Here is a 144,179-nt window from a genome sequence, read left to right as displayed (position 1 = left end):
TTTCACCATGTTAGCCGGGCTGGTCTCGAACTCCTGACCTCATGATCTGCCCACCTCGACCTCCGCGCCCAGCCTGAGGTCTGGTTTTATGCTGTATATAGCTATTTGGTTTTCCCAGCACCATTTATTGGAGAGAGTGTCCTTTCCCCAGTGTGTGTTTTTGGTATCTCTGTCCAAAATCAGTTGGCTATAAATGTGTGGATTTACTTCTGGGTTCTCTATTCTGTTTCATTGGCCTGTGTGTGTGTGGTTTTATGCCAGGAGCATGCTGTTTTGGTAACTACTGTTTTGTAGTATATTTTGAAGTACTGCAATGCTTCCAGCTTTGTTCTTTTTGCTCAGGATTACTTTGGTTATTCCCAGTCTTTTGTGTTTCCTTAAACATTTTAGGATCTTTTCTCTCTTTCTGTTAAGAATGTCATTGCTATTTTGATGGGGATTGCCTTGAATCTGTAGATCACTTTGGGTTAGTATGGACATTTTAACAATATTATGTCTTGTAATCCATGAGCTTGGAATATCTTCCCATTTTTTTATGTTCTCCTCAATTTCTTTCATCAGTGTTTTATAATTTTCATTGTAGAGATCTGTCACTTCTTTGGTTAAATTTATTCCTAGCTCTTTTATAGCTATTGTAAATGAGATTGCTTTCTTGATTTCTTTTTCAGATTGTTTCCTGTTGTTGTATATAAATGCTACTGATTTTTGTATGTTGATTTTGTATCCTAAACTTTACTGAATTCGTTTATCAGCTCTAACAGTTTTTTTTTTTTTTTTTAATGGAGTCTTTAGCTTTTTCTAAATATAAGATCATGTTTTCGTAAACAAGGATAATTTGACTTCTTTTTTTCTAACTTGGATGTCTTTTATTTCTTTCTCATCCCTAACTGCTCTGGCTAGGACTCCCAGTACTATGTTGAATAAAAGTGGTACGATTGGGCATCCTTGTCTTACTCCAGAACTTAGAGGAAAGGCTTTCAGTTTTTCCCCATTTAGTGTGCTGTGCGGTCAGCTGTGGCTTTGTCATATATGGACTTTATTGTTTTGAGGTGTGTTCTTTCTATACCCAATTTGTTGAGGGTTTTTATCATGAAAGGATGTTGAATTTTATCAAATGTTTTTTCAGCATCTCTTGAAATGATATGATTTTTCTTATTCTGTTAATGTAATATATCACACTTATTGATTTGCCCATGTTGAACCATTCTTACATCCCTGGACAAATTCCACTTGGTCATGGTGAATGATCTTTTTAATGTGTTGTTGAATCTGGTTTTCTAGTATTTTGTTAAGGATTTTTGTATCTATGTTCATCAAGGATATTGACCTATAGTTTTCTTTTTTTGTTGTATACTTCTCTGGTTGTGTTATCAGGGTAATGGTGTTCTTGTAGAATGAGCTTGGAGGTATATTCTCCCCTTCAGTTTTTTTGAATAGTTGAGTAGAAGTGGTGTTTTAAATCTTTGGTAGAATTCAGCAGTGAAGCTGTCAGATACTGAGTTTTTCTTTGATGGGAGACTTTATTGCTGTTTCAGTCTCGTTACTCATTATTGGTTTGTTCAGGTTTTCTATTTCTTCGTGGTTCAGTCTTGGTAGATTGTGTGTGTCCAAGAATTTATCCATTGCTTCCAGGTTTTCCATTTTGTTAAGAGTGTAGTGTTCATAATGGTCTCTAATGATTCTTTGTATTTTTGTGGTATCAATTGCAATGTTTCTTTTTGTCTCTGCTTTTATTTCTTATGCACATTCTTAGTAGCTCCTTTTTATATTTCCATAATCATTTAATTATAATATAAAATATTATTGGTCTTTACTCTTATGGGGTTTTTAACACTTACGTTGCTTGAATTGTTTTTTTCCCCTGTAATTGTGAGGACAAAAAATAATTTATTAATTCTAAGTATAATCAGATTATTTTCTTGTTCTTCCTTCACTGTATAAAAATAGTATGCTTGACTTCCTTTCTAACAGCAGACAATGATTCTTGACTTTCCTCATATTCTTCTCTTCCTCTCCAATTCTGATGACATTGCACATTATTATGTGTCTGGTTTTTGAGACATTCATTAGCCAAAGAGAAAGTTAAAGTATACCTTACATATATGAGATGAACAGATGTGTACGATTAAGCAGTGTAGATCCAAAGGTTGGTTGATTTTAAAGTTTTTTTAAGTGTTCATGTATTTCACTTTAATGCTTTCACTTAATTGACATTTGTGAATGTCAGTATGCATTATAAAGGTATTAGGTTTCATAACTTTAACATGTACATATACTGAAGTCATGGCATTTTATATGTGTTTTTTTTTTCTTTTATAGAGCGAGTCTTTGGTTGTTTGTGATGTTGCTGAAGATTTAGTGGAAAAGCTGAGAAAGTTTCGTTTTCGCAAAGAAACGAACAATGCTGCTATTATAAGTAAGCTAAAAGTGATTGCCTCAAAGTTTCATGGTCTTAATTTGTTTTCAATCTTGTAGCTACATTGCATGAACTGAACCATTAGAAAGCAATGTTACTTCCTCTATTTCATTTCCCCACCACCACCTTTAGATCACTTTAAAAAATAAGTAGCAGCTAATTCTAATGTCACAGAACAGAGGTGGATTGTCCCACCTCCCCCATAGTCCTTTTCTCAGCTGCTTGTACAGCTCTGGAGAAGGCGGTCGTCTTGGTCCTTGGGAAATGAGGATTCCCATTTGCAGTGACCTATCCAACCCATCCTTCTTGGGGGACTAAAAATAGCCTGGCCATTCATCCTCAAAAGAAACCTTTGCCTACACCTAAAATGGCAAAGTTCAGCATTGTGTGCAGAGTGACTTTGGGCATTATTCCAGTTGTAGACTTGAACTCCGGTTTCAGGAAGAGTACTTTTAAGTGGCACTGGCACTGTCTTCTGAAAATGGAAAGAGTGATTTGCATATTGCTTCTCCCACTGTGAGCTATATCTGACATTATGCAGATTTCCCTTGTATTCATAGGCAGTATTTAATATGTAGGTAGTGATTTAGAAAGATGAGGAAAGGATGAGGGGGTGAAAATGTAAAACTCTAGAGACCATGCTTAACAGAGATGCATCTGGCAGATCTGATATAATCAGAGGTCATGACAACTTGTCATGAATTCTGATTTCATTACAAATAAATACCACAATGTCGACATATGGTTCTTAAAAGTGAAAAAAAAATCAAAGTGAAAATGTGTGTTAGTGCTATTTTACTGCAAAAGCTGAAACTATTTGAGATTATATTATATCTCACAAGATTTACTATGAAATTGGTGTAAAACCAAACACGGTCAACTTTGCCAGACCAACAGGAAAGAATAGAGGCATAGAGTATCTAAACTTATTTTGATTGAGCCTTGGATTACATTAGATATATTTGAATGTATCTATCACTTCTATTTGGTTATTCACTTTCTCAGAATAATGATACTGTGCCATGAAATCCTGACCTTGGAGAAGCCAGGAAGTTTGAGGTTTCTCTATTTTAATCCCTGATCAGGCACTTTTTCCCTTGCAGTTCTGACCATGTTGCATATCATGGTCTCAGTCACAGTTATCCTTTCACGCTTGCAGTTCTGACCATGTTGCATATAGACCTTATTATCTAGAAGTTGCATTTGAGTTACAAAGTTCTTCATATACACAGGAAATGTAAGAAACTGACATAAAGTTCTAAATAAGCAAATTAGGTACTGGGAATTATGGGTAAAAGCTTTTAAAAGCTGACTGCTTGAAAAGCAAAGCTAGCTAATAAACCATATACTAAAACTGTGAATGAGTTTTATGCTTGTGTTTCTTGATGTTTTAATTTTAGATGTCTGAAAAAAAGGCTGAGATTGTGTGGGTTGGGTGGATCAAGGTCACATTAGAATCCCAGCTTATTCATAATTGATTTTTATTTTAGTGAAGATTGACAAGGATAAACGCCTGGTGGTACTGGATGAGGAGCTTGAGGTTTGTTCAATGAACTAAATACAATTTTCTAGTTAAGTAATTATTATTTCTCAAAAGATGCTATATTAGTTACATGTGCTTCTAAAACGAGTTTTGAACCTCCTTTAAATACATGCTCATTATGCATAAAAGCATGTGCTAATTGTGTAGTATGTTATATTGCTAATTTAACTACCTTCTTTGAAAGCATTAGTGAAGTCCGGTGTAATAAGTGGTATAAGTTGGGGTTGTATACCGAGTAAGAAGTGAGTCAACTTTATAAGTTGCTTCTAAGTTGCTTGACTAGTACATAAAACCTGAAACCCTACAATTTAAATATCTAGTTTGTCAAATTAAGTAACTAGAGTAAAAAGAATTGAGTTCTTTTTTCTGAAATCAGACATTGTTTCTTGCCACTAAGATACTGGCTTATGTCATTCTGTATTTCCTGACAGCTGGAACATAAGCATACAATCTGTGCCTCCCAGCCCCATATTTAGTTAATAAATGGAGCTAGACCAAGTGGGCAGAAGGAGGCTTTGATTGGATTGAGAATTTAGTAACCCGAGTTTGTGTATAATTTAGTAAGATAAAATTTTATTTTGTAGCATGTGGTAATAAATGTATAACTGTTAGTAGAATGGGTGCTTGGTGTATCTCTTAAGGACTTAAGGGTAAGAAAATGTTTAAAAGTTGCTTTTCTCTGTGGTGCCAGGGCATTTCACCAGATGAACTTAAAGATGAACTACCTGAACGACAACCTCGATATCCTTTTCTTAGTGCTTTAAAAGATTTATTCTTTAGTAGTCAGACCTGTTTGTGAACTCATTTGTTAAAAATCTAAAAGTATCCTTCTGTGTCATGATCACAGCCAAATTAAAATATGTATGCGTATACTAGACTAGGAAAAATGAAAAGTTGGTTTATTCATGGGATGAATAATTTTCTTTTTTAAACTATTTCCTTTATTATAATGTGTGTACAATAAAAATTGAGAAGAAAATAATCTGTATTAAACCTGTACTTTAAAAAGTTATTTTTTTTTTGAGAGATTATGTGATTTTATAACTTATCCTTGGGACCCATTTAATTTTGTGGAAAGATAGTAATAAAGGTGTGGCCTAAAAGAATAGGACAGAAACTTGCAGCTCAGTAGCTCCCCAGGTGTTGGTAAATACCTGTCTCAGAGCAGTAACTTTAGTTTCTTTAACTTGAGAAAAACCTTCATTGTGTATAGTTATAAATATCAACATGATGATGGAAGAGTTTCATATCCTCTGTGCTTTATTTTCTCCAGTCCTGTTGGTAAGTGAATTTCTTTAAATAACATGTTTTTGGCTTAGATCCAATTAAACCATTTTATACTAGACAAATTTTATGCTGTTTTTAAAGATGGACAGTGTTGAATAACCTAAATTGAGGAGGGTCTGTGTCTGTGTATGTCCATGTGCCTGTGTGCATGCATCCCTAGAAAGAATGAAGCATCATCTCTTAGAACTTATTTTCTTAGGATAAATTTTTGGCATGTAATTGTTGACTCAAATCACACATATATTTTAAGGATTTTGAAACGTGATGACATTTTAATATATCAGAAGTATTTTCTTTTTATATTTTAATCTTATAAAAATGTGAACTTCACATATAATTGTATGTATTTGTGTTTCTTTTAAATAGTAGTTAACAGTGATATGCTTATAATCTTGAGAATGGTCCCAGAGTAATTTACATTGGGTATTAAAATGAGTTACTGGTATTTAAGGAATTCATTATCACCAGAACTTCTGTCACCACTGTTCAGGCCCACAATAAAAACTGCACTCACTGAGCTATTCTCCAAACTTTATAATTTGTATAATTTACTTAGCACTCAAAATATACTGCAGTGTATTTTTAACTTAATGTATCAGCAGAGGGAAGCTTTTGTCAGAGCAGATCTCCCTGCCCTACTGGTCCACTACCATCCCAAAACCTTGTGTATTTTAGTCATCCATAAAATTTATCTTGATATTTAGTGTCAAAGTTAAGATAGTGCAGAAAGTTTTTAATTGTTTGCGAGGCTCTAAAAGTCAGGATCTACAAATGTCTAGAATCTTTATTTTTGCCAACCTGTAGACTTGTTCTTGTTTATTTTATTTATAACTTAACTATCTCTTTCTGTAGGCAGTGTGCAATGTAAGACTCAAAATGCAACCCATATACATTCTGTAAACTCAGTAGCAAAGGAAATCCTAAATGTGTCATTTTAAAAAATGAAAATAATGATAACCCATAACTTTCTCACAATCTGTGTCTCATTTCTACACTAATCTCTCTTTTCCAGGATGTAAGCCTGAACAACAGATGATGTATGCTGGGAGTAAGAATAAGCTTGTCCAGACAGCTGAACTAACCAAGGTGGTATTTATATTTGACTTGTTGAGACAATATTTTCCTTTCGACTGTAAAGCAATAGCTAAAATAGTCTAAAGGAGTATTTTTTATGCAGGTGAAGGTTATTTAGATCAGATTAGTAAGTTAGCCAAAGCTTTTTGTTAACTGGAAATAGAACAAGATAGAAGCATTTGAACCAAAGTGTATTTTTTGAGTAAGTTGATTGGAAGAAATCACATTCAAAATATAGGCAGTTTTAGAAAGCCACTGTAACTGTTAAATCTATGGAAAGTTATTTTATCTGCCATAAGATAATTTCTAATAGATAAAGGTCAGCATTGAAGTTTCTCGGAACCCTTTACCATAGTCTAAAATGAACCGCGTTCTGTGCTGGAATTCAGTATTATGCAGTTAATTGTATTTTTCCAAATATAAAATTGTTAAGAATATTAATAAAGTTAGAACATTCTGTTTTATATGAGAACTTGCTTTAAGATTTAATATGTCCCTATTTTATGGTATTTTTGAAAGTTGAAGGTAAGAGAGGTACTTGGCTCTCAGACTTTATTTAACTTCCACATATTAGTTTGAGTTAAAAAGGTATATGCATGTAAGGTTTTGAAATATAATATTATATTGCTAAAACTGTGTCAGACAATATTTCAAGTTTTATTTTAAGAACAGCATCAGTATTTTCCCCTTGGGTGCTTAATAATCAACTCTGGAATGCCTTTAAGTGCCCTCTGCTGTTTCCCCTTAGTCCATGTGATTGTAACCACTGCTTTATAGACATTACTTTTTCCTAATTTGTAACACAGGAGCACTGGAGTTGCTCTAAAGGTTTGGGCAGTCAAGAAGGAGCTGTTTCCAGCCTCTAGTCTGTTCTAATCCTGGGAATGCCCTACAGTGCTGAAGTTGAGACAGTACAGTTTACAAGTTACTTTTACAGATAATCTCATTGAATCCTTACAATAGCCCTGTGAGGTATTCTGTAGATAGGAAAACAGACCTAGTGGATGAATGACTTGCTCAGGATCTGTCTAGGACTTAGGATTCACATCTGGCTCCAAATCCCGTCCTTTCTGCTGTAATACATTGCTTTTCTATAGGCATTATACTTTCTGGGCCTGATTCCAATTCTTGATAGAGATTTGTGACTGATCTCCATCCGATATTTCCATTTGACATTCAGACTCCGGGATACCAGCGTATGTTCCTCAGTTCCTCACTAGATTGATTTTAGTTGTGTATACTTGGGATGTCTTCCAGGAGATAAGATTTACAGAACTGCTCTTTTAGACTATTTGTAGATTTGTGCTTTTGAGAGAGTTTTGGTTTAATGCTGTCTTGATGGCTGTACTTTGATAACTGAGTACTTAGCATTTAAAAGAAGTGAAGTACTACCTAAAAGGTATATCTGATTTATACAGGTTAAGTCATAAACAATATGAAAGCAAGCAGAATTTGGTATTTAATACTCAAATATATAACCAAAAATAATTTGGGATATAATACGCAAATATACATTTTTTTTTAATATATAAAAAACCCTCAAATATTTGCCTTTTTTTTTTTTGGAATGTCAAAGTATGACCTAATTTTTTTTTTAAAGGTGTTTGAAATAAGAAATACTGAAGACCTAACTGAAGAATGGTTACGTGAGAAACTTGGATTTTTCCACTAATGTGAACTTCTGTGTTTCTAAAGTATTTATGTATTAACCTGACCGTACTGGAACCAGACATAAATACTTATTTATGCCTAAAAATGCACTGTTACTTACAGTTTGTTTCCTGCAGTAAAGAAAAATTCTTCATTTGTGCAAAGTTTGAACAAAGAGGAAATCATCTTCATAGTAATGAAACTTTGTAAAGTGTTTCCTTATATTGGTAATTGTTAGGTGGACTACTTTTCTCCAGGGACTTTTTGCACTCTTGTGACTAATTTCTATAACTTATGGTTCAGAATTTGTTACTATTTACAGACACCATTGGAAAGTGGATATATTAGATTGTGAGAGACAACAGTTGCCTCCTTTTGACAAATACTGGATATTAGCAGTTTATTTATGAAAATAGCATATTATCACTTGTCAAATCATTGAAATTCATTTGGGGTCAAAGACTTGAGTGACCCAGTATTGAGCCATGAAATTATTTCGTGTAACCTGCATTACAAGTACGTTGATGAATTCTGTATCTTCTTTGGTTTCCTGTATCTTTTTAATCAAGTCTAGAAACTATGTTCATCAGTCACTCAGTTTTAAGGTCGGGGAGTTAGATTTTAAGATAGAATTATGACTGTTAGCTTTTCTCCTTATGGAAAATAGCATCTTAGTCTTAGAAATCAGTGGTTTGTAATAATCAAGGGCTTCATTCCTTTTATGTCATTTCTAGACAGTTTTGAATCTAGGTTAATAACACTTTATTTATAAAGCACCTCTTAATGTCCTGTGAACACTAATTATTTTAAATGTGTTAATACTGTGCCTTTGATTTGTTAGCTTTAAAGTTAGTTTAAGACTTTTACACTGCCAGTATTCCAGATTTGGTGAAAATAATACTTTTTTAAAGGGTCCAAATAAAATAATTTTCTAATGTGTATATCTGAAATTTGTAATAAAATCAACTTCATATTTTAAAAATTCCAACTATCTGCTTGCATTGGTGAATATATGGCAGTCGAGAGTTATAATTTTGGGTACACTCGTGATTAGTTTTGTGCCATAGGAAAAAATTATCTTAAAACTTTGGCCATAGTTAATAACATTAACACTTCAATAGCAATCACATCTTATATCCTAAATGTCAGAAGATATTCTGAACTGGATCCCTGAATAGTTAACTAAACCAGTCTTGTTAGATGATGGTACTCTTGGCATAAAGCAAGGATTCTGATATTTGGCATACTTGTAAAAACAAATACATAAGTAACCATTGAACATGAATTTGATAATAGGTCTAGAGACTCTAAAGACTAACCAAACTTGGTGCGTGTATTCTTATATTAAGAATATCTTAGTCATCTCAAAACTAGCAAAATTTAAATTTTGGCATGTTTTCCATTCATATGTTCTTTGCATTTTATTTTTGAGGTTTCTGTGAGAAGTAAAGATAGTTGGAATTTTCGCGATATTGAATAGAACATCTTCTGTTCCCAACACTGTTTGGCTTCACTAATTTAGAAGTCAGGAAGCAATAGAAAGTTGGAGATGAGGAAGTGCTAGAGTAGGTGTTTGTTTTGGTTCTTGGAGGGAAAGGATTCTTTTTTCCAATATCCAGAGAGAGAGAAAACTCACCCAGGAAGTTTAAGAATTCTTTAAACAGGTATTTTGATGTTGGAGAATAACATGTATATAATTCTGTAGAAATGCAAATGTAATCCAAGTGAGTGGAGAGTGTTTTTAATGTTTTTGAATGAAGGAAATGAGGTTTTGTTTCACCTGATTTGCAGCAATAAGAGAAAGTAGTGCTGCAAGAATGTATTTTTTAATGAAGTTCCTTATTTTGTCTTGCATGTTTTCATTTTGTTTGTTTTTAAATTTGGAGGTCCTCCATAATGTCAGATAATGTTGACCTGCCATACACTAGAACTCTTAGTTCCCCTACTCTCTTTAACAGGAGCAAAGAGCTGTGATAAACCATGCTTTTTTGAGCTTGTCTGACTCCTAATTAATAATATGTTTTTTGCAAGACAACAGATTGAGGTTAGAGGATCAGTAGGACATTTTTATTCCATCTGTTCTATGGGGAGATTTTACAAATCCCATGCTCTAAAGTGTTCTCAAACATTTGTATAGATTTCCCTTCCATCTTACTAAATTTTGCACTGTTCTTTTCAAGTATGTTTCCTATTTAGTGTCTCTTTTTCTGCCGTTTCCCAAATAATAACTCCATATTTCATAATTGCAGTTTTTACATTCCATATCTTTCTAGTACAACCATTCCCATTCAGCCTTAAATCTTAATACATTTTGGCAGCAGCTTTTTTCCTGGGACCCTCCTTTGTGGTCTTCTAAGTCAGTTTTGAAATTGTTGGCCCTGCATAAGTTCTGCATAGCATTTAATGTCAAAATAGAACCAACTGGTAATCACAGTATTATTTAGTATGGTTTCCATGACAACAAAAAACATATGAAGAAAACTTCTCAGGTTACTATGCTGAAATTCCAAAATGTCTGAGTTTTGAATAGTGATCACTTTGTTCTGGTACTGATGCAATTATATTAGGAAAAAAGTTGGTTGACTGTTTGTGTTTAATTGACTTCTAAAATAAATGTTCAAATTGTCTAGTTCTAAAAGTTTACTAAATGCCTAGTGCAGTTAAACATACTCTTGTTTAAGAGCGTGTTGCTAAATTTTTTACTGTCATTACTAAATCTGTGTAGCAAAATGTGTGTCAGCACTTTTCCCTCCCTTTTTATCTCCTATTTTCAGGAGTCAAATGTAGCCATAAACTGTATCCTTGTCTGACACTTTAGCTAAAAATTTCTAGTTAGGGGAGTTTATTGCCAAATTAAATTTGGCTGTTTCCCCCCAACCCATATAGATATTAAGGAAGGTGTACTTAAATGTTTCGACTACTTTTAAAACCTGAGCAATGTCATTAATCCATATGTGGACTAGTGATGAATAGATATTTTCATAAGAGTTTAAATGCTGATATTTGGTGGAAGTAGAGAGTAACTCGTATTCTATCAATTCAAGTATTCTTACTATGGTTGCTTTCCCTATTTGTTCAATAGACTGATAATACTGGAATCTATAGAGTTTGAGCCATTACAACTTTTGTGAGGATGTGTTTCAAACATTTCTGGACAAATCTTATTTTGTATTTCTGGAAGAATGTAGTAATCTTCTAGACCGCTTAAAACCAATGGTCCCAAGCTGAATATTCTTGAGAAATTTGTTTTTATTATGCCATTTGACATTTCAAATCAGTGCTCATATACAGTAAACTTGTGATAGAAATTGTATTTTCTTGCTTTTTGGAGTATAATTCATATAAATATAATTACTTGAATATTGTTTGAGATCATTAACATGCCAGGGCAGTTCCCACTGATTTAGATGGTCCAATATAATCTCATTCAGGAGGCTTGAAACATTAATGGTTTAGTCTTGTGAATTTTAACAGTTCTCTGTCATCATTTAACAAAACCAACAACTGGCACAACTTCTTAAGCTGTGGTTTCAGTCTCTGCTAGTTCATATTGCATGTTGATTTTGGACAGTCTTTTGTTAAGCATGGTGCTTGTACTGGTTTAAATAAAATGTTAACATTAAAAGACTTCCAGCTTTTCTTTTTTTACTCACCTCTTTCCCCCTTTGGAGTTACTGGTATCTACCTGGCTAGAATTGTGTGAGCCATAAACTTTATCTGGACAAACTGAGAGGCAAAATAAACAAGAGTCATTTGGCAGCTTCGTGGAAGGAGAAGATAATCAAGTTATAAAAATTTTTAAAACTTGGTCTGATGCTAAAATGTAGAAAATGTCAGTAAACAATAGTAGGGACAGAGAGAGCTATTTCAAACGATGAACGCTTGCTTTCAAAGAGAGAATTTGAAGTTAGGAGAGCTGTATACTTCCTAAGAAATCAAATTGAAGGGTTTTTTTTTTAATATAGTTTATCACTATGTATGAAACACCCATTGACAACCCGTCTTACCTTTATTACCAACTGTACTGTATGGTATGTGTTTAATAGATGTCTACTGAATGAATACAAATCACTAACAACATAGTTTTTAGAGTTTGCCATGTACTTCCTGTGATTGGGTATGTTGTAAGTCACAATTTGTTATGATTGTGAAAGGAGTAGTTTATGCCTTCCTGTCTTTAAGAATTTCACAAGGAGAATTGGCCCAAGCATGGGAACATTTATATCTTCCTTATTTATCAGATTTGGCCACTTAACCTACTCAAACAGCCAGCTCTTAAATTTCACTAAATAATACCTATTGTCTTTTTGTCCTTTTCACTTTTCAGCAGCAAGAAGCATTTGTAAGCACTTAGCCTCTGAGCATGGGCGCATTCTTGTAACCACCCAATGGGTTGTCCTTGCCTGCTGCCCAGATAGAGCCAATTTATTAAGACAGGAGAACTGCAATAAAGAATTTTTAATTCACACAGAGCTGGCTATATGGAAGACCTGAGTTTTATTACCCAAATCAGTATCCCCAAAAATTCTGGGATTGGAGTTTTTAAGGATAATTTGGTGGGTAGGGGGTTGGGAAGTGAGGAGTGCTGATTGGTCGGATCAGAGATGAAATTGTAGGGGGTCAAGTGGGTTTTTCTTGCTGTCTTCTGTTCCTAGGTGGGATCACAGAACTGGTTGAGCCAGATTACCGGCTCAAAACAGGCTCAGCCCTGAGCCCTGTGGTGCCTCAGAACACAGGGTCTGCAGAATATCTCAAGCACTGATCCTTATGTTTTACAACAGTGATTTTTATCCCCAGCAACAATTTGGGGAGGTTCCAGAATCATGCAGCCTCAGCTGCAGTGACTCCTAAAACTATTATTTCTACTCTTGTAGCTAATTTATTAGTCCTACAAAGGCAGACTGGTCCCCAGGCAAGAAGGGAGGCTTGTTTCAGGAAAGGGCTGTTATCATCTTTCTTTCAAAGTTAAACTATAAACTAAATTCTTCCCAAAGTTAGTTCGGCCCATGCCCAGGAATAAACCAGGACAGCTTGGAGGTTAGAAGCAGGATGGAGTCGATTAGATCAGGCCTCTTTCACTGTCCTAATTTTCTCATTGAATTTTTACACTCATTTGCATGAGGGTGCACCCTGAGTGGATACCATATCCTTGTATAGTGTAGTTTTAGCTGTGTTGGGGAGCCAATTAAAGATGTTGCTGCTGAGCACTAGGGAGTTTTCACAGATAATCCTCTTATCTTCTACTTGAGATCTGCCCCCAGGCTGTGTGAAAGCTCTCTGCTGAGGTTGCTGCCCTCTTTTAATTATAGGAAAGAAAGAATGCCTTGGTTGCATATCCAAATGCCATCATGCAAATCATACAAAGCAGGAGGAGCGTGTATGTGTGACTTCCAAAGTCACTGTTACTAAGTTAAATATAGATTCTCTTACTCTAGAATTTAAGGCTCTTCACATTTCGGCCCATTTCTTACATGCACTGCACAGTTGTCTTAGTCCGTTTTGTGCTGCTGTTTAACAATACTTGACACTGGGTAATGTATAAAGAACAGAAATTTATTTGTCATAGTTCTGGAGGCTGGAAAGTCTAACATCAAGCTACTGGCATCTGGCAAAGGCCTTCTTGGTACATCCTCACAAGAAAGGGGTGAACCCCCTCTTGAAAGTCCTTTCTGTGGCGGCGTCAATCCGGTCATCAGGGTTTTTCCCATAAAGCTCCATCGCCCAACACTGTTGCATGGGGGATAAAGTTTCCAACACATGAATTTTGGAGGACACCTTCAGACCATAGCAACAGCTAAGCCTAAGTATGCCCACAGCCCTTTGTTAGGTGGAAATGCCCCTGCACCTGGCTGTACTTTCCTGTTCTAAGCCTCCTCCCAACCCTCAGTACACATAGGATTCTATTGACATTTTCAGCCCCAGCTAGTTGAACCCAAGGACAGCCAGCCTCTATGATGTTGCCAAACTGGTATCAAACAACAAGTTGGGCCAATCACTTTTTTGAGTGAGGCAGATAGCAGTGCGAGCTGACTGACTTTGAAAGAACGCCAATAGATGGAGAAGAGGGAAAGAAGATGCCAGCTGGGACAGTGTAGAATAAAGCAGGCCTGGCCAGATGCAATGGCTCATGTCTGTAATCCCAACACTTTGGGAAGCCCAAGTGGGAAGATTGCTTGAGCTCAGGAGTTTGAGACCAGCCTGGCCAACGGGGCAAAACCCCATGTCTATTAAAAATACAAAAAAAAAAAATTAGCCAGGTGTGGTGATGTATGCCTGTACTCCCAGCTACTTGAGTGGTTGACACAGGAGAGTCACCTGAACCCAGGAGGCAGAGGCTTCAGTGAGCCAAGATCATGCCACTGCACTCCAATCTGGGCAACAGAGTGAGACCCTATCTCAAAAAAAGAATAAAGCAGGCATGCAGAGAGTAGCTGGATCATGTTAAAGATGAAGGCCCAAACTGAGGAGCCCCACTCCTACCTTTTAGGTTTCTAGAGCCTCCTTTGATCCAAGGCCACTCTTCATTGTCCCCTTTTTCTGAAGCCTGGTTGGTCAGCTTTTTCTGGGTTTCTCTGCATGTCCATCCTTACCGGAAGCCTTCCATTACATGTAAACCTGAGCATGTCTGTTCCCTTGTGTACAAAAGTGCCTAACTACAATGCTACCTCTGGTTTCATCTGTCATTGTTCCCTACATTTACACTAAGCCTAAACAAGTGTAATGGTTAATTTTAGATGGCATCTGAATGGAGTAGTGGAGGAAGATCCACTCTCAGTGTGGGTAAGCACCATCCAGTCTGCTGGGGCCCTGGAAAGAACAAAAACAGAAAAGGCAAATATGTCAGTCTATCTGGTGGAGCTGGTATGCACCCTTCCTCTCCCATACTTGGCCAAGAATTCCAGGTTCCCTGGACTTTGGACTCTTAAGACTTACACCAGTGCCTTCGTGGGTTCTCAGGCCTTCAGTCTCAGACTGTGAGTTACACCACTGGCTTCGCAGGTTCTGAGGCCTTCAGACTTCGCTGGAGCCATGCCATCAGCATCCCAGGGTCCAACTTGCAGAAAGCCTATCTTAGGACTTTTCAGCCTCCATAATTGTGTGAGCCAATTCACCTAATCAATCCTATTGATCGATCTATCAATCAATCATCTATCAATTAATCATCTATCTATCCTGTTGGTTTTGTCTCTCTGGAGAACCCTGACTAATACAACCTTTTATATTAACATGTCCTGAGCCTCATCTTCCTCAGATGCACTTTTCTCCCCATGCTGCTGCCACTGCCTACCATAATCAACAGCCTTCAGAAATCACCCCAAATGCCATTTAAACCATGAAGTCTGTTTGTTGAACTAAATATAGTGCCTTCTTTAAAAAAGCAATAACAAAAAGAAAACTTTTAAACAACGAATGTCATTAGAGAAAAATCAGAAAATGCAAATAAGCAAAAAGAAGAAAAAATTGTATCACCCAGAGAACTCCATTGTGGTTTTGATTATCTTTCCCTGTCTCTGGAGGAATTATCTGGTCTCATAACCTTTCTGGTCATCCTTAAGTATTGTGGGATTAGACTGATTTTCTTTTCAGGTAACAAAAATTCCAGTCTAGTCTGTTAAAACTTCAGTATCTTACTTTCTTTAAAGCTCTCTCCCTTGCCCCATCCTCTCCTCCAGCCCACTTTCTTTAAAAACATGCTTCATGTTGGGAATCCACAGTGGAGAATGAGATGTGGTCTATCCCTCATTTTTGCTGCTCCTTGCTCTCCCATTGCTAGTTGTCTCTGGTTTCTCGGGTTGGAGGAGGAGGGGCAACCTAAATGAACAGAAAAAAAAGACTTACTAGCCTGGTACAGATGTCATCTGGAGTTGGTGCCTCTGAATGTGGCCAACGTCAAATACTAACAGATTTCTTCCATGGGGTGCTCTTGTGGGTTCCATGCTGATTCCCTTATTGGGAATTTTGGCTGCAAGTTCCTTGCTTGGGTCATGCCTCCTCTGGTTAGTAGCTTTACAACTACCCCTGCCAGCTCTTGGCTTCTAGCAGTTGCCTCTCTGTTATAGTCTCCTTGTTTCTCCAGGCTGCCATCTTGGCCAGAGTCCCTTGTTCAACTACTTTCCACTGTCTTAGTTCATTCAGGCTGCTATAATAAAATACCTTAATCTGGGTAGTTTATTTAAAAATTATGGCTCACAGCCCAGGCACGGTGGCTCACACCTATAATCCCAGCACTTTGGGAGGCTGAGGCAGGCAAATCACCTGGGTTCAGGAATTCAAGACCAGCCTGGCGAACATGGTGAAACGCTGTCTCTACTAAAAATACAAAAATTAGCTGGGCGTGGTGGTGGGCACCTATAATCCCAGCTACTCCGGAGGCTGAGGCAGGAGAATTGCTTGAACTCCAGAGGTGGAGGTTGCAGTGAGCTGAGATTGCGCCACTCCACTCCAGCATGGGCAACAGAACGAGACTCCATCTCAAACAACAATGACAACAACAGTAGCAGCAGCAGCAGCAGCAGCAATTATGGCTGACAGTTCTGGGGGCTGGGAAGTTCAAGATCAAGCTGCTAGCAGATTTGGTGTCTGTTGAGGACCCATTCCTCATAGAGGGCATCTTCTGGATTCTCACATGGTAAAAAAGACAAACAGGCTCTGTCAAGCTTTTTTCCCACCCCCCAATAAGGGCACTAATCCCATTTATCAGGATAGAGCCCTCATTACCTAATCAGTTCCCAGATGCCCTCCCCACCCTGAGTATATGGCACTGGGAATTAAGTTTTAACCTTTGAATTCTGGGAGGACACAAACATTCTGCCCCTGCCCCCTCAAATTCATGTCCTTCTCACATGCAAAATACATTTTATTCCATGCCAATAGCTCCAAAATTTTAACCTCTTCTAGCATCAACTTTAAAGTCTTAGGTCTCTTCTGGATATTATCTCAACTAGATACTGATGAAATTCAAGGTGGGATTCATTCAAAGGCAATTCCCCTCCAGCTGTGAGCCTGTGAAATCAAGTCATGTGCTTTTAAAATACAATGGTGAATCAGGCAAAGGATAAACATCGCTATTCTACAAGAGAGTAATGGGAAGGAAGAAAGGAGTAACAGGTCCTAGTAAGTCCAAAACGCAACTGGGCAAACATTAAATTTTTAGGCCTCAAAATACCCTTCTTGGACCCCATGTCCCACTTTCAAGACATACTGGGATAGGGTTTGGGCTCCTAAAACTCTGATGGCCCTGCCCCCATGGCTTTGCTGGGAGAAGCCAGTGTAGCAACTGTCCTGGGTTGGAGTCACATGCCTGTGGCTCTACCAGTCTGAGGTCTCAGGGGTGACCTTGCTGCCATGACTCCACTAGACATTGCCCTAGCAGGGACTCTCTACAGTGGCCTCACCCCTGGGGCAATTATATTTCTGGGCCTCAAGGCTCTTTGGGCATCCTTTGAAATCTAGGTGGAGTTAGTCATGCCCCATAGCTTGTATACTCTGTACACCCATGGAGATGGCCCTGCGTGGATGCCTCCATGGTTTACTGTCTGTGCCTTTCAGAGGGATGGTCTGAGTTTCAGCCACTTGAGCCACAGCTGGAATGGCCATAGAGTGCTGCACCAGAATATGGGGAGTAGAGCCCTAAAATTCTTTTATCCCAATGGCCCTGGCCTTCTGGGTGTGTGATGGATAAGGCAACTTCAAAGGTCTCCAAGATGTTTTTGGGGTCTTTCTTTCATTATCTTGATGAAAGCACCTGGATCCCTTCTATCCATACAAATCTTATCAAACATATACTCAGCCTTGGCATTCTCTCCCCTGCCTTTTTCATTCTTTATAACAGGACCAGGCTAGGAAATTTCCAAATCTTTGAGTTGTGCTTCCTTTTCAGTGATGGATTCCATCTTTAAATCACTTCCGTCTTCTCACATTTTACTACAAGCACTCAAGAGAATCTATGCCACTCCTTCAACACTATGCTTAGAGATTTCTTCTGTCAAATGTCCTATTTCATCACTCACAAGTTCTACCTTACACAAAATTACCAGAACACCAACACAGTCCAGCCATGTTCTTTGCCACTTTATAACAAGATAGCCTTTCCTTCAGTATCTGGCAACATGTTCCTTATTTCTTTCTGAGACCTGATCAGAATGGTCTTTCCCATTCATATTTCTGTAAACATTCTAATTATAACCACTTAGGTAATCTCTAACAAGACTGAGGCTTTCTCTACCACTCTTCTCATCTTCTAAGCCCTAACCAGAATTCATCCTTAAGGCTACTTTCATGACAAAGTACTTCAGAACTCTTCTAGTCTCTACCCATTACCCAATTCCAAAGCTGCTTCCACATTTTAAGGTATTTGTTATAGCAACACCCACTTCTGGTACTAACTTGTGTCTTAGTCTCTTTGGGCTGCTATAACAAAAAACCTTAGACTGGACAATTGATAAACAACAGAAATTTATTACTCATGGTTCCAGAAACTGGGAAGTCAAAGATCAAGTTGCCAGCAGATCCAGTGACTGGTGAGATCCTATTTCTCATAGATGGCACCCTCCTATGTGTCTTCATATGGCAGACGGTACAAGGGGCCCCAAAGAGTACACCTCTTAATACTATCACAGTGGGTATTAGGTGCCAATATATAAGTTGAGGGGTACACATATATTCAGACCATAGCACCCAGGATCCATATCTGCCCCATAAAAAACATGCATCTTTGCCTTCTGCCATCAGGGAGAGTACAGCTTGCTGTCTCTGCAATTAGGGTCAGTTCTCAGGTCTGACTCCTATCTCCTGATCTCATTTTGTCCTGTTTTCTTACAAATACACTATACCTGAGCCATGTTCAGTTTATTTTGTCTTTGCTAATTGTATCTTCTTACTTGGAAGATTGCCCACTCTCCCCTCATGCTTCCCCCCATATTCCTGTAGCTGGCTTCTTCATTCTGAACTGAGCTTAAAGGTTGCCTCTCATAGGGGATTTTCCTGAACATCCATCCTAAGGTAGCAATACATTCACCATCACATCACATCTACATGAGGACAGCATTTACCTTCATCTAGTATTCTAATTTCTGTAATTGGTCTGATTGAGGGCTCTTAAACAGAATAGTGTAACAACATTGTTTTAGTTGTTTTTCAAAAGCTGCTATTGCTATTCCCTGTCAAACCTCTCTTTTCACTCTGGTTACAGCCTTCTTCATGATGTAATATTTCCATAATATTCCAGTCATTTGGTTTTTAAAAGTGCCTTTTCTGTTACTAAGATTCACTTCTGTTCATTTAAAAAATTCAGTCTCATATTTGATTCAAACCTCTTTCCTCAGCACAGGCTAAACTTGTGGCTCTGGGTGAAGGGGCTGGGGAAGCCCATGTCCTCATGCCCTGCTCTCTTATGCTGCCAGGTTCTTATCCCCTTGGTGTTGGGGAGGAGAGGAAGCAAACAGGTTAAAGATTATGTAAGCATACACACGTTGCTGGAAGGATGGTTGCTATTCTTTTGGATGCTATTTCTTTCTAACACTAGCCATAAGTTCCAAAAGTGGGGCAAGTATCCAAATGATGGGTTTTTCCTAGAGATTATTTTTTGGATCAATCTCTGGATGGCTCTTCAGGGTTTTTCTCTATACATGATTATTCTTTCTACAATTTTTGTTTTACTTGGATTAATAATTTTTTTCTCATTTTAGTTTTCTATGTATTCATTGCTATTTCTTTCCAAATACTGCAAAATATTTATCAAATGCCTACCAAGTTTTACCAACGCTTCAATGCATATGATCATCTGTGAGTTCATTTTTTCAACTTGGAGCTTTGCTTTCTCACCTTCCATCCTCCTTCTAAAATCTGGATGAATTGCTGTCTAGGCAAGAGATACAGTTGTCGTCCTGAAGGTTCCCTCACTTGCTTTCTTAGTTTGAGCCCCTTGATTGGATTCCATGTATTCTTTATCATATTAACTAATTCTGCTGAAGCTCTTGGTACATGAGAAGTGAGCTTTTGTATTTCTGAAATGTTTTTCCTTCATACTCAGAAGCGGTTGGTGGTTTGGCTGGTGTGCTGGATATTTTTGTTTTGCCTGTCTAGAACCACTTTCTGCCCTTCTCCACTCTGGTTTCTGTTCCCAGGAGGCTGAGCTTTAGCAACTCTGTTATCTGGTTATCTTGCCCTCTGGCTGCTGCTTGAGTTCAGTCAATCTCTAGGGCAGAGAGAGAGAGTGAGGACAGGATAATTATTCCATCAATCACTCCCTTAGGGCCTCCTTGGCTGACCATAGCTCTCTATTGAAAGTCACTCCTCCACTCAAGACAGTCTTCTTTCATGATCTGTTCCTTCTGAATCCTGGGAGACGCTACTTCCCATCTTTTCTTGGGCCTAGTGATGGTAACAGCTCTGTTCTTGCTAGCCTTTGAGTTCGGCAGTATTTTATTCCCACTTTTTGGGATAGCCCTTTATCAAATCCTCCTCAGATTATCCTAATTTGAGTGAGTGTATCATCTCTTTCCTGGATATTAAATTCTAGAGTGGAAATCATTTTCCCTTGGAATTGTTAACGGTATTGCTCTTCCTGCTTAGCTTGCCATATGCTATTAAGAAATCTGATGCCAGAAATCTTACTCCAATTCTTTTTGTTGTTGTTGTTGTTGCTTGTTTTTTTAAAGACCAGCTCTCACTTTGTTGCCCAGGCTGGAGTGCAGTGGTGCAATCATGGATCACTGCAGCCTTGACCTCCCCAGGCTCAAGCAATCCTCCCACCTCAGCCTCCTGAGTAGCTGACACTACAGGTGCACACCACCAGAGCTGGTTAATTCTTCTAATTTTTGTAGAGATGGAGTTTCACCATGTTGTCCAGGCTGGTCTTGAACTCCTGGGCTCACACAATCTGCCTTCCTCCACCCCGCGAAGTGCTGGGATTACAGGCATGAGCCACCGTGCCCAGCCCAGTGCTTTTGTAAATTGCCTTTTTTTCTTCTCTCTGGAAGCTTCTGACATCTTCTTATTTCTAGTATTCTGAAATGTCTCTGATGAGACTTGGTGTGCATCTGGTTTTATTCATTGTGCTAGATATTTGATGGACCATTGGAATCTGAAGATTCATATATTTCAGTTCAAGAAATTTTTTTCTATTATTTACTTGTTAATTTCCATGTTACTGCTCTCTCTTTCTAGAGCTCTTATTGGTTTGGATTTTGGACCACTGGATTTGATTCTCTGATTTTCTTGTCTTTTCTATTGTTGAACTGTTTTGTTCTTATTCTGAGAGATTTTCTTTAACTTTCTCTACTAATCTCCCTGTTTATTTAAACATTTTAGTTATTTTTTAAAGTCATAAAATTTTTATTGATAAGAACTAACAGGGTTAAACTGAGCAAAGAAAATACTTAAAATTTCTTTATAGCCATAAAATATTTTTAAAAATGCTTATCTAAATTTAAAGAAAGAAAATTTATCTTGGAATAGGCAATTAACAGAATCTCAAAACTTAAATACTTTATAAATACATCTTAAAAGATACTACTATGTGTCCTGAAATTCCTTTCTTTTTATAAAAATGCAAATATTTTAAATTATTAACAAATTTTTAGTTTAAAATTATTAAAAGTTTTCTATTTAATTTAAATTATATAAGAGATGATAGAAAGACACTTACAAAAATAAAGCAGTTTTTGCTACATATCTTCACATTAGATTTATTAGTATGTCAACAACTATATAATAAAAACTTTCCCAAGTCTGCCTATGCAAAATGAGGAAGATGCTCAAACATTCTAACTCTCTGAGATATTTTATATAGCAGGTACAACATGCCAGTAAATTTCTACCGAATCAAATCAAATTTTAAATAAAATATTTAAATTTTTATGTAGCAACATATACTAGAAAATATATATATCAACTTGATGGAATTACAATAGATGATATAATTTAAGGGAAAATTATTTCAGCAAAATTTATGATATGTAAAAACTTAAAAAGAAATTATTTTTCTTCTTTGCCTCTGCACATTGCATGATTTTTTAAAACAAAGACACGAGTTAACATTTCTATCCATTAATTAGAAGCACTATTTATAAGACACTTCAAATAAAGGTCCATTTATACAAGTACAATCAAATATAATATAAAATGATAGAACTTTGATGTGAATAAAGTAAAATTTCTTCAGCAAAGAATTTTTAAGGGCAAGAATTGTTAAAAAACATTTAATTTTAGTAAATGAAAATATAAACTGCCAAGGTAAATAAAGGATTGTGCATTAGTACACTGGTATTAAAAAACATAAAATCCATATCATATTTTTAAAATCCTGAGAAAAACAATACTTCATTGCTTCTCAGAGGTATAGTCATAAATGCAACGATTTACATCCACATAAAGAGAGAGGATGGGTGGGAGCAAAGAAAAAAGAAAAGGAAAGGAAAAAAGAAGCAGCATTTAAAAAATCTCTTTGCTGAAAGTTTATTCCTAAAGATGAACGTGCAGGTACGGAACTTTATATGCTAAGTAAGAAAGTCATCACAGTTTAAATTTACAAGATCTTTTGCTTGTGCCCGGATTGTGTCTTTTCCATAGCATTCTGTCTGATTTCACATACACAGTATATTCTTTCGCTGGGTTTAGCATTTACTTATGATTTCTGCTTGGGCAAAGTGTCTTATGTTTTGTTTGTTTTGGTCTCTCCCTTCTATGTTGGACGTGCTTTTCCTCAAACATCCGGTTATGCTTGGCAATCCATTTGGATTTGAGCTCTATGGACTAAGTCGAAGGGTTAATTAGAATCTCTGTGTGAGTCTCTGTTGGGTAGTCTGCTTTTTTGTAGGGTGATTGGGCAAGAAACTGACTTTGCGATGGCGACCCCTAACTACCAGCATGAGGCCTCTGTCCATCTTCATGTCGGATTAGAGCATATATTCGCTAGCATTGGGAAGGAACAGGAAGACGAAGAGAGCAGAGTTTCCCAGCGCAATGTAGGGATTTTCGTTTAATCACCCTGTTTTCAGTCTTGAATCTCATCTCCCCCCATCTCTATACCTGGTGTATTTCATTTCAGAACCTCTCTAGTTTAATTTCTCCAGAGAATACATTTGGAGAACGTAGGGAGGGGTCAGTTACTGGACTTTTTTATTAGTTGGCTTCAGCCAATGGGAGGTGGGAGTGGGAGGAAGGGAGATGTCGCGATATTCCCCACCTTGTTCCTTTCTCTGACATAGGTTGCATTTCTTCGGTGGTTCCAGCTCTTCCTACCCTGACTAGACCCACTGTGGTTCCAGCTTCCTGTGGGTGACCTTGGCTCCTGGGTTCTAATCATTCTGTCTCTTCCTAGGAATGGTGATTACTTATTACTGTTCATCTGTCTTTGGGGTTTCAGGTCTTCCATTACTTGCTAATTATCTGTGTTAAATTCCATGTTTTTAATTAATAGAGTAGTTTCTGTTTCTCTTGTGGGATTCTGACTGATATGGGACAAATCCTGTATATATCGATAATACTTGATATTTTGCCAAAAGTATCAAACTTTTCAGTGATAGGTCAATTCCCAAACTCAAATGGATAGTGGCTCTAAAGACCTAACTAACTCTTCAGGCTATAAATAAGCGTGAAGCTAGCCTGTACTCCCTGGCTGGTGTCACCCTTGGGTTGGAAATGATGTTTTTCTTTTCTTTTTTTTTTTTTTAAATAATGTTTTGCTTTTGTTTTAGATTTTTTGTTTCTTGTTTGTTTGTTTTAGATATGCTAGTGCAGTGGTGACATCATGGCTCACTGCAGCCTTGACCTCCTGGGCTCAAGTGATCCTCCCACTTCAGCCTCTGGGGTAGCTGGGACTACAGGTGCATGCCACCACACCTGGCTAATTTTTTGTATTTTTTTGTAGAGACAGAGTTTCACCATGTTGCCAGGCTGGTCTCGAACTCCTGGGTTCAAGTAAACTGCCCGCCTCAGCCTCTCGAAGTGTTGGGATTACAGGCATAAGCCACCATGCCCAGCCAGATGTTGCTTTTTTAAATCCAGTATTGATTTCTGGTAATATGTCAGATCCCTGAACATTAACGTGATACTTTGCCCACCCAACATATTTTCCAATCTTAGAGTGTTTTGTTAAGCCTGTTATTCAAGGATGTTAGTCATCCTAATTTACCCTGGAAAATTGTCATTGCCTAATGTCTGGGGTGAACACTTTCTAACTTGTTTTGTTTTTACTGAAGTAAAGGGGGAAAACTGTGGTTTCTTTCTGTTTTTAAATAGCTGCCATTTATTGAGTGCTTATTACATACCAGCCACTGTGGTAAGTGCTTTGCATACATTATTTCTTTTAATCCTTGTAGCAATTCCACTGCGTGTTACAGTCACATAGTAGAAGCTCCATAAATGTATTTTTTAACATTTTAGTTTGAAAAAAATTAATCATATTTCTAAGAATAGTATAATGAACTCCCCTGTATCCCCCACCTAGATTCACTGTTGGGAGACAATTCTTCATGGATATCTCATTTTTCTATACATCTCAGTTTTTGTACAAGTGGAGGCACTGTCAGCCTTTCCAAGACTTTTCTGGACTATCTTTTCAAGGTTATTCCACTAGTGAACAGCCTTAGAAAACAGTGTCTCCGTTTGGAATGAGGGACAGGTTTGTTTACTGTTCAGCATAAGTATAATGTCTTAGCTGGGCCCAGGAACTCACATCTGTAATCATGGCATTTTGGGAGGCTGAGGCAGGAGGATCACTTGATCCCAGGAATTCAAGACCAGCCTGGGCAACATGGCAAAACCCTGTCTCTACAAAAAAATACAAAAATTAGCCGAATGTGGTGGCACATGCCTGTGGTCCCAGCTACTCAGGAGGCTAAGGTAGGAGGATGGCTTGAGCCTGGGAGGCAGAAGCTGCAGTGAGCTGAGATCATGCCACTGCACTCCAGCCTGGGCAACAGAGTGAGACCCTGTCTAAAATAATAATAAGTATAATGTCTGTTTCTGGTTCAAAGGTGTTCAGGGTTGCTCGAAACTCATTATAAAAGACTGAGGGTCTTGGTCAGGCAGGGTGGCACACCGTGTAATTCCAGCACTTTGGGAGGTCAAGGCAGGAGGATTGCTTGAACCCAGGAGTTCAAGACCAGTCTGAGCAACATGGCGAAACCTCATTTCTATAAAAAATGCCAAAAAAAATTAGCCCAGAGTGGTGGCATGCACCTGTAGTCCCAGCTACTTGGGTGACTGAGGTAGGAGGATTGCTTGAGTCCAGGATGTCGAGGCTGCAGTAGCCAAGATCATACCACTGCACTCCAGTCTGGGCAACAGAATGAGAGCCTGTATTAAAATAAATAAATAAATAAATAAATAAATAAATAAATATAAATAAATAAATTAGGGTTTCCTAGGCTCATGATTTCTCATTTGTGACCTAACTACACGGAATGTGCAGTATTTAGTTGGGCCATTTTCCATCACTCTGATGTGACATGAGAAGCGAGAGCAACTGACATGAAGAGAAGCTCATGCTTCTTGCAGTGCCATGAATAGTAAAGTCTTTAATCACTGACCCAGGAGTCTCATGTCTTCTGCCAGCATTCAAAAAACTATGGCAGGGCTGGGCACAGTGGCTCACGCCTGTAATCCTAACACTTTGAGAGGTTGAGGTGGGCGGATCACTTGAGGTCAGGAGTTCAAGAACAGCCTGGCCAACATGGTGAAACCCTGTCTCTAGTAAAAATACAAAAATTAGCCAGGCGTGGTGGCATGCACCTGTAATCCCAGCTATTTGGGAGGCTGAGGCATGAGAATTGCTTGAAACTGGGAGGCGTAAGGCAGAGATTGCAGTGAGCGAAAATTGTGCCACTGCACTCTAGCTTGGGTGACAGAGCAAGACTGTCTCAAAACAAAACAAAACAAAAAATAATGGCAGGCTGACATTTTTTTTTTTTTTTTTAATTTTTAGTTTTTTTTAGACAGGGTCTCACTCTGTCTCCCAGGCTGGAGTGCAGTGGTGCAATCTTGGCTCACCGCAACCTCAGTCTCCTGGGCTCAAGCTGTCCTTCCATCTCAGCTTCTGGAGTAGCTGGGACTACAGGTGCGTACCACTACACCCAGCTGATTTTTGGTATTTTTTGTAGAGATGGGTTTCCCCATGTTGCCCAGTCTGGTCTCAAACTCCTGGGATTACAGGCGTCAGCCAACATGCCAGCCAGCCGGCTAAAGTTGTTAGCTTGAAGGTATCATACAATCTCAGACCCTTTACATTTCTTGATAGTTACCAGTTGTTAGCACCTGGTCATATTTGCACTCTTGCTTTCTCTCAGCTCCCACCTCCGTCTTCTTTAAGCCTGCACAGTTCCATTTTTCTTGGCCTTTCTTCACATTGACATTAAAAAATAGTACAAGCCAGTTCTTCTTTTTTGTAGAATGTCCCTCAATTTGAGTTGTTTGGGGATGTTTCTTCATGATTAGATTCCGATTAAACACTGTTTAGAAAGTAAGAATACGATAAAATATGTTCTTCTCAATGCATCAGATTAGGAGACATGTGATGTTAATTTGCCACATTGTTGATTGATGACAAGGAAGTATTTGATGAATGGTTGAATAAAACTCTATGAGTAAGCATTATCTGCCCTATTTTAGAAATGAAGGCTCTAAGGCATGGAAAAATGAACTTGCTCAGGTTAACAGAGCTAGTGGATGGCAGAGCCAGGACTCCAGCATAAGTGAGGCTGGAACCCAAACTGCTCTGAGCCACATGGTGTTCTGCTTCTTTCTCTTTTTGTTATTTATTTATTTATTTTTCTTTCTTTTTTTGAGGCAGAGTCTCACTCTTGTTGCCCAGGTCAAAGTGCAGTGGCGCGATCTCGGCTCACTGCAACCTCCACCTCCCAGGTTTAAGTGAATCTCCTGTCTCAGCCTCCTAAGTAGCTGGGACTACAGGTGCCTGCCACCAAACCTGGCTAATTTTTGTATCTTTAGTAGAGATGGGGTTTCACCATGTTGGCCAGGATGGTCTCGAACTCCTGACCTCAGATGATCCACCCACCCTGGCCTCCCAAATAGCTGAGATTACAGGCGTGAACCACTGCACTTGGCCTCTCTTTTTATTTTTTAACATTTTTGTTCTTGTTGGGCTTTTTAAAAATTGGGAGACTATGTATAATGTGGCCAGGCGTGGTGGCTCACCCCTGTAAGCACTTTGGGAGACCGAGGCAGGTGGATCACCTGAGGTCAGTGTTTGAGACTACCTTGGCCAACATGGTGAAATCCTGTCTGTACTAAAAAAATTTAAAAAAACAGATGGGCGTGGTGGCGGGTGCCTGTAATCCCAGCTACTCAGGAGATTGAGGCAGGAGATTCACTTAAACCTGGGAGGCGGAGGTTGCAGTGAGCCGAGATCGCACCACTGCACTCTGGACTGGGCAACAAGAGTGAGACTCCATCTCAAAAAAATAAAAATAAAAAAGAATATACGTAATGTAAAATTGAGCATTTTAACCATTTTGTGCATTGCTATGGGAATGTAAAATGGTGCAGCCAATATGGAAAACAGTATGGTGGGTTTTCCTGAGACAAGTCTCATTCTGTTGCCCCGGCTGGAGTGCAGTGGTGCCATTTCAGCTTGCTGCAACCTCTGCCTCCCCAGTTCAAGCAATTCTCCTGGCTCAGCCTCCCAAGTAGCTGGGATTACAGGTGTGCACCACCACATTCAGCTAATTTTTGTATTTTTAGTAGAGACAGGGTTTCACCATGGTGGTTTTTAAAATTTTTTTTATGGTGGTTAATACCAGTAGTATTAACTGTATTCATAGTGTTTTGCAACCATCACCACCAACCATCTCAAGAATTTTCATCTTCCCAAACTGAAACTCTGTACCCATTAAACAGTAACTCCCCATTTCCCTCTCTCCTTAGCACCTGACAACCACTACTCTATTTTCCATCTGTGTGAATATGCCTGTAGGTGCCTCATATAAGTGGAATCATAAAATATTTGTATTTTTGTGCCTGGCTTCTTTCAGTTAACATGTTTTCAAGGTTCATCCATGTTGTAGCTTGTATTAGAATTTCCTGCCTTTTTAGGGCCAAGTAATATTCCACTGTGTATATATGCCACATTTTGTTTTTCTGCTCACCTTTCGGCTGTTGTGAATAATGCTGCTGTTGGTGTACAAATATCTGTTTGAGTGCTTGCTTTCTATTCTTTTAGATGTATATCCAGAAATGGAATGGCTGGGTTATATTTATTGAGGACTCACATACAGAGGCTGTCCAGTGGCATTAAGCTGGACAGGAGAACTACTACTGTTTGTAGAAAGCATGCACTTTATATTGCATTTTCTCTTGGTACCCTCCACCTAGCAACCTCTATTTAACCCAAGACAAAGGGCTTCGATCCCCTGTATGGCCTGACTTCCAAGGCCTGGGCCAGGGGTTCAGATGAATTGTATTTGATTCTATGTTTAATTTTTTGAGAAACTACCATCCCGTTTTCCATATCAGCTGCCCCATTCTACATTCCCACAGCAGAGCACAAGGGTTCCAGTTTCTCCACATCCTCACCAACACTTGTTATTTTGTTTTATGATAGCTACTCTAATGAGTATGAAGTAGTATCTCATCATGGTTTTGATTTGTATTTCCCTAATGACTAGTGATATTGAACATCTTTTCATGTGTTTAGTGGCTCTGTCTCTGTTTTGTGGTCAGGTGTTCTTGTGATGGTTGTACAAGCCTGGGATACAATTTTTTTTCAATCTTGAATGCTGGACACAGCGGTGTGCACCTGTAGTCTCAGCTACATGGGAAACTAAAGTAGGAATATTGCTTGAGCTCAGGAGTTCCAGACCAGCCTAGGCCTCATAGTGAGATCCCATCCCCCTGTCCCCCGACAAAAAGAAGAAAGTAAAAGGCAAAAGAAAAAAAGAAAAGGCTCCTAGCAGGCTAATTTCAAGATTTCCTCCCAGTAGGTATACTTTAGAGGAAAAAAGAATGATTAGATAGACATTGTTAGTCTAGAAACAACAAGAATAACAGAAAAAGAAAGTCTGGTTAAAACATACTTTGTTCTCAGTCAGTGAATGTTCAACATCGTGAATTGACAATGCTTCCTAGAACAAGTCTTAGTGCTATTGTATTGTATCAGAAAATTGTTAAAGTATTTTATCAGGAATGTAATGTCTCTATGAATTAAAGTGTAAGAAAAGACTCTGACTCAGACCTAGTTTGGGACAATTAAAAAAAATCTCTCCTATATATATTTTTTTTACTCTCACGTATATTTAGACCAGTGGTTCTCAAACTTGAGCTTGCCTCACAATCACCTTGTTAGATCCAGATTCCTGGCTGTAGCCCCAGAGTTTCTAATCCGATAGGTCTGGTGTGGGGCCTAAATAATTTGCATTCTAACAAGTTCCCAGGTGAAGCAGATACTACCTGTTCAGAGGCCACACTTTTGAGAACCATTGATGTAGACAATCTTTAAAGACCTGTCTGGGCAAAAAAGTAAGTCTATTGTGTTTTTATGCTACAGTCACCCAGTGAATCACTTTTTATATTTCTGGTACAAATCAGGTTCAGGCTTAGTTTACACAATACATGCATATATGGCAGATACACCTGGCCACAAGAACTTAAGCATACCTTGAGAATGATCCTATGGTCTAAGAAGAATGTTGATTTGGAGTCCCAAGCCAAGGAATCTGGGAGTAGCCATCCCCTAGATTCACTCCTTATCTGTGATGGACATCTGAACCCCTGGCCCAGGCCTTGGAAGTCAGGCCATACAGGGGATCGAAGCCCTTTGTTCTGGGCTAAATGGAGGTTGCTAGATGGAGGGTACCAAGTGAAAATGCTATATAAATTGCATGTTTTTTATAAACAGTAGCAATTCTCCTGTCCAGCTTACTGCCACTTGACAGCCTCTGTATGTAAGACCTCAATAAATCCTATGTCTGGTTCACTGGCTTCAGGTCTCTTCTTCCACCTCTTGGACACAGGGCCATCTCTATTGGAGTCACTTAGTAAGGGTCTGGCATGACAATACACAATCATGATAGCAACATGTGTATGTGTATACCTATTGATATTTTTAATTTAAACATGTTTTCCGCTTTAGAGAAGAAATCTCCACATAAAATCTCACTAGTGGCTTAGTTTCAGTGGTAACTCTTCATGTAGTTTGTAAATATAGGCTTTTAAACTGTGTATGCTCTGTGTGGCATGTTTTATTCATAAAGATGTTAACAGAAGGTGTTAACACACAAAGATGTCCTTGCTCTGTGGTCAACTATGTTAGTGCTTTGTTAGTCAGCATTCTCCAGAGAAACAGATCCAGTAGGACACACACACACACACACACACACACACACACACAGATAATCTATCGATCTATACACCAAATATATATATTTATTATCAAGAAGTGGCTCACATGATTATGGAGCTGAGATGTCTCATGATCTGCCATCTGCAGGCTAAAGACCCAGGAAAGATGGGGATGCAATACTAGTCTTGAGTCCAAAGGCCTGAGAACCAGGAGACCTAACTGTGTTAATTGCAGTCAAGGGCAGGAGAAAACTGACGTCCTAGCTCAAGAAGGCAGGCAGGAAGCAAAGAGCGGCAAATTCCTTGCTCATCCACCTTTTGTTCTGTGAAGGTGCTGGATGTACTGGGTCATGCCCACCCACATTAGAAAGAGAAATCTACTTTACTGAAATCTTCTTTAAAGAAATCTAGTTTACTGCGTCTATGGATCCAAATGTTAAACCCATTGGAAACATTCTTGCCAACACACCTAGAAATAATGTTTAATCTGGGTACCCCTTCTCCCAGCCAAACTGACATATAGAATTAACCATCACGACAGTCATAAGATTACCAAAGCTAAAGTATTAACTTCTATCTGGAGATTACCTAAAAGATGCCAAGGCTGTTTTAATTCTTTTTTTTCTCTCTCTCTCTTTCTACCTGCCCTTGTCATCTCCTTTAAGTCCAGAATCGGTAACACTTCTTCAGTTTGATCTGCAGTATTTCTTAATATGGGAGCACCTTTCTTTCTCTGGAATCCCCAAAGTTTGCCAATGTTGCCAGTGTTCCTGGCCCACCTGGAAGTAATATCCTTGACTGCTTGTAGACTCCTAAGACTAGAACAGATTCCAGATTAGTTCTCAATGAGAGATATAAAGTGGATTCTTTGTTCTTCGATAGTGGCTTTGTGCCAAATTTAATATTTTGGTAGTCAGATTTTTGTTGCCCCATTGAAAATGACATAGACATGCTCAATGATCAGAATCTAAAAATAGTTTTATTGAGACATAATTCACATGTCATAGAATATACCTAAAATGTGTATACCAAAAGCAATTCAATGACTTTTAGCATATTCACATAATTGTGCAGCAATCATCGTAGTCAGTTTTATTTTATTTTATTAAATTTTATTTTATTTTATTTTGTTTTTGAGATGGAGTCTTGCTCTGTCACCCAGGCTGGAGTATGGTGGCGTAATCTCTGCTCACTGCAAGCTCCGCCTCTCGGGCTCAAGCGATTCTTCTGCCTCAGCCTCCTGAGTAGCTGGGACGACAGGGGCCCACCACAATGCCTAGCTAATTTTTTGTATTTTTAGTAGAGACGGGGTTTCACCGTGTTAGCCAGGATGGTCTCAATCTCCTGACCTCGTGATCCACCTGCCTTGGCCTCCCAAAGTGCTGGGATTATAGGCATGAGCCACTGCGCCTGGCCAATTTTATTTTATTTTCAGATCTTCCAGAAAAGAGGCTTTTTTTTTTTTTTTTTTTAAGACAGGCTGAAATACAATGATGTGATCACAGCTCACTGCAACTTCTACCTCCCTGGCTCAAGGGATCCTCCCACCTAAGTTTGCCAACTAATTGGGACTGTAGGAACATGCCACCATACCTAGCTAATTTTTTGTATTTTTTGTAGAGACAAGTTGTCGCCATGTTGCTCAGTCTGGTCTCAAATTCCTGAGCTCAAGTGATCCTCCCTCCTTGGCCTCCAAAGTGCTGGGATTACAGGTGTGAACCACGGTGCCTGGCCTCACAGTCAATTTTAGAACATTTTCATTATCCCAAAAAGAAATTCCCTACTTTTAGCAGTCACCCCGTTTTCCTTCTGTCCCCAGCCCTAGGCAAATACTAATCTACTTTCTAGCTTTATAAATTTGCCCATTCTGTACATCGTAATATATATAGAGAAAATCACTTAAGTACATATAAATCACTTAAGACCATACAAATGGTCTTAGTGACTGGTTTCTTTCCCTGCTTTCAAGTTTCATTCATGTTGTAACATGTATCAGTACTTCATTCCTTTTTTTTTTTTTTTTGAGATGGAGTCTCACTTGGTCACCCAAGCTAGAGTGCAGTCGTGTGATCTTGGCTCATGGCAACCTCTGCCTCCTGGGTTCAAGCAGTTCTCCTGCCTCAACCCCCTGAGTAGCTGGGATTACAGGCACCCACCACCATGCCTGGCTATGTTTTGTCTTTTTAGTAGAGACAGGGTTTTACCATGTTGGCCAGGCTGGTCCTGAACTCCTGACCTGAGGTAATCCACCTGCCTTGGCCTCCCAAAGTGCTGGGATTACAGGTGTGAGCCACTACACCCAGTCTATACTTCATTCCTTTTTATTGCTAAATAATATTCCATTGTATGGCTATACCACCTATTATTTATCCATTCATTAGTTGCTGGGTTGTTTTTATTTCTTGGCTATTATGAATAATGCTACTATAGACATTCATGTTCAAGTTTTTGTGTAGATACATGTTCTCATGACTCTTGGGTACAAATTTGCTGGGTTATATGCTGCTATTGTTTAGATATCGTTTGTTTGTTCCCACCAAAATTAGTGTTGAAATTTGATCTCCAATATGGCAGTATTGGGAGGTGGAACCTAGTGGGAGGTGTTTGGCTTATGGAGTGTATCCCTTGTGAATAGATTAATGTCCTCTAATGCCTCCCACTGGGGTGAGTGAGTTCCTATAGGAGTGGATTATTTCCCAAGAGAACTGTGTGTTCAGTGGAATTCGGCCTCCTCATTTCACTCTCTTGCCTCTTCTCCCACCATGTGATCTCTTTGCACATGCCTGCTCCCCTTCTGCTGTCTGACAGGAGTTAAAACAACCTGAGAACCTCACCAGGTGCAGCCACCTAATCTTGGACTTTTCAACCACCAGAATTGTGAGCCAAATACACCTCTTTTTAAAATAAATTACCCAGTCTCAGATATTCTGTTACACAAAACAGACTAGCGCGTATGATAACTCTATGTTTAACATTTTGGGGAACTGCCAGACTGTTTTTCAAAACAGCATACCATTTTATATTTACATAATCAATGTATGATATTCCAATTTTTCCACATTCTTGATGACACTTGTTATTGTGTATCTTTTTGACTATAACAACCCTAGTGGGTTTCCCCATTGTCTTGGCAATTAACATTTGGCTCCTGATTACTTATGCAAATTTTTGTAGCCGACTTGAATTTCTCCCCAGAATATGAGATTTTTTTTTTTTTCTATTGTATCATCAGGTTGCAAATTTCCCCAAACTTCTATGCTCTGCTTCCCTTTTTTTTTTTTTTTTTTTTGAGACAGAGTCTCGCTCTGTCACCCCAGCTGGAGTGCAGTGGTCGGATCTCAGCTCACTGCAAGCTCCGCCTCCCAGGTTTACGCATTCTCCTGCCTCAGCCTCCCGAGAAGCTGGGACTACAGGCGTCCACCACCTCACCCGGCTAGTTTTTTGTAGTTTTTAGTAGAGACGGGGTTTCACCATGTTAGCCAGGATGGTCTTGATCTCCTGACCTCGTGATCCGCCCGTCTTGGCCTCCCAAAGTGCTGGGATTACAGGCTTGAGCCACTGCGCCTGGCCGCTCTGCTTCCCTTTTAAATGTAAGTTCCAATTTCAGATCATTTCTCTCAATTTCAAAGTTTCACAGATCTCTAAAGCAGGGGCAAAATGCCACTAGTTTGTTTGCTAAAACATAGCAAGAGTGACCTTTGCTCCAGCTCCCAATAAGTTACTCATCTCCATCTGAGACCACCTCAGCCTAGACTTCATTGTCCATATCACTATCAGCATTTTGGTCAAAACCATTCAACAAGTCTCTAGGAAGTTCCAAGCTTTCCCCCATCTTCCTGTCTTCTTCTGAGCCCTCCAAACTGTTCCAACCTCTGCCTGTTACCCAGTTCCAAAGTCGCTTCCACATTTTCAGATATCTTTATAGCAGTACTCCACTCTCTGTTGTACCAATTTACTATATTAGTCTGTTCTCACACTGCCGTAAATAACTGCCCAAGACTGTGTAATTTATAAAGGATAGAGGTTTAATTGACTCACAGTTCTGCAAGGCTGGGGAGGCCTCAGGGAACTTACAGTTATGGCAGAAGACAAAGGGGAAGCAAGGCACCTTCTTCGCAGGCAGCTGGAGAGAGAAAAGCCCATGAGTGAGGAAGTGCCACACTTTTAAAACCATCAGATCTCATGAGAACTCCCTCACTATCACAAGAACAGCATAAGGGAAACCGACCCCATGATCCAGTCACCTCTCACCAGGTCTCTCCCTCAATACCTGGGGATTATAATTCAAGATGAGATTTGGGTGGGGACACAAAGCCTAACTATATCATCATTCAAATAATTCGTTATGAGTACTATTTATGTTTGGGTTATAGATTGGACTATAAAACCACATTTATTGAAAATCGAAAAGGGGAGGCAAGTTGAATTTGAGTTCTCTGAGTTTGAATTATGATCATACTACAGAAAAGGGTTGAAGTCTATAAATGAGGCATTCTTTTGAATAAAATTAATATTCAATTATATAAGAAACTTGAACTTCCTCTGGGCATTTGCTCCAGGGGAATAGCAATTTTATCACTTGTTCAAACATTATTTGTGTACTTAAAAAAAAATAGTTGATAACCTCAGAGTGCCCTACAGATTAAGACTGGATTGAAGCCAAATTATCGTCATGCATCACTTAACAATAGAGATATTCTGAGAAACGTGTTATTAGCCCATTCCATTGTTGTGTTAACATCATAGATTGTACTTATTCAAACCTAGAAGATATAGCCTACTACACACCTAGGCTATATTGTAGAGCCTATTGCTCCTAGGCTATTAATCTGGATACTCTGTTACTGTCCTGAATACTATAGGCAATTGTAACACTGTGGTAAGAATTTACATATCGAAACATATCCAAACATAGAAAAAGTACAGTATAAAAGATAAAAAATGGTACACTTGTATAGGACACTCACCATGAATGGGGCTTGCAGGACTGGAAATTGCTTTGGGTGAGTCAGTGAGTGAGTGGTGGGTGAATGTGAAGGCCTAGGACATTTCTACACACTACTGTAGACTTTATAAATATTATACACTGTAGCTACACTAAATTTATTAAAACATTTTTTCTTCAGTAATAAATTAACCTTAGCTCACTGTAACTTTTTTACTTTATAAACTTAAAAAGTTTTTTTTAAAGTTTTGACTCTTTTGTAATAACATTTAGCTTAAAATACAAAAACACAAAACATTGTACAGCTATACAAAAATATTTCTTTTCTTTATATTCTTAGTCAATAAGCTTTTTTTTTTTTTTTTTTTTTTTTTGAGACAAGGTCTTGCTCTGTTGCCACGGCTGGAGTGCAATGGTGCAATCATGGCTCACTATAGCCTGGAACTCCCAGGCTCAAGTGATCCTCCTACTTCATCCTCCTGAGTAGCTGGGACCACAGGTGTGGCCACCATGCCCAGCTAATTTTTAATTTTTTTGTAGAGATGAGGTCTTGCCCTGTTGCCCAGGCTGGTCTCAAACTCCTGGGCTCAAGTGATCCTCCTGTCTCAGTCTCCTGAAGTTCTGGGATTATAGGCATGAACCATTGCACCAGTTTTTTTTTTTTTTTTCTATTATAAACTTTTTTTTTTCCTTTAAAAACTTTTTTGTTAAAAACTAAGACACAAACACACACATTAGCCTCGGCCTACGCAGAGTCAGGATCATCAATATCACTGCCTTCTACCTCCACAGCTTGTCCAATAGAAGGTCTTCAGGGGCAAGAATGTGTACAGAGCTGTCATCTCCTATGATAACACTACCTTCTTCTAGAATACATCTTGAAGGACCTGCCTGAGGCTTTTACAGTTAATTATTTTTATAAGTAGAAGGAGTACACTCTAAAATAACAATAAAACATATAGTATAGTAAATATATAAACCAGTAATACAGTCATTTGTTATCATTAACAAGTCTTATGTACTGTACATAATCTTATGTGCTACACTTTTATAGAACTGGCAGCACAGCAGGTTTGTTTCCATCAGCATCACCACAAACATGTGAGTTAACATATAGTAGCTATGTAGACAGCTGTGATGTCATCAGGTGAAAGCAATAGTTCAGCCCCATTATAATCTTATGCGACCACTATTGTGTACTCGGTCTGTCATTAACTGAATTACACAGTGCGTAACTGTATCTGCATACTTTCTTTCCTTAAAATAATTATCAAAAAATATTTTTTGGAGCTGGCTGGAAGTGACTCACACCTATAATCCCAGTGCTTTGGGAGGCTGAGGTGGGAGGGTCACTTGAGCACAGGAGTTCAAGTTTGAGGATGCAGTGAACTATGTTCACACCACTACACTCCAGCGTGGGTGACAGAGGGAGAGCAAAACCCTGTCTGTGAAAAAAAAAAAAATAGGATAAAAAAAATTTTTTTTAAACTATGGACATATGGTAAATATAGAGACATAAAAATAGGGGGAAATTTTCATTGCACCATTTAATCACATTAACAATTTAATATACATGAGTTTCCTTTCAATCTGTTTCCATGTATTTAAAAAAGATATTGCATAGGGTATGTATTCAATTTCATATTATGAGTAACATAATATAAACATTCAGGATTAAAAAACATGTAATTGTAGTTAGTCTAATAGTATTTTTGAGTGTACATAACATGATTTACTTAGTAATTCCCTTATTGTTTGATATTTTGATGATTCAAACTATTGCTAGAGATATTTTTGTATGTGATTTTTTTAATATATAGAAAATATCTATTTTCTATGCTTAGGATTATTCTGAAGATGCTTATTATACGGAACTAGACTCCCAGCTACTAGGGACAAGGGAGGCTTGCCAACATTCAATACTTCCATTTATTTAAAGTATTGCCTAATTTAATTGATCCAAATGGCTGTCTTTATTTTTCAGTTTGCTTTCCTTTGATTACTAGAGGAGTGTTGACCATTTTTTCCCAAGATTTTTTATGTTTTTTTCATGCTTTTTAATCAATCACAATGTAAATAGTGTGATACTGTCCTTTGTCCATTCATAAACTGGGGTTTAGTGGAACTGACTTTAGTGAGCTTTCAATGTACGTAACACTTGGTCTTCGTCTTTTTTTGCTGGTGATATTTCCGTTTCCCGTTTTTTTTTTTTTTTTTTTTTGAGACAGAGTCTCTCTCTGTCACCAAGCTGGAGTGCAGTGGCGCAATCTCAGCTCACTGGAACCTCCGCCTCCTGGGTTCAAGCGATTCTCTTGCCTCAGTCTCCCAAGTAGCTGAGACTACAGGCACGCGCCACCACGTCAGGCTAATTTTTGTATTTTTAGTGGAGATGGGGTTTCACCATGTTGGTCAGTCTGGTCTGAAACTCCTGACCTCAAGTGATCTGCCCGCCTTGGCCTCCCAAAATGCTGGGATTACAGGCATGAGCCACCACGCCTGGTCTCTGTTTCCTTTACTTTTTTATTTTGGTGTTTTATGTTTATAATTTTTATGCATAGTTGAATCTGTTTGTTGGGTATTCATTATTTTTAATTGTTTTTTTTTGGGGGGGTGTAATTTACCAATTTTTAGTTCAGAAAGTATGCCCATGCTCAGAACTCTTCTGTGTTCTGTCATTTTCTGGCTAGCCTTGGATTCACCTAAGTATAAGCTATCACTAGAGAATTTACATTAATAATGTACCTCAACAAAGGTCTAACACTGTTACAGATATTTTTCTCAATAATTTGGGGTGACTCCTTTAAAAAGTATACACTTCTTACATGGAATGGGGTCTTTTTCTGGAATAATTATCTTAATATATGGATAACTTTATCGATTCTTGTAACTCATCTGTACTTATAATGATTACAACTTTACAGAATGTGTTTCAAATCTGGTAAGGTTAGTTTCTTTTCACCTTTCCTTATTTTTAAATATTCGTTTGGTATTTTCATTATTTATTCTTAAGGTGATCTTTAGAATAATTTTGTTCCAAATCTCTTAGGGATTTTGATTGCAACCATGGTAATACAGATTAATTTGAGAGAAAAATGACATCTTTATAAACTTCAACCATGGAAAATCTTTTATTTAGGCCTTTTATTTTTCTCAATGAGGTAGTAAAATGTTTTTCACATTGATAGCACACATTCCTGTTGAAGCTTCTGGCTATTCATTTTAATCAAGCTCTTAAGATTGCCGGGAATAAAGATTCACTTGGGTAACTTTTAGTCCTGGGATTAACTACGAGATTACTCATCATGGTAAAGAGACTGAACCTAGGGGTGGCTGTACAGCCAAGCCTCATAGGAATTTGAATGTGGGGGCGGGTGCGGTGGCTCATATCTGTAATCCCAGCACTTTGTGAGGCCAAGGCAGGTGGATCATCTGAGGTCAGGAGTTTGAGACCAGCATGCCCAACATGGCGAAACCCTGTTTCTACTAAACATAGAAAAAATTAGCCAGGCGTGGTGGCGGGCGCCTATAATCCCAGTTACTCAGGAGGCTGTGGCGGCAGAAGAATAGCTTGAACCCAGGAGACAGAGATTGCAGTGAACCGAGATCGTGCCACTGCACTCCAGCCTGGGCGACAAGAGCAATACTCCATCTCAAAAAGAAAAGAAAAGAAAAGAAATTAGAATGTTTCGAATGTAGCCTGGGAACTGGAAGCATCCAGCTGTAGTTGCGGACTCGGTTTTCTCATTTTCGCTTCAGATGCAAAAGTTTGTTGATCACTTGTCATTAGGGTAATAAATCATTTCCCTGTCTAGTTCCACCATTCCTGTAGACAAATCACCTCACCTTCTACCGCCTTTAATAGTTTCTTCATCTCATTGCTTTGCGTTTACTCAAAACCAACCTACTTTCCCCTCACTCACAGTCTATTTTAGTACTCCTGCCTCATTGCCTCTCTTGGAATATAAATTCTCTTTAATACTTTTAGGCCTGGGGTGGTAATAGCTTCTGGCTATTGGGGCCACAGTGTACCGCCCCTTATTAGTTTCCTCCCGCCTTGCCCACATCCTTGCAAATAGTTCAGTGCATTGCAATGTGTTGCATGACTGGACTGGCACCTGCCTCAGGCCTATCCTCCCTAGGATGCAGCCAGTCTTCCATAGGTAAGACTCCTTATAATGCTGGAAGTGAGCAGTGCAATCTCATCACTGTTTTTCTGGCCTGTGGGGCTGCCTCTCTGAGAAACAGAAATGGAATTGGTCTAATTGAATTAGAGGAAAACGGTTCTTCTTTTAAAATCATAACATTTTTACTTTAAAAAGTTACAAATGTTCCTAATAATAGAAGTATATAAAACTTTAATGGCCGGACACAGTGCCTTACACATGTAATCCCAGCACTTTGGGAGGCTGAGGCAGGAGGACTGCTTGAGCCCAGGAGTTTGAGACCTGGGTAACATAGCAAGACCCCATATTTATAGAACATTAAAAGATTAGCTGGGTGTGGTGGTGTGTGCCTGTAGTCCCAGCTACTTTGGGAGGCTGAGGTGGGAGGATCAGTTGAGCCTGAGAGATAGAGGCTGCAGTGAGCCATGATAGCACCACAGCACTCCAGCCTGGGTCACAGAGTAAGACCCTGTTTCGGAAAAAAAGAAAAAGAAAATTAAAAGTCTACAATTTAAAGATTAATCACAAAAGAGTGTAAAATTTAAAGATTAATGGCTGAGCACAGTGGTTCACACCTATAATCCCAGCACTTTGGGAGGCCGAGGGAGATGGATCACAAGGTCAGGCGTTTGGGACCAGCCTGACCAACATAGTGAAACCCCATCTCTACTAAAAATACAAAAAATTAGCTGGGCGTGGTGGTGGGTGCCTGTGATCCCAGCTACTCGGGAGACTGAGGCGGGAGAATCGCTTGAACTGAGGAGGCGGAGGTTGCAGTGAGCCGAGATGTCAGCACTGCTGTCTAGCCCAGGTGACAATGGGAGACTCCATCTCAAAAAAAAAAAAAAAATAAGAATAAAAAAAAATTTAAAGAATAACAAAGATAAAACATACACCCATGCATCATTATCCAACCTAATTACTATACATAGAAGCACTGAGAAGGGTTCTCAGCATCAACTGAATGACACCTCCATGCACTAGGACATGATGTTTTACAAATGCAGAAGTTTGCTTAGTTGAGGTACTAGACTCCCAAAGTCAAGTTCTATGATGCTTCAGGGTCTAAAGAGGTTGGCCTAAATTGACATGAACAGGAGATGTAAGTGGCAACCAGACAGTGACATCAAACATATTTGCAATAGTCTGAATGTTTATGTTCCTGCCCAAATTCTTATGTTGAAATCCTAAACCCCTGAAGTGATGGTATTAGGAGGTGGGGACTTTGGGAAGTGATTAGGTCATGAGGGTGGTGCCCTTCTGACTGGGGTTAGTGTACTTATGAAATAGGTTCAAGGGAGTTCATTTGCCCCTTCTACCATGTGAGGACACAGCTAGAAGGCTTTATTTATAAATCAGAAATTGGGCTCTCACCAGATACCGAATTTGCCAGCTCCTTGATCTTGGACTTCCCAGCTTCCAGAACTATGACATATATAGCAGCCTAAACAGACTAAGGAAAGATTGAACCTTTGACTATTATTGATTCTGAATAGCTTCCCACCTTTTTTTTTTTTTTTTTTAAGACCGGTCTCACGCTGTCACCCAGGGTGGAGTGCAGTGGCACAATCTTGGCTCACTGCAACTTCAACCTCTTGGGCTCAAGTGATCCTCCCACTTCAGCCTCCTGAGTAGCTGCGACTACAGGCGTGCACGCACCACTATGCCTGGCTGAGTTTTGTATTTTTAGTAGAGACAGGGTTTTCACCCCATGTTGCTCAGGCTGGTTTGAACTCCTGGGTCCAAGCAATCTGCCTGCCTTGGCCTTCCAAAGTGCAGGGACTACAGGTGTGAGCCACCATGGCCACATTCTTTTTAGGAAGGCAAGCAAGTGCCTGTCGGGGAAGTGGGCTGCTTCTGCTTAAATGTGGTTTTGATCTACTCATAACTTCTATTATTAGGGTTTCAGCTTAGTCTGGGATTGTGCATACTCCTGGGCTCTGGTGACTGCTTTCTCTTTGAGTATCTCTTCACCTGTTGCCTTGCTCACAGTTACTGAGTGTCCTTGTATGTCTCACATTCAAACTCCCCAAGAGAAAACAGATCTGTGTGTTCTGCTCAGGGGTGCGTATGGCAGATGCATCTGCTGAGGCAGAGCATCACAGAGGTGGCCTCCATCACTGCTGCTGTGTCCTTGCTCCTGAGGAGCTGGTGGTTTGATTGGCAGGTCCAGACACAGCCTGGGTTCAATCAGCTGTCACAGGATGGTTGCATGGTCGGTTTTCCTCAGAAGATGCTATGAGTTTGGCAAGCCTTCATAACCTAATGAACTTCTCTTCAAGTTAGTGAATGTCTGGACATGACCTTGGATTTCTTTCTGGGTGTGGACAAATGTCTTTCTCCTAAATATACATTTTTTTCACTTGGGCTCTGAATCTCACCTCCTCCCTTTTTATCTTTGCTTTTGCATTGAAGTTTTCTTTCGTCAAACATATTGAGTCTGTTGTCTTCTTGGCAGGGATTACTGTCACTTCTATTTATCTGAGCTAAGCACCTTCATACCTCATTGAATCCTTAAAACAACTTTATGAGGTAGATGTTATTATCTTCCACATTTTTCAGAGAATGAAACACACTTTGAGAGTCAGAGTTACTTCCCCAAGGTCACTCTAGAGTTATGAGTAGAGCAGTGACTTTTGACTCCAGTGGTGCCCTTTTAACCCTCGGCAATGCTTCCCCACAGCTGGTTCCAATGTCGATGTCTCGTTCATCCTTAATAAGGAACTGGTGGTGATGACTCAACCCATGTGGCTAGGGGAACAGTTTAGGTGGTAGCTTGATTCTTCTATTTGCAGCTCCTGGGGATCTGCTAGAAGGTCCTACATTGTAGTCTCATTTCCCATTTACTAGGCTGGCATTCAGAAGCTTTTATTATTCATAGAGTTTTTTGGTTTTGATTATGTTTGTGTTCAAAGTTAAAATTCAGAGTCTTTATGGATCAATGTTTCTGGAAAGTTTGGCATCCATCTTAGGTGCTCTGCAAGCTGCTGGCTGCCAGCTTAATTTAAGCCCATGCTGTGGTTTGAATGTGTCCCCTCCAAAATGCATGTTGAAACTTAATCCCCATTGTGGTGGTATTAGGAGCTGGGGCCTTTTGGGAAGTGATTAAGTTATGAGGGCTCTGCCTTTACAAATGGATTCATGTTTTATGAAAGGGCTGGAGGGAACTAGCTTGGGCTCTTTTTGCCCCTTCCTTTCTTTCCATCAGGTGAGGACAGAGTGTTTCTTCCCTTCAGGGGATGCAACAATAAGGCGCCATCTTGGAAGGAGACAGCAGCCCTCACCAGACAACAATCCTGCTGGTGCCTGAATCTTAGACTTATCAGCTTTGAGAATTGTGAGAAATAAATGTATGTTGTTTATAAATTATTCAGTGTAGCAGCACAAATGGACTAAGACAGCCCAGAAATTGCTGCATGATGCTGTAACGTCAAGTTTGCTAAGGTGGGTCTAGGTTCCTATGTGGGTTCAACACTCTCTGAGTTCTGTGGCCCCTGAAAGCTGCCCCTGGGCCTGAGATAATGTTGTTACCATAAGGATGTGCCACTGGAAAGAGGCACAACACATGCTGGTCACTCAGAGGCTCTCAGGTTCTGGGTCACTGGCATTCCAGAGTCTTTTAAAAGGCTATTTGCAAAAGCTGCAATCCCTTCCTAGCTCCTCTACTTCCGAGTGTGTCCTTATGGTCTACCTCCATAGAATGATAAAACCTGAGCATGACTCTTTTCCTTGCATCCCCAATGAGCCTGACTAACCCACTCACACATCAAATGGTAAAATCTTCAATAAAGGAAATTAGAGGGCAGTATGTTCCATAGAATCATTCGGTTTCTTTCAAATATTTTAAAACTTCTTTCATTCAACAAAGAGGACATTCAGTTTACAGTTTTAGGAAATCAAATGTGCAAAACTACCAAAAATAAGATTGAGTACTCCCTGGTACTTAAAAGGTGGCTAAATCATTTCTTGAACTAATTACTGGTGTTTTCCCCTTGTGTTCTTCTCTCCTCCACACTTTGACAGTGATCAATCCCTTTAGGCTTCCTTGCCTTGAGAATTTTTGCAGGAAGGACAGAAAGAAGAAGCCATCTGATTAACAGCTCTTCTTGCCTCTTGTGAAAGCCCTCATTGCACTGAAGAGAATTTCCTAGGTGTTTCAGAGCAGGAGGATGGTGAGTGAAGGCTTTTGGGGGTTCAGGAGAGAGGAGAGAGCAGCTAATTTCCTAAACTGGGAAGGGATCAGAGAGAGATCTGTGAGTCCGCAGGCAGTAAGGACCTGTCTCCTGTTCTATAGGCTGTGGGAAGGCAGTGGCATCAAAGAAAGGATGCCAAAGAAAGGCACCCTGGGGTGCCTGGATGTACCAGAGTTCCCAAACTTGGCAAAGATTCTAATATTTGCCCATTCTGCTACAGTGATCACATACATTTCCAGGACATTAGTATGACTCTCAGGAGGGAGGCCACCAGTAGTGCCTGAGACAGAATTTTTCACTAATCCACTGGAAAGGGAATGGGAATTGGAATAAAGCTACTTAAACATAATAAAGAATATAGCACCTTCGCCATAACCCAGTAGTTTCACTCCTACGTATCTGCCCAAGAGAAAAGAAAATAAATATTCAGAAAAAAGACATGTATAAGAATGTATGTTACAGATTTGTCCATAATAGCTCCAGATTAAAAACCGCCCAGATGTCCATAAATAGGAGAACAGATAAACAAATTGTGATATATTCATACAGTGGAATGTTACAGAGCAATGAAAAAAAGCCCTATGAAAACAACAAGAAGGGTGAATCTCAGAAATATGCTGAATGAAAGAAGCCAGACAAGAGTACATACTATGTAATTTCAATGATATGATGCTCTAGAAAAGACCAATCTGATCTATAATGCCAGAAAGCAGATGAGTGGTTGCCTTGGGCTGTGGGTTAGGAAGCACTGTGGTGGAAATTTTTGGGATATTGTAAAGGTTGAACATTTTGATTGTGGGCGGGTGAGTGTATAATTTTCCATACACTCATGGACTGTGCCCTTAAAATGGGTAAATTTTATTTTCCATAAACTATATCTTAATACAGTTGATTTTTAAAAAGCGAATCAACTGCTGATACATGCAGCAATATGGATGAATATTGAAGAGAAAATCCCAAAAGATTATGCTGAGCCAAAACAAGGCAGACACAAAGAATATATATCATATGAATCCATTTAGTGAAGCTGAAGGACCCGTAAACCTCATCTATGGTGCTAGAAAGCAGAACAGTTGTTGCCTAGGGGGTGGGTCATGAGGAAACTTTGTGGGGTGATGGAAATGTTCTCTGTCTTTAGGAGGGAGGTTACGTAGATGTATATGTGTATTGAAACTCCTTGAATTGTACACTTAAGATCTGTGCATTTCACCATCTTTAAACTATGTGGTTTATGAAAGACACATAAAAAATAGGAACAATAGGCCTGGCGTGGTGGCTCACCCCTGTTATCCCAGCACTTCAGGAGGCTGAGGTGGGTGGATCACCTGAGGTCAGGAGTTCGAGACCAGCCTGGCCAACATGGTGAAACCCCATCTCTACTAAAAATACAAAAAAAATTAGCTGGGCCTGATGGCACGTGCCTGTAATCCCAGCTACTCAGGAGGCTGAGGCAGGAGAATTGCTTGAACCTGGAAGGTGGAGGTTGCAGTGAGCCAAGATCACGCCACCGTACTCCAGCCTGGGGGACAGAGTGAGACTCTGTCTCAAAAAATAAACAAACAAATAAATTAGCCGGGCACGGTGGCGGGCACCTGAAATCCCAGCTACTCAGGAGGCTGCGGCAGGAGAATTACTTGAACCTGGGAGGCAGAGGTTGCAGTGATCGTGCCACTACACTACAGCCTGGGGAATAGAGTGAGACTGTCTCAAAAAAACAAAAACAAACAAACAAAAAACCACCAATAAAGTGACTTTTTTTGCTCATATGAAATTGTTGACTAAGTCATTTCTGTACATTAACTGCCTTCATCATGTTTGTGTAACAGGCACTCCCAGTGCAAAGGGCAGAGTGGATGACACAGCCACCAATATTGAGAAACCACATCCTGCTGGACAGCCTGAAGCTCTCTACTTGCACACTGCCATAACTCAAGGTTTTGGAAATGTACATAGTGAGCAGAAAAAAAACATGAACGCATTGTCAGCTCTGCCACAGACAGAAAACAACTGAGAATCACACATTGTTCTGGAGGGGCAGAGCTACCTTTTCTCAAAACCTTGGGCCTGGGAAGGTCTTCTCTTCTGAGCATGTGGCATAGAGGGCGTGAAACCTCGAACAAACTCTGACCTCTGCCAACAAGAAAGAAGTGGGGGTGGGTTTGGAGGCAACCAATATTTTCAGCTACACATCTCATTTTCCCCAGCTTCATAACTATTCTTTCCAAGTCTTATGTCCAAGTCACATGTCTAGATCCATAGCCCACCCATAACCACTGCTAATTACCAGGCGAAATCACTTCTTTCCCATATACGCAAACCTCTTCTGGAAGACTGGGGACTGCTGACCCACAGTCTTCTGTGCCCAGGGTTCTTTCCTCTTGGAAGTGCCTCATTATTTAAGGCAAGGGCCCAGATCCTCCGAAAGCATAGTGGATTGCATATGACATTTGTAACTGGGATGAGATGTTCTCCTATTATTCTCCCTTTGTGGGAGTCCTCATGTTAGTTGATTGAGGGTAAATTTACACCAGTGCAGAGCTTTCCCTTTAATGTTACCACCATGTCTCTAAGCATCTTACGCCCCCACCTGCCCTGGGTGCTGGAGGAGTGCTGGGCAGAGTGCCAAGCCTCACTCCCACCTGGATGATCAGTGGTAAAGTATGGCCTGCTTTCAACTGGCAGAAACCCTGAGCTGAGCTGCCAAGCAACTCCCTGGAGTTTGGCAAGGTGATGCTTGTTTCCTTAGAGCCTTGCAAGTTTCTTGAGGTCACGTTCTCCTAACTGCTCAGCGCCTCCCCATTCCCTTCCTCAATACCGGCTTTATCTAGTTGGCCGGGGGTGCGGGGTGGGGCTGGAAAATTTCTCAGGTGTGTACATGAACTTTTTCTGTGTTTTTCTTAGACTAGATGCTTTGTATTTGCGGGCTTTGTTTTCCAGGGCTCCAAGCAGCTGACTTGTGTCTAGCTGTCCAGAGTGGGGACATGGCTAGCGGGGGCAGTGATGGTAAATTGATGGAAAGAATTTGAACAAAGGAATTCGAGGGAAGGAGGAGGGGAGAGAGCAAGAACAAGCATATAAATTAATCCTTCTTTGAAATATTATCCAGCCCATTCATACATACAGTCAAAGCAGGAACTTAATTCAGTATTTATTGCAAAAGTACTCCCATGGGCTAAAAGAATTAATGCAAATTTCAAAGAATACTAGGAATTGTTTGAACACAGGGTATAGATTTCTCAGTGTCCATAATGGTCCGCCAAAATGTCAAATAAACTCATTATTTTCCTCACTACCTTGTCTATGGTTGGTTGATCCAATCAGCTCTTTATCCTCATTCAAAAAGGTGTATTCTCTAACAGATTATAGCTGCTTAATATTGTCTAAAGTACTGCTGTCCAATAGAACTTTCTATGTTGGAGGTATCCTATATCTATGCTGTCTAATACAGTAGCCACATGAGGCTATTGAATACTGGAAATATGAGCACTGAAAATATGGCTAGTGTAGCTGAGGAAGTGAATTTTAAATTTTATTTAATTAATTTGTTTTTATTTTTTAATTTAAAAAATTTTTTTGGAGACAAGGTCTCACTCTGTCACCCATGTTGGGGTGCAGTGGCACAACCATGGCTCACTGAAGCCTCCAACCTCATGGCCTCAAGCGATCCTCCTGCCTCGGCTTCCTAAAGTGTTGGAATTGCAGGTGTGCATTACCTTGCCCAGCTTAAATTAATTTAAATTTAAATAGTCACATGACTAGTGGCTCCTATGTGGGAACCTGGGTTTTATGTAACCGCAGTAGTAGGGGTTGAGGCAGGCAAAATTCCTCTTACAAATCTCCTCTTTCTCCTCAGGTGAAATAGGGGTAGCCCCTTCTAATTAAGGGTGGGTGCCTGGGAGATAGTTTCATTCTATGAGGTAAGGTGCTAGCCTAGTCACGAGACAGGGAAAATATATATTTCAAGGGAAGCTGGAGGAAAGCTTGTTGCCAAAAGGTAGGATTTCTTGGTATCTGGTGATGAAATGTAATTTCCCAAGTTGTAGATGGGATTCATCTGGAAAAAGGGGGTTGGATCTCATGTTTTGGCTTGAGTAGTTCCTTGCAAACTCTCTTTCCCCTGAGCCCAGGAAGCTGCATCTGCCTTTCATTAGATTGTGAGTTCTCCTGCATGAATATTGCCGAATGCTGTGTTCTGCCGTGCCCCAATGGCCTGAAGTACTGAATCAATCATATTTGCTTCCTTCCTCTCTTTCACCAGGGCATCCAGTTAATCAAGTTCAGCTGAGCTTGTCTCCCAACTACTATAAAACATGTTTACCCCTTTCCTTCCCAGCTTCCACTGCTCTAGTTCAGATCCATAGCAACTTTTGCTTGGACCATTGCTGTGGGCCCCTGTTTCCAATCTAACACTCCTCTAATCAGGGTCATTGTGCACAGTTGGGCAGTTTGTGTATTGCACATGGGTGCCTGGCCATGAAGGTTGGTGGGGCTGAAGTATAGCCTGCATTCCTACACTCTGGTGTGGGCCTCTGTCCATCTGGAGAAAGTAACTTTACAAAAACTTTTATTGGATTTTATTTTATTTTATTTTTTTAAAAAAGAAATAGAGATGAGCTCTCATTACATTGCCCAGGGTGGTCTCGAACTCCTAAGCTCAAGTGATCCTCCTGCCTTGGCCTCCCAAAGTGGTAGGATTACAGGCATGAGCCACCGTGCCTGGCCAAAAGTAACTTGATAATTTGCACATAGGTGCCGCATAATCCTGGTAGTACAGGCCTGTACTGTCCAATACACTAGTCACATTTTACTTAAAGTGATGTGAAATTTAAAGTTGGGTTCCTCAGTCATGCTAGACAATTTACAAGTGCACAATGGCCACATGTGGCTAGTGGCTACTGTGTTGGGCAATGTAGGTATAGAAAATTTTCACCATTACAGACAATTCTATCGCACAGCACTGGACAGGCCCTACTTCTAAACTATTCTATGCAATTTGCTAGGTGAACAATCTTTAATGCGAATCTAAACATAGTCTTCTTTTGCTCAAAAGCCTTCAATGATTTTCACTTCCATCAGCAGCAATCAGTTAATAGAGTTTTTTTCTTTTAAAAATGGTTGTAATGGAAAATTAATCAATTTTGAATCAATTTTGTGTGTTACAACCAGTATTAAAAACAAAAAAGTAGCAAAAGAGAGTAGCAGGGAAAGTACTTATGGATCATTAGTACAGTTTTGTGAAATTTTTGTTTTGGTTATATCTATATATCTTTGCCTCTATATCTAGATTTCCATCTCTTCATAACTTGCTGTCTGTATGATATTCCACTGGGTTGCAATGAAAAAAATTTTTCTGGTTGTGTGTGGTGAGCAAAAAATTTGGAAAAATTTGGGCTTATGGGATAAGAAGTCTGAGCTCCATAATGAAGCATATAAGGCCCTCTATGATCAGATCCCTTGCTAATTCATTTCTAACTCACACCACTGTCTTGCACTTATGTTCCATTAATACAGAATTGCTGCTGGTTTCACCTGAGACACGAAGCTTTATTTTTCTTTTCTTTTTTCCATCTCTGTGCGTTTCCTCATTCTGCACCGTTTCCTTGGACTGCCAGTTCTACCTTCGTTTTGCCTGGAGAACTTCTGCTCCTCATCTAAGGCCAACTCAGGAAACACCTACAGCAGGAATCCTGCCTAAATGCTCCAGGGCGGGCTGACTGTCCTCCTTCGACCTTTCAGAACATCCCACACACATCCGTTTACGGAGTTATAATAATTATTTTTTTAGGTGTTAATTTCCGGCACTATACTAAGTTCTTTCAATGCAGGTACTATCTTATTCATCTTTGTATCTGAAGCGAGAAACGCGGTACCTGTAACAAACTAGGCACTCATTCAATAAATATTTGTTGAAAGAATAAACGCGAGAAGGAAGGAAAAATAATCAACTGTGCGGACAATGTCAGTGCAACGCAGACTCCAGCCATCAGAGGGCGCCGGGGCGGCTGGGCTGGTGCGCAGGCGCGCTGAGAGGGCTGGCGCTGAGGTGGTATCGGCGGCGGTCGTGGCTGTGGCCGGGGGAAGTGAATGGTTTTACCCAGAGGGCCCTGCGCCGCCTTTCTCCGCTGGCACCGGCGCCGCTCCCTGCTCCTCCTCCCTAACCATGGCGTTCACGTTCGCGGCCTTCTGCTACATGCTGGCGCTGCTGCTCACTGCCGCGCTCATCTTCTTCGCCATTTGGCACGTGAGTAGCCGGGGTTGTGGGAGGGAGGGCGAGGCGGCAGCGCAGCCTCTTTTCGCCCGGGGCTCGCGGTCGGGGCCGCCACGGCGGCCGGTGGTTTGCGCGCCTGGCTTGCGGTCCGGCTGGTGCGGGCGCGCGGCGAGGGGTCTGCGCGCCATCCATCCGCGGTTTGGGGGCCGCGGGTACTGGAGGAGCCTGGGCGCGCGGTCGCCCGGTGGATGCGCTCGCGGTGTCTTGGCACAGGCCGCGCGCACCGCTACTCCTCCCGGGCTGGGTGGGGCGGCCGCGGTCCAGGCGGGCCCCTGCGGTTCCGCGCTGCGTTCGCACCGACCTCTGCTGGCCCGCGGCCCTGCATCCCCGTATCCCCGCATCCCTGGGGAGGATGTCAACGGCATGGTGGTACGGGCGTAGTGTGAATGAAGTTTTCCTAATTTTTGTTAATGTAGATTGGCTTTCTTTTAGGGTTTCCACGGAACTGTGGCCAAAATGTAACCTACTTAGGGTGAATTTCCAACTCTACTTCTCAGCACTTGTTGGGTGCTCTTCAAATCAAATTACTTTTTTTTTTTCTTTTTCCAGATTGTTGTTTCCTGGTGAACTTTGATGCAAGTTCGATTGATTACTTTGTTGATTGCATGTCCGCGTTTCCCCCCCAAATCATACTTTGACCGCTGGAATTCCAACCGGCAGCCTTCCAAGCCACCCTTATATTCAGGATTGCTTGATTTAGTAGAGGGGGTTTTCTTTGATTTTGAGATGCTCAGAAACCTTAAGCTTTTTGAGGGCAGTATTTATTTCTGTTACACACATCATCATCACTGTTGCAGGGTGGAAGCACAGCATTACTGGTCCCTCTAAGGAAAAAGTCGTAAGTTCCGAGCGACATAGTTCTACAGAGATTTTAAAGAATTTCTGTTGCTTTAGCACGAAATTAAAAGCATTGAGAGCCCTCTGGAAATCATTCATTAAAAATGTATCTCATACTTGCTTCTCTTTTCCCCATATTCCAGTACCTTCTCCTATACTGCTTTTAATTTGAATGAACACGTTCACTCTTATGTAGATTTTAAGTCAGGTTTCATCATGCCCGTGACAAGGATTTCTACGAAACATAAGGAGGGGCAGAATGATTCAATAGCAGCAGCGTCTTATGCAAAAAAAAATCTCGAAAGTGGAAGCATATCACAATCCATTCTTTTTGCTAAGCAGTGTGGTTATGTTTATAATTATTTTAGGACCTGACTGCTTATTGTAATCAGGAATACTTATGTAGGCTATTAACTGTGTCAGAAATAACTGCTAACTCAGAATGCTTATCAGTAAGAGCCAGTAATTTGAAGAGCATCTTTAGCTCTGCTTTGGTGGAAGAATACCTAAGATAATTTGGGATACAGACTAGCTCAGCCTTAGTAAGCCTGTGATGAAAATGTGTGATTCCATGGCTGGGCGCGGTGGCTCACGCCTGTAATCCCAGCACTTTGGGAGGCCGAGGCGGGAGGATCACGAGGTCAGGAGTTCGAGACCAGCCTGGTCAACATGGTGAAACACTGTCTCTATTAAAAATACAAAAAAATTAGCCAGGCGTGGTGGTGGGCGCCTGTAATCCCAGCTACTCGGGAGGCTAAGGTGGAGGAGAATCGCTTGAACCCGGGAGGCAGAGGTTGCAGTGAGCCGAGATGGCGCCACTGCACTCTATCCTGGGCCAAGACTCCGTCTCAAAAAAAAAAAGAAAGACAATGTGTGGTTCCATTCCATCTGTAGATGTAGCTTTAAGTCACTCTCTGCTTGATGGTTATTCCTTTTTTCTGGAATGAGGGGGATTCTTAGAGCTCTGGGGTAGCCTTTTCCACATTTGTACGTTTTGGACCAAGTAGTGTTTGGCTTACGGAAAACCTGAACTGCACTTTCAAAAAATGGGTAATTTAATTTCAGCTTTGAAACAAATGCGTGTCTGGGCGAAGTAAATAATTTTAAGTCGTGTTATAGAATTAAAAAAAAAATTGTACCACAGATTCGTGGAGAGCTTTTATGCTTAGGGATTTCTTCGTTCGGAGACTTAGTATCCTTTGGAAACAATTCTAAATAAATAGATAGTTTTAATTTTTCTATTATCCATATATCCTTGTGTTTATCATCTTAGGTAGTATCTTAGTCCGTTTGTGTTGCTATAAAGGAATACGGGGAGGCTGAGTAATTTACAAAGAAAAAAGATGTTTATTTACCTTCTGCTGGCTGTAAGACTGGGCATCGGGTGAAAGCCTCAGCTTGCTTCCACTCATGGTTGGGGAGTAGTGTATAGAGATCCCATAGTGAGAGGAAGCAAAGGAAAAAGAAGGGGAGGTGCCAGGCGCTGTTTACCAGCCAGTTCTCTTGGGTGCTAATAGTAGAACTCACTTATTCCCTCCAAGATGACACCAAACCATTCATGAGGAATCTGCTCCCATGACCCAAACACCTCCCCTTAGATTCCCGCCTCCAACATTGGGGATCAGATTTCAACCTGAGATTTGGAGAAGTTAAACCAAACTCTAGCAGGTAGTTGAAGTATCTTTCAGAAGACTCATTTTACAATTTTTAAATTACATTCCAAAAATCTTATTTACATTAGTCACTGTATTAGAGAATGTTTTTTATGCTGATGATTATATCTGTCAATTTAGTCCTAATTCATGTCATTGATGCTCTGTGGAGAACAGAGTCGGGAGCATAGATTGTTTGAAAACTTAAAAGTTTAGAAGTCATTCCTTAAAGATGTGTAACAAGTTGGAAGGTATCCTGAATTCTGTACTTGGCCATCATTAGGGATTTATCTGTTTTATTTTTGTTATACTTCTGTGGGAAATTTTGTGGGTGTCTTTGCTCAGCCACATAGCTGCAAAAAGATTTGAAAACCATTAATTTAAGAGTCTTCTCAGAAGAGGTTCGAAAACCCTAACCTATAGCACTCAAAGAGAAACCCATTCAAAACATACTTAAAAGATCCCTTGTAGCTGGGCACAGAGGCTTATACCTGTAATCCCAGCACTTTAGGAGGCCAAGGCAGGGGGATCACCTGAGCTCAGGAGTTTGAGACCGGTCTGGGCAACATGGTAAAATCCCATCTCTACAAAAAATCCAAAAATAAGCCAAGCGTGGTGGCATGCAACTGTAGTCCCAGCTACTCCGGAGGCTGAGGCAGGAGAATCATTTGAGCCGAGGAGGTGGAGGTTGCAGTGATCCGAGATTGTGCCACTGCCCTCCAGCCTGGGTGACAGAGTAAGACCCTGTCTCACAAAAAAAAAAAAAAAAAAAGAAAAAGAAAAAAAAAAGATTTTCTTGAAGTCACCTGAAGAAAATATCCAACTAAATGTCAGTTTTAAAGACAAGTTTTGTATTCTGTTAAGTTGAATCTTGTTATTGACAAATACTTGTGATTATGATCCTTGTCTTGAGCTTTATTACTAAAATGCATTGGGGATATATACCACGGCTGACATCAAGTAGCTGACTAATCATGTCCATAAGTAATCAGAAATTAGTATTTTCTAATTACACATTTATATTTTTAACATTTGTCTTAGGTGTCATTAGCCAAGGGAAATCCCCTCTGGTGAGTTCTGCACTTTTTTTTTTAATCCCAAGTGCTATTTTTTTCACCCCTTCCTTCCATTTAATGTTTATTGAGCACTTATGTGCCAGGCACTATTTTATATTTTAGGCCCTGGGACATAATAGTAAATATAACAATCTTTGTTCTTTCAGAGATTACGTTCTAATGTTTTATTATTTTCCTTCTATTGCTATTTGGTTGGAGTTTTTATTTGGGCAGGTTGGTGAATTTTATAGAACTCTAGAAATTAAACTATCTTTTTATAAAACTAAATTTTAACAGGGAAATAAACAGTCATGTTAAAAGATGGAAATATGTAATTTTACTGATTACTGATAATATTGAGCAACACTTTGACATGTAAAGATACTATTCCTAACTCATTAGAGGAAGGGTAGCTTAGGTTGTGTGTACCTGGGATGAGTAGTGTTGGCAACTAACATGGCTCCCCCATCAACTTGCTGCCTTTGTCTTCTTTCTTTGACACCTGAAATGATGCCACAAAGTGGTGCATAGCCCCTATTTTGACTCTTAACATACATTCTAGTGACTCTTAAAGTTGAAGCCACATTCCTCCAGAGTGTGGACAGAAGCATCCTTAGAAATGTATGTGTTTGGGCACAAATGGAAACAAATTGAAGAGTTAAAATCCATCTCTAGTGTCCCACTGAGCACTGTGCCAAGGGAGGAGGAGCATGCACAGATAAATAAAAATGGTCCTTCTCCCTGAGAATGTAGAGGGGAGGACAGACTTGTGTGTAAATACCACACTCATGGCAATGAGAAAAACCATATTGATGGCATTATAGAGTCCCATGCTGTGTGGAGATGTGGACAGGGATGCAATTACTTCTGCCTAAAGGAGTTAGGAAAACCTACAGAAAGAAATTGGCATAGGAAGGTTGGTTTTTTTTTTTTTGGATAAAGAGGAATTTGTATAAACAGTTGAAACGACTTTTCTACTCAGAAGATTATTTCAAGTAGAGATAAGTTGAAATAACTTGAGCAGAGGCATTGAAGAAATTGAAAATTGGAGGTATTTATTACAGTGATACCAAATTTTAGTGATACTGAGATAAGAATGTTTTCACTTCTTTAAATTGGATTCTGGCTCTTCTTTTTGTCATATATGAGTTTAGTGTAAATTGGTATTTGTGATCTCGGTGTACTTTTGTTCTTGTTTTATTAACTTTAATAATTATTTGAATATGGGGCAGGTTTGTTGCTGTTTTTGATTAAAGTGAGTGTTCCTAACTGTTTTAATTTTATTTTAGATTATAGCATTTGATGAGCTGAAGACTGATTACAAGAATCCTATAGACCAGTGTAATACCCTGAATCCCGTAAGTTATAATATAGGATTTATCTTTAGATTTTAAAAAATATATTTGTTTTTAACTTGATGTAATTTGAAAATGGCCAGTATTCTGAGTAGCATAATATATTTGTACTTTTTGAAGTAGGCAGAACTTAAAAAATCTTTTTCCTGTTGTGCTTGACTATTCTATTATTAATCTGCTGGTGGTCTTGTCAGCTGTCATACTAACATTCTTCCAATCTGCTTTTTACATTGTCGGCCAAAGACAGTTGAAAAGGTCAAAAAGATTAAAAGAGTCAAAATTGCATTAAAGGTGTGTACTGCTTTTTAGTTTAATGTTTTAATGCTATATTCATTTCATGGGGAGGGTTAGGGCATTTGTATTTGTAATGTTTTGTTCAGTGTGCTCGTTCATATGCCTGTTGAGGTTTATGATTTCATGAAATTTCATATTTTATGCAAATATATGCTTGCTAGCCCGGTCAAGTAGGGAAAGCTGTTAAATGCGTATGCGTTTTTTTTATGTTATAGCCATAGGCACTTGTATGTGAAATTATTTAGTGCAGTACTTGAAAGTTGGTTAACATAAAATGACTAATAGATGGTGAGATGATTCTCGGGTTGTGACTTATGGTGAGGTAGTATGTGAGTGAAATCTTTAGTATGAACTTATCTGCCATATCTAGTTTGTCTTTGGTTTGCATATTCTGGAATAAATGAGTCATTCTTTCAGCTGATGTTTATTCAGAGCCTGTTAGGTGGATACCTCTGTTCTGGGGGCTCTCGATCTCACAGTAATGCCATTCTTTGAACTTAAGGTGCCATAATTTTGTAGATAACAGTTTGTGTACAGATGTCTACGTAGTTATTTCTAGTGTGTATTTACTTTCTATTTCTGAAACAGGCCTGAATTACACTAAGTTCTGAGCTATCATGAATTTAGTGCTACTGTAGCTCCATTGTGCTTGGGGTGTTTGAAAAAATATATATGTATGTATTTTAAAATTTTCTTTTGAGATGGTGGGGGGGATCTCTGTATTGCCCAGGCTCGTATCAAACTCCTGGGTCAAGTGATCCTCCTGCCTCAACCTCCTGGGTAGCTGGGATTACAGGCGCACACCAAGGTACCCAGCTTGTTTTTTGTATTTTTGAATGCATTTAGGAAGATTCTCCTTTAGCCTGTGTATTTGATTGTGCCCGATTGGTCAGGAATTGAATGGTTGGTTGTTTATAAGAAAGCCATGGGTATGTCTTCAAGAAATAAAATACAGTAATTCAGCTTTAAAAATTACTTAATGAAGGAGAGAGTTTGTGTAGATTTTAGTTGTCTAGCATACTAGTGTACTAGCACTAGTGTGCTAGAGGGATTTTATTTGGAAAAGCATCTAGAAAGTTAGTTTTGCATTTTATTATTGTTTCCTAGATAACTGTAGATGGTGGAAGAGATTTCTAGTTTGTCTTTAGAGAACTGTTACAGTAAGAGTTGATGTAGGTACAATTAAAAGTATTAACTTACTAGCTGTTTCTTTGCTGTTATGAAACAAGACATGAGTAGATGAGTTTGCCTTCTGTTGGAAAGTAGTGTTAATTGTAAAACATTTTAACCTAAGTAGTTGAAGTTGTTACCAGGAAATGAAGAAACTGAAATTTCCCCTTTTGATAGCTGTTTATTAATAGTGTTCTATGCTGTTTGTCTTTTCATTACTTCAAATAACCAAATGATGATGAAGGTAAAAATATCTGAAATCAGATGAGGATTTTCCTGGGTGCTAGGCTCTGTGCTAAGCACTTTGCCTGGATTTTTTAATTTAATTCTTTTTTTTTTTTTTTTTTTTTTTTGAGGCGGAGTCTCGCTCTGTCGCCCAGGCTGGAGTGCAGTGGCCGGATCTCAGCTCACTGCAAGCTCCGCCTCCTGGGTTCACGCCATTCTCCTGCCTCAAGACTCCCGAGTAGCTGGGACTACAGGCGCCCGCCACCTCGCCCGGCTAGATTTTTGTATTTTTTAGTAGAGACGGGGTTTCACCGGGTTAGCCAGGATGGTCTTGATCTCCTGACCTCGTGATCCACCCGTCTCGGCCTCCCAAAGTGCTGGGATTACAGGCTTGAGCCACCGCGCCCGGCCTTTAATTTAATTCTTATGACACTCCTGAGGTAGGTATATTGTTATCTCATGAATAGGAGAGTAAACTGAAGCTTTGCCAGGTTAAAGCACTTTGCCGAAGGTTATACAGCTAAGATAGAGTCAGAATTTGAACTCAAGACAGCCTAATTTTTGAAGCTCAAGCTCTTGTCTTTTCCTAATGTATTGTAAATTTAGGAGGGACTGGTTTCATTTTAACAGGTAATGTGCGATTCCTGGCTTTTCTTAATGGAAAGAAATTCTCACTGAGAAGAGACATGTGCTTGGGACATCCTAATGCTGCAGGAGGTTGAAGGCCATTTTTATAGCAGCACAGGTTGCCTTTTGGATAGGGTGCCGATAATTGGCTGAATAGCAGTGCATCTGACAGTTTTCCCTATTTAAATTTGTTTTGACAGTTCTGCCAAAGTATGGGGGAAGACAAATATCACTATTTTTTAAATTGTGAACTTTAACAAGAGAATATTATGTTTTGCATGTTTAAATACTATCATTTCAGCTATATTTGCATGAGGTATTTTTTCTGGATACTAGTTTCTGTTTGAACCTTGGTTCCTAAATGGAATAATTTTTGTGTCACTTAAGGGGATATTTTGTCATTAAAGAATGGTCGGAGAGGGTTGGTTTTTAAGAGAGATGGGTGGTAAATGTTTCTGGACTCCTTTTGAGGAGAAGGGAGGGAATAACATTTGTTTCATATGAGAACTGGTAGAGTTGTAGATTATCTTTATTAGCACTTTTTATTAAAGTATATTAAGAGCGGGAGGGGGTCACGCTTTCAAAATCATTCTTTCCATACTTCAGTCTGTAAGTGTAGGGTAAAACCTTGCATGATGATTTGTTTGTTAGATATCAGTTGGCTTTTTAGGGCTGAAATAGGCTTATTATATTTTAGAGACAACATCTGTACTTTAAACAAGTATTATAAAAGCAACTGTAGTGGAATTCTTAATAAAATGTATGTTTTTCATGGTTTGTTCTGGTTATAGTCCTTGAGTTTCGGAGTCCTATAGCCATTTTCTTCTTTAGAGAAATTTGATCTTAAATAGATGCTGGCTTAAATGTTATTTGGAAGTGTATGTACATATGCAGAGTTTATCTTTTATTATAATGTTTAAGTTTGTAGAAAGTATTTGGTTAGTGGTATAGATTAGTTGTTTACCTGGATTTCATCTAAAATAGTATTCATTGAAAAGCCCCTTCTACAGCTTTAAATTGGAAAGAGTAATTTGGAAGTATGAGAAAATGGGCCTGAGTATATAGTATGATTGCAATCTCTACAGCCATGGTTTCCCCTCAGGAGTGAGCTGATGATGATAAGCATTCATAAGATTTCCATTTGGTATGAAGTAAACATTTGAGAAACTGGCTTTGTAGCTGTGACTTATAGGAGATACTTTGGCTGAAACTTGCAATGAGAGGGATTGGTATTTTTATTTCACAAAGTTCTCAGGCTGAAATCTTTAGGATGAGAAAGGTAATTTAAAATAAAGCATTAACTCGTGGTCATTTTATAAAAAGCATTTTGCTTGAATTAATTTTTCTTCACTTAATACTACCTACTACCAAAAGGTTTATTTTGTTTTTGGGTTCTGAGCTTCTACTGGTCTTCTGTTTTGTCTTACCTTTTTGTTGGCAAGCAGGCGTAAAGAAACGGAAAGGCCACCTAAGAATGAGAACTTGGGAACCTGGAAAATCCTAATTTCATGGTTAAGCACTCAGTCTTTTCCCTCCTACATTGCAGAAAGCAAATCTTTTACATTTGTGCATATTAGTGTTCTTCCCCCCACTGTGCTGAGATTATTGGCTGATTGGCTTTCCATTAAAAAATTACTTCTGTGGGAATGCGATGTGGTTTGCTAAATATTGTGTATGTAGCATTTCTGATTTCTGTTAAAGGCTTAAAAACACCGATGTGTAAAATTCTAAAGGGGAGTTTTGTTTCTGTGGAACTTTTAATATGTTGCATGTGATCAGATATCTCATTTTTGTACTTCTATCATTGTTGAATGGTGGAAAGAAAAAGTATTCTAGTTGACTAGCAAATTGTTTAACAATCTGGGTGGTAACTTTGTATAATTTGATCTATTACTCTTAAGAATTTGAGCTTTAAATTTTAAGTCATGTATCTTACTGTGTTATGTTAGTGCAAGCTATATACTCTGGTCAGTTTGCCTGTAATCCTACTTTTGGTAAAAAGTTAAACATGGAAATAAAACTCAGTAGCATCTTTTATTTCTGACTCTAAGAAAACAGTGATTTTTCATTATGGAAACTTGGTTGCCACCTGCTTTCCAGATTAGCAGTTGACTTAATGCCGAGGCATTTTGATCACTGGCCTGTGTTTTCCTTCCAGCTTGTACTCCCAGAGTACCTCATCCACGCTTTCTTCTGTGTCATGTTTCTCTGTGCAGCGGAGTGGCTTACACTGGGCCTCAACATGCCCCTCTTGGCATATCATATTTGGAGGTAATATTTAGATACACTTTTAATTTTTTAAAATTAAAACTTAAATATACTGCGGTTGATACGGTTATCTCACATGCTAGTTACCTACATAAAAATGGAAGCTTAGTTGGCATTTATTTTTTTAAAAATCAAGTGGATGAACAAAAACTGTTTCAATACCTCTTACAGAGCTTTATTTTTAAAGGAATTTTTTTTTTTAAAGTGAAGTATAACAGTGTTTTGCACAAGTCTGAAGTATATAGCTCAATGAATTTTTACATATGTATACACCTGTTAAACCACCACCCAGCTCAAGATACACAACAGTTGTGGCCTCCAGAGCATGCACTTGTGTCCCATCTTAGTCAGTTACCCTCCACACCTCCCAAGACCTCTATCAACTTAGATTAGCTTTGCTTGTCCTTGAATTGCAGATAAGTCAAAATGTACAGTGTATGTCGAATTTCTTTCTGTGTTTATGACTAACTTAGGTTATTTGTAAAAGGTAATATTTTTAACTTCCATAGTTATATCTGCAGTATATAGAGTTAAAAGTTTTTGTTTTAAATAGGCATGTCACAACCTTATTGCCCTTGATTTTAGGAGATACATACTGAAGAAATATTTAGGAGTAAAGTGGTATCAGGTCTACAATGGACTCTGAAATGATTCAGAAAAAAATGTACTTGGCTGGGTGCAATGGCGTACGCCTGTAATCCCAGCACTTTGGGAGGCCGAGGTGGGTGGATCCACGAGGTCAGGAGTTCAAGACCAGCCTGGCCAAGATGGTGAAACCCTGTCTCTACTAAAAATACAAAAATTAACCAGTCATGGTGGCGGGTGCCTGTAATCCCAGCTACTTGGGAGGCTGAGGCAGAGAATTACTTCAGGCTAGGAGGTGGAGTTTGCAAGATTGTGCCAGTGCACTGCAGCCTGGGCAACAGAGCAAGACTCCATCTCAAAAAAAAAAAAAAAGAAAAAATTTACTCAGGGCCAGGTGCAATGGCTCCTCCCTGCAATCCCAGCACTTTGAGAGACTGAGGCGGGTGGATCACTTGAGCCTAGGAGTTGGAGAACAGACTGGGCAACATGGCAAAATCCCCTCTCTACAAAAAATACAAAAAAATTAGCTACGCATGGTGGTGTGTGCCTGTAGTCCCCGCTACTTGGGAGGCTTGAGGCAGAAGGATTGCTCGAGCCCAGGAGTCTGAGATTGTGGTGAGTCGAGATTGTTCCACTGTATTCCAGCCTGGGTGACAGGGTAAGACCCTGTCTCAAAACAAAACAAAAAAACAGTACTCAAAATGAGAAAGAGAAGGATAAAGCAAATATAGTAAAAATGGACATTTGAAATATCTGGGTGAAAGGTTCTTACATCTTTTCTGTAAATCTAAAACTATGTCCAGATAAGTAAAAGCAAAACACCTATTTTCTTTTTACAGTTCTTCCTGTTTTTCTTGGATTTCTGAAAAGGTAGAGACTAGATGAAGCTTGTTTAGCTATCTCATTCTGCTCATTAGGGACTCTACTTTTAAATTTAAGATGGTAAAAGAAAAGCATTTTACCTATAAGTAAAAGAATGCTTCCCTGTGTGGACCACCTTTCGTAACAGATGTTTTAGAAGACAGACCCGCTTTCTTATCTGAACGTTTGCTGCCCTTTCTGAATGCCTAATAGACTGTGTTTATTCCAGGTATATGAGTAGACCAGTGATGAGTGGCCCAGGACTCTATGACCCTACAACCATCATGAATGCAGATATTCTAGCATATTGTCAGAAGGAAGGATGGTGCAAATTAGCTTTTTATCTTCTAGCATTTTTTTACTACCTATACGGGTAAGTTGAAAAGGTAAAATGAAATATGCTTTCACTTTGCTGCTTTAAAAGTTTGCAGGCATTATGGTTTTCACACCTTAAAATCCATTCGAAGAATAACTTAGTGTCTTAAGTGTGCATGGTGCACACCAGCAAATTCTCACACACTCAATGTGATCCACACTGGTGCTTATCAAGGCAGTAAACCAGTCTGCTGTCAGAGGCAGAAGGTTTGGTCAGGGATGCTGCTTCCTAAGTTCTGAGACACATTCAGTTGGTAAAGGATGGTCCTCATTCTCTGTGGCAAAGTGATGTCATTGAAGGATAGGGATGTGTGAGTTTGCAGAAGTTTCTGCTTGTCTTCAGGGTCTCTCCCGACATTATGTTTCATTTTTTCTTTATCATTCCTCATAAGTGGTGTGCTCTGCCCTTTATTTTCTGATTTGCTTGATTTGAGTGGTATGAATGAAATAAGTAGTTCTACCTTACAGGGTGGTGCAGTTTCTGATTTTTTTCCTTTTTGTTTTGAGATGGAGTCTCTGTCGCTTAGGCCGGAGTGCAGTGGCACGATCTCTGCTCACTGCACCCTCCGCCCCACCAGGTTCAAGCAATTTCCCTGCCTCAGCCTCCTGAGTAGCTGGGATTACAGGCGTGTACCACCACCCCTGGCTAATTTTTGTATTTTTAGTAGAGAAGGAGTTTCACCATGTTGGCCAGGCTGGTCTTGAACTCCTGACCTCAGGTGATCTGCCCACCTTGGCTTCCCAAAGTACTGGGATTACAGGCATAAGCCATCGCGCCCGGCCTGATTTTTTTTTCTTTTATACTCTGATGGACTCATTGTTCCTCTAGGTCAGGATTTCTCAACTTCGGCAATGTTGACAGTCTGGGCTGTGTGGGAATTTCTGTGGGAAGCTGTCCTGTATATTGTAGGACGTTTAGCAGCATCCCTGGCCTTTACCCACTAGATGCCATTAGTGCCCTCCTGCCCCCCGATGACAACCAAAAATGTCTCTGGACATTGCCCAGATGTCCCAAGGGGCAAAATTGCCCTGGTTGAGAACCCCTGCTGTAGGTGTGTTGTAGGTGCGGTGAAATGACTGCTTATTACAACTAGAAAAGGGCACTGTTAAATGTAGAATTATATGTTTCTTTAAGCCATGTGAATATGCTTTTACACATCACTTATATAAAATACTTTCTTGTTTTTTATCAATACATATTCAACTAGAGAGGGCTTTCTCCTTGATTTTCAGAATATTTCCAAAAAAGCTGTAAGCTTTAAAAAAACAGCATAAAGTTCCATTCTCCCTTTCGTTACTTGAAAACTTGCTAAGATAGGCTTATATTCATATTCATATTTCTCTTTATACATAAGTTTCCATCATAGAAAAAGAATGGTTAGACTGAAATTTAGGAAAAAGATATTTTTGGTATTTTTATGCTTTTAGAGGCTATTACTGTGAAAATGAATATCCTTTAGTGCATATGCAGATATTACTCATCTATGAAACAAAAAAATGCTCTGAAAAGTGAAATTCTATGTGTCATTTTAATTTCCTGTTAATTTTCATTTTGTAAGTTTCCATAGCAAATGTCTGGAACAGGGCTGGCATATAATAGGCACTTCAAACATACATGTTGAATGAAAGAAATGAAGTGAATGATTGAATAAATGATAAAGTTGGAGTTGTGCAGTTGTGGGAAAATGTTCACCGGGATATGGTAGCACCAGGACATTTGTTCTGTTTTAAAGTTGTCTATCAAGCTTGTTCAACTCCTTTGTATTTCTGTTTAGAGATACATGCTTTTTGGACCATGCCCCTATGCCTTTCCCCTGTCACTCTATGTAGAATTGCCCTTGGCAGTTCTTAAACCTAAATCAAAAGGTCATTGCCTTTTATTTTGCTGTTTTCCCCCCTTTTCTTTTTTAACCGCTTCCTAAAAGTTGCTATTGCTTGGAGCCTTTCTCTAATGGGAAAGATCCTTGATTGATCATTCCTTTCTATACAATGGGAATACAACTGGTACCTGCCTTCTAGGACTGTTTGGAGGATTAAGCGAGGTAATGTGTATGAAAGACCTAACGGGCCCGTTGTGAAGTGAGCCCTCCAGAGATGCTCATTCTATTATTAGACACGACTCCAGAGCGTGTGGTGTTTGGATGGCTTCGCTAAGCTCTGATCCTCCATTAAGCTTTCAGCTGTGCTGTTCTACTTGCTAAAATTGGAAAGGGAATAGGGGACAACTACACCACATGCACTGAGCCAAGTCCTATGTTAGGCAAAAGTCCATAAATGCAAATTAAAATCACTGTGAACTTGTCATTAGTCTTTTCATTTTCTGTGATACTAGTTTGCTATATAAAGCATACTCTCTCATGCTCTTGAGTTTTTTTTTTTTTATAATTAGGAATGTTCAAATTAACAGCTTTTTTCTTCTTTTCAGCATGATCTATGTTTTGGTGAGCTCTTAGAACAACACACAGAAGAATTGGTCCAGTTAAGTGCATGCAAAAAGCCACCAAATGAAGGGATTCTATCCAGCAAGATCCTGTCCAAGAGTAGCCTGTGGAATCTGATCAGTTACTTTAAAAAATGACTCCTTATTTTTAAATGTTTCCACATTTTTTGCTTGTGGAAAGACTGTTTTCATATGTTATACTTGGATAAAGAATTTAAATGGAATTACGTATAAATTAATATAAAATGATTACCTCTGGTGTTGACAGGTTTGAACTTGCACTTCTTAAGGAACAGCCATAATCCTCTGAATGATGCATTAATTACTGACTGTCCTAGTACATTGGAAGCTTTTGTTCATAGGATCTTGTAGGGCTCATTTTGGTTTCATTGAAACAGTATCTAATTATAAATTAGCTGTAGATATCAGGTGCTTCTGATGAACTGAAAATGTGTATCTGACTAGTGGGAAACTTCATGGGTTTCCTTATCTGTCATGTAGACGATTATATACGGATCCATTTACAAAAATAAAAAGCGGGAATTTTCCCTTCGACTTGAATATTATCCCTGTATATTGCATGAATGAGAGATTTCCCATATTTCCATTGGAGTAATAAATATACTTGCTTTAATTCTTAAGCATAAGTAAACATGATATAAAAATATATGCTGAATTACTTGTGAAGAATGCATTTAAAGCTATTTTAAATGTGTTTTTATTTGTAAGACATTACTTATTAAGAAATTGGTTATTCTTACTGTTCTAATCTGGTGGTAAAGGTATTCTTAAGAATTTGCAGGTACTTAAGATTTTCAAAACTGAACGAGAGAAAATTGTATAACCATCCTGCTGTTCCTTTAGTGCAATACAATAAAACTCTGAAATTAAGACTCACTTTCAGTGCATTGTTTGAGATTACAAATAGTATTTCTTAAACTTGCTTAATCCATAATAAAGACATGTTGCTGTCATTTTTTTTAAAGTGACGTACTATGTTACATTTTTTTCTGAAAAATACCATGCCTAGATCTAAAAAGGAAAATTTGTAAATGCCAAGCGCATTAACCTCTTGTCATTTGACAAGATTCATAAACGTGGATGGCATAGCATCATCATTTCTCTTACCAATTAAGAAAAATTATGGTGGCACTAAAAATATTTTACTTTTATTTTTCCTTTTTGGAACAGTCAGTTTTAAGGTAAAATGGCTTGCAAATTTGAGTTTTTGCCGCTGCTTGTAAGGCAGGTAAATTATGGCTTGCATGTTTTCATAAGCATAAATAAATCTTGTGCTTTATTTGGGATGAGGAAGTTAAGGCATTTGAAAATAAAATAAGTGGTTCGGAAGTTTCTTGAGAAGAGGATCAAAAGAAATAGAACCAATGTATAGAAATTTCACATAATGATCCAAGAAGTCTATGGATGTGTTTGTGGAAATCTTACTCTAATAACTTGTTGGATTAGATGCTGTTTTATTCTCTACTAGTGAAAAATGCTTTATTTCAGTGGTTTCCCACGGTTGGGAGAGAGAGTAGCTGTTAACTGTTCTGGGTAATGGGGGTGAGTATGTTGAGGAAGAGAGGTAGAACCAGAAGAGTGAGGAGACTCGAACCATTCCATAACAAGGAAAGCTTTAAAGACCTGGTATTTTACTGCTGGAGAACTAGAGGGATCTGACTCTTCGTCAGTTCATGCAACAAATTATTTATTGAGTACTTGCTGGGCTCTCAAGATTCATGCTTTCAGCACAGGCAGTCATTCCGTTTCCAGTCCACCTGATTAGATCAGCATGCACTTATTTTTCTTTCTTGTTCATAAGGACTTTTGATCATGCAAGGCCTGGCCAAGTCTATAATCCAGATGGGTTTCCTGGGGCTGTTACTTGAGTATTCCTGTCAAAATATTTTCACGAACCCTGCCTCTCTTAGCAAACACTACTTTCCTTCGTAAGTGTTAACAAACATGCTTTTAATAATCTATTCCAGAATATTCTCCAGGAGTAAGTTTACTGGTTGGAATTTGTGGAAGCCACTTTCTCATGTTTCCCAAATAAGATATGTAGTCCTCAGCTGATTCCTCAGAGATGATTGACAGTGAGTTTCATCCATCTTTGTGGTAGTTTGTTAGTTCCTAGGCATGTAAGTGATTAGAAGATTGAGTACCTGTTCTCCTAATATCTACCCACTTTTACCATGTCAGTGTTTTTTGAATTAGATCACTTACCAAGAGAAAGCAGAAACAAAATACTTGAATCTGACAATATCTGACTGCCTCTTTTCATTGCTCTGGATTTATTTTCCACATCAATCTCTTTGGGGTGGCCCTAGCCTATTATTCATGTGGGTTCAGCTGAGGCTTGGTTAACCTGGGTTTACAATCCAGTTTAAGTTAAACATTCCCTGTTTAGCAACAGCTGTTCACTTAGGTACTCTTTTTTTTTTTTTTTCCTTATTATAGTTACTTTTGGTATTATGTGCTTTATCTTTAAAAGCTTTCTAGCTCTAGGAAATTGTTTTCCCCATTTGTGTCTATCTGTGGTTATATCTATACCAACAACTTTTTGTTGCTATGGATACCACAGATTGTCCTGAATTAAAACTCTAACATAATAAATGTCTGTTTAGCCGTTACTTTACTGAGTAATAATACTATATCACAGCAATATGGCCCTTTAATACTAAGGAGGTTTAGGGGTAGAAATTATTTGAACACTCATATCCAAATGTTATTAATGATATTTGACAGTTTTCTCAATGCTTAATGATATTCCTCACTCCCCATTCCAGGGTAGAGGAGGGTTTGGTCCCAGGCTATGGACAAACTGCTAATTTGTTTGAGGTTTGAATTATTTTTCATGGGAAAGGGAAGTGACAGGAAATGACTAAGACTATCCACTTTTGACTTGAGTATGGGTCCAGTATTAGTAATGGTTTCCTAGGCTCACTGATTGTACCACGAACTGACAGACCTACCAGTCAATTTCATGTACCCAGATAAGGGTCTCACATGGCAACAAAGTACACAGCAGTTTGCAGTATGTGTCTCTTTTAAAGCCAGTTCTGTGTTTTCACCTTGACTACCACTCCTGCTGACAGCTCTCATAGAGCTCTTCTCTGCTCCCCAAATCAGTATATTTTGAAGCTATGTCAAATATTTACATATAAAGGAAATAAAGTTGTATGTGCTTTGAAACCAGCAAAATATTTTCCTTTGTACAGCACCTCTCTTTTCCTTTTATGTTTATGAATAGAGTTTGTGGAATATTGCCATGGTGTAAATAATGACTTCTCTGTGTCGCTTGTACCCTGTGGGGGTGAGCTTTCACTTTAGGTGTGGTTATATCCTAGCAGTGTATCAAGCCCACTCAAATAATGATCTATGTTTAAAAGTATGTGTCTAGTTTACTTATTTATGTCATTTGACATCCATAAATGTGCATCTCTCAATCAGCTGTATGATTGTAAATCAAATTTTGATGGCAAAAATATTCTAAAACAACATTCTTTAGGGGAAAGAAAAATATGGATATCTTATCTAGCATTGCTCATAAAAGTACTCATGTTCATCCTTTTTGGAAACTTAATCATGCTAGCCTTAGATCATTTTAAGCTCCTTTGCTCAAATCAGTCATTGATCTGCAGTATGATCAGCAGCTAGTAAGTCTGTGGTACTACCAGGATAGCTTAGAAGATGGTTCTGAATTAATACCTCAGAATGATGTCAAAAGTAAAAGAGTGGCTCTATTGCTAAATATATTGACTAGCTTTTTTATAACAATTTTACTTTGAAATTCAGAGTTCTAAAGCTAAATGTCTAAAAGAAGTAACTGCAGCTTGTTCTGCTGGTGTTGGAAAATAGTATTCACCATGTAAGATCTTTGGGGTTGGAGTGAAGGTCTTATCTGCATTAATTTTGTTAATGCACATTGTAGAAGATGTAGAGAACATCTTGACATGCATAAGAATTGCATGTCATAATTTTATTGTGTAGTGCTTTTTCTAAGTATTTACATTTCTTTGGTTACCATGTTCATGTGTTCTGGAGAAGTAAAATTTCTTGATTACTAGGCAGACCCTAAAACTGCTAAGAGAAACATAAAATGTAGTTAGCTGTCTCTGCTCATGGTTTGTTAATATCTAAGCTAACCTTAATGGTGCTGTACCCGCTGTCCACAGAAAATGCCCTTAAGTATAGCCCTACCTTACTCCTTAGAGCTTATTTTGCTTTTGTATTTAATAAAAATTGTCTTAAATGTTTCCTTGTGTAGTTTATGTATAATGGCTGAGTCTGTGTGTTAATTTCAAATGCCGCTAGTTTGTGTATGACCAGGACTCTGATTCTCTCTCCGCCCTCTTTGCTCATTGTTTTGGGGAATATCCCACAGGTGAGGTAGAGAAAATACTTTTCCCTGGAATGCTGGAATATTTAACTGGACAATTATATTTTAGTAATTGACATCTCATGTTTCCCTGTTACAGAATAGTTGATGTTTTCCCTTATACTTAGTATTAAAGTAGTTTAGTCAAGCATTTTAAAAAATTTTTTCATTTTTGTTTGAGACAGGGTCTCACTGTTGTCCAGGCTAGAGTGCAGTGGTGTTATGGCTCACTGTAGCCTCTATACCTCCCTGGGCTCAAGTGATCCTCCCACCTTCGCCTCCCAAGTAGCTGGGACCACAGATGCATACCACCACACCCGGTTAATTTTTGTATTTTTAGTAGAGACAGGGTTTCATCATGTTGCCTAGGCTGCTCTCGAACTCCTGAGGTCAAGCGATTTGCCTGCCTCAGCCTCCCATTAGTGCTGGGATTACAGACATGAGCCACTGCGCCTGGTCTACTGAAGCTTTTTAAATGTAGAGGCTTAAATAGCCCTTGCTGTGGGAATTGAGAGATGCAAATACTTTGAAAATTCAGTTGATTATTAAAGTATTTGATTAATCCATGCCAATATTTTCTCTCCATTTTCCTAAGTATTCATGAATAAGCTATGTACTTATGTTGAGAGAATGATAATATATATGCTTCTCAATTTACAATGGAATTATCTCTGGACATCATAAGTTGAAAATGTAAGTCACAAATGCATTTAATACACCTAAACTATCAAGCATCATAGCTTAGCCACTTTAAACATAGTCATAACATTTACGTCAGCCTACAGTTGGGCAAAATAACCTAACACAAAGCCAATATAATAATGTGTTGAATGTCTCAAACTGTACTGTACTGAAAGTGAAAACAGAATGGTTGTATGAATACTTGAACTACAGTTTCTACTGAATACATATTTCTTTCACATGATTGTAAGGTTGAGAAATCCCAAGTTGAACCATTGTAGATTGGGGACTGTCGGTAAAAGATTGGCTAATGTAAATATCAATGACTGTCTAAAGTTTAATAGAAATTGTGATTTTTAAATTGTATATGGTTATAATACAAAAATCATGAAGAAGGCCAATCTATTATTACAGTGTGTACTTAAAAAAAATGCCTTTCTTGGGCCGGGCACAGGGGCCCACGCCTGTAATCCCAGCACTTTGGGAGGCCGAGGCGGGCAGATCACGAGGTCAGGAGATTGAGACCATCCTGGCTAACACAGTGAAACCCCGCCTCTACTAAAAGTACAAAAAAAAAAAAAAAATTAGCCAGGCGTGGTGGTGGGCCCCTGTAGTCCCAGCTACTTGGGAGAGGCAGGAAAATTGCCTGAACCCCGGAGGTGGAGGTTGCAGTGAACCGAGATTGCACTACTGCACTCGAGGCTGGGCGACAGAGTGAGACTCCGTCTCAAAAAAAAAAGCCTTTCTTGCTATATAACTTTTGGTATTAATTATATGAGAAAATGAAATCCCTAGGTTAACCATTTAGATCCTGCTGGGATATGTGATCCTCCTACCTTCCTGAGTATCCTCATAAAATGTTAAGTTCTAGAAGCAGCGTATGTATAAAAGTACAGTTGGTCGTCTGTATCTATGGGTTCTAAATCCGCTGACCCAACTGCAGATTAAAAATATTTGAAAAATAATACTACAAATAAAACCAATACAGTATAATAACTACACATCATTTACATTATATTAGGTATTATAAGTAACTAGAGATGATTTAAAGTATACAAATACTATGCCATTTTCTATCAGGGACTTGAGCATCCATGGATTTTGCTGCTGGGGGTGGGGTGGGGGGTCCAGTCCTCTGAGGATACCAAGGGATGACTGTATTAATATATTGATTTTATATTACAATACATACTAGTGCTCTGAAATTTCCAAACAGGGCTGGTAATTGTTTTGCAGTATTTTGTAATGAAATTCAAGCAGTTCATCAGCAGCAAGAAGAGTAGTGTGAGACAAAATAAGACGTTTAGTCATTGTATGATTTTTTTTTTTTTTTGAGATGGAGTCTTGCTCTGTCACCCAGACTGGAGTGCAGTGGCGTGATCTCGGCTGACTGCAACCTCTGCGCCCCGCCCTCGCCTGCCCAGAGTTCAAGTGATTTTCCTGCTTCAGCCTCCCAAGTAGCTGGGATTACAGGCGTGCACCACCATGCCTGGCTAATTTTTGTATTTTTAGTAGAGATGGGGTTTTGTCATGTTGGCCAGGCTGGTCTCAAACCCCTGACCTCAAGCGATTCGCTCACCTCGGTCTCCCAAAGTGGCGTGAGCCACTACGCCCAGCCGGTCATTGAATAATTATTTAAAAATGAAATTTTGATGTGAAACTTTTTGTGGAAGTGCCTATGAGTCTGCAACCCGGTGGTCATTGCCAAATGGCCATGGGTTCACACTTTAATTACCAGTAGCCTAGAGAGCCATGTGACTACTGTAAGCCCTACTGAAACCACTGACTGTTCAAACAGGTGTGTCTGTTTGACACTTTGTGTGTGACCCTTGTCTACAGCCCAAATGACTGTTTTGGGTAACTCAAAGTTGAATTTAAAGATGAAAAAAGCTGTTTCATTGTATAGGGGGAAGTGAAGGAGTGAGAGAGTTAGAAATTGTTAATCTGTAGCTAAGTTCTCTATGAAATAAATGTGAAAGGATTAATCTCATTCCATATAGTTCCTAGGGTGGAAAAAAAGTGGAGCAGCTATTTGAACCAGTGAATTCCTCATCTCTGAAAATGTTCCCACAGATAGTGAATAAACAAACACTCTTGGGGCTGATCCAGTACTGGGAGGGGGTGACTAGAAGACTCACAGGATCCTTTTCAATTCTGTAGGTCTATGAAGTAAAAAGCAGAAGTTTTGGGAGGAATAGAGAGTGAGGGGGACATTATTTAAAAGTAAGTTTGGGCACTCATACCAATTTTCTTACTTATTACTTTGTCATATGCTACCCAGTGGTTACAAACAGTAAAATGAAGTAAAAGTGAAGTACTAAGTATTAAAAATAGGCAAATATTTTTCTATATGTACGTTTTCAGCATTACCTCCAGGTAAAGTATACCAGAACAACCAGTTCGTTTCTAAAAGGAAAATTGCATACCAATTTTCCTATCCCAATTTTTCTATTCCTATAAGAAATGAAAGACACAATGAGTTTTGTCAATAAAACTTTAGGAATATCTGCACATGTACATTTACATTCAAGTTGATAACACTAGTGGTTTCATTTCAATGCAAATGATGCTAGAGAACTCTGACATTTCAGACATGGTCATATAAATGCTATTTGAAATTCTTTATCTTGATACAGATCTTGATTGTGAATCTCTTGATGATAGATGTGCAGCTAATTTGTCCCGAAACTCATGAAGATAATTGTATTGCTGAAAAAAGTAAAGATACATTGGAATACACTGTGGAAAACTAGTTATCAGTGTGGGCACAATACTAGCAGGTATCAGGAATAAAAAATACTTGCTAAGCACAATTCTACATCTTTTTGGGTAAGGAAGCATTTGTATTGTGGGGAAGTTTTATCTTTTAGTAAAGCCATATACTAGTGTGAAAAACTATTGTTCTACAAGTCTCTAAAAATCAGAAGGTGAAATGAAATGTAGATGGATGTAAGTCTAAAATCCTTTCTCTCTTTACTTACAGGACCAAATAAGATTTTAAAAGTACATAATGACATTATTTTTGCTAACGTTTTTCCCCCCTGGTAAGTAAGGGCAGAGCACTTTCTACAGCAAGTGACTGGTATATGTAAGAAAACCCATTTCTTAATTTATAGAAGCCCTAGTCGTCTGCTTTTTGTGATGACATAATCCACTAGGAATAATTTTCATAGACAATATTTTTTAAAAACAAACTATCACTAATCTTAGCAGATAAGCAAAATAAAAGCCTTAAATAATTTATTTGGGGTTTTAATAGCTTCCCAGAAGATATTCTTACTCTGCCAATCATCTCATTTCATACCCTTATTGAGAAGAGGAAACTGCATTGCTAACACCAGCAAGCCTGTTTGCCAGAGAATGCTGAGGTGATAAACTGACAGTCTGTAGTAATGTGGGCTTAATTATCAGCAATGTTAAAGAGGTGAAACATATGGATATTCATATATACATCTGGCCATGGCCATGTATTTTGTTTTCAAGAGAAGGGAGATGAACTTTTTGGATTTGAAGCATCATTTTTTTTTTTTTTTTTTTTTTTGAGAAAGGGTCTTGCTTTGTCACCCAGTCTGGAGTGTAGTAGTGTGATCTCGGCTCACTGCAACCTCTGCCTCCCCGGTTCAAGTGATTCTTGTGCCTCAGGCTCCCAAGTAGCTGAGACTACAGGCACACACAACCACCCCTGGCTAATTTTTATATTTTTCCTAGGGACAAGGTTTTGTTATGTTGGCCAGGCTGGTCTCGAACTCCTGGCCTTAAATGATCCACCCAGCTCAGCCTCCCAAAGTGCTAGGATACAGGCATGAGCCACCGCGCCTGGCCGTATCATTTGGTTTTAACATAAGGGGAGTTCTCTGTTTCAGACCTGTACAGTGGAGTGGATCTTGTATAGATTGTCCCATTAATGACCTTATTTAAGCCCTAAGAATCAGGTTCCTTGGTGCATTTATCAGTAATTATGGTAATTCACTGTTAATGACACTGGATTAGAATTCTAACCCTGGGAAGATGGGCTGTCAAGTCTAGGGAGCTGCCTAATGGCCAGGATTCTTTGGTGCCCACTCCTCTGATGAGTGGATTCTAATGCTGAGAGGGCACGCTTCCAAAAGGAAGGCACATTAGCTTTACAGATCTACGAAATGAAGTGAAATCTGCAGAAACTTTTCAGTAACATGATTAATACAATATCTTTGGCATTGCTAGTGCAGTGTTTTGAAGTGTTAGGGGAATATACATGTGGAAGATGTCCCCAGTTATCTACCGCAAAGGATAATTAGCACTGCTTTCCATTTTTTGTATTATAGTCATTCATCTATGTTTATTAAATGTTTTGGTGATATAATAGGATCTTCCATATATTTTTTTGGCCGAGAATCTACCCAAGAACCTACCAAGTTTACATTAATAATAACCATCTCATTGTTCTAGGTGAGGGGATCCATTCCCAAAACTGACTGGGGTAAAAACTGAGCCGTAGGTAGATCCTGGAAAAGTAAACCAAGAAGTTCAAATTTCCATTATCTTGTTTGAAATACTGTGTGCTTTTTTAGACTACCTGGATTATATTTACATGTAAATTTTTAAAAACTAAAAGCATAAGCAAGTGGAGTGGCATTTGAATAATGAGTGCTTTGGATTTTCATTTCACTGCCTTTTGGTTACATATGAATCTGTATGTGTAACAGTGACCCCAACCACAACCAAGCAAGCACCGCCCACCTCCTCACCTTGATGGTCTGTATTGCCCCAGATCCTCTTAGGTCTCGCAGGCTGTCTATGGCTTGCTCTGGTGATATTGTGTCAGACAGGTATAGTAGGAGACAAGCAGCTACTAATGGAACATGACAGAAAAATAGTATGTTGCTAAATAATTAGTGACAGGGTAGAGCATTTTATATTTAATAAGACTTCTGTTGATACAGAAGACTAGTGTTAATTGTTCCAAATGAATTAAAAGACTGAGACTTTTAGTGTGTGTTTTTGACAGTTAAATTATGATCTTAAATGACCATATGGTTGAATTAAAGTTTAACACTGGCTTCATTCTTTCATCCATTTAAAGTGTTCATCCATTCAGTGATTTTAGCATATTCACAGACATGTGCAACCATCATCACAGTCAATTTTAAAGCATTTCATCACCTCAGAAAGAATTGTACCCTTTTGCTATCATCCTCTATTCCCCATCAACCCCTGCCCTAGGCAACCACTAGTCTACTTTGTAGATCTGCCCCTATTCTGAGCAATCACATAAATGGAAACACACAATATTTTTGTGTGTGTGTCTGACTTCTCTTAGCATAATGTGTTCAGGGTTCATACATATTGTAGCTTATGTCTGTATTTAATTCCTTTTTATGATCAAATAATATTCCATTGTATGGATATGCCACATTGTTTTTATCCATTTGTCAACTGATGGGCATTTTAGGCTGTTTCCATTTGTTGGCTATTATGATTAATGCTGCTATAAACATTTGTATACAAGTTTGTGAATATATACTTTGGAGTGAAATTGCTGGGTCATATGTTAATATTTACCTGTTTGAGGAACTACTGCCAGACTATTTTCCAAAGCAGCTGGACCATTTTACATTCCCACCAACAGCGTATGAGGGTTCGAATTTCTCTACATCCTTGCCAATACTTGCTATTTTTCATGTTTTTTATAATACCCTTCCTAATGGGTGTCAAGTGGTATCCACTGTAGTTCTGATTTGCATTTCCTGATGATTAATGATGCTGAGCATCTTTTCATGTGCTTATTGACTATATGTGTGTCTTGCCTGAAAAAAGGTTTATTCGGATACTTTGCCCATTTTTCAATTATGTTGTTTGTTTATTATTGTTATTATTATTTTTTTTTGAGAGACAGAGGATCTCACTTTGTCATCTAGGCTGGAGTGCAGTGGCGTAAACTTGGTTCACTGGTGCCTTGACCTCCTGGGCCCAAGCAGTCCTCCAGCCTCAGCCCCACAGGACCTGGGACTACAGGCATGCACCACTATGCCTGGCTCATTTTTGTATTTCTTGTAGAGATGGGGTTTCACCATGTTGCCCATGCTGTTCTCAAACTCCTGAACTCAGGTGATCTGTCTGCCTTGGCCTCCCAAAGTGCTGAGATTACAGGCATAAGCCACGACGCCTGGCCTATCTTTTTATTACTGAGTTGTAAGAGTTCTTTTTATATTCTGGATATAAATCCCTTATTAAATATATAGATTGCAAATATTTTTTCCCCATTCTATGGGTTGTCTTGTCATTTTGATAGTATTTTTTGAAACACAAAAGCTTTCAATTTTAATGTCATCCAACACTAAAAAAACATAACTAACTACTCCAGTGTGGCATTTCATGAACTCTTTTTGTTTTTCCTAGTACATTTAAAAAATTTTTTAAATTAACATATAGTAACTTCAGTATTTGTAAATAGTTACCCATGGAAACTATTTGGAAGTTACTGTATTATAACACCTACACAGGAAGAACATCAAAAAATGTTAAAAAATAAGAATGCAGGTGTTAAGACTTGTAAATGATGTTTTGCCAGAATCCTCCAGAACAATGCTGAAACTACCTCCCACTCCCAGCCAAGCTTTCCAGGGAACACCATGGTTAGGGCCGTCAGTCATCCTTTGAGTCTTAGCAAACTTACATTGTGGTTGGTTCCATTTTAATACAAAATGAGCATATGGTCTGGAAAGAGAAGTTTGTCTATTTACAGGTTAAAAAAATAATAGAAATATATTTCTTACCAAGACAAGATCTCCCAAGTCCTCCATAGCAGCTGAAAGGGAAATACAGTTTTGAAGTTCGTACATTTCATTCCATCCCTAGTTACAACTAAAGACTTGCTCTTTCTGCCTTCTATTTACAACTCTAATGCCTAGCACGGTGCCTTGCACAGGAAGATTAATAAATATTTTTGATTTAATCAACTGAGAGCAAGGTGTGCTTCTTTCTTTGTTGGGAGAATTCTGAATACCTCTAAACATCAAGATAGGCAGAGTCTTTTTATTGACCTCTTTAGGCTCCAAGATCCACATCTGAGAAATGGAGAATGTTACCAATAGATAGAAATCAGACGTTTACCAACTGTCATTTTGATTATTCCTCTGTCTAAACAAAACCTGAGTGGTTACCGGACAAATGCCATGTAGATAATAACTATTCATTATCTAAAGGAGTTCAGAGGTAGGGTATCACTGAAGTCTGGAGCATGGGCTCTGGAGCACCACTGCCTGGGCTTGAGTCCTGGCTCTGCCACTTACTACATGTGTAAAGCTAAGCAAGTTATTTAATCTCTCTGGGACTCAGCCTTTTCACCTGTAAAATGGTGATAGCAATAGTATGTACATCGGAGTGAGGATTAAATGAGGCTCACAAATGAGTGAGCATTTGCCAAGGACTTAGAACACAGCTTTGCGCAGAGTAAGAAGTAAATGAACGTTAGCTGCTGTTATCTAGCACTGTGAAGAAATTAGCAGTTTTGTATAACTGGATTTTCCAGAAAAATGGAGATTAACCCTCAGTAGCAAAACTATTCATTTAAATCATTTTCAAAGATCCTAAAACATGTATTACATGCTTCCTAATGTACTTAGAGGGTATACTGAACCTAAATTAGTGTGGATGACTTATCATTAAGGACATTAATTACTGTATTGTATTGTATTGTAGGTAAAGCTGTAGATAAATATCTTGCTTTAGGATGTGAAATAGAGGACCAAATAGGTACTGACCCCTAGCCTTACTCATGAACTTGCTTTCTACAAAGTGTTCCAGACATAGGCCTGTTTCAGAGATCTGGATCTACCATATAAAGGTAGAGGCTGGGCATAATGGCTCAGGCCTATAATCCCAGCACTTTGGGAGGCCAAGCTGCGAGGACTGCTTGAGTCCAGTAGTTCAAGACCAGCTTTGGCAACAAAGCGAGACCCCGTCTCTATTTAAAAAAAAAAAAAAAAAAAAAGGCCTGGCATGGTGGCACACACCTGTAGTCCTAGCTACTCGGGAGCCTGAGGTGGGAGGATCGCTTGAGCCTGGGAGTTCAAGGCTACAGTGAGCTATGACAGTGCCACTGCACTCCAGCCTGGGTGACAGAGAGAGACAACTGTCTTATTAAAAAAAAAAAAAATCGAGATAGAACACTTCAGTGTCTTTTTGCAAGATTAATACTATTTTATACCTTTTGCTATTTTCATCTTTTTTCTTCTATTTGATGAACTCCTACTTATCTTTTAAAACCTCAAATTTCATTTCCTAAAATGCCTTTGTGCTCCTACAGAAAGGATCATTTTCCTGTGTGCCGCCTCTTGTCTTACTGCACTTCAGTGGTAGTGCTGTTAGTTACAGGTTCCTCGAAGGTGGGGACTGTGCCTCCTTTGGTAGTCTCAGCGTGTGGTACGTGGTAGGTGTTACCGGTTGAATTATGTCCCCCTAAAAGACATGCTGAAGTCCTTATCCTGTACATGTGAGTGGGACTTTATTCAGAATTAGAATCTTTGCAGGTATATTCAAATTAAGATAAATTAGAGCGGGCCCTCATCCTAGATGTCTAGTGTCCCTACAAGAGGACAACACCATGCAAAGACAGACACACAAGGAATCATGTGACAACAGAGGCAGACTGGAGGGATTCGGCTGCAAGCCAAGGCCTGCCACGGATTGACAGCCACCACCAGAAGCTAGGAAGAGGCATGGAAGGACTCTCAGTCTCAGGGGGCACGGCTCTGCTCTCATCTTAATTTTGGACTTACATTCTCTAGAAATGGGAAAAAAGAAATTTCTGTTGTTTTCAGCTACCCGGTTTGTGGTACTTTGTTACAATAGCCCCAGGAAACTACAAAATACAGTAGGAAAGCAGTGTTGTTCACCAATTTATAAAGGGCTGCAAATGTCCAGGCAGAACCAGTGAGATGGCACTGGTAGACAACAGGACAGTGAAAAAGGTTTACCAGACCCTGTTGCTGAAGGATAAGCACTATAGCTGTCTAGAAGTGTGGGTCCTCAAGGATGGCAGAATGGATAGGAAATAAACTAGTCACTATGGGACACCTTTGAAAGCTCGAGGATGATGAAAAATTCCAGTTGTCAGATGCTTTATTTTATGGGAGACTGAAACATTCAGCATATGCAAAGTCACCCATCTACTGTCTATCCTGTTTGTAGTCTGCACAAACATCAGAGCATTTGGGTTGCCAGAACCAGCTAGAGTAGAATTTGTTAAGCTTCACTTTGCTAAACAGAGCTAGTTTGATTTCTGGAAACTTTTCAGTAAAGGCAGCTTTCAAAAATTTATTTGAAAAAAAAAAATCTCAAAATGGTTTGAAAAATAGGGCCATATATTGGAAAATATTTTTCCCCAGCTACATTTAACTATCTAATGCTATTTTACATATATGTATCAGCACCTTTCACATCAACAACTGGATCTATTTGAAATTTAGCTTTTATAATTAGTACTGGATAAGTGACTATGCTTTTCCATAGAGGAAGATGGGAAATAATAGGATGTAGAATGGCTTCTAGTTCTTTACTGCATATTCTGCAAACTGTATTTCTCTGTATGTCAGAGTTCAGTTTGGCCACAAACAGGTGTGTGTCTCCAAAGACCCTCATACTAGTTGGTTTGCCTTCAGAACTGGCACTGTTGGCACAAGGCCCCTGGGCTACAGGTTTAAGGAGAGATGTTAGCTGGGCTTGTCCTATCACTAGGTGCCCTGAGAACCTCATGGCTATTTGATGTAATTTCTATACTTCTAGCTCAAAGCAATGCCCTTAAGGACCTTAGGGCTTTTGAGGTTGTAAACTTTTAATACCCTACCTTATTCCAGAAAGGATTAAGCAGGTTATTAGACTATGAAACGTACATTATGCATAGCAAAGGCCAGTTTCCTCCCCATGGCTGGCTCTCTGTTGCTTTGTGTGTTTCACTTCTGGCAGAGCATTTCTTGTTTATTACCCACATTGCCCCTTTGAATCTTTGCCATGCTAGTATCTACTGCCCACTGCCACTCTCTCTGGCCTTCCTCCAAGCTGCTTTTCTTTCTTCCTCATTTTGTCCCCTTTCCTTAACCTATTTTATTTTGTTTTAAATTTTCACACCAGCGGCTTGTGTTTTTATAGCCACTGACACACAATGAGAGGCTGTCTTTCAATCTGTTAGCAGAGTCATATCATCAAATGTAATTTTCAAGTCATATTTTTAGGATTGCTTGTTGCTTACAGATAAATTTTTGGTAGCTAATTTTGAAAAAATCGACTTTATTCTTTTTTTTTTTTTTTTTAGATGGGTTCTCCCTGTCACCCAGGCTGGAGTGCAGTACTGTCATCTTGGCTCACTGCAACGTCTGTCTCCCAGGCTCAAGCAGTGCCCCCACCTCAGCCTCCTGAGTAGCTGGGACTACAGGCACGTACCACCATGCCTGGCATGTTCTTTTGTATATTTTTTGCAGAGATGGGGTTTTGCCATGTTGCCCAGGCTGGTCTCGAACTCCTGAGCTCAACTGAACCACCACAACAGCCTCCCAAAATGCCGGGATTACAGGCGCGAGTCACTGCACCTGGCCAAAAAGTTGATTTTCTTGCTGTTGAAAGCAACTAAGCAATTGAAAAGCTAGTAAGTGAGGTGGTGATGGTGAGGAGGGGAAAGGAGGGTCCCAAAATTGCCACTAAAGGTCTAAGACTAAAGGAAAGAAATAAAAACAAAGCTTGTAACCTTGTTCTAATAATTTCTAAATCTACTCATTTATTGTCCCTACTCTTGAAAAGTAATAACAGCACATATTTGACTACTTACCCTGTACCAGACATTGTGCCAGTGCTTTTCTAGTGCATTATTACCTTTTAATCCTTACAACGAACTAGGAAGTGGGTAATAACGGAATAGGGCTACCATGATTCTAGAAATCATTTTGACTGTGACATTTCTCCCGTAGTGTATGGAGAAAAGAGAACGTACTGTATTAAGGTTTTCCGGTAATTTTTAAGGCAGATTGTTAGCTCTTCCATTATTTCACAGCAGCTGGCTATGTCAGGAGTCCCTCCATCTGCGATTGGATGATGATGGGTGATAATTCCACATTGCTGGTAGAGATCCAGAAGGTTTGGGACTCTATATTTTGACAGTTCCCCTCTGGTGCAGAAAACAAATATGTCTTGTATACCACAGCTCTTTAGTTCTTCTGCCAATAGACCAGGATACACAGACACACACACATAGAAAACACCGCACATTTAAATACCATCAAGAGGGAGAATATGAAGTTAAGTTTCTTAAGCCAAACTAATACCAAATGACAATCTATAAATCTGAAGTGCCTATTGATATGTCTGAATCAAAAGATGACTAGAATTAAACCTCATTTTACAAGTCAAAATGCCTTTTACTGAATTGCAAAATAAGTCAATTGCTGTTCTTGCAAAAAAATTTTTTTTTGCAATAAATACTGCTTTAAAATAACTCTTTTTTCTTTTTTTTTTTGAGACAGAGTCTCGCTCTGTCACCAGGCTAGAGTGCAATGGCATGATCTTGGATCACTGCAACCTCTGCCTCCCAGGTTCAAGCGATTCTCCTGCCTCAGCCTCCCAAGTAGCTGGGACTACAGGCATGTGCCACCACATCTGGCTAATTTTGTATTTTTAGTAGAGATGGGGTTTCACCATGTTAGTCAGGCTGGTCTTGAACTCCCGACCTCAGGTGATCCACCCACCACAGCCTCCCAAAGTGCTGGGATTACAGGCATGAGCCACCACGCCCGGCATAAAATGACTCTTAAAACACTTAAAATTGAGTAGCAAAAATGGTTGATTTTGTGAGAAAAAGAAAAAAAGTGCTATCAATTAAGGAATGATAGATCTATGTTCAATTAAGGAATGATAGTACTTTTTTTCTTTTTCTCACAAAATCAACCATGTCTGTTATTTAATCACTTAGCTGTTTGCTTGACTCTGAGTATTGTATATAAAATCTCCAGCATGGCCATGGTGTCAGAGTGCTAGTATTCTCCCTCGTATCTGCACTGGAACATATCCTTGAGTATTTAATTTTATAGACTAGGTCGCCAGAAAATAAAACATTACCTGTATTAAATTTATGTGACCTAGCTCTTTTCATTATAATGATATGAACACTATAGGCATTCTATACACTGGGACTTCTTTATGGCAATATTAACTAAAGAGGATTTGGTTTAAAATAAGTAACTCTGGCTGATCTAAGTGCCCCCAACTCCAGCCCTCTCCCTGCCCCTTAAATCCAAGGACATTTAGCTATTTAAGTACAAAGCACCTTCTCATGAACTAATCCCTGAGATGTATAGTACTGTACATCTATTTGCCTCTTGTACACATTTGGTAATTTTTATTATCCAGTCATTTTCCAGTTTTCTGAGAAAGGTCTAGGAAGGTATCTCAGGAACTGCTGTGGGGAGATTCTAGGTCTCCAATCAAACAAATTGACCTGTTTTATGTACTGGGTTCCATTTAAGATTTCATTACAGAAAAAAAAAAGTTTTTAGAAAAAAAATTGGAAACTGGTTTTATAGAAAATGCTAAATGAATATGACATTCCAAAATGTACAAGACAGACTTTGAACCAATGATTTAAATTACATATATTTTGCTTATGACCTAAATGTTCTCCAAATGGAAATTTCCTTGCATGGTGGGTGTGTCTAAAGCAGAAAATTTTTATAAATGCTACAAGGGTCAACTATCTATTAGCGTCTTTAAGTCTTTTTTTGGTAGGTAAGGAATACTTTTTTTTTTTTTTTTTTTTTTGAGGCAGGGTCTTGCTCTGCCAGCAGGTTGGAGTGCAGTAATGTAATCTCAGCTCACTGCACTCCAGCCTGGGTGACAGAGCAAGACCTTGTCATCTTGGCACCATCTCAGCTCATTGCGGCTTTGACATCCCGGGCTCAAGTGATCCTCCCACCTCGGCCTCCCAAGTTGCTGGGACTACAGGCACGTGCCATCATGCCCAATTAATTTTTGTATTTTTTTCAGAGACAGGGTTTTGCCTTGTTGCCCAGGCTGTCCTCGAACTCCTGAGTTTAAGCGATCTACCTGCCTCGGCCTACCAAAGTGCTGGGATTACAGGTGTGGAACCAATGCACCTGGCCAGGAATAAATTTTTAAAAGTACATTAGCAAACTGATGTTCCAGAATAACCAGGAAAAGGTTTTAAGATTCAAAAAATCTATACTGGTCAGAATCAAGCAATATATACATTTTAATTTGCCATACTATAAGGACATTGGTAGGACTAGTAGGTTTGAGACATTCTAGGCCACTCAGAATAAAATCTTTCGAAAATTCACATTTGTTAGTATCATGCAATATGTAAATTCCAAATTGGTGAAGATTATGAGGATTATTAGACTGTGGCTATAATGGCATGAACATACTTGATCATGCAACAACCAGTTCCCATTCTGTCTTTTCCATCTAGATGCTGGCTCTCAAAATTTTCCATACAGGATTCACAATTTCACTGCTAACTTGGAGTTCCCAGCTCATGCTTAATTTCTACTACCACAGTCAAGTCTGCAAGGAACGGTAAAGACCAGGGAAGAGCAATATGTCAGTTTTCTATTTACATCCTTTTTTCCTGCCAACTTCTACATTCTAACCTCAAATGTAGTTTATATGTATAATATAACTATAACAATCAGTGAAAAGCAAAGCCATGGTTAGGTAAATGATGGTCTTCACAAATACCTCTTTACATATCAGAATAAGTCTATAGTTTAAAACTTCACAAAATACTGAAAATTTATTGTTGTATTAAAAATAAACTATGATTTGTTCTTTTTGAGAGAGAGATTTTCAGTGCTATTTATTTAAAAACCCATTAGTGTGGTTGTGTGATATTATACCTACCTGTATCTTTTTGGACATTTCTTCTAACATCTTTAAATTTACAACCTATAAGTAATAATAAAGTAAGTAAAAAAGTCAGTTTTTGGTCATATGTAACAGGTATGTTTAAACACTTATATAGCTACATTATAAAGTCATTTCACAAAATCATTTATATGTTTCAATTACATTTTGAATATGAATTTCAATTTCTGATATTTCTAGGAATATAATCAAAGGGATTCATCCTAATCAAGGATTCTGTATTCTATGTTTCTTCTGTAACAAGTACCTGGTTGTAGTCCTCAGCCTCATTTGTACCCCAGGATATAAGCTTTATTAAGATTGGCAAAGCACAACTGTAGGGCTGTGACTGCAGATCTGGAAGCGGTGAAAGGTAGATCTGTGTTCCTTTAACTATAGTCCACTGTGAGGGCTTCGCAAAGTGTGTTCGCCAGTGCTGATGGTCTGTGAAATTTACTTATTACCCAGTACAGAGAATGATATGTTAGTTGACCAAATACTTGTTCTAAGTATATTGTTGGCACGGATATGGTGAAAAGGGAACACTTTTACACTGCTGGTAGGAATGTAAATTAGTACAACCACTATGGAAAACAGTGTGGAGATGCCTTAAAGAACTAAAAGTAGATCTACCATTTGGCCAACAATCCTACTAGTAGGTATATACCCAGAGGAAAAGAAGTCATTATATGAAAAAGACACCTGCACACACGTTTACAGCAACATAATTTGCAATTGCAAACATGTAAAACTAGCGCAAATGCCCATCAATCAATGAATGGATAAAGAAAATATGGGATTCCTGGGCAAGATGGCCGAATAGGAACAGCTCTGGTCTGCAGCTCCCAGTGAGACCAATGCAGAAAGAAGATGGGTGATTTCTGCATTTCCAACTGAGTGGTACCTGGAATGCCAGCGATACAGAACCATTCACTCCCCTGGAAAGGGGGCTGAAGCCAGGGAGCCAAGTGGTCTTGCTCAGTGGATCCCACCCCCAACGGAGCCCAACAAGCTAAGATCCACTGGCTTGAAATTCTCGCTGCCAGCACAGCAGTCTGAAGTCAACCTGGGATGCTCAAGCTTGGTGGGGGGAGGGGTGTCCACCATTATTGAGGCTTGAGTAGGTGGTTTTCCCCTCACAGTGTAAACAAAGCCAGCCGGAAGTTCGAACTGGATGCAGAACCCACCACAGTGCAGAAAGGCCACTGTAGCCAGACTGCCTCTCTAGATTCCTCCACTCTGGGCAGGGCATCTCTGAAAGAAAGGCAGCAGCCCTAGTAGAAGCTTATAGATAAACTCCCATCTCCCTAGGAGAGAGCAGTTGGGGAAAGGGATGGCTGTGGATACAGCTTCAGCAGACTTAAACATTCCTGCCTTGCTGGCTCCGAAGAGAGCAACAGATCTCCCAGCACAGTGCTCAAGCTTTGTTAAGGGACAGACTGCCTCCTCAAGTGGGCCCCTGAACCCCGTGCCTCCTAACGGGGAGACACCTCCCAGCAGGGGTCGACAGACACCTCGTACAGGAGAGCTCCAGCTGGCATCTGGCAGGTGCCCCTCTGGGAGGAAACTTCCAGAGGAAGGAGTAGGCAGCAATCTTTGCTGTTCTGCAGCCTCCGCTGGTGATACCCACACAAACAGGGTCTAGAGTGGATCTCCAGCAAATTCCGGCAGACCTGCAGCAGAGGGGCCTGACTATTACAAGGAAAACTAACAAACAGAAAGCAATAGCATCAATATCAACAAAAAGGACGCCCACACAGAAACCCCATCCAAAAGTCACCAACATCAAAGACCAAAGGTAGATAAATCCACAAAGATGAGAAAAAACCAGTGCAAAAAGGCTGAAAATTCCAAAAACCAGAACGCCTCTTCTCCTCCAAAGGATCACAACTCCTTGCCAGCAAGGGAACAAAACTGGACAGAGAATGAGTTTGACGAATTGAAAGAAGTAGGCTTCAGAAGGTGGGTAATAATGAACTCCTCCAAGCTAAAGGAGCATGTTATAACCCAAAAGGAAGTTAAGAACCTTGATAAAAGGTTAGAGGGACTGCTAACTAGAATAACCAGTTTAGAGAAGAACATAAACGACCTGATGGAGCTGAAAAACACAGCACGAGAACTTCGTGACGCATACACAAGCATCAATAGCAGAATCGATCAAGTGGAAGAAAGGATATCAAATGCTGGAGATCAACTTAATGAAATAAAGTGTGAAGACAAGATTAGAGAGAAAGGAATTAAAAGGAATGAACAAGGCCTCCAAAAATATGGGACTACGTGGAACAACCAAACCTATGTTTGACTGGTGTACCTGAAAGTGACGGGGAGAATGGAACCAAGTTGGAAAACACACTTCAGGATTTTTTTTTTTTTTTTTTTTTTGTTGAGACGGAGTCTCGCTCTGTCACCCAGGCTGGAGTGCAGTGGCTGGATCTCAGCTCACTGCAAGCTCCGCCTCCCGGGTTTACGCCATTCTCCTGCCTCAGCCTCCCAAGTAGCTGGGACTACAGGCGCCCGCCACCTCGCCCGGCTAGTTTTTTGTATTTTTTAGTAGAGACGGGGTTTCACCGTGTTAGCCAGGATGGTCTCGATCTCCTGACCTCATGATCCGCCCGTCTTGGCCTCCCAAAGTGCTGGGATTACAGGCTTGAGCCACCGCGCCCGGCCACACTTCAGGATATTATCCAGGAGAACTTCCCCAACTTAGAAAGACAGGCTGACATTCAAATTCAGGAAATATAGAGAACACCACAAAGATACTCCACGAGAAGAGCAACCCCAATGCACATAATCATCAGATTCACCAAGGTTGAAATGAAGGAAAAAATGTTAAGGGCAGCCAGAGAGAAAGGTCTGGTTACCCACAAAGGGAAGCCCATCAGACTAACAGTGGCTCTCTCTGCAGAAACCCTACAAACCAGAATAGAGCAGGGGCCAATATTCAACATTCTTAAAGAAAATAATTTTCAACCCAGAAACTTAGTCAAACTAAGTTTCCTAAGTGAAGGAGAAATAAAATCCTTTACAGACAAGCAAATGCTGATGGATTTTGTCCCCACCAGGCCTGTCTTACAAGAGCTCCTGAAGGAAGCACTAAACCTGGAAAGGAACAACTGATATGAGCCACTGCAAAAACATACCAAATTGTAAAGACCATCGACGCTATGGAGAAACTGCATCAACTAATGGGCAAAATAACCAGCTAGCACCATAATGACAGGATCAAATTCACACATAACAATATTGACCTTAAATGTAAATGGGCTAAATGCCCCAATTAAAACACACAGACTGGCAAATTGGATAAAGAGCCAAGACCCATTGGTGTGCTATATTCAGGAGACTCATCTCACATGCAAACACATAGGCTCAAAATAAAGGGATGGAGAAATATTTACCAAACAACGGAAAGCAAAAAAAAGCAAGGATTGCAATCCTAGTCTCTGATAAAACAGACTTTAAACCAACAAAGATAAAAAAAGACAAAGAAGGGGATTATGTAATGGTAAAGGGATCAATGCAAAAAAGAGCTAACTATCCTAAATACATACACACCCAATATAAGAGCACCCAAGATTCATAAAGCAAGTTCTTAGAGACCTACAAAGAGACTTAGACGCCCACACAATAATAGTGGGAGACTTTAACACCCCACTGTCAATATTAGGCAGATCAATGAGACAGAAAATTAGCAAGCATATCCAGGACTTGAACTCAGCCCTGGACCAAGCAGAACTAATTAACATCTACAGAACTCTCCACTCCAAATCATCAGAATATACATTCTTCTCAGCACCACATCACACTTATTCTAAAACTTACCACATAATTGGAAGTAAAACTCTACTCAGCAAATGCAAAAGAACAGAAATCATAACAAACAGTCCCTCAGACCACAGTGAAATCAAATTAGAATAAGAAACTCACTCAAAACCGCACAACTACATGGAAACTGAACAACCTGTTCCTGAATGACTACTGGGTAAATTAAGGCAGAAAAAAAGAAGTTATTTGAAACCAATGAGAACAGAGACACAATGCACCAGAATCTCTGGGCCACAGCTAAAGCAGTGTTTAGAGGGAAATTTATAGCACTAAATGCCCACATGAGAAAGCAGGAAAGATCTAAAATCGACACCCTAACATCACAATTGAAAGAACTAGAGAAGAAAGAGCAAACAAATTCAAAAGCTAGCAGAAGACAAGAAATAACTAAGATCAGGCTGGGCATGGTGGCTCACGCCTGTAATCCCAGCATCTTGGAAGACCAAGGCGGGTGGATCACAAGGTCAGGAGATCGAGACCATCCTGGCTAACACGGTGAAACCCCGTCTCTACTAAAAATACAAAAAAATTAGCCAGTGTGGTGGTGGTGCCTGTAGTCCCAGCTACTAGGGAGGCTGAAGCAGGAGAACGGCATAAACCCGGGAGGCGGAGCTTGTAGTGAGCTGAGATCGTGCCATTGCACTCCAGCCTGGGCGACAGAGCAAGACTCTGCCTCAAGAAAAAAAAAAAGAAAGGAAATAACTAAGATCAGAGCAGAACTGAAGGAGATAGAGACATAAAAAACCCTTCCAAAAAATCAATGAATCCAGGAGCTGGTTTTTTTGAAAAGATTAACAAAATAGATAGACCACTAACCAGACTAATAAAGAAGTAAAGAGAGAAGAATCAAGTAGACACAATAAAACACGATAAAGGGGATATCACCACTGATCCCACAGAAATACAAACTACCATCAGAGAATACTATAACCACCTCTATGCAAAAAAAACTAGAAATCCAGAAGAAATGGATAAATTCTGGACACATACACCCTCCAAGACTAAACCAGGAAGAAGTCGAATCCGTGAATAGACCAATAACAAGTTCTGAAATTGAGGCAGTAATTAATAGCCTACCAACCAAAAAAAGCCCAGGACCAGACAGATTCACAGCTGAATTCTACCAGAGGTACAAAGAGGAGCTGGTACCATTCCTTCTGAAACTATTCCAAACAATAGAAAAAGAGGGAATCCTCCCCATCTCATTTTATGAGGCCAGCCATCATCCTGATACCAAAGCCTGGCAGAGACACAACAAAAAGGAAAATTTCAGGTCAATATCCTTGATGAACATTGATGCGAAAATCCTCAATAAAATAAAAACCGAAGCCAGCAGCACATTAAAAAGCTCATCCACCACGATCAAGTCGACTTCATCCCTGGGATACAAGGTTGGTTCAACATAATGCAAATCATTAAATGTAATCCATCATGTAAACAGAACCAGTGACAAAACCCACATGATTATCTCAGTAGAACCAGAAAAGGCCTTTGATAAAATTCAACACCTCTTCTTGCTAAAAACACTCAATAAACTAGGTATTGATGGAACGTATCTGAAAATAATAACAGCTATTTATGACAAAGCCACAGCCAATATCATACTGAATGGGCAAAAGCTGGAAGCATTCCCTTTGAAAATGGGCACAAGACAAGAATGCCCTCTCTCACCACTCCTATTCAACATAGTATTGGAAGTTCTTGCCAGGGGAATCAGGCAAGAGAAAAAAATAAAGAGTATTCAAATAGGAAGAGAGGAAGTCAAATTGTCTCTTTTTACAGATGACATGATTGTGTATTTAGGAAACCCCACTGTCTCAGCCCAATATCCCCTTAAGCTGATAAGCAACTTCAGCAAAGTTTCAGGATACAAACTCAATGTGCAAAAATCACAAGCATTCCTATACACCAATAACAGACAAACAGAGAGCCAAATCATGAGTGAACTCCCATTCACAATTGCTACGAAGAGAATAAAATACCTAGGAGTACAACTTACGAGGTATGTGAAGGACTTCTTTAAGGAGAGCTACAAACCATTGCTCAAGGAAATGACAGAGGACACAAACAAATGGAAAAACATTCCATGCTCATGGATAGGAAGAATCAATATCGTGAAAATGGCCATACTGCCCAAAGTAATTTATAGATTCAGTGCTATCCCCATCAAGCTACCATTGACTTTCTTCACAGAATTAGAAAAAACTACTTTAAATTTCATATGAAACAAAAAGAGAGCCCATATAGTCAAGACGATCCTAAGCAAAAAGAACAAAGCTGGAGGCATCACGCTACCTGACTTCAAACTATACTACAAGGTTATAGTAACAAATGCAGCATGGTATACATACCAAAACAGATATATAGACCAATGAAACAGAGGCTTCAGAAATAACACCATACATCTACAACCATCTGATCTTTGACAAACCTAACAAAAACAAGCAATTACGAAAGGATTCCCTATTTAATAAATGGTGTTGGGAAAACTGGCTAGCCATATGTAGAAAACTGAAACTGGACCCCTTCCTTACACCTTATACACAAATTAACTTAGGACGAATTAAAGACTTACACCTAAGACCTAAAACTGTAAAAACTGTAGAAGAAAACCTAGGCAATACCATTCAGCACATAGGCATGGGCAAAGACTTCATGACTAAAACACCAAAAGCAATTGCAACAAAAGCCAAAATTGACAAATGGGATTTAATTAAACGAAAGAGCTTCTGCACAGCAAAAGAAACTATCATCAGAGTGAATAGGCAACCTACAGAATGGGAGAAAATTTTTGCCATCTATCCATCTGACAAAGGTCTAATATCCAGAATCTACAAGGAACTTAAACAAATTTACAAGAAAAAAACAAACACCCCCATCACAAAGTGGGGTTGTAAAGTATAATAAAAACAGAAAATGTGAGATACACACACACCATGGAATACTACTCAGCCATGAAAAGGAACAAAATGGCATTTACAGCAACCTGGGTGGAACTGGAGACTATTATTCTTTTTTTTTTTTTTTTTTTTTGAGACAGAGTCTTGCTCTATTGCCAGGCTGGAGTGCAGTGGTGTGATCTTGGCTCACTGCAACCTCTGCCTCCTGGATTTAAGCAATTCTCCTGCCTCAGCCTCCCAAGTAGCTGGGACTCGCACCACCATGCCCAGCTAATTTTTGTATTTTTACTAGAGACGGGATTTCACCATGGTTTCCAGGATGGTCTCGATCTTCTGACCTCATGATCTGCCCACCTTGGCCTCCCAAAGTGCTGGGATTACGGGTGTGAGTGACTGCACCCAGCCACTGGAGACTATTATTCTAAGTGAAGCAACTCAGGAATGGAAAACCAAACATCACATGTTCTCGCTCATGAGTGGGAGGTAAACTTTGAGAGCACAAAGGCATAAGAATGATACATTGGACTTTGGGGGTGGGGGGAACGGGTCAGAGGGGGATGAAGGATAAAAGACTACACATTAGGTACACTATACACTGCTCTGGTGATGGGTGCACCAAAATTTCAGAAATCGCCACTAAAGAACTTATTCATGTAACCAAACACCACCTGTTCCCCCAAAAGCTACTGCAATAAAAAATAAATTAAAAAAAAATATATATAGAGAGAGGAAGCCCATTATTGTGTTACCCACCTGGAAGAGCACATAAACCGAGAAACTGAGAACAATTCACTCGTGACAAAGATAGCCTGAAAAGAAGAAAAATTTATCACGTTAAGTTTTTTAAAAAGTTATAAATGGAAATTCAGTTTAATCAATATGGGTGCTTGCCACCAAATAAGGGTGTGTTAAAGTTTTACAGTAGTCACAAAATAAGAATTCATAGTTAAATATCAATATGTTGGTCACACACAAAAAATAGAAAGACAAAGTTTTAAAACAGGGACTTATTTGTTTGTTATTATTTAAGTATTAAAAATGACAAATGGCTCATGCCTATGATCCCAGCACTTAGAGAGGCCAAGGCAGGCAGGCTGTTTGAGCCTAGGAGTTTGAGACCAGTCTGGGCAACATGGTGAAATCCTGTCTCTATAAAAACAAGAAAACAAAAAGCCAAGTTAATTTAAATTTACCTTAAAGATAATAATGTCTAGATTGCCAAAAGGTAGTATATGGTGTACTTATGTTATCCTGTGGTATATTACCTGAAATAATTTGTATTAGTGATTTAGGAAAATAAATTGGAAAATGACTGACAATTTTCTCCCCAGCATTTATTCTACGTTACTATTAAAAAAATTTTTTTTGTAGAACTTCCTTAACAGATATGATTTCATATGATGAAAACCACAGGTTTTTGGTTAAAAAGAAATAACATCAAGAAATCACATTCCCAGTTTGCAGCACTCAGGGACAGAGGCTCACCTTGTCTGCACATCAGAAGATGATTTAACAGAAAACAGGAGGCATCATCTAAATACCACCTGACTTTGAAAATTTGATGAATTTTTGTGTTTAAATGGGAGTTTTAAGTAAAAATGGAAGGTTTAATGCTATTTGATGGTAGGACAAAAGACCTTTAGGACTGTCTTTCTCTTCTGACAGTAGGGATGGTGCTTTCTTAAGGAGAGAGAGAGAAAGTATTATATTTGCGGTGATGAGAGAAAGTATTTGATTGCTCATTGTAGAGAATCTGGTATAACCATAAGTCACTTGCCAAGATTAAACGGCTGATTTTATGTAGAAACTTTTTGTTATTGCATTGATGTGCCTTTTATCTTAAACAGTCTGTTGATAGATGCATTACTGTGACATTACTTCTAAGTATTACCTAGGATTTGATTTAATGAGAAATGATTAAATATCTCATCTCATATTTGGTATATTATTCTTTTGTCATAAAAGAATAAGTAGATTTTGGTACTAAATGGGAGATTATTTCAATCCTACCTCTATTTCTTACTTACTTGCTTCTACTAAGGTTTTCTCAACGTATAAAGAAGGGCCAAAAAAAAAGGGTCTTTTTCTATATTATGGACAGTAAATGAATCATGGAGTTAGAAGATCCATTAACAATTAGAATTATATAATCAGAGGGGGATAAACCCTTAATGTTTTCAATATGTGAACTACATTCTACTAAGATTATGATGTAACTAAATTTACATTTATGATGTAGATTGTGACTTTAGCTCATCATTGATCAGAAATGCTAACATACCATGATATCTGAATTGGAGTCTGTTCATCTTCAATAGGCTCTTCGTCTGATGAGTCAAACTCACTTGTTTGTATTGAACTAGGCTTCAAAAGAAATGTTATGTTAAATAACTGTAAATAATTTTTCTGTAGTTTTAGGATAGCTAGTCCTTGTCTAAACACACACTGAATTCATATTTGCAATGTATTCAGTCATCAATCCAGAATATCACCGAGATCAGCAATATTGGTAATAAATGACTGCTATTTACCTTTCTATTAATAATTACAGCACTGCATAGTGGAAAGAGAGTTGGATTGGGAACCAAGACATCTGGCTTCTGATCTTGGTTCTGCCACTTACTGTATACTCTCTGACAAGCTACTTCAGTTGATTCTGGATCTCAGTTTTCCTCAACTATAAAGTGAGGAGATTTATTCATTCACAAATATTTCTTGACCACCTTCATTTGCCAAGCACTGGAGATGCAAAAGATCTATAAGATAAATAGCCTGCCTTCAGTATGGCTGGAGAGATAGATGTGTGCATAGATTACAGAAGAAAGGTATTATGTAAGTGCTGAAATGGAAACAGAACTATATACTGTGGAGCAGAGAAGAGAGTGACTGACCATGTAGGGAGCTGGAGAAGAATTCACAGAGGAAATGCTTTAGCTGGGTTTTGAAGGAAGAGCAGGTTTTTAAGAAGATAGGAAAGGGAGTGTGCGGTGGCTCATGCCTGTAAATCTCGGCACTCTGGGAGGAGAGGGCGGGCGGATCACCTGAGGTCAGGAGTTTGAGACTAGCCTGGCTAACATGGCAAAACCTGGCTCTACCAAAAATATAAAAATTAACTGGGCGTGATGGCACACGCTTATAATCCCAGCTACTCAGGAGGCTGAGGCAGGAGAATCGCTTGAACCCAGGAGGCAGCGGTTGCAGTGAGCCAGGAACACACCACTGCACTCTAGCCTGGGCAACAGGGCATGACTCTGTCAAAAAAAAAAAAAAAAAAAGAAGAAGAAGAAGAAAGAAAGGAAAGAAGGTAAGCCAAGGCCCTTGTATTGAGGAACTGTGATATCAAAATAGAGATGGAGTAGAGGAGATGAAGAAGTAGTTTTGCCCATCCCTTTTCTCAAAAAACAATCCCCACATCGCCTAGTAGTTTGGTGGGGGTGGTGTACGTGAAATAACCTGCCAGTTTTATGAATCACTAGACTAGAGAGATTGAGACAGACTTTGTATGCTGATCTAAGCAGTTGGAACTTAATCCTGCAGCATTTTGACATGGAAGACTTCTACACTCCCTGCTGAAATTTTAAAGAATCAAAAGAAAAAGAAAAAGAAAAACAAAACAGAACAAAACCCATACCCTTTTCTCACTCCCTAGTTGAAACCAATTGAAAGATAAGGAAATGGAGTTTTATTATTGTATATCAAATGGAGTATGCAGCTTAAAGCTGTTGCCACATGTGCCTGCCCCTTGTTCAACCCAGAATTAGACAAATGTATCCACCCAGTCACAGGTGGCCATGGACAGTCTAGGGCTTCTGTGTGCCAGAGAGTGGACCAGAAAGCACCTTCTGCAGGCAGGCAGGTAGCTCCCAAGAGAGAAGGAAAGAAAAAGTTGAGATACTGGTGTTCGGTTCCTTCCAAACTCAGGGATCAGATAACTCAATAGGGACAGGTGGAGAAACAGGCCAGGAGTGAAGGACAGCTGATGTCCCTCCACATGGCAACATAGGGATTAGCAAGTGTAACCACCTAATGCCCTTTCTAGCTCTGAAGCTGTATTTTACAACGGTCTTGGTACTGAAGATCACAGGACGGCCAATTTAGGCTATGTATTTTATTTTTTTCTTTCTTTTTCTTGAGACAGCGTTTTGCTCTGTTGCCCAGGCTGGAGGGCACTGGCGTGGTATTAGCTCACTGCAACCTCTGCCTCTTGGGTTCAAGCTATTCGCGTGGCTCAGCCTCCTGAGTAGCTGGGACTACAGGCGTGCACTACCACGCTCAGCTAATTTTTGTATTTTTAGTAGAGAATGGGTTTCACCGTGTTGGCCAGGCTGGTCTCCAACTCCCGGCCTCAAGTGATCCGCCCGCCTTGGCCTCCCAAAGTGTTGGGATTAGAGGCGCGAGCCACCACCCAGCCCTAGGCTATGCATTTCTATTGCTTTGGCTCTATCTTAAGTATTATGATACACTGCACCCAAAGGAAAGGCTTCCAGTAGGTTGTCAACCCCGGCAGTAGGAAATATGGGTTAGGTGGGGGATCTTCAGCGTCTTGCCTGCATCTGCTTTTTCTTTAAAGCAGCTTTAATGATTCATATTTCAAATTTGTGGGGCCCATTCACCAGGTTTATTCATCCTAACAGAGCTGGACGTTTCTGCTTCCCCAGGCCCGGTGATTCTGAACGTCACGGGAAAAGGGCAGCATTGCCAAGTGGCCCTGGGGCATGGTGACAGCGTTGGTGTCGCCCACAAGCCGCGGCGTGGCATTCGTACTCATGGTTTCCCCAGTGGGCGCAGGGCAGCGGCCGGACGCCCTTTGGGGTTGGGGTATCGCGCCCACTCATCGCTGACACTCAAGTTCCTCGGCTCGGTTTCCTCGGTACAACGAGGCTCGGCCTTCGTTGGCTGGGAGGCTTATGAGACCCCGCAGGGGACAGGCGACAGCCCACAGCAGGTGCACAGCGAATGTCCGTCTTTCCTTCGTCGGCCACCGACCCTGCTCCTTCGTCTCTAGTGCCCGTGCGGGGCAAAGTCACCTCCCCGACCCACAGGACGGTTATGGCGCAAGTCGCAGTGTTACCAGGCTACGGCTGCCCTCCGGCCCAGGATCGGGTCCCCGGGACCGCTTGCGTCCCTGCCGCCTCGCTCCTCCAAGCCCCAGCACGTCCGACTCACCGGCTTCATCGCTGGCCGCCCCAAGTCGAGACCAGTGCCGCCTCTCTCTGCAGCGCCGGCGACTCACCGGTGTCCGGGCCGAGCCCGCGCCCCCTCCGCTTAGCTCACTGGTTCGTCCTCCTGTGAGGTGGGCGCGGCGTCTTCCAGCAACCAATCAGATCCGCTCCTAGCTTCTTACTCCTCCTTCGGATGTCCGAAGGCTCGGCCTCTAATCGCTGATTGGTTCCTAGAAGACCTTTGAAAGACGCGCGGGAGGCGGGCCCTGTGGGACGTTGATTGGCTGGGAGGGCGCCCTCCTCCCGCCAGTTGGGAGAGTGCAGAGGGCGGAGGCGGGGCGGGAGAGTCAGAAGGCGGCCCTAGAACTTGCGGGACGCTGGAAAACTTTGCTATCTGACGGCTGGAAGTCAGCGTGGTCCGTAGGTTTGAGAGGTGTTTTTTGTTGTTTGTTTGTTTGTTTGTTTGTTTGTGATGGAGTTCGCTTTTGTAGTCCAGGTTGGAGTGCAATGGCGCCATCTCGGCTCACCGCAACCTCCGCCTCCCGGGTTCAAGCGAGTCTCCTGCCTCACCCTCCCGAGTAGCTGGGATTACAGGCATGCATGTGCCACCAAGCCTGGCTAAATTTTGTATTTTTCGTAGAGACGGGGTTTCTCCATGTTGGTCAGGCTGGTCTCGAACTCGGGTTGGGAGTTTTTGTGTTTATGACGGAGGTCTTACTATGTTGCCCAGGCTGGCCTTGAACTCCTGGCCTCAAGGAATCCTCCCGCTTTAGCCTCCCTTGTAGCGGCTACGGTAGGGAGTTTTTGTTTCTTTAAGTTGTAATATTTTTATTTTTTAAGGGCTCAGGGAAGCACTGTATTGGATTGTCACATGAAAAGCATATCACATAGAGTTTGTAATTATATCTAGACATGCAAATACTAGGGGAAAAAACTAAAAATCTGGAGTATAAACACATTTTATGTGATTGAAGTTTTATTTTCTTTATCATTCCAGAAACTAGACAAGTTACAGTGTAGATCAATCTTCCTGTCCCCCAAATATGAATTAAATTATATTGTGTGAAAGGGAGATTATAAAATGCCAGGTAAGATAGGTCTAAGGGCCAGTGTTTCTACATAATTAGCTGTAATCTTTTAAAAATGTATTTGAGTATTTCTCCCCCTTCTCCAGTCCCTCTTTAGCCATGGGAAAGGAAGTCATCTGGAGCAGATCTGAGAAAAATATGCAGAAATTTCAGCCCTGATTCATGTTGTGAAAACCAATGGGTATAAAACTATTAGAAGGAATTCCTTAGTAAAGAAGGTATCATAGTTTGACTTAGAGACTATTAGTCAGGGTTGCCCAGAGATAAAGAATGAATAGGATGTGTACGTATGGATATAGAAACAGATTTATTTTAAGGAATTGGCTTCTGTGCTTGTGGAAGCTTGGTGAGTCCAAAATCTGATGGGGGGAGGCCAGTGCCCTGGAGACTCAGGAAAGGCTGTAATTCGAGTCCAAAAGCTGTTGTAGAACAAAGAAGAGCCAATGTTGCATGTAAAGTCTGAAGGTTGTCTACTGGCGAAATTACCCCTTGCACAGGGCAGGGTCAGACTTTTGTTCTATTCAGACCTTCAACTGATTGGATGAGGCCCATCCATATTATAGAGGGCAATCTGCTTTACTCAACGTTTCCCAATTTAATGCAAATCTCATCCCAAAACACTTTCACAGAAACATCCAGAATAATGTTTGTCCAAATAATTGGGCACCATGGCCCAGCCAAGTTGATGCACAAAATTAACCATCCTAGAGACCCACAGAGATTTTTCCATACTCAGGAAATCCTTTTAGATCTGTGCTGTTCAATATGGTGACCACATTGGCTGAGTATCTCAGGCCAAATTAGAAGACAAAATCAAATCAAAGGCCCAATTAGAAAACAAAATTTTTGTGTGAACTCAAGGGCTACTTAGGAAATACCTGCCCTCTAATAATATAGGCCTTAGTAGGGTTCAGGAACAGACTACACCCACCACATATTTATAGCTATTGTTTTGATGTGTAAGGTTACATTTCATATTAGAAATGGCCATGGTACTGTGTACAAGAGAATGTAGGTGGGTATGTATGTCTAGACACAGAGTCCTACCTTTGGTCAAATAATCAACCAGTATTTAAGGTGCACCTATGTTTTGTTTTATGGCTAGGACTGTAGACTCTTTAAGCAGAGTGGCACAGTTTTAAAATACATTTGCATATATTTGAAAGTAAACCAGGCTGGCCCTGGGTGAACCTGTGAAATACAGTTGGCCATTGGTGTTTCGGGCTCTTATTCCTCATGTTTGACCCTCCCCTCTCAAAGGCAAGAATCCATAAGGCTGGACTGGTATGTTGGAGGAAAAGGGAGTGGTGGAAGCATTTGCTACAAGGCCACCGAGGGCTGAACAGTTCCAGAAAGTGGGTGGGCTGTGGAGTGTGTAGGATGGTGAAGCACACTCAGAGGTGTGCATTTGAGTATGCTTAAAAACAAAGTACCCCTGAATGGAGATTGAACTCTAGAATGGGAACCAGGCTGTACCCTTGGAAAAGGGGGCCTGGCCCAGGAAAGCTGAAAACGATAGTGAAAGACCACAAAAACAACTAACATCCAGCCTCACATTCAGTAGAATACGCTCATTTAACCATAGGCATCTTTTGTGTCATTTCCTGGTGGACCATTTTAACTACAGGCTTATTTCCATCCTGATCTCAATATCTTGAGCTCAAGATTTTATAATCAGCTAAACTTTTCCTTCCACTCTCCTCTGTTTATCCGACTGCTGGATGTTGAGAATGCCCACCCTGCCCTATCACCTGTCAGCCTGTCTCTGGCCAGCTGCTTCTCTCTCTCTCAGCTCCAGCCCTGACTCCAGCCTCTGTGGAGTGATGATGGTGCTCTTTCTTCCTGGCCTCGTCATTCACTGCCTCAGATCCCTGAGTTTCTGCTGTTTCAACTTTTGTATCCCTCAAACCTGGACCTGCCACTTTTTGCATTTTAAGAACAGCTGGGCTGGGCGCGGTGGCTTATGCCTGTAATCCCAGTGCTTTGGGAGGCCGAGGGCAGGCAGATCATCTAAGGTCAGGAGTTCGAGACCATCCTGGCCAACACGGTGAAACCCCATTTCTACTAAAAATACAAAAATTAGCTGGGCGTGGTGGTGGGTGCCTGTAATCCCTGCTACTCAGGAGGCTGACACAGGAGAATTGCTTGAACCTGGAAGGCAGAGGTTGTAGTGAGCCAAGATCATGCCGCTGCACTCCAGTCTGGGTGACAGAGTGAGACTGCATCTCAAAAACAAAACAAAACAAAACAAAAACAGCTGGATATACTTCTCTACATGCTGCTGTGATTGGGATGGAGACAAGGGAAGGAAGGGAGGAACATGGATGGATGGTACAAGTGGGTAAAGCACAAGAAATGACTGCTGGGGCAGCAAATGCAATCAATTCATCTTTTAATTGTGTGTGTAGAGGATTAAATTTTGAAAGACTAATCTACGTGTGTTATTTATAGATACTAAAAGTACAGCAAAGGGGAAAAAAAGAACTTTATTGTTATTTTAAAAAATTTTAACTCACTGTTTTATTATATTTTATCTTTTTTTAAATAAACATGAGGAGAAATTGAAAAAAACAGAAGTCTTAACACGTGATAGGAAGCTAAGTATAAACATATTAGAATCAAAATTAAGATAGAAATCTTAAGCACATTCAAAGCAGCAAAGCTTTGTTTCAGTTCAATGTTTAATGAACCTCGCATGGGTCGACCACACGTGAAATTGTTAAGGAAAATAAATAGAAGACAAACATGTACAAAATATCATTAATGATATATGATTGAAAATTGTGACCAAAAATGAAGATGTACTGATAAGGATTTTATAGTATTTTAAGTTTTCTGGAATGGAGCCCCCATCATCCCATGAATATCTATGTCTTTCACACATTTGGGGTTAGCACAAAAAAAAAAGAACTTTAAATTTTTTTTTTATTTTTTATTTTTTATTTTTTTTGAGATAGAGTTTTGCTCCTTGTCACCCAGGCTGGAGTGAATGGCATAATCTTGACTCACTGCAATATCTGCTTCCTGGGTTCAAGCGATTCTCCTGCCTCAGCCTCCCGAGTAGCTGGGGTTATAGGTACCTGCCATGATGCTGGGCTAATTTTTGTCATTTTTAGTAGAGATGGGATTTCACCATGTTGGCCAGGCTGGTCTTGAACTCCCGATCCCAGATGATCCGCCTGTCTTGGCCTCCCAAAGTGTTGGGATTACAGGCGTGATCCACGTACCTGGCTATTTTGATTTCTTATAGAGTTGTTAATTATATAGACACCTAATTGCTTGTACCCTTTTGCCAGGCATGTGATTATCTCTGTACATTTTATTTGGTTGGTACAAAACTGTTAATATATGTTTATGCTTCTTTGTTTTTTGCTTATGTATTCCAAATTTAAGAAATTAGGCCAGGTGCAGTGGCTCATGCCTATAATCCCAGCACTTTGCAAGGGAGAGACAAGAGGATCGCTGGAGGCCAGGAGTTCAAGACCAGCCTGGGCAATATATCAAGACCCTGTCTCTACCAAAATAAATAAAAAAAAAAGCTGGGTATGGTGGCAGGTGCCTGTAGTCCTAGCTACTTGGGAGGCTGAGGTGGGAGGATCACTTGAGCCCAGGAGTCTGAGGCTACAGTTAGTTATGATTTTGCCACTGCATTCCAGCATGGGTGACAGCAAGACTCTGCCTCCAGAATTTTTTTTTTTTTTAAATAAAGGATATTGCCTTAGTGTGCCTGTGCTATGTAGAGCTGTTCTAACTGTTAGATACTAGTGGGGGAAGAAAGCTAGAAGAGACTGAGTGATGCTACCAAAGTAAACAGCTGAGTTGAAAAGAGAGTGGAAGGTTCAGGAGGGCTGAAAAGAAGGAAGAATAAATGAGGTGAGGGGGGTCCTCTGGGAACTGAGGACTGGGACTGATACCTGCAGCATCTGGGTCAACAGATGCCCCTCATTCTCTATGTTCAGGGGGGACCCAAAGAACCAAGAGACAATTGCTGCCTCCTTGGGTGGTCAGAAAAGGTCATTATAAGAAAAGCTTATTCTGAACCACAGGCAGGAGTATGTAAAATTCAAAAAGAAAATACATACTTCTTGGCTAGCTGATGGAATAACAATCTGCACTGGACACAGAATGGAGCTCAGTGGTTGGGCAGAGGTTATTGAGAACTAAGTGGTCTTTAAGTAACAATAATTAGTAACAGTTACCATTTTTTAAAGGGCTTATTATGGGCCAGGTGCTGTTTTAAGATCTTTGCCTGCATCTTTTCCTTTAACTCAGTTTTCCTAAGAGGTGGTTCAAAAAGATGAAAGCAACTTGCCCAAGGTTAACTGGCCCAGTCAGTAAGGGGTGGAGCTGGGAGTTGACTGAGGCAAGTTGACACTAGAGGCTGATACTCTTAAGCACTATACTGCATCCCTAGGAAAACTTGGGTCTGTATCTTTTCTACCTGTGCTCAATAGAATGTCCTCAGAACTTTAGCATAGTGACTGTATTAGTCTGTTCTTTCACTGCTAATAAAGATATTCCTGAGACTGGGTAATTTACAAAGGAAAGAGGTTTAATTGATTCACAGTTCAGCATGGCTGGGGAGGCCTCAGGAAACTTAGAATCATGGTGGAAGAGGAAACAAACACATCCTTCTTCACATGATAGAAAGGAGAAGTACTGAGCAAAAGAGAGGAAAGCTCCTTATAAAACCATCAGATCTCGTGAGAACTCACTCCATATCATGAGAACAGCAGCATGGGGTACCTACCCCCATGATTCAGTTACCTTCCATGATGCCTGAGGATTATGGGAACTACAATTCAAGATGAGATTTGGGTGGGGACACAGCCAAACCATACCAGTGACTAAATGTCAAACTAGTAAACTGCACATATATTAGGTGATCTGCAGAAGTTAAAGATAAAATGGGTCTTATGGCAGAGTTGTACAAAACTCTAATCAGGGAAACTAGGGTACAGTATCAGGAAGGCATAACTGAATGTGAAAGAGATCACTAAATTGGTAACTGTATTAATAAATCTGTTTCAAGAATAGCCCAATAGGATGGTGGCTGGCTTAAAGTTCAGAAAAGAGAACACTTTAAAAAATAAAATGGCTGTGTTTTTTCCTGTCTTGCCTTGGGAGGAGTACGGCAGAGTCTGGTTTTTTACTTAACCAGGTTCCTTCTCTTCTTGGGCACATAGCTAGACTACATTTCCCTATCTCCCTTGCAGTTTGGTGTCCATGGGACTGAATTCTGGCTAGTGGATGGGAGGTGCTGTGAGCCACTACTAGGCCTGGTTTGTAGAGAACCTTGCACAGATGAGCCTTCTAGCTTTTAGCAACAGCTTAATGCAGAGAAGCAGGTGATCTTGGAAGCCATGAAGAAAATACCCTGCACATTAATTTTAAGATGTCATTGATTGTAATATATAACCCAACTTCTGAAATGTTAAATGCTAAAAAAAAGTGAATCTTACTCAAATATGTTAATGGGGATATGTTGATCACTGGAAAGGTACATCTCCTTTGTAAATGGTACATGAACATTTGATTTATATTTTGAGTTCTTGTTGGTTTGGTCAGAATTTAGAATGCCTTAGTCCTGAAGGGTTTTATCAATATGTGGTTCGATCAATACCACTAGAATGTTAGCTCAGTTTTGTCTGCTTTGTTCTCTACTGTTTGCTCAGCATGTGAAAAGCCTCTTGCACATGAACGAGCATTTATTGGAGGAAGGAAGACAAAGTTGGAGACTGCCTGTATAGCTCCATGATGCCTTGCCTGCCAGACTAGTCAGCTCTCCTCGGACTTAGCCATGGGAAGACTTTCACATGGTGGCAAGAAACTCAGTGAGTCAGATATTTTACCTTAATGGTTGACAGCGTTGTTGGGGGATACAATCTTTTTCGTAAGGAACTTGAAGAAAAACTAAGTTCTGTCATATAGGTAAATAACAACTGTTGAAAAAAGATTAGAGAAAGGAGAAATCAACATAGAAGAGAAATATGTGGGACGGCTTTGTAGAATAATGATTTATTCGACACTTAGTTTGTCAAGGGCTGTTCTAATCTCTTTATATATTTACACGAACGGTGGTAGGTGGAATTAATGGTCCAGACCTTTGTCTCTCTTTGTAGCCAAATTTTCTGCCATGAGATTTTGCAGTTCCTCCCACTAATAAGGTAAAGTCTATTTTCCAGCTCCTTGACTTTAGATTTCGCTGTGGAACTTGCTTTGGCCATTGGAATATTAGTAAGTATATATGTTGGAGTGTCCTTAAAACCACCTCAAGGTTGAATGACTTGCTAGTAGGACTCACATGACTCAGATACATTCATAGTCACAGCTATGATTTCTTACAGAGAAGGAATACCAAGCAACATCAGCAAAGAGAAGGGTGCACGGGACAAAGTCCAGAGGGAGCCGAGTCCAGAGTTCTCTTCCTGGGAAGTCACACAGGATGTGGCTAACTTTCTTAGCAATGAGTTGGAACAACACACGTGAAGTGTTGTCATAGGGAAGTGTGTAGAAAAATTATCAGTAGGATCCCATGCAGTAGGGTGGAACTTACTTGCAATTATCCCTGTTAGGGGTCCTGGGCTTAACCAGCTAAAATGAACTCCATTAACCATAAAGGTCTATCTTAGAAAGCCAGGTGGCTTCCTCCTTGAATTTCTGTATAAACCTTTTGTTTCTGGCCTGAGGCATCAGTTCAGGGGCAGCACAACTCTGGTCAGTAAGCTGGAGCCTCCAGGGCTGGGGCAGTTCCATGGTAGTCAAGGTAAACCTCTAAGAAGTACACGGTGTACATGCCACCCCTTGAAACAGAATTTACAATTCTAGGGTGTCCCAAGGAGGACATACATGGGCCAGGCAGGATAGGTGAGCAGTGCTGTGCCACAACGTGACCTCTCATGGTGGGGCCTCCTACCCTAGGGTTCTCAGTCCAGTCCAAATAAATTCAGTTCAGTCCTCGGCTGTAGGGAGACTTTCTGAGACAGTCAGTTCCAAACAGCTCTGCTTGTCAGTGACATGGTTTCATTTGCCTCCTGTGTGTGGACATTTATAGGTGTGCTGTACGGAGCGCAGGGGTCTGGAGCTGGCCAGCTGTGGGTGCCATGGTCAGCGCTGGCCCCATCTGGCTTTGGCTCAGGAGTCAGTTTGAATTCAAAGTGCCTGCTTCGAGCTTGGAAAGGCAGCATGGGGAGTTTTCCCTCATGAAGAGGAGGAAGCTTCCAGAAACAGTTCTAAAAACAGAGGTCATTAATGCCTCCCTGTCCCCACCCATACCTCCCCAGTGTTTTGTTTTTTTCCCTTGTTACAAAATCAGTATTTCCCATTTTGTAATCATTACTTTATGGCTTTTCCTAGTCACTTTTTCCTCCTCTCATCAGACCTTTTGTCTGAAAGGTATCAGGCAAGGGGACAAAATCATTTTCACAGAAAAACCATTTTATGCCACTTAACCAGAAAGGCACGTCATGTTCAGAAATCAGGACAGAATCCTGAAGTTTCAAACAGTTTCAAAACGACTGACATAACCTCTCACCTCTTTTGTCCTGATCATGTATCTAGTGAGCAGCCTAGAAGAGATCAATGCCTTTCTGGAAACAGTTGCATTTCACAATCAAACTGCCTTCTATATTGTGTGTACCAGGAGAAAGGTGAGGGAAGTAGAATCAGGTTGTCAATTCATTATAGTCAATGGCAACGAATCCAGAACACAACAGGTCAACGGATGTAAGACCCAGAGGGGGCCTGATAGTCTGATCTGTCGGGGCGGTAGAGGGGTCACTGTGATCTCTTCCATCCCAGTTGCCGTGATGTGCTTCCCCCAGGGTGTAACTATTGGCAGTAATGGCAAGTTAGGAACACAGTCCGCAGGTGTATTAGAAACACAGAACGGAGCAACTCAATTTCAGGTGGTCCCATCAGAGAGTAAACCTTCTTCCATCAGCATCTCTATGTGACCCAGATGGTCCAGCCAGCATCCATGATGTTTTCATAGCATCCGTCGTCCAGCCAGCATCCTTGATGTTTTCGTATGTCTGCACAGAGGAGTGTCTCAAACCTGCACTGGTTCTCAAGTTGAAGTTCTATTCACCTAACCTATGCCTGCTTTCAGTTGAGCACAGCTTGTCTGGAAGCTGTAACAGCTCATAACAGATAGTGTCAGCATTTAGCTTAAAGTCCCAGGAATTAGGATCTGTGATTTCAAAAATTCAAAAAAAAGCAGAGGCTTTGCTTTGGCAGCAGCAAAGGCAAAGTCTTGCAGGGGCAGACAGCTGTGTTCCAAGTCCAGGTGACAAGCAAGGCTTTTTTTGAATCTTGTGATAAATGTCAGTCCAAACTGACCTTCTTAAAATATGCACATCAGGCCAGAAATTCATCAACTCTTTAAGGGTCAGACATCAGATTTCAAGAGAGTTCATTAGCAAACTAAAAACTGGTCTTTAAAATTCTAAAAATGTATCTTTATCTGGAGTTTGCTTCTCTTCTCATATTATCTCCTTTTTCCCTGAGGCTCCGATTGACAAAAATAGTAGAAATCATCGGTTATGGAGACTGGCTCTGTTTTTACTACAGGCCTATTTCAGAGACATTGTAGATTCAAGTTTCAGACTGCCTCAATAAAGTGAGTTACACAAATTTTTCAGTGTCCCAGTGCATAAAGAAGTTATATTTACACTATATGTAATGCTTTATGCAGCATTATGTGTAGTGCAATACATGTCTAAAAATGTCCATACCTTAATTTAAAAATACTTCATTGTGGGGCCGGGCGCAGTGGTTCACGTCTGTAATCCCAGTACTTTGGGAGGCTGAGGCGGGAGGATCATGAGGTCAGGAGATTGAGACCATCCTGGCTAACACAGTGAAACCCTGTCTCTACTAAAAATACAAAAAAATTAGCCGGGCATGGTGGCGGGCACCTGTAGTCCCAGCTACTCCAGAGGCTGAGGCAGGAGAATGGCGTGAACCCGGGAGGTGGAGCTTGCAGTGAGCCAAGATCGTGCCATTGCACTCCAGCCTGGGCAACAATGAAAAAAGAACTTCATTGCTAAAATGTGCTGTATACAGCATTATGTATAGCACAATACATGATGCCTAAAAATGTCCAACCTTAATTTAAAAAGACTTTATTTCTAAAAAGTGCTAACGATCATCTGAGCCTTCAGAACGTTGTCATCTCTTTGCTGGTGGGAGGTCTTGCCTTGATATTGATGGCTGCTGACTGATCAGCTGAACATTGGTTGCTGAAGGTTGAGGTGGCCCTGGTGATTTCTGAAAATAAGACAGCAGTAAAGTTTGCCACATAGGTTGTCTCTTCATTTTATGAAAGTTTCCTTTGTAGCATGTGATGCCATTTGATAGGAATTTGCCCGTGGCAGAATTTAAAGATTGGAGTCAATCCTCTCAACCCTGCTGCTGCTTTATCACCTGTTGACATAATATTCTTATTCCTTTGTTGTCATTCTAGCAATGTTCACAGCATCTTCACCAGGAGCAGATTCCATCCAAAGAACCAATTTCTTTTGCTCATCCATAAGAAGCAACTCATCATTCATTCAAGTTTTATCATGAGATTGTAGCAATTTAGTCACATCTTCAGGCTCCACTTTTTTAATTCTAGTTCTCTTGCTATTTCTACCACATCTGCAGTTACTTCCTCCATTGAAGACTTGATTCCCTGAAAGTCATCCGGGAGGACTGAAATCAGTTTCTTCCGAACTCCTGTTAATGTTGATATTTTGGCCTCCTTCCAAAAATCACAAATGATCTTTATGGCATTTAGAATGGAGAATCCTTTTTGGAGGTTTTCAACTTACTTTCCCCAGATTCTTCAGAGGAATCACTACCCATGGCAGCTATAGCCTTACAAAATATATTTCTTTCTTTCTTTTTTTTTGTTTTGAGGCACAGTCTTGCTCCGTCGCCCAGGCTGGAGTGCAGTGGCGCCATCTTGGCTCGCTGCAAGCTCCGCCTCCCGGGTTCACGCCATTCTCCTGCCTCAGCCTCCTGCGTAGCTGGGACTACAGGCGCCCGCCACCTCGCCTGGCTAGTTTTTTTGTATTTTTTAGTAGAGACGGGGTTTCACCATGTTAGCCAGGATGGTCTCGATCTCCTGACCTCATGATCCACCCGTCTTGGCCTCCCAAAGTGCTGGGATTACAGGCATGAGCCACTGTGCCTGACCCAAAATGTATTTCTTAAATAATGAGACTTAAAAGTCAAAATTACTCCTTGATCCACGAGCCGCAGAATGGATGTTGTGTTAGTGGGCATGAAAACAACATTCATCTCCTTGTACGTCTCCATCAGAGGGTGACGAGTGTATTGTCAATGAGCAGTAATATTTTGAAAGGTATCTTTTTTCTGAACAGTAGGCCTCAATAGTAAGTTTAACATATTCAGTAAACCAAGCTGTGAACAAATGTGCTGTCATCCAGGCTTTGTTGTTCCATTTATGGAGCACAAGCAGAATCAATTTAGCATAATTCTTAAGGGCCCTAAGATTTGTGGAATGGTCAAGGAGCATTAACTTCAACTTAAAGTCATCAACTGCATTAACCCCTAACAAAAGAGTCAGTCTGTTCTTTGAAGCTTTGAAGCCATACACTGACTTCTCTCTAGCTATGAGAATCCTAGATATCTTCTTCTTCCAATAAAAGGCTGCTTCATCTATACTAAAAATTTGTTGTTTGGTGTAGCCACCTTCATCAATGATCTTAGCCAGATCTTCTGAATAACTTGCTGTGGCTTTTGCATCAGCACTTGCTGCTACACCTTGAAAGAAGATTTGGCACACAGCTTCTTTCCTTAAACCTCATGAACCAGTCTCTGTTAGCTCCCAGCTTTTCTTTTGCAGCTTCTTCACCCCTCTCAGCCTTCATAGAATTGAATAGTTAGGCTGGGCATGGTGGCTCACACCTGTAATCCCAGCACTTTAGGAGGCTGAGGTGGGCGGATCGCTTGAGGTCAGGAGTTGGAGACCAGCCTGGCCAACATGGTGAAACCTCATCTCTACTAAAAATACAAAAATTACCCAGGTGTGGTGGTGCATGCCTGTGGTCCCAGCTACTCGGAAGGTTGAGGCAGGAGAATTGCTTGAACTCAGAAGGTGGAGGTTGCAGTGAGCCGAGATCACGCCACTGCACTCCAGCCTGGGCGACAGAGTGAGACTCCGTCTCAAAGGAGAAAGAAAAAAAAAAAAAAGATATTGAAGAGCATTAGGGCCTTGCTCAGGATTCTGGATTAGGCTTTGGCTTAAGGGAATATTGTGGCTGGTTTGATCTCCTACCCAGAATATTCAAATTTTCTTCATATCAGCAATAAGTCTGTTTCACCTTTCTGTCATTCATGTGTTCACTGGAGCAGCATTTTCAATGTGCTTCAAGAACTTTTCTTTCCTTTCACAACTTGGCTAACTAGTGCAAGAGGCCTAGCTATCAGTCTGTCTTGGTTTTTGACATGCCTTCCTCACTAAACTTAATCATTTCTAGCTTTTGACTTAAAGTGAGAGACGTGTGACTGTTTGTTTCACTTGAACACTTAGAGAGGTCATTGTAGGGATATTAATTGGCCAAATCTCTTTTTTTTTTTTTTTTTTCTTTTTTGAGATGAAGTCTCCCTCTGTTGCCCAGGTTGGAATGCAGTGGTGTAATCTCGGCTCACTGCAACCTCTGCCTCCCAGGTTCAAGTGATTCTACCGCATCAACCTCCCAAGTAGCTGGGATTACAGGAGCCTGCCACCATGCCTGGCTAATTTTTGTATTTTTAGTAGAGACAGGGCTTTGCCATGTTGGCCGGGCTGGTCTCGAACTCCTGACCTCAGGTGATCTGCCTGCCTTGGCCTCCCAAAGTGCTGGGATTATAGGCGTGAGTCCCTGAGCCCTGCCTAATTGGCCTAATTTCAATATTGTTGTGTCTTGGGGATAGGGAGGCCTATGAAGGAGAGAGATGGGGGAATGGCCAGTCACTGGAAGAGTGAGAACATACACAACATTTATCAATTAGGTTTGCTGCTTTATACAGGATTAGTTTGTAGTGTCCCAAAATAATTATGATAGTAACATCAAAGATCACTGACCACAGATCACTACAGTAATAATAAACAAGTTTGAAATATTGTAGGAATTAGAAAAATATGACACAGAGATATGAAATGAGCACACGCTATTGAAAATAATGGCCCTGATAGACTTGCCAGGGGCAGGGTTGCCACAAACCTTGTTTGTAAAAACCCACAATATTTGCAAACTGCAACAAAGCAAAGTGCAACAAAATGAGGTATGCCTGTACTCAAAGAGTTCACATTCCAATCCACCCACTGGTGGCAAAAAGCAAGAACCTTGTTTGTCATTAACACGCTTTCTTTCCAACTTTCCCTGATCGAAATGATCCCGGTAGTAATTATGAAATTACAAGCATATAATATTTTGCATAAATTTGTATCATACATCCAGATGCAGTAGTCACAAAACAAGATATTTTAAAGAAATATTTTTTTTTTCTCGTTGTAAATTTACTCAAATCTCTAGTCGTAAAGCCAGCATTTCTAGGGTTAACATTCAGCTGTCAGGGAAGATTCTTGCTAGAATGCACAGGAATGGGAATGGTTACTGTAGCAGTGGCAGCAGCTAGGCTGAAGACTGGACAGCCAGAGTGTCTTTTTCTTCCCCTGCCCTCCTCCACTTTCTGATTTCTCTAAAGCTTTGTCTAGCCCTGGAATTGATTTAATGTTTTCCCCCCTTGGAGGAAAGAGCAATATAAACTCTTAAATTCTTAATTTTAATTTCTTAGAGACAGGGTCTCCTTCTGTCACCTAGGCTGGAGTGCAGCGGTACAATCGTAGTTTACTGTAGCCTCGAACTCCTGGGCTCCTGGGAGCCTCCTGCCCCAGCCTTTCAGGTAGCTCGGACTATAGACAAGCACCACCATGCCTGGCTAATTTTTTATTTATTTATTTTTTGTAAAGATGAGATCTTTTTATGTTGCTTAAGCTGGCCTTGAACTTCTGGCCTCAAGTGATCCTCCCCTCTCAGCCTCCCAAAGCTCTAGTATTACAGGCGTGAGAGTCACTGCACCAAGCTCTTTATAACATTTTTGTTTTTTAGGTCTAAATATTTTTTTTCATTTGTTATGTTAGAAATTTAGTTGATTTTTAAAAAATTTTTAAAAACATTTATTATACTTTAAGTTCTGGGATACATGTGCAGAATATGCAAGTTTGTTACATAGGCATACACGTGCCATGGTGGTTTGCTGCACCCATCAACCTGTCATCTACATTAGGAATTTCTCCTAATGATATCCCTCCCCTAGTCCCCCACCCCCCGACAGGCCCCGGTGTGTGATGTTCCCCTTCATGTGTCCATGTGTTCTCATTGTTCGATGCCCACCTATGAGTGAGAACATATGCTGTTTGGCTTTCTGTTCTTGTGTTAGTTTGCTGAGAATGATAGTTTCCAGCTTCATCCATGTCCCTGCAAAGGACATCCATTTTTATGGCTGCATAGTATTCCATGGTGTATATGTGCCACATTTTCTTTAGTCAATCACTGATGGACATTTGGGTTGCTTCCAAGTCTTTGCTATTGTGAACAGCACCGCAATAAACATACATGTGCATGTGTCTTTATAGTAAAATGATTTATAATCCTTTGGGTATATACCGAGTAATGGGATTGCTGGGTCAAATGGTATTTCTGGTTCTTGATCCTTGAGGAATTGCCACACTGTCTTCCACAATGGTTGAACTAATTTACACTCCCACCAACAGTGTAAAATCGTTCCTATTTCTCCACATCCTTTCCAGCATCTGTTGTTTCCTGACTTTTTAATGATCGCCATTCTAACTGGTGTGAGATCTCACTGTGGTTTTGATTTGCATTTCTCTAATGACCAGTGATGATGAGCTTCTTTCATATGTTTGTTGGCTTCATTAATGTCTTCTTTTGAGAAGTGTCTGCTCATATCCTTCACCCACTTTTTGATGGGGTTGTTTGTTTTTTTCTTGTAAATTTGTTTAAGTTCTTTGTAGATTCTGGATATTAGCCTTTTGTCAGATAGATAGATTGCAAAAATTTTCTCCCATTCTGTAGGTTGCCTGTTGACTCTGATGATAGTTTCTTTTGCTTTGCAGAAGCTCTTTAGTTTAATTAGATCCCATTTGTCAATTTTGGCTTTTGTTGCAATTGCTTTTGGTGTTTTAGTCATGAAGCCTTTGCCCATGCCTATGTCCTGAATGGTATTGCCTAGGTTTTCTTGTAGGGTTTTTATAGTTTTAGGTTTTACGTTTAAATCTTTAATCCATCTTGAGTTAATTTTTGCATAAGGTATAAGGAAGGGGTCCAGTTTCAGTTTTCTGCATATGGCTAGCCAGTTTTCCCAACACCATTTATTAAACAGAAAATCCTTTCCCCATTGCTTGTTTTTCTCAGGTTTGTCAAATATCAAATGGTTGTAGACGTGTAGTGTTATTTCTGAGGCCTCTGTTCTGTTCCAGTGGTCTACTTATCTGTTTTGGTACCAGTACCATGCTGTTTTGGTTACTGTAGCCTTGTAGGATAGTTTGAAATTAGGTAGTGTGATGCCTCTAGCTTTGTTCTTTTTGCTTAGGGTTGTCTTGGCTATGTGGGCTCTGTTTTGGTTTCATATGAAATTTAAAGTAGTTTTTCTAATTCTGTGAAGAAAGTCAATGGTAGCTTGATGGGTATAGCATTGAATCTATATAAATTACTTTGGGCAGTATGGCCATTTTCACGATACTGATTCTTCCTATCCATGAGCATGGAATGTTTTTCCATTTGTTTGTGTCCTCTCTTATTTCCTTGAGCAGTGGTTTGTAGTTCTCCTTGAAGAGGTCCTTCACATACCTTGTAAGTTGTATTCCTAGGTATTTGATTCTCTTTGTAGCAATTGTGAATGGGAATTCACTCACGATTTGGCTCTCTATTATTGGTGTATAGGAATGCTTTTGATTTTTGCACATTGATTTTGTATCCTGAAACTTTGCTGAAGTTGCTTATCAGTTTAAGGGGATATTGGACTGAGACGATGGGGTTTTCTAAATATACAATCATGTCATCTGCAAACAGAGACAATTTGATTTCCTCTATTCCTATTTGAATACTCTTTATTTCTTTCTCATGCCTGATTGCCCTGGCTAGGAGTTCCAATACTATGTTGAATAGTAGTGGTGAGAGACGGCATTGTTATCTTGTGCTGGTTTTCAAAGAAAATGCTTCCAGTTTTTGCCCACTCAGTGATATTGGCTGTGGATTTGTCTTAAATCGCTCTTATTATTTTCAGATACGTTCTATCAATACCTAGTTTATTGACATTTTTTAGCGTAAAGGGGTGTTGAATTTTATCAAAGGCCTTTTCTGCATCTATTGAGATAATCACGTGGTTTTTGTCATTGGTTCTGTTTATGTGATGGATTACGTTTACTGAGTTGCGTATGTTGAACCAAGCCTGCATCCCAGGGGTGAAGCCGACTTGATCATGGTGGATAAGCCTTTTGATGTGCTGCTGGATTTGGCATTTGGAAGAGTTAATATTTTTAACTCATCCAAAACCCAACTTTGGGTATTTTTGGTCCTTTTTCCTCCCAACTGGAAGAAAGAATGCAAACCAAAGGTATCACCCAAACTATACCATTTTCCCTTCTCCCTTTAGCCAGAATGTCTGAAAATAGCTGGGTGATCCAGTGAGTGGGTCTCCTTTCCTGGGGAAGGATCAATTATTTTAAAATTCTGTCGGTAACTTTTAACTCATAACACTCAGCAGCCCTGCTACTATTTAATATCATGGGTAACTTTACAACCTTCCAGCCATTAAGGGTTTGTCACCTTAATTCTGTCCCTTAATCCTTCCTTTAATCAAAGAATGCATTTGTCATATTTCATTGAGTCAGAGTTGGTCTAGGGAATCCCACTTTTGACATGAAATGTATGTCAAGGAGGTCCCTAAGACCACCTCCAGATTTGAGGATTCACTAGGATTGTCAGGACTCAGTATGCAGTTGCACGCATGGCTAGGAATTGTTAGAGTGTAAAGGATACCGAGCAAATCAGCAAAAAGAAAGGGTCATGGGGCAAAGTCTGGGGGAAACTAGGTTCAAACATCCACGCATCCTCTCCCAGGGGAGTCACACAGGATGTGCTTAATTCCCCAAACAATGGGTTGTAACAACACGTGTAAAACTGATACCAACAGGGGACAGGGAAATACTGGGTAGAAGGGGGCAGTTCCCTGGCAAAGGCTCCACCCTCAAGCCTGAATACCCACAGCCCTAAATGGGAACAGGCATTCGTGTTTTTGCACCCAGAAGTTGCCTTTTGGCCCTGCCCGCCCCCATATCCTGTACCCATATAAATCCCAAATCCCCGGCTCCAGAAGGAGACCAGGAGATGATCAGAGAGCAGAAGGATGGCGGAATGGTGCAGCAGAGAGAAAAGAAGGAGCATCTGAATGCCGAGAGGAGTTCCACTGGGGTTGGTGGAGAGGAGATTGGCTACCGGGTGGCCAAACTCCAGGGGAAGACCGTCTTCCCACTTCATCCCACTTGTAGCTCCCCATCTGTCCCACTGAGAACCACCACCACCACTCAATAAAGCCTCTGCTTTCACCTTCCTTCAAATCTGTGTGTGACCCCGTTCTTCCAGGATACTGGACAAGATCTCAGGATATAGAAAGCTGTCATGTTGGCCCTCTGCCCTTGCAAAAAGGCAGAGAGTCTACTGAGCTGATTAACACTTAAGCTGTCCACAGACAGCAACGCTAAAAGAGTGCACTGTAACACACACCCACTTGGGCTCCTGCACCTGTCCGTCTGCGTGCTCCCCCTCCTGTCAGGGGTTTGAGCAGCCGTGGTGACCGAACAGATGAGCCACACCCCTGTTGCCATCTGCAAGGGGGGTCAGGGAACTCTCCCATCTCAAAACGTTGTCTATCAGGGAAACTCATTAGAGACTCGGTGACCAGGCTTTCTAGTGGGGGCTGATCATGCAGGCACCTTTGCCTGGCATGTACTAAAATTTCAGACTCCCAGAAGGAAGACAGATCTTCAGGATAAAAGTATTGTTTGCACAAAATGTTTAGGTACAGTGAGCCTTTCTTATCAGAGATAGTGTTATCTCACTCCAAATTCAAGTTTCCAGATACCAGCCAAGGGCAATCTTGTAAGCGGCTTTTCTAAGGACAGCAGTATCAGGCTTGCTATGCTCTTTTCTGCACAACATGATGTGGCGAAAGGTTCAAAAAGTTTTTGCCCCATCAAGCTTGTCCTTGTTTCCCTCTTCTGTTATGAGGAGAAAAACACGCCTGGTGTAGCCCACTTATCTGAGGAGGAATATATGACATATAGGAAATAAAGCTGGGTCTCCAGCAGACCTCATTCAAAATCAACCAACAACCCTAGGCATTCTCTGTACGTGAGGAGCTCAGCTGAGATAGGTAGAGCTGTCCAGCTGAATCCAGCTTAGGTAAGCTGACCCTTAGTCAGTCCTTAGCTGACCCTTACTTCTGTGAGAATAATTGTTTTAAGCCATTGTGTTTTGGGGTGGTTTGTGGCAGTAGCTAAATGATACACTAATTTAACACTCCCAATAGCACTATGAGGTAAATATTATTATTATTATTTTTGAGACAGGTTCTTACTCTGTCACCCAGGCTGGAGTACAGTGGCATGATCTCAACTTACTGCAACTTCTGCCTCCTGGGCTCAAGCGATTCTCCTGCCTCATTCTCCTGAGTAGCTGGGACTATAGGCATGTGCCACCACGCCCAGCTAATTTTTGTACTTTTTTCCCTGCAGAGACAGGATTTCACCATTGTTCCCCAGGCTGGTCTCGAACTCCCGGGCTCAAGCGACCTGCCTGCCTTGGCCTCCCAAAGTGCTGGGATTACAGATGGGAGCCACCATGCTCGGCTGAGGTAAATATTATCAACTTCATTTTAGAGATGAGGAAACTGAGAAAATCAAAGAGGGAAATTAAGGTCACATTTATCCAAAGTCCCACAACTTCTAAGTGGAAGGGCCAGGATCTGAAGGCAGAATTTCGGCTCCAGAGCCTGCATGCCTAACAATTGCTTTATGCCATCTTGGAGCTTCGGCTGGAACTGGGAGAATGGCAAAGCCTCAGGTAAGAATAGGCACATCTTGTAAGGAAAGCGGTTGGGAGGCCAGCAAGCAAAAACGGAAATATGTGTTAGAGAATCATGAAGAATCATGTCAGCACTTTCCTTGCCTACCTTTGTTTTGAATGTAATGTTGTGAAGACAAGCTTTGAGATCTCAGGGGAAAAGTGGAAAAGAAACCTCAGAATCATGTTCAGAAAACCTCGATGATGATGATAATTAATAGAGATTGGGCATCTGCTAAGTGGTGGACACTGCTAAGCACTTGTGGTAATCATTGATGCTGTCCAAAAATACCTTCAGTTTTTCCCCAGGGCCCACAGTACAATTTCACTTTCTTGCTTTCTGAAAGTAGAGATGGCCAACAGATTAACTTTAGTCTAGGGTCAGCAAACTACATTCTTCAGCCTGTAGGCTACGAATGGTTTCTACCTTTTTTATAGCATTAAAAAAAAAAATAAAGTATGTGAAAGAGACCACATGTGGTTACAAAGCTGAAACTTTTTACTATCTGGCCCTTGACAGAGAAAGTTTGTTAATCCCTGTTCTGGTCAATACACTGACAGTGGAGGTGGCATGTGTCACATCCAGGTGGAGCTTTTAAGGGCCAGCATATGATTTTTCCACTTTCTCTTTTCTTCTGTCCTAGTTACAGAGAGAGGATTTCAGTCTGGAGTGAGGATGATGCAGGTGGAGCCTTTACCTGACCTGCTTTGGACATGCAGTATGATAAAGGCGTAACGTTATTGTAATTTTAAATCACTGAGACTTTTTTTTTTATTACTGAGGCATACCTAGACTATCCTGACTGATATAGCACTTTACAGACATTTAATCCACACAACTGCCCTATAAGATATTATACTCTTCTTTTGAACTGTATCCTGAATCAGATAACTTAAAACACATGAACACCATCATACTCCATATCGTCATCATATCTCTTGTAGACTATTGTCACAGCACCCGATGGCTTTTTTTTTTTTTTTTTTTTTGAGACGGAGTCTTGCTCTGTCGCCCAGGCTGGAGTGTGGTGGCTCTATCTCAGCTCACCGCTACCTCTGCCTCCCGGGTTCAAGCGAGTCTCCTGGCTCAGCCTCCTGAGTAGCTGGGATTACAGGCACACACTACCACACCTAGCTAATTTTTGTATTTTTAGTAGAGACGGGATTTCACTGTGTTGGTCAGGTTGGTCTTGAACTCCTGAGCCTCAGCCTCCCAAAGTGCTGGGATTACAGGCATGAGTCACCGCGCCTGGCCTCCTGATGGCCTTTCTGATGACATTCCTGCGTCTTATAGACTGTTCTCGTTAGTCAGAGACATCTTTTAAGAATTATAATAGATGATTCCGGGATTTCATTTCTGGCAATGATTGGTTAGGTAGTTTGGACAAGTCTTCCCACTTAATACAACTAGGGAAGCTGGATAAAAATATTTAAAAAAATGTTTCAAGGCATCAGAGAGCTACCAAGGAAGTGACAAATTACAGGGCAAAGATCTGGGAGGGGAGAGGAATGCAGAGATGTGGGTCTGGCATTTGGGGCTATTTGCCCCTAATGACTGCTTTTAATTCTGAAAGTGGAGCTTCTATGGACTCACAGAGATAGTAGATAAAAGACTGAGTTCAGGGCTTGTCGAAAAGGAGGGTCTTGATAAGTATCCAAGGCTTTCAACTAGGACTCCAAAGGGCCATACCGTAGGAGTAAGAGTGAATGAAAATAGACCAGTTTCCAGAGGATCTGAAGCCAACTCTGAATCATCTCAGTCCCTATTTGCCTTAAGATAATCTGAAACGGCTAAAACACCACAAATCAGCCTTGATTTATGATTTTGTTGGTAGTCTAGATCCGGGTTTCTGAACATCAGCAGTACTGACATTCTGGACCAGGTAATTCTTTGCTGTGAGGGGCTGACCTGTGTATTGCAGGAAGTTTATTAGCATCCCTGGCCTTTACCCACCAGATTCCAAAAGAACCTTCTCAGTCATAACAATAAAAATGGCCATTGCCAAATGTCACCAGGAGGGCAAAAGGCAGATTTAGTTTATAGTGTGCTATACCTCTAGCTGTTACGTTGTGAATAGCACCAAAATGTTGAGGAAATGTTCTCTTAGTATTTGACAAGTCTTATCCTATTCAGTGAACTTTGCTCGTTGTTGATGAATGAATGCAATTCTTTGTTGTTTCACTTTTGTCTTGCTCATTAACGTAAAAGAATGCGCCAGTCAACATTCATGCTACAACTACACCCGTCCGTCACTTAAAAGCATACAAAAGTTTGGCAAAAATCAACAAAAACATTTTATGAGAATCAATTGGGTATATGAAATTTACAATGAGGAGTATTTGGAAATTCTATTATTACTTGTAAATTAATTATTCATTTCACAGACTTTTTGGTTTGTTGACTCTCTCTTTTGTGGTTTGCTGTTACTTCATTATTTTTTATTTATTTATTTTTTTGAGACAGAATTTCACTCTTATTGCCAGGCTGGAGTGCAATGGCATGATCTCGGCTCACTGCAACCTCTGCCTCTTGGATTCAAGTGATTCTCCTGCCTTAGCCTCCCGAGTTGCTGGGGTTATAGGCGCCCGCCTGTAATTTTTTGTATGCCCAGCTAATTTTTTGTATTTTTAGTAGAGACGGGGTTTCATCATGTTGGTCAGGCTGGTCCTGAACTCCTGACCTGAGGTGAATTTCTGTTTGCTTTATTATTTCATTTCTTCTTTTGCTTGGTTTTAATTTTTTTTTTTTTTTTTTTTTTTTGACAGAATCTTGTTCTATCACCCAGGCTGGAGTGCAGTGGTGCAATCTTGGTTCACTGCAAGCAGCCTTGACCTCCTGGGCTCAAATGATCCTCCCACCTCAGCCTCCTGAGTAGTTGGGACCACAGGTGTGCACCACCACACCTAGCTATTTTTCTATATTTTTAGTAGAGATGGGGTCTCGCCATGTTGCCCAGGCTGGTCTTGAACCCTTGAGCTCAAGCAATCTGCCTGCTTCAGCCTCCCAAAGTGCTGGGATAATAGGCGTCAGCCACCGTGCCTGACTGGTTTTAATTTTTTATTCTTTAACTTCTTGAGACAGGTGCTATATTAGTTATTTATTACTGTGTAACAGGTTACCTGAAAGCTTAGCAGTTAAGAAAAATGTAATCATTTATTCATTTCCTTTTTCATCAATCTTGTTCTATTTTCCTCTTTTTTTTCAAATTTTTTGTTCTTTTCCTCGTTCTCTTTCCGTCTCCCTCCCTTCTCACCTTTCCTTCCTCTGCTTAATTGCTTCAAATATGGGATTGAAATAAAGACGAAAGCATGGGTGGTAAATTGATGGCCAACAGGCTGAATCTGGTCAGCACATCTCGGGAGCTTGTACAGTGTTCTAATCACTGGAAAAGTCTACATTAAAAAAAAGCAGGGGAGGTGGCTGGGTTTGTTGGGTTATACTTGTAGTCCCAGCACTTTGGGAGGCTGAGGCAGGAGGATTGCTTGAAGCCAGGGGTTCAAGACCAGCCTGAACAACAAAGCAAGACCCCATCTCTACCAAAAAAAAAAAAAAAAAAAAAAAAAAAAGTTAGCCAGACATGGTGGCATGCACCTGAAGTCCTAGCTTACTCAGGAGCTCAGGAGGTCAAGGTGGGAGGATCACTTGAGCCCAGGAGTCTGAGGTTGCAGTGAGCAATAGTCACAACATTGCAGCCTGGGTGACAGAGTCATACCCTGTCTCTCTTAAAAAAAAAAAAAAGCAGGGAGCATGCAGGTGGGGTGGGGTAGATTTCTCTTAAAAAAATCTGATGTCACAGCAAAGGGTCTGTTTTCCCAGATGGAAACAATAAGCCAGAGCTACTTTCTTTAATTCTCTCCTTTTCATTCCTTGAAAGGCCATTAGACCTCTTTTAGGCCAAATTATTTGTCCATAAGCTTCATTACTCCCTATCGCCATATACAATCTTATCTTGCTTAATTCTGTTCTGTTCAACGTCCCATAGGTATTGATGTTTGAGGCTTTTGAAATAAAATTGTATAATCTTCACTTTTTAAATTAACAGGGGAGTTCCTTCTCTTCAAAAACAGCCACCTCCAACATAAACAACTGATACAAGAAAATAAAACCAAAACTGAAGGCAACACCATAGTTAATCAAGCAACCCCTCTTTTTATGTGGCATAGTCACATCTCTCGTTATTCTTGTGAGTGGGGGTATAGGAAAGGAGGCAGGGATTGGTCTACGGACTGGTTAGTTCTGTTAGTTCTCCACAGTGGGTGGCCAGGGGCCATGGGATTATTATGGAGCAGAGGGCCCACCACTTTCTGAATACCTCCTTATACATCTTCTTCAGGCCAGATACAAATTGTATTAGTCAGGATTCTCTAGAAAGCAGAACCAATAGCAGATACACACACATACACATACACATACACTCTATCTATCTATCTATCTATCTATCTATCTATCTATCTACCTACCTACCTACCTACCTACCTACCAATCTATCTATTAATCGATCAAGATATTTAGGTTAAGGAATTGGCTAATATAATTATGGAAACTTGAAGGTCCACATTCTGCAGGACGGGCTGGCAGGCTGGAGACCCATAAGAGCTGGCACTGCAGTTCAAGTCCAAAGGCCGCCTGCTGCAGAATTCCCTTTTGCCTGGTCAGTCTTTTGTTCTATCCAGGCCTTCAACTGATTGGATGAGGCCCAACTACATACGCAGAACAATCTGCTTTAATCAAAGTCCACTGTTTTACATGTAAATCTCCTACAAAACACTCTCACAGAAGCATCTAGAATAATGTTTGACCAAATATCTGGGTTCCATGGCCCAGCCAAGACTACACATAAAATTGGCCGTCACAGGCATGTTAAATTTTGATTCATCTATTAACTCAGTACATTTTTTGTACAGAGTCTCACTCTGTCTCCCAGGCTGGAGTGCAGTGGCGCGACCTCGGTTCATGGCAACTGTCACTTCCTAGGTTCAAGAGATTCCCCTGCCTCAGCCTCCCGAGTAGCTGGGATTACAGGTGCCTGCCACCGTGGCCAGATAATTTTTGTATTTTTAGTAGAGATGGGATTTCATGATGTTGGCCAGGCTGATCTCAAACTCCTGACCTCAGGTGATCTACCTGCCTCAGCCTCCCAAAGTGCTGGGATTACAGGCGTGAGCCACCATGCCTGGCTTCACTCAGTAAATATTTATGAGCACCATCTATACCCCAGGTACTATACAAGGTGTTGGGAATACTGTAGTGAATAAAATAGACAAGATCGCTGCTTTTGTTTGGGTTCACATGATCTTGGGAGTGATAGTCAGGTGGTGGTGTGTGTTATGGAAAAAAATTAAAACAAGGTGGGGCCTGATGAGGATGTTACTCTAGATAGGAAAGTCAGAGAAGGCATCTCTGCGATGTCATTTGAGAAGCACCCGAATGAAGAGAGGGAGTGAGCCATGTGAATATTTAGGGGAAGAGTTTTCAATTTCAAGAGTAAGGAGGTGCAAAGGCTGGATGTGTCTGAGGAACAGCAAGGAGGCCAGTGTGGGAGGAACTGACTAGGGGAGGAGGACAGGGGGAGGAGGGGAAACAGGACTTTGTGGGGGCTTAAGAAGTTCGTATGTTGAAGGATCCAAGAAGAGGGTCCAGGTAAACGAATTCACACCTCTGTGTGACACAGGAGACAAGTCCTTTCTGGGTGGGCTTCAGGATGTTGGGTACTCCCTCACTCTCTGACTCTCTCCTTCTCCCCATTCTCCCAGGGTTGGCTCCCCAGATTTTCTTTTCATTCTTCATCATCAAGTGTCTGTTCCTTTCCTCAGAACCTACTGTCTCCCCAACCCCACTCCCAGTGGTGAAGGAAATCCCAGTCCCTTAGAGTCTCATGCAAATTCTGCCACCTCTGGTGTCAGCAGGATGTGAGCGGAGTCCCAATCTGTTCTAGCTCCTACTGACTCTGCAGAGAGGGGAGGACCAGCTCTGGTCCCACGGTAGGAAGGAGGTGGGGGCTAGGGTAAACCAGGGGTGTTTCAGCTTCCATTTGTTCTCTCACAGGCAGGGTTTGCCCAGGTTTTCTCTTTAGCCCATGTCAAACACAATTCACCTCTGTGTTGTAGCTGTTGTTGTTGTTTTTCTGTTTAGTCCAGGGGTTGGCAAACTACAGCTGATGAGGCAAAATGCACAGGCCTGTTTTTTTCAAGCTTCACACGCTTTTCTGCTGGTATTATCGATGGCTGCTTTTGCACTACAGCAATAGTGATGAGTAGTTGCAACAGAGATTTTATGGCTGGGAAGCCTGAAATATTTACTATCTGACTCTCTACAGAAAAATTTTGCCTACCCCTGGTCTAGTCTCTGAGATAAATATGTATTTCTTCTAATAATATATTTTTAAGTCTACTTGCAAAGCAGTGATTCTGGCCTATGGTGCTATAGTGCCCTCTTCTGCTTGGCTTGGGCCCTTCATCATGGAGGGTCTCCCGTGAACAGACAAAGCCTCTGGCTGAGCCATCTGGTTAGATGGCATCATAGTCACCTGATTTGCCTCTAATCCCCAAGATTCTCTCCTGAGAGGAAGAGGGGAGGGTTAAGTTCAGCCTGCCACACCTGTAGTCTTCAGTTAAATTTTTGGTGTATGACTCATGGCTGTTAACAGAAATGTATGTGTCCAAAACAATGTGGAAGATTTTTCAAACTACCAGAGAGGAAAGTGTTAACACATGTTCATAGACCAGTGAGTCTGCTGAGAAGCGCTCAAGGAGAAATTAAACATCATTCCTATCCATAATTGTACTTGGATGTGTGTTTTATTACTAGATCCGTATTTTAAAACTATTTTAATATTAATGCGAATGGATTTGACACGTGTTAGGTAGAGAAGGCTGGAGTCTCAGAGTTGAATGTAATTTGGAGGGTACACACTTCCTCATTCTTGACATACTAAGTTTAAGAATTTCCCACATGATGCTGGGCGTGGTGGTGCGCTCCTATAGCCCCAGCTACTTGGGATGCAGAGTCGGGAGGATTGCTTGAATCCAGGGGTTTCAAATGGCAGTGAGCTATGATGGCACCAGGGCACTCCAGCCTGGGTGATAGAGTAAGACCCCATCTCTAAAACAATAGAATTTCTCCTGTGATGACTATCAGATGTCGTACATGAGGTCTGCAGTAGACCTATGTTGTTTCCCCATTGCTTCTCCTTTGGTGAATTGCCCCTCTCTTATTTCACGTGGTCTTGTTGGGCACATGGTTAGGACTCACTCATAAATGTACTCTATTTGTCTGGTCATAGTTATGGGTCCAGGGAAGGCATGTGACCCAAGCTGCAGTATGTGCTTTAGTGGCTGGTGCTCTCACTTTCTTCTTTACCTTCCTAAGCTTTCTGCTTTACCCCAAGATGATGCTGAGTTCTAATTTGCACTGGATAATTGGAATAGATTGTAAAATTTACTTAAAATATTCCTTAAATTTGAAAAATTCTATTGTATTTTATAATAGGAATAAATTGTGTTTTCATAACAATATCACTCATCCCACTTACTCTACTGTGATGTGGCTTGCCACTCTCCATCAAGAGGTGGAGTCCAATACTCTCTTCTTAAATATGGGCTGGCCCTAGTGACTAGTTCACCTAGTAGAATGCAGCACAAGGGACAATTAATAGGATCGATAAATCTTCATACCCATGTAACCAGCACCCAGATCAAGAAATGGAACATTCCCAACACCCAGAGCCTCCTTTGTGTCCCCATCCACTAGCCCCTTCCCAGGGTGACATCTGTTTTCTCTCCTGACGCCATGGCTTAATTTTGTTTGTTTGCAAATTCTGTCTAAATGGAATCTTTTGTGTCTGGCTTCTTTTGCTTCACTTTATGTTTGTGAGATTCATTCATGTTGTTGTGTGTGGTTGTACTTGTTTGTTCTCATGGCAGTATTCCATTGTATGAATATACCATAAGTTATTCATCCAATCTACTGTTGGGTCATTTCCAGTTTGGGGCTATTATGAATAGTGCTGCTATAAACATTCCTGTCTGTGTCTTTTGGTAAACATATTGTATACATTGCTGTAGGGTATATAACAGGAGTGGAAGTGTGTGTGTTCATCTTTTAGTCAATACTGCCAAACAGTTTTCCAAAGAGGTTATATGAATTCACATTCCCACTAGCACTGTGTTAGAATTCTAACTCAACATCTTTGCCTGTGCAGTTTCTGTGTTTTCACTTTAGCTATTTAGTGAGTGAGCTATTTTGTTTCAAAGCAGCATTTAATTTCAAATGGTTGAAAGACTAACCAGTTGAATATTAGAATCAGTAAATGACATTCTTTAAGAGATAGTAAAAGCCCACAATTTTTAGGACTTTTTAGAAAATGTTTCTATATTACATGTTGATTAACCATGTGTAAATATTTTGCTGCATTATTTTATAAATGCACATATAATTGCAATGTGTATATTTTGGGAGTATGTGCTTACTCTAGACCATACTAATATAAACTGAGTGGCTCCAAATTAAGAAGGTTCTCTAATTACACTGTGATGAAAGAAATATTACCTAAGTTTTCCAAACATCACAGGTTGGGAATGAAATTAAAGTCACAGTTAACATCCTTTATAAAATATTATTTCTCTGTTCACTATGTGAAACTGCAGCCTCTCTCTACTCCTCGTAACAGTTCAGTGAGTCCTCCAGGATGGCCTCTGCATCCTCTAAGATATAAAAGCAAGGCACCTTCCATCTTCTGGCTCTCCTTTGCTGGGGTAAAGTCTCAGGTCAGTGCCCAAGCCCACCAATGTCCCACTCTACTGCAATGCCAGCTGCACCTTCTCTGTTGCTGCTGACATTGCTGGCACAGGATTTTGCTGGTCCTGCGGAAATTTTAACAAAACAGCTCTTTTTAGTTTCACCTGCTTATAAGATCCATGACACCTGGATCAGAGGACGCTGGGGCTGGCCACCACTGGGAGGCACCAAGACTCTTCCCTCCCCTCTGGCCCTGTCTTGATGTCACTGAACCCAATTTGTGTGCTTTGACTTTCTCTTCCCTTAGGGTGAGTTACTTCCCAGGAGTCCTCTGGCCTCTCCTGTAAACAATCCTAGCAAGATTACCTCACCCTCTGCCAGCTGTGCCCAGGCCTGGGTGAGTCTTGAGAGCTTGGTCTCAAGCTGAGACTGACTGTGTGTCCACATCGGCATGGGTTAGTCAGTCCTGGTTTATGACTGGTGTACTGGCATAATTATTAACAGCTCTCCCTTTCACTCTTGCAAGCCTCCTGCTTTGAATGGTTAATTATATAGGGTCACCCTCTCTCAAGCCATCTTTAGGAAAATGTTACAGAAGTAAAACAATCAACAACATGTTTTAGAATAGTCGAGAAGTACACTATGTAGAGAAGAATTTTGACCTCCGATGGTTGGAGTGAGCATTGCAGTAATCTCCTAGCCTGTGGGTCCTGCCTTACCTCTCAGCCCCTAGCTGGCAGCTACTTGGCTCCATCTACAGGCTCTGCTCTGCTCTGCTGTGGCCGAAGACTATTTCTTCCTTTCTCACAAAGGAGCTCCAGTGATTGAAAGAGATCACAAGAGAGCACAAGGGGGAATTGAAGGAGCTGGGGTAGAACGCTCTGAAACCTGCCAGAGGTTAATCATTGTGGTGGTGGGTCCCCCCCCATACCCTTGTGCCCAGCTTTCCTAACCTGGCTTCGGCTGTGTTCCTGAGACAGTTTCTGTTTCATTTGTTTCCTAGTTCCTAATGGGCCCTAACGGTCTCTTGCCATTTCCTCCAATCCTCGGCCTGCCTTGGACCTGGACTCTGGCTCCTGACCTCAGTGACACGGGGTCTGCCATCCACTGCATCTCTCTTCACATGGCCTGCCTTAATCTGTTGTCTCTCCCTCTTCCCCAAAGTGCAGTTTGCTCTTTTTGGAAGCCATGCTGTAACCTCTAGTACTTGCATGTAGGGTTTCCATCAGGAAGGCAAGGTGCTCTAGCAGAAAGGGCGGGTCTCTGAACTCAAAAAGACCTGATTCAAGTCCTGTTTCAGCAATTAGCCACGTGTCCTTGGATGAATCACCTAGATACTTAACCGGAATGATAATCCCCTCATCTGCGGCAGGAAGAGTGAAATTGCCACTTGAAAATGGATGAACTGACTTCTGAACTCTGAGGATTTCCTACTGAGTTTGTTTGGTATCAGTCAGTTGACTGGGGCTGGGTTAATCTTTGGGAAAGTCAGATTTCTGAACTTGAGGAACTAAGGTTGTATATGGAGGACGCTGGGATAATCAGCTTGGAACTAACATGATTCCCACCTTAATTTTAGGGGAAAGTTCAGCCAGCTTCGGAAGCTGGGCTATTCACCTATCCAATTGCTCCACGCCCAGAGAGGTCTTGAATCAGACAACTCTCACAGGAGAGTGTAACTGGCATCTTTTCCCCATCTTATCGTGTTGGTTTTAGGAATGAGATGAGATTGGGTAGATAAATTTGCCAGGAATGGAGAAAGGCGGTACTCTTAAATCTCTGTCTTTCAGGAACACTTAGTTCATTTGTCTTATTTTATTCATTATTTGTTTATTTATTTTTTGAGACAGGGTCTTGCTCTATCATCCAGCCTGGAGTGCAGTAGCACAGTCATGACTCACTGCAGCTTCAACCTCCCAATCTCAAGCGATCCTCCCACCTCAGTCTTCTGAGTAGGTGGGACACAGGCACATGCCACCATGCATGGCTAATTTTTAATTTTTTATTTTTTGTAGAGACAAGGTTTCACCATGTTGTCCAGGCTGGTCTTTAACTTCTAGGCTCAGGCAATCTGCCCACCTTGGCCTCCCAAAGGTCTGCATTTACAGGCGTGAGCCACTGTGCCCAGCACTTAGTTCTGTTTAAATATAATCTAAAATAAGGAGAAAGAGCCTTATTTTCATCACTTCATACTGAAGTACATTCAGAATGAGTTGAGACTCCATATATTATAAGCATCCATATTAATGACCAAAAATATAAAACAGAATTGGCAAGGCCATCCAAATAGTAGTTCTTTTCTTCCTGGAATGGGAGATGGCAGCCGAGAAAAGCAGGATTTCAGTAAACATCTCCCTCTTGTGCAGAAATCCCCAGTCCGGGATTCAAATCTGATTAAGTGAGTCAGGCTTACATTTATTACCGTATATTACAAACATTTTTCAGCATTCAGAAGTGAGTGGTGTCTCTGTGGATTTGGCCAGTTCCTGGCAATTATGCACTTGGCTGCTAGTGCAAACCAGCATGCCAAATGCCTGGAATGACGATCCATGTCTGAGCAGCTTTCAGTCTGGGAAGGATGTTGTCCAAACACCACGTTCCTTTCCAAGGTGGCCAAATCCTGGTTACAGTTCTGTCCTTTAAATCTAACTATCCTGAAACTTAACCAGAAAAGATATGGCCATATACCTTTGCCCCTTTCAGCTTCTGCAGAAAACACCTGGGGGAAATTGCATTGATTTTGCAGCGTCTGGCGGCTGCTTAGTCCAGAAGTAGTTTCGTGCCTAGTGCCTTAATCAGAAAATCACATTCTGAACATAATCTGTCGGGTGGATTATTAGAAAACACTAATTCTTTCAGAGACTAAGTCTGGAAGCCTGGTGAAATGCCAACTGAATGATGGCATTCTTTTTCTGAAATACCCTTCCAGCTTTATTTGCATGGGTATTAGCCAACCTGTCCAAATTGTAGCTGATTCACACTTGTTTGCACTTCAGAAAACAGCCCTGGATTAGAAAGAGAGTCTCTTTTGGCATGCCCTGTACAGCAGTGGGTGCTGGTAGAACAAAAAAATTTTAATGAAATTTACCAAGGACTGTCTTGGTATACAATTGGCCCTCTGTCTCCACTGGTTTTGCATCCACAGAGTCAACAAACCATGGATTGAAAATATAGTATTTGCGGGATGCAGAACCCACATATATGGGGGGTCAACTTTTCCTATTATCGGGTTCTACGGGGCCGGCTATGAAACTTGAGCACTTTAGTACCCACTGGGGGTGATGGTGGTGGAGGTGGGGGTAGGGTGTCTTGGAACCAATCCCTTTCAGATACCAAGGGATGACTGTATATGGAGAGGACTAAAATGTAAGCTCAATGAGGTGGGAATTTGGTTTGTTTACTACCTGTTGAATGAATAAATAAGCTTGTGAGGCTGAGGCAGATGGATGGCTTGACCACAGGAGTTCAAGACCAGCCCAGGCAACACAGCAAGACCCCTGTCTTAAAAAATAATGATGAAAAATAAATAAATAAGCAAATGGGTAATTATAAACCTACCCTCTTCTTAATTACATAGTAAATATCATTTTGTCCATTTCTTATTTCCTTTTATATTTCTCACTTTCTTTTTATTCAATTTAGATAGAAGGCAGTTAAAGGTCTTTCTCTATGAAATAGGCAAATGGAAAGTGAAAACACCTTGACTAGGGTCCTGTGGCCACTTGTCAGTCTTTTCGCTTATCCCCCACTTCCTCCCATGAGCTTTGCCACTGTCTTCAAGAAGTAGCCCCACTCCCCTGCTTTCTCAGCTGGTGGCCTGGCCTTCTATCTACCCCTAGCAACACTCGTGTTTTTTCTTCTAGTCCAAATGAAGCATCCCTTCTATAATGGAAATGCCTTCTCTTCTGTGGAACGTTGCAGTGTTAGTTACTCCTGTCTCCTCTGCTTTTTCTTCAGTATTGGCTTTTCGGAGTCCATAGAAGAGCTCAAGTCTCTCCAATATTAAAATAAAAAACACAAAAGCACAAAAACAAAACAGAACAACCGACACACCCCCAAACCAAAAGAAAATCCTACCTAGCCCCATATCACTTTTACTTTCACAGCCCAGTTTCTCAGTAGAAAGATTTATATTCAGAGATTATTTTCTTACTTCTTTTTTATCCTTTGTAAAATTAAGTAAGAAAGAGATTTTTTTTTTCCAGAAGGAAAATATAAAATTAGAAAATCAGAACTATGTCTCTCCTTTAAGAATAGAAACAGATTTTTTCCCTTGCTAACTAGATTTCTTAGGGTAAGAATATAAATCCCAAATCAGATTGCATTTTGTTTTGACAACAAAGGAGAAAAGCACAAGAACAATCTTTTACTGTAAGACTTGTTTATAATCTAAGAAGCACTAGATGCAATTCCACATGATTCTCTGTCCTAGCTCCTTTCCTCAGATGGTCCTCTGACTATCCTGCAGGTCCTTTGCTGGGCTGTCTCCTAACTCCACATGCTTGTCTTATTGCTCCTGTGGTTTCAGCTGCCAGCCATCCAGTGAATTCCTAATCACCACCCCTGGCCGTTCTCTGTCTTCTGAGTTTCAGACTCATGTATACAAACACCTCCATCCTGATGATCCCTGAGCAGTAAAAATCAACATGTACAAGACTGAACTTAGTGCCTCTTTCTTAAACTTGCCTCTCCTCCATATCTCTGTAGCCCCACACCTGAGAGTCATCGTACCTCTTCCTTCCCCGTCACTGTCTGTATTTAATTGGTGATTTAGTATTGCCTTTTCAGCTTTTTAATACTTCCTGCTTTGGCCTCCTTCTGTCCATTCCCATGGTGATGGCCCCAGTTCAGACCTTATTATTTTTCGTCCTTTAAGTTTTCCACCTGCCTGCTTCCTCCTGGTCATACACTTCTCCAATGCCTTCTCCATGTGTATATTTTGATGATGTTGAAAGGATCACTTTAAAATGCATATCTGATCATCTCACTTCCCTGTTGAATACTCCTTACTAGCTCCCCAATGCCCAGAGGATAAAGCTAAAATCTTTAGCATAGCATAAAAGATTAAAGTTTGTTACTTGTTCTCCCTTCCTCAACTACGCATCTTAGCTTTCTCAGGGATCTCAGACTCAAAGGTCTACAGTGGAGGGTATAATGGTGACTAGGTGGGGCTGCTGTGAACTGGAGGATTCATAATCCCATTGAAAAGGGTGAACCGTTGCTACAGATCAGATTTTCTCTTCAACATTCACATGTTGAAATCCCAATCCTTGATTTGATGGCATTAGGAGGTAGGGCTTTTGGTAGGTGATTAAGTCATAAGGATGGAGCTCTTACAGATGGAATTTTTGCCATTATAAAAGAGACCCTAGAGTCCCTTTGTCCCTTCCACCATGTGAGGCACAGCTAGAAGATGGCCCTCTGTGAATAAGGAAATGAGCCTCCACCAGACACTGAATCGGACTGCCTTGATCTTGGACTTCTCATCTTCCAGAATTATGAGAAGTAAATGTCTGTCGTTTAAGCTACAGTCTACAGTGCTTTGTTATAGCAGCCTGAATGAACCAAGACAGCCACTCTTGGGCTCCAGCCAATTACTGGAGTGGGAAAATTTGGGCTTAGTGTGGCCAAAGTAACAACTTCTTTTTTCATGAGAAGCTGGATTTTTACATCAAACTTTCTGTTTACTAAGTTTTAGAAACTAATTTTAAAACATTAATACTCATTTTTTATTTTGAGACAGAGTCTCCCTGTGTCACTCAGGCCGGAGTGCAGTGGTGTAATCTCGGCTCACTGCAACCTCTGTCTCCTGGGTTCAAGGGATTCTCCCGCCTCAGCCTCCTACATAGCTGGGATTACAGGTGCCCGCCACCACGCCCAGCTAATTTTTGTATTTTTAGTAGTGACGGGGTTTCACCATGTTGACCAGGCTGGTCTCGAACTCCTGACTTTGTGACCCGCCTGCCTCGGCCTCCCAAAGTGCTGGGATTACAGGTGTGAGCCACCGTGCCCAGCCAATCATTGTGTTTTTAAATGTTCATTATTAAAGTGAAAAAGAAAAACAAACGTATAACCTGTATACCAAATTAAACATGTCTGTGTAAGATTATGCAAGATTGATGCCCATGTCTATAAGTTCTTCCTGAATTCTGATTCTTAATCACGTGGAATTGCTTCTGGTACCCTACGTATGTACTATGCCTCCTCACCTTTGTTTTTGCTGGCTTTCTCTGTTTGGAATGCCCTCTCTCTTCCTCACACTCCTTCCATCCCTCTGTTACTCTTATCCCAAACATACGGTAAGGATTTTGAAATGTATCCGTATTTGTCAAGACTCCTCTCATGGGAGGAAGATGGTGGAGAGCTCTTCAGTGATTTTCACCCCACAGAAACATCCATTTGAATGACCACCTACACATGAAAATACCTTCCCAAGAGTAAGGAAACCAGTTGAGAGATTACAGCACCTCGTTGCAGCACAATAATAAGAAAAGATGCATTGAAGTGGGTAAGAAGAACAGTTTTAATTACACGTGTTATATTTTCTCCAAGCCCAGGCAGCATAGTGCAGAGACAGGTATCATTCACTTGGGAGAAAGAGAGGGAAGTGAGCACAGGACTTTGCCTGGAATCCAATGCCAGGTCCATAACAATAAAATCCAGCACTGAAAAGGCTCCTCGTGGCCCCAGACTTGAGGCTGGTACCCAAGGATGAAGCCTTTGGATCCACCCCAGTCCCAAGCAGGACCACACAGCCCAAGGCTTCAGGCTTGTGTGGTAGACTTGATCTTTGGCCCACACCACTGCTAAGCAAACATCAGTGGCTCCATGCTTTGATTAGCCTTCAGTGTCTGGCAGCCCTCAGTGTCCCTGGGTGTCTGGTGTATACCAGTGCAATGCTTTTTACAGCAGGTCCTGGGCTTCTGGCTATGCCACACTGGCCATAGCAGGCGCTAGAGTTCTGATGCACCCCAGTACTGTCCCTGATGCAGGGCTTTTCCAAACAAAACCAGTCTCTGAAAGCTGGAATAAGTACCTATTTCTTCAAATATGCTGACATTGGTGCACAGCCACAAGTCTCAAGAACAATTAGGAAAACGTGAGATCCCAAATGGACAAAATGAGATGCCAATGACTGGGTGTTAAAGAAGTGAAGATGTATGAACAACCTGACAAAGAATTCAAAATAATTCTTTTAATGAAACTCTTTGACTTCAAAACAATACAGAGAAACATTTCAATGAAGTGAGGAAAATAATAAGTGACCAGAATAAGAAATGCAATAAACAGCATCAGTAGCAGAACTGATTAAGCAGAAGAAAGAATCTGCGAACTCAAAGACAGGTTATTTGAAAATATACAGTCAGAGGAGGAAAAAAGAATAAAAAAGAATGAAAAAAGAATGAAGAAAGCTTATTTTTATTTATTTATTTATTTTTGAGATGGAGTTTCGTTCTTGTTGCCTAGGCTGGAGTGCAATGGTGCAATCTTGGCTCACCGCAACCTCTGCCTCCTGGGTTGAAGTGATTCTCCTGCCTCAGCCTCTTGAGTAGCTGGGATTACAGGCATGTGCCACCACCCTGGCTAATGTTGTATTTTCAGTAGAGACAGGGTTTCTCCATGTTGGTCAGGCTGGTCTTGAACTCCCGACCTCAGGTGATCCACCTGCCTTGGCCTCCCAAAGTGCTGGGATTATAGGCGTGAGGCACCACTCCCGGCAAGCTTATGGGATTTATGGAACAGCACTGAAAGAGCAAATATTCAAGTAATAGTTTAAGAAGGAGAAGATAAAAATAAAGGAGTAGAAAGCCTATTTAAAGAGATAGTAGCAGAAAATTTTCCAAACCAAAATGTGGTATATATACATAATAAAGAAAGGTGCAAGTATCCAGGTACAAGAAGGTCAGTGGTCTCCAATCAGGTTCAATCCAAATTAGACTACCCCAAGACATTATACTAAAACTAAAAAACCAAAGACAAAGAGAGAATCCTGAAAGCAGCGAGAGATAAGAAGTAAATAACACAAAAGGGAGTTGCAATATGACTTGCAGCAGACTTCTCAGCAGAAACCTTAAAGGGCAGGCGAGAGTGGGATGATATATTCAAAGTACTGAAGGAAGAGAATTGTCAACCAAGAATAATATGCCCAGCAAATCTGTTCTTCAGAAATGAAGCAAATAAAGACTTTTCCAGACAAATAAGAGCTGAGGGAGTTCATCATCACCAGACTTGTCTTACAAGAAATGCTAAAGAGGAGTTTCTCAAGCTAAAGGAAAATGATGCTAATTAGTAACACAAAAACCTCTGAAAGTATAAAACTGACTGGTAAAAGTACCAGTCAAATTTAGAATACTGTAATTGTGGTATACAAATTATGTATTTATTTATTATGAAGGTTAAAAGACAAAACTATTAAAAATAATAATAGCTACAATAATTCGTTAAGGAATATGCAATTTAAAATGATATAAACTGTGACATCAAAAATTCAAAATGTAGGAGTGGGGAACTGGAGTAAAAGGCCAAAGTTTTTTGAAGTGGAATAAAGTTAAGTTGTTATCAGCTTAAGATAACCCAGTATAACTATAAGATGTTGAGCATTTTTTCATATATCTGTTTGTTATTTGTATATCTTCTTCTGAGAAATATCTGTTTAGGTCCTTTGCCCATTTTTAATTGGGTTATTTGTTTTCTTGATATTGAGTTGTTTAAGTTTCTACATATTTTGGATATTAACCCCTTATTAGATGTATAGTTTGCAATTTTTTTCTCCCATTCTGTAGGTTGTCTCTTCACTCTGTTTATTGTTTCCTTTGTTGTGCAGAAGCTTTTTAATGTAATGTGTCCATTTGTCTAAAAAAATACATAGAAATAAATTTAACCAAGGAGGTAAAAGTTCTGAAAACTACAAAACATCACTCAAAGAAATTCAATAGGACACAAATAAATGGAAAGATATCTGTGTTCATGGATTGAACAAATTAATACTGATAAAATGTCCATACTACCCAAAATATCCTACAGATTCAACACAATCTCTATCAACATAACAAAGACATTTTTCACAGAAATTGAAAAAACAATCCTAAAATTTGTACAGAATCGCAAAAGACCCTGAATAGCCAAAACAATTTTGAGCAAAAAGAACAAAGCTGAAGGCATTGCACTACCTGGCTTCAAAATATACTACAAACCAAAACAACATAGTACTGGCATAAAAACAGACACATAAACAAATGGAATAGAGTGGGAAGTTCAGAAACAAATACATACTTTTACAGCCAACTGATTTTTAAGAAATGCACCGGCCGGGCGCGGTGGCTCACGCCTGTAATCCCAGCACTTTGGGAGGCCGAGGCGGGCGGATCACGAGGTCAGGAGATCGAGACCATCCTGGCTAACACGGTGAAACCCCGTCTCTACTAAAAATGCAAAAAATTAGCCGGGCGAGGTGGCGGGCGCCTGTAGTCCCGGCTACCCGGGAGGCTGAGGCAGGAGAATGGCGTGAACCCGGGAGGCGGAGCTTGCAGTGAGCCGAGATCGCGCCACTGCACTCCAGCCTGGGCGACTGAGCCAGACTCCGTCTCAAAAAAAAAAAAAAAAAAAAAAGAAATGCACCAAGAACACACAATGGGGAAAGGGCAGTCTCTTCAATAAAGGGTGCTGGGAAAACTGGATATCCACATGCAGAATGAAATTTGACCTTTATTTAATACCATAGGCAAAAATAATCTCAAAATGGACTAAAGACTTCAATGTAAGACCTGAAACTAAGAAACTACTAAAAGAAAACATAGGGGAAAATCTCCATGACATTGGTCTAGGCAATGATTTTAAAAGTATGACCCCAAAAGCATAGGTGACAAAGCAAAAATAGACAAATGGAATTACATTATATTAAAAAGCTTCTGCACAACAAAGGAAACAATAAACAGAGTGAAGAGATAACCTATAGAATGGGAGAAAAATTTGCAAACTATATCTCTAATAAGGGGTTAACATCCAAAATATATAGAAACTCAAACAACTCAATAGCAATAAAACCAATAACCCAATTAAAAATGGGCAAAGGACCTGAACAGACATTTCTCAAAAGAAGATATACAAATAACCAACAGGTATGTGAAAAAAAGCTCAACATCACTAATTATCAGGGAAATGCAAATTAAAACCCCAATGAGATACTACCTCACCCTGTTAGAATGGCTATTATCAAAGAGACAAAAGGTAACAAGTGTTGGTGAGAATGTATAAAAGAGAACCCTCATGCTCTATTATTGGTGGAAATCTAAATTAGTATAGTCATTATGGAAAACAGAATAGAGGTTCCTCAAAAAATTAAAAACAGAACCATCATATGATCCAGGAATCCCACTACTGGATATATATTTAAAGAAAATCAAATCAGCCTGTCAAACAGACATCTGCACTCCCATGTTTATTGCAGCATTATTCACAATAGCCAAGATATGGAATCAACTTAAGTATCTGTCAATGAATGAAAGGATTTAAAAATGTGGTATACATACACAATGGAATTCTATTCATCATAAAAGAGAAGAAACCCTGTCATTTGCAACAACATGGATGAATCTGGAGAACATTATGTTAAATAAAATAAGCCAAGTACAGAAATACGAATACTACATGATCTCATTCATATGTGAAATATGAGAAAGGTAGTCTCATAGAGGTAGAGAATATAATGGTGGTTACCAGGATCTGAGGTGGTTGGAGGGGCAGGGGATACAAAATTTCAGTTAGGTAGGATGAATAAGTTTAAGATATCCATTGTATGACATGGTGTCTATAGTTAATACTATATTCTTGAATAATGTTAAAAGAGTGAATTTAAAGTGTTTTCACCACAAAACTTATACCTATGTGAGATAATGCATGTTACTTAACTAAAGGTAGCATTCCACAATGTATATATACCTCAAAACAATGTGTTTTACATGGTAAATACAAATAATTTTACCTGTCAACTTAAAAAAAAGTTTTTAAAACTTTCAACTCATAAGTCCCTAATCTCTAAAGCATTTCCTAACATTCCCTTACTCAACTTTAGGGAGAACCAGCTCTTTCCTTTGCACTCCAACAGAGTCTGTGGAATTTTTCTTTCCAAGATGCACACTCTAAGACTCTAAACTCCAAGAAGATAGGTTTCACATCTTAGTTATCCACTTATCCTCCAGGCCTAGCACAGTGATTGGCACATAGTAGGCATTCAATAAATTTTTGTTGAATGAATAAACTAGATGGTAGTCATTTGCCAAGATGTATGCTTTCTAAAATTGGGACTCACTATAATTTTTATTAAAAAAATTGCCAAAATGGTATTTTATAGCTGAAAACTTAATATCATTCCAAGATCCTCATAAATATTGATGGTTTTTTTGGAAGCTAATCTCCAGTGATGGTCCCCACTGAAACATGCCTCATAGTATTCATGTGTAGTTCCCCACCCTTGAGTCTGGGCTGGCCCTGTGACTTGCTTTTTGACCAAAAAAATGAGGTGGAAATGATACTGTATGACTTCCGGGGCTGGGTCAGGTCTTACAGCCTCTATCCAAGCCTCCTGAAATGCTTGCTCTTGGGATACTCCTTCTGGGATCCCAGCTACTGTGCTGGGTGGAGCTCAGGTTACATAAAGAGGCCACATGTAGACTATGTGATGTGCTTTCCCAGACCGCTGCTGGGCTCTTGGCCAACAGTCAGCTTCAACTGTCACCACAGGAGTGAGGCACAGTGAACATCAGGCCCACTGAGCCTTCAGACTGAAACTCACTCCACCATTTGACTGCAACATGACGTCCCTGGATGAGAACCGTCCAGCTGAGCCCATTCAACCTTCAGAATTATAGGCGATAATAAAATTATGTTTTAAGCCAATAAGTTTTGGAGTGGTTTGTTAAGCAGCAATGGATCGCCAGAACACCTTCAAAGTGAATAAAATATGCTTGAAATTATTAAGTCAGGATAGTTTAAATTGTCTGGCTACAATTGACTTTGGAGTTCTGTGCTACATTATTTCACAAATAACCTACTTGACCTCATGCCTCGATGATTGCTTTTAAGTGCACAGTTTCCTTTATTTAGAGAGTTAGTATTCATACAGTTACATATTTATCTTTAAAAATCTTAGTTAAGTTCTCTAACACATTCATACACACCAAACCCTTAAACAGTGAATAACAGGATGATGAAAAATGATGGTATAAATTCCATTCCATAGTAGCCAGTAAATTTTTATTTTATTAGATTGAAACTAAAAAAAAATCTTTTTATGATCCTATTAGCAGTCATTTTCTAGTAAAATAATCTGTGGCAGGGTGTAGTCAGTAATATTTATTTCACTTCTATCTGTTGGATAGTTCTCTCTCTCCCTCCATTTAGAAATTAAACTATAATTTACACACAGTAAAATCATGCTTATTTGTATATAGTTTTATAAACCATATGCAAAATTATTCAAACGTATAGTTTCTACATTTGACTAATGTAGACAGCTGTGCAACTACTGCAACAATCAAGATACAGAATAATTCCATCATCTCCGAAAGTAGTCCTGTGCCCCTTTGTAGTCAAGTCTCTTCCCACCCCCTGGCTACCACTGATTTAAAAAAATAATTTATTGAAGTGAAATTCATATAACATAAAGCTAACCATTTTAAAGTGAACAATTCTGTGACATTTAATACATTCACAGTGTTGTGCAACACTACCCTACCCCTGTCTAGTTTGAAAACATTTCCATTACTTCAAAGTAAAATTCCTTACAGTTTTCTCCCTCTTCCTTGCAGCTATCAATCTGTATTCTGTCTCTATGGATTTATCTAGTCTGGATATTTTATACAGATGGAATCATACAATATATGACCTTTTATATCTGGCTTGTTTAACTTAGCATAATGTTTTCATGGTTCATCCACATTGTAGCATGCATCAGTACTTCATTCTTTTTCATGGCTGAATAATATTCCATGGTATGTATAAAATCTGTATTATTTTTGTCCCTATAATTTTGCCTTTGTAAGAGTGTCATATAAAATGCAATTATATCATCCGTCAGCTTTCGAATCCAGTGAGATGTTTTGATCTGTGCTTTTAGAGTGTGTGGATACCTTCCCTATCACTTACTAAATTTTTTTTCTCATGGTTCTGTGGTGGCATGATATTTGGACTTATAACTTATGTGTAACCTCTTGCTCTATGCTTTATCAAATTTACTCATTTTTACATTGAGGCCTTGCCCTAAGCCTGAACACTCAACGTTAGTCACCATCACTTTAAGGAAAGATTTTTGGTGTGAAATCAGTGAACACAAATTCTTAATCTTCACTTTAAATTCCAAAGCCATTTCATGGGTATAAGCAAGATTTGTGGAGAATACTTAATGAGTCAGGATTATTTTCCCCCCATAAGGCACAGAAGAGAAGAGAAAAACTGTGGGCTGGAGAGGTGAGATAGAGGCAGGAGTAAGAGATCTCTGAGAAGCAGAAACTTCCGCTGCTTATGCCCATCCTAGAGAGCAGCACTGGGGGAGGAGCAGTGTGCTGGTGAGGGAGAAAAGGAAAAATTAGTTGGGCAGACAGCTAAAGATGGGTCCTTGGTAAAACTCCTTCAAACAGAGAAAAGCCTGAAAAATGAAGGCTATAGGCACAAATAGAGCAGGCTGGGGAAAACTCAGGCTGCAGCTGCACTGATAAGAAAGCAAGACCCAACACAGCAGCCTTTGTTCTTGGTATAATCAGCAGGCTCTCAGGAAAAAGTTTCCTCCCCTTTTCAGGCATGTACACGGGGGGCTCCATGGGAGCTTGCATGGGGACAGGGTGGGGCTTCCCCAAAACATACCCACAGTTGCACAAACAAGAGAAGCTGAACTTTGTGCTTGCCTAAAGACATGCCCACAGCTGCACAGATTAGGAGAGTTACACAGCTCCACAGATAAGGGAAGTTACATAAACAGCTACAGAGATGAGGAGAGTTTCTCATAAAAGCTTTTGGATTCAACTGTAAAAACAGCAACCCCTCTTTTGGGCCCTCTCTCCGTGGCAACCCTTCTTTTGGGCACTTTCTTCTTTCACTTATTAAACTTTTGCTCCAATCTCGCCCTTTGTGTCCACACTCCTTAATTTTCTTGGTTGTGAGACAAAGAACTTCAGGTGATACCTTACAAAGAGAGACTGCTACATTGTGGTGCACTGGCTGAAAACGAAGAGGTGACAAACTGTAACATTGGGACACTGAGATCCACATGAGCACACAAGGGCAGAGGGAGCTTGAGATGATGTCCAGGATGAGTTCTGGGACAGCATGCCAGGCTCCAGAGCTTCCCTCCCACACTGGTGGGATGCCCCACACAAGTAAAGATGAGGAGCATAGGTATCAACACAGCCAACAACCTACTTGGTTTTCTGCCCTTGGCAGAGCACAGTTTCATATCACTCAAGAAGGGCTTCCAAATTAGCCAAGAGGAAGTGTGAGAGCAGATGGGCCTGAAGGGGTCTCTTGGTAGAAAAACCAGCAGTTTTGAGTGCTCACTTTGTGGCTGGAGACCAGATAGGAATTCAGCTCCCCCAGCACGAGCTGGCTCTGGAGGATCATCAGATCTGAGGTCCAAACTGAGCAGAACATCTCAGCAGATGCCAGTGTAAGGCAGATGATGGCCACAAGGGAGGAGATGCCTTTTCCAGGTGTCACAGTGCTGCACAAGTCCCCAAGAGCTTAGAAACGACCTTGAGAAATGGAGGAGGAGGAGGAGGAGGAAATGCTGAACTGTTTTTAAATTTGAAACGGCTAATGTACCTGGAGTTTTCTAGGAGTGTAATTTCTCCCAGCAGTTGGAACTGGAGCTTGACAGAGATGAGGAGTGGCAGACTTACTAGCCTCTGTGTGCCTCAGTCATTTCAGCTGGCAAAGAGGGAGGCAGTCATAGTACTTCCCCGCGAAGGTTACTGTGAGGGTTAAATAAGCTAATGTGTGCACAGCATTTAGGATGGTGCCTGGCACACAGCAAGCATTCACTAAATGTTTGCTCTCATTGTCTGCAAAATACATACCTACATACCACGAACAAACAAACTGAAAAACAAAAAAATGACAGAAAATAAAGGCATTGTTGGAAAAACTTATCTATTGTAGTTCTGTGGTATTGACAAGTGAACAAGGGAGTCAGACTTCCTGCCCTTTGGAGCTTTCAATTTAAGACATATTCAAACTTCTGACAGTCCCTAATGTTGCAGAAAAAGCTAAAGCTGAAATAAATATTGACTGCGGCCAGGCACACTGGTTCATGCCTGAAATCTTAGCACTTTAGGAGGCCAAGACGGGCAGATCATGAGGTCAGGAGATCGAGACCATCCTGGCTAACATGGTGAAACCCCATCTCTACTAAAATAGAAAAATTAGCCAGGCATGGTGGCATGCACCTGTAGTCCCAGCTACTTGGGAGGCTGAGGCAGAAGAATCAATTGAACCCGGGAGGCAGAGGTTGCAGTGAGCCGAGATCACGCCACTGCACTCCAGCCTGGCGACAAAGAGACTCAGTCTCTTAAAAAAAAAAATTGTTGACTGCACACTAAGCATCAGCCAATTAAGATCATAAGACTGACTGGTTATTTTAGGAAGGTTTTATAGGGTCTTTGCAGCTGGGGAGTCACCTGAGATCTTTTATTTATTGTTTTTTTGAGACAGAGAGTACAGTGATGTGATCACAGCTCACTGTAGCCTTGACCTCCCAGGCTCAAGTGATCCTCCCACCTCAGCCTCTTGAGTAGCTAGGACCACAGGCGAAAGCCAACACTCCTGGCTAATTTTGTTTAGTTTTTGTAGCGACAAAGTCTGACTAGGTTGCCCAGGCTGGTTTTGAACTCCTGGGCTCAAGTGATCCTCCTGCCTCAGCCTCCCAAAGTGCTGGGATTACAGGCATAAGCCACTGTGCCTCGCTTTCACCTGGGATCTTACCTTCAACCTGGTACCTTGATGGACTTGACTCAGTGTGCAGTCTTCCTATAATCTGACTCTCTCTCTTTTCTTTCCGTATATATTACATGCAAAAATATTTTTCTGTTCAGCCAACCTTTTCAGTGGTTTAAAAGATGTATTGGTCAATTTGATAATAGTATATCATTATAAGTGTGTTATTGCCAGGAATTAGCAGCCAAGATAAAACATATGATAAGAGAGTTCCTTGTAGCTTCCTTGCTCATCTTACATTGCCCATCGTAACATTTTTAGGATTGTTAACCATATTATTTTTTCATGTTTCACAGTACTGCACTTATAATTAGTGTCTATCAATGTCTGTTATCATACTGTCCTCTTGACTTTCAGCCAGTTAATTATTTGTTGGATTGCTCTTCAGAGTACTGGCCGCCTTCCCTATGATGTGCTGCCGCCCCTCCCGCTGATCATCTTACTCTTCTGTTCTTTGCTATTTTCAGACACTATTTTGCAGTCATTATGCACAAGTTCAAACCGTAGTCCTGTGAAGACAGCTGAGTGCCTTGTGTAATTTTTCAGCACCAAAACCAAATAAACAAAAAACACATAAAGTCCATTTAAAAATATCCACACTGTCAGGGAACAGAGAAGCTTTTTCTCTCATGTGAAATCTTCTCCAGGAAACCACGAGGCCTGAGGCTCCCATGGTGTACACATGCTTGCTTTAGGTGCTTAGGTTAAGATGGTATTTCATTGGTTTTGGATGGTCCCTTCCACATAGCTCAGATGCTATGCTTCTATTTTAAAAGGGGAGAAAAATATTGGCTTTTCATCCAAAATACTCATGTTCTTCTAGCATATTAAAATTCATTCGTGACTAAGTCATTATAGTGAAGTACTTGGAAACCTTTCTATTCTAGAGAGTTCTGGGCACAAACACATTTACAGTGTGCACTAATGCCAGGCTCATGTCCTCATGTCCTCCAAGGGACAGGGATGAGCTGGGTCGTAAACCAAACAGTGGGACTCTGGCAATCTCTTTTAGCTCAGGCAGATGCAAAATTGAGGACCCAAAAGAAGTCTTCCAAAGGTCACGGCAGGTTGCTCTCAGGAAAAGAGAATCAGTAATTTATTTTTCAGCAATCTCTTAGAAAAGCCTCTGTGACAGTTATGTTTCCTTGTAAGCTGCTTTGGAGCCACTCACCGCTCTGGAATTGCAGTGTAGGCTACGAACAGTCCAGCTTAATAAGAACATGGAAGTGAGGACCCACGAGGAGATATTCATGTGCTTTTTAAACTGCTTCTCTCACTTTGCTTCCCAAACTGCCTCAGTTGAGGCAAGGGAGCTAACACTGGTGAGTTCCCTCCCGCGGCTTGCTCTGCCGTGGAGTTCAAGGATGCCGCAATGCCTGAGTCCTGAAAACACGGCGCGGTGCCGTTGGGCTGATGGGAAGTCCTGAACAGCTTGCTGAATTATTACTTCATTCTCGGCTGGAGCAGCAGGAGGCGAGATGATGAGTGAAGGAAAAAACCCATGGACTCCAGCGTGGGCTGAAGGAACCAAAACAAACACTGAGAAGACAGGCCAATACTGAAATCTGTTTTAAGGATGGAGCGCGCAGGAATGTTTCACCATATTTTGTCTAAGGAACAGATTTCATTTTTTAATGGCTGTATTAATCAGTGGAAGCAGAAGGGCAGGAAGGAATCAGTTTTCCCCTCTCCCCAACGCCTCCCGTGGCTCGCGGGAACATTCCCCCCATTCTTTGTACTGAAGGTGGCCTGGAAGTTTGAGAGGCGTGAGGCAGGTTCTGAACTCGCATGCCCTTTCTTTCTCCTTCCCGAATAAATTTTGTGTAAGAATATTTGCAACAAGGAATCCACCATGGCGGGGTGCAAGAAAAGCGTTTCACAAATTATGAGTTCCCATTCTCTAGGCAGCTCAGCTCCGCCTAACAGCTCTGATTTCCTAGACAAATAGTCCTCCCTGTCCTCTCCAGCTGCTCACAGGCGCCTCTCTCTGGGTATTCTTTTTAAAATCCCTCCCTTGGGGAATTTTTAAAAAAGCTTCTCGCACCAGATTTTCGTGGTTCCATCCATCTCCCCACTTTTTTGGTCAAGGCCTTCCTCCCAAATATCCATTGCTTTTTCAACCCACTCATACTACTTGCTCAACTGTTGGTTGAGCTTCTCCCAGCCTCCTGCCACTGTCACTGGGCCAGTGGAAGCCAGTCCCTTGCCTCTTTGTTCTATTATTTTACGGCAAGATGACAAACTTCTACATTTTTGAAGTACTTTTCACTGACTTGATACCAAGTATTTTGGTAATCACAAAGTGATCAAACACATATTCTCTTTATCCAGTTACATAATGAGATCAAATATTGATTAGCAGTGAATAGACAGATGTATATGGTACACACACACACACACACACAACCATCCTCCTTTTGGTCTATTACTTCAAAGGGCAGACACATTTGTGTTGACATTTCAGTCATCCAAGAAACCTGCCAATTTCACTTCGTTTTTGTATTTTCCTCCAGTTTTCAGGAAAGAGTTGGGGGAACTAGCTTACCATGGGTGGCATAAGCTGAGGGGATGGTAATTTTTCACAGTATTCATAAAAGTAGACATTGTTCCAGGCTAATAGTAAGCTGCAATCTAGACTTGTAACTGTAGAGGGCGCTCTTGACTTAATAATGATAGCATTGCCATTGTCACTCCAGGAAGCTGGGTGGTGACAAGTATCCTTTTATTACTAAGTATTTTATGGGGAAAGAGATAAGGTGCCTTTTGGAATATAACATGGAATATATAATTTGGAATATATGATTATAACATGTTTTCTTAAGAATAAGCTCATCATCTACTTCGTAGCCCCTGGTTACAGTTTTGTTAAAAGTGCAGAAGCTTCCAACCAATGAGAATGAATCTCATCAATGTCTCATACCTTGTGTGGTCTTGCCACTTGGTACTGGGTGCTTTGCGTGCTGGGAGGTGCAAGTGATCTTCCAAAAATGGCAAGTGGTCTGGGCACTCCTTTGCAGAAAAGCCTTCAGTGGGTTTCAATTTCATTTAGCACGAACTCCCCATTTCTTACTGTGCCCTACCAAGGCCTTCTAGGATATAGCCTCTTCCGACCCTTCAAGCTCTCTTTCTCTCTTCCTTCCCAGTGTCTGGGCCGAATCTGGGATGGCACATGGACCTTGCCAAGTGGGGCACATTCTGTGCCATTTGTATTTGCTCTTCCATCTGCACAGTGAGCTCTTCCGTGCATCTTCCAAAGGCTGGCTGCTTCCCATTTCTCAGTCCTCTGGTCATAGAAACCCCTTGGAAGGAACTTTTTTGTCTACCTTATCTAGGCCCGGCCACAGTCAGCTTTTCTTTTTTAATTAAAAATTTAATTGTGATATAATTCACATAAGATTTCACAAAATACTACATTCACCATTTAAAAGTGTACAAGTCAATGGTTTTCGGTATATTCACAATGTTATATGCCCATCACCACTATCTAACTTCAGAACATTTCCATTGCCCCCAAAAGAAACCTCATACCATGAGGAAGTCACGGCCCACCTCGCATTCCTCCCAGCCCCTGGCATCCACTCATCTACCGTCTGTCTCTATGGAATTGCCTGTGCTGGATATGACACACCCACTTCTTTTTCAATGTTAAAGCACCCTGTTTGTTTCCTTCCTGGCATGGATGTATCTGCTCATTTACTTGCTTACCATTTAGTCTCACAATCCATGAATAAGTCGCAGAGTTTCTTCACAGGTCAGTCTGCCCAGCCTTTAAAGTGAGCCCAGCCTTTCACCGTAGGATCCAATCTACGTGGTGGTGCAGCCACTTCTGGGGTTCCTGTGGAAGAGACTCCTCTGTGGTAGCATGTCCTCCAAGAGCTCTTGAGGGCTCAATATCTTTTGAAGGATTTTCTGCTTTTCACTTGCAACCCACAGAGTCATAACTGATTTAATCACCTTCTTCAGAGTACTGCGTGCATTTGTAGAACACTCTGTAAGGCCTGGGCTCTTGCTGCCGCAATAAATAACAGTAACCTTTACAGATCATGGGCCATATGTCAGGCACAGGGATATATGCTTCACTGGCATTTTCTCCACTTGGTTTTATTAGTCCTGTGAAATAGGTATAATTATGGCATCCCATTTTAAAGATGAGAGAATTGAGGTTAAGGGAATTGGCACATTTTACTCAGCTAGTTTGCGGCAGAGTGGGGACTGGAGTCCCAGCAGTTAGGCCTCCAGAGCTCATGCTCTTAACTACTCTGCTATTTCTTCAGCCTGTTAGACTTCAGTTAAGTATTAGCATGAGGTGATGGTGTAATGTTTGCATGCGGCATATGAATATTATTGCTCCCGGTAAGATTGTTCACAATGACATCCTAGACAAAGAAATGTTTCCTCGAGTTCCTAGTATAGCAGCTGAGCAGCAGTTTTTGTTATATGGGATTCTTTTCTGCCCTTTAGTTTTGGAAGTGACCAGCAAGGTGTCCTGGGAATGCCAGGGGGCTGTGTAAGCCTTTGTGCATGGATGAAAGGAGGAGGCATGAGATGGCAGCTCGTGCTTCCAGAGCAGGTGGCCCTTGGAAGAACTTGGTTTCCTGCAGGAGGGTTGACTCCCAGAAGAACTACATATCAAAAGCTTAGGCATGTGTATTAGTCAGAGTTCTCTGGAGAAATAGAACTAATACAAGATACGAGATATATATATATATTTATATATATTTATACATATTTATATATATTTATACATATTTATATATATATTTATATATATATATAAAAAGAGATTGATTTTTAAGGGATTGGCTTATGTGATTACGAAAGCTGGAAGTCCCAAATCTACAGGTTGGACCAGTGGACTAGAGAACCCGGGAAGAGCCAGTGCTGCGGTTCAAGTCTGAAGGTTGTCTGCTGCAGGATTTATACTTGCTCAGGAAAGGCCAGTCTTTTGTTCCATTTAGGCCTTCAACTGATTGAATGAGGCCCACCCATATTATGGAGGGCACTCTGCTTTACTCAAAGTCCACTCATTTAACGCAAATCTCATCCAAAACCACTTTCACAGAAACATCCAGAATAATGTCTGACCACATATCTGGACTCTGTGGTCAAACACATATCTGGGCCAGGTTGATATAAACTTAACCATCAAGGTGAGGTATGCAGTGCTCAGGTCCAGTTTACCGAGGATCTAGGCTGGAAGGCAAGGAGGGCAGTGTTGTTGGGAGGGCATTCTACCTCCTCAAGGTGCGGGGAGTCTGGATCTCATCTACTGTAAGGGATGACCAGTTGGCTCTCCAAGGGTGGTTCTGGTGGAGAAAGATGTGTCTCAGCCATCTCGAGTTTGCCCGGAGACCAAACACTTGTCAGAGACCCACCTTTGGGTTGGTGGGTCGAACAGCAGATGGTCCCTGCACTTTCTCACTGGGTGGATCTCAGGGACTAAGTGATTATTCACCCACAGAAGGCCCACTTGGTGCTGGCTTGAGCCATCTCTGGATTGCATTCATCCATTCAACAAATATCTGTTGACTGTTTATTACATGCCAGGGCTCTCCTAAGTAGGGGGGATACAGCAGTGAACAGACAAAAATCTCTGTCCTCAAGAAATTTACATTCTGGGAGTGAGAAGAGACAGACATCTAAAGAAAATAAAGAAGAAAAGTAGTATATTGTAGACCAGATAGTGATTAAGTGCCATGAGGAAAAATAAAGGTGAGAGGGGAAATGAGGAATGCCGTGGTCAGTGGGGTGGAGGTTAAGGGGGTAGGGATTAGGGGTGCTGGTGGCTTGTACTGTGACGTAGGGTGGTCAGGGAAGG

At 40.5% G+C, this 144,179-nt stretch overlaps 3 protein-coding genes across 5 annotated transcripts in view; 2 read left to right on the top strand and 1 right to left on the bottom strand.

Moving 5' to 3' along the window:
- GMFB (glia maturation factor beta) overlaps nucleotides 1-11,595 on the top strand; it is a 14,603-nt gene extending 3,008 nt beyond the window's left edge. For both annotated transcript variants that reach the window (XM_007986729.3, XM_073010998.1), the window contains exons 2-7: nucleotides 2,320-2,416; nucleotides 3,907-3,956; nucleotides 4,651-4,700; nucleotides 5,158-5,240; nucleotides 6,259-6,332; nucleotides 7,921-11,595. In XM_007986729.3, the coding sequence (XP_007984920.1) occupies nucleotides 2,320-2,416; nucleotides 3,907-3,956; nucleotides 4,651-4,700; nucleotides 5,158-5,240; nucleotides 6,259-6,332; nucleotides 7,921-7,992 (426 nt within the window). In that variant the 3' untranslated portion in view covers nucleotides 7,993-11,595. The remainder of the gene's footprint in view (nucleotides 1-2,319; nucleotides 2,417-3,906; nucleotides 3,957-4,650; nucleotides 4,701-5,157; nucleotides 5,241-6,258; nucleotides 6,333-7,920) is intronic.
- A 38,020-nt stretch (nucleotides 11,596-49,615) lies between these two features.
- CNIH1 (cornichon family member 1) lies at nucleotides 49,616-64,479 on the top strand. Its single transcript, XM_007986727.3, has 5 exons — nucleotides 49,616-49,811; nucleotides 54,672-54,740; nucleotides 59,212-59,324; nucleotides 60,997-61,140; nucleotides 63,568-64,479. Exons 1-5 carry the CDS (start codon nucleotides 49,731-49,733, stop codon nucleotides 63,593-63,595), a joined length of 435 nt encoding a protein of 144 aa, XP_007984918.2. The 5' UTR covers nucleotides 49,616-49,730; the 3' UTR covers nucleotides 63,596-64,479.
- A 6,645-nt stretch (nucleotides 64,480-71,124) lies between these two features.
- CDKN3 (cyclin dependent kinase inhibitor 3) lies at nucleotides 71,125-94,544 on the bottom strand. 2 transcript variants are annotated; one of them, XM_007986725.3, is made up of 8 exons: nucleotides 94,423-94,544; nucleotides 91,538-91,620; nucleotides 90,010-90,065; nucleotides 82,529-82,573; nucleotides 79,608-79,830; nucleotides 75,400-75,431; nucleotides 73,372-73,475; nucleotides 71,125-71,353 (listed from the first exon to the last, which is right to left on the bottom strand). In XM_007986725.3, the coding sequence occupies exons 1-8, from the start codon at nucleotides 94,429-94,431 to the stop codon at nucleotides 71,267-71,269; spliced, it is 639 nt and encodes a 212-aa protein (XP_007984916.2). In that variant the 5' UTR covers nucleotides 94,432-94,544; the 3' UTR covers nucleotides 71,125-71,266. The 2 variants fall into 2 exon arrangements, with proteins under 2 accessions (XP_007984916.2, XP_072867098.1); XM_073010997.1 differs by lacking the exon at nucleotides 71,125-71,353 and adding an exon at nucleotides 73,054-73,128 and having other exon boundaries at nucleotides 94,423-94,521.
- Between the last annotated feature and the right edge of the window lie 49,635 nt (nucleotides 94,545-144,179).

The sequence above is a fragment of the Chlorocebus sabaeus genome, chromosome 24, assembly GCF_047675955.1.
Source record: "Chlorocebus sabaeus isolate Y175 chromosome 24, mChlSab1.0.hap1, whole genome shotgun sequence".
Taxonomy (NCBI): Eukaryota; Metazoa; Chordata; class Mammalia; order Primates; family Cercopithecidae; genus Chlorocebus; species Chlorocebus sabaeus.
Note: the sequence above shows the minus strand (reverse complement) of the source record. Positions and strands in the feature narration are given on the sequence as shown.

Coding starts and splice junctions, on each gene's coding strand:
- CDKN3 (XM_007986725.3), bottom strand. Junction 90,066..91,537: donor ACTCCAATTCAGATATCATG/GTATGTTAGCAT, acceptor TCTTCTTTTCAG/GCTATCTTTGTCACGAGTGA. Junction 73,476..75,399: donor ACTTGGGAGATCTTGTCTTG/GTAAGAAATATA, acceptor ATGTTCCATTAG/TAGCTGCTTGTCTCCTACTA.
- CNIH1 (XM_007986727.3), top strand. CDS start 49,731: ATGGCGTTCACGTTCGCGGCCTTCTGCTACATGCTGGCGCTGCTGCTC. Junction 59,325..60,996: donor TTGGCATATCATATTTGGAG/GTAATATTTAGA, acceptor TGTTTATTCCAG/GTATATGAGTAGACCAGTGA. Junction 61,141..63,567: donor TTTTTTTACTACCTATACGG/GTAAGTTGAAAA, acceptor TCTTCTTTTCAG/CATGATCTATGTTTTGGTGA.